Here is a 144,179-nt window from a genome sequence, read left to right as displayed (position 1 = left end):
AGCTATGGTTTGGAGCATGGCAATGTGTAAATTGTTGCCCATGAATCAAACCTGATCCCTTGGGCATGCTAGAATTAATGTGTGTTTTGACAAGCTTATGGCATTACTGATTTCCTCCATTAATGTGTGTTTTGACAAGCTTATGGCATGCCAGCATCCGCCGTTGTTGAGCATGCCTAAAGCCTACCCTTGCCTAAGCAATAGGCTCTTTACAACCTCCTCATTCCTCTGTACCCCTATGTGTACTTATTTGTAGCTGTTTTCCTTCCCTTTTCCCTCTCTCAGAATTCTATTTCTACACTTGCACTCTCTCTTAGTCTTTAAGTTCTGCCCCCTCCTCTTGTAAGTCTTGCCTTGGGACCTTGAGTTCCCTCTGAACTTGGAAACTTGAGGGCTAGCCTTTCCACACCACACCTGTCCAATTTTGGTAATACATTTGGGTGTGAGCACTGCTCGGAGTTCATTTGAGACTCTTAGGGAACTTTGACACACTCAAATGGGAGAAAGGCTTTGAATCATGATCTCATGGAGTTGGTTTACATCATATTTCAGACATGAAGTCTGAATCAGGCTCTCCTTGGTTGTACTTTTATTTTTTTTCCTGATGTTTTACTTTACTTTATTCTGGACTGTAATAAATTTGTAATAAACTCTTGGGGATGGTTAGAAAAAAAAAGTGTGGGTAATTATGTATGCAAAATGGTAGATACCATGTCTATAGAAATTCTAAATTCTGCATTCGCATATAGATACCATGACTATAGGTTTTCGAATTCTGCACATTCAAATGCATATAGAAAGCATGTCTATAGGGAATTTTGAATGCCCATTTTCATATAGAAATCATGATCATAAGTCTGCTACTCTGGTCTAGAAATCATGCCTATAGGTCCTTCTAAATCCTGTATATTCATTATCATCTAGAAATTGTGTCTATAAGTATCTGGAATTCGAATTCTGCATATGCATATAGAAAATATGCCTATAGGGCCTTTTAAATCTTGTGTATTTATTTGCCATCTAGAAATCATGCTCATAAGACTTAAGCGTTCAATTGCATCTAGATACTATGTCTTAAACCAAATTCAGCACCTAGATATCATGCTTTCACATTTTTACCATACAAGGCCTAAAATCAATTACACGTAGAGAGCATGTCTATAGGAGATAATAATCTAATCAGAATCGTTTCATTCATGTACAGAACTAAAATCAGTAATAACAAGTATCATCAATTTCAGAGTCTATAACTTTTGTTAAAGTGTGCTTTCTTTTCATAATCTGATTTCTCTTTTTTACCAGTATGTATTCAGTTTATTTTTTAGACCTTATTATTTCATGGCTTTCCTGAATTCAATAGATACCATGCATATAGGATCCTTGTCCGACACTTAGGCAATCCTTAGAATAAAAGTTATAAACTGGATCTGTTAACTACAACTAGCAGGCAGGCCTGATTCGGGCTTCTTATCTAAAATATATAATAAATCAGTCTGCCTCAACCTCTAAGTTCTTTCACATTCATTATTTAATCAGACCCTAAACAATACGTACAAGACATGCTAAACTACGTGCTTCTTTGACTAAAGGAGGTATTTATGAGCCCTTTTGCCTGTTATGTGCTTTCCCCCAATTTGTTATACATGTTCTTGTGTGTCGCCTTAAAATTTTGCCTTTGAAACTACAAATAAGCTGATATCCCCTCCCTTTAGGATTAGTAGTCCTAAATACCTCCAGGACTGACAGGATTGGGGCGGGTAATAGCATGTAATGAGAAATGAGACCATTCCGCGCTTTAATACCCTAACGGGGTAGGAAGGGTAGATATGGATATGATGACCACGCGATAATGCCACGCGTAACCCCTCATTGAGGAGTGATTACCGGGCATTGTGTGGGGTGATCCATATTAATAATAAACCTAGGACCCCCTTTCCTTTATTTCTTATCTCTTTTAAAGAATTTCAAACTCTTTTTAAGAAAAATCAGCTTTCTTTTAGTTCTTTCCAACTTTATTTGTTTGTAAACCTTATGTGAAAATCCCCTCTTATTTGAAGCTTTATTTGTTTACGTGTTATTTGCACCTAAGTTCACAATAATAGTCTGGCCGGGAACCACACTAGTGGATCCTGAGGGGTGCCTAACACCTTCCCCTTGGGATAATTTCAAGCCCTTACCCTATCTCTAGTTACTCAAATCAAACTTTCTTGGTGTCCTAATTCACCCTAATCATTAGGTGACGACTCTTCAAATTCAAACCCAGTTCCCAAAAGGGAATGAGTTGCCCTCCCAAATGTCATAGACCTAATTTTGCGAGAAAGGTGGCGCAACAGCGTGGCGACTCTGCTGGGGAATCTTTTAGGCTTTTACCATTGTGAGCACGTGATTTTTGCCCTAAGCTAATTATTCCCAAAAATTCAAACAAAACAATTTCTTTATTTTTACAATTTTTGTGAATTTTGGTGTCACTTTCTGACAGTTGTTTGCATTTTATTTGTGCATGTTGATTCATATAAATATACAAAAATATGCATTTAGGATATAAGTTCATATTTTAGGATTAAGTAGGGGTTAATTTGTTTTGGAACAAAATATAAAAATCACAAAAATAGTCCACTTTGCATTTTAATCGTTTTAATTGTGAATTTGCCGTGAAATAGGTTTTAAATAATTTTAGAATTTAATTAATTTAGCTTAATTAATCATTATGATTTAAAACCTATTTCACGGCAATCATAATCATAAAATCGGGATAGATGCAGAGTTTAGGAAAATTCAACAAATCATAGATGTCATAAAACAAATCATAGATGTCAAAGCTAAATTTTTGTAAATTTAGCTTTGACATGCCGTGAAATTTAGCTTTGACATCTATGATTAATCATAAAACAAAAATACAAAATGAAAAATAAGTAAAAGAAATAAAAAGAACAAAAAAGGGGGAATAAATAAAGAGGGTTGCTCACAATTGGGTCATTTCAATTAAATTCACCCAGCCCAAAGAAATATCAGACCAAACACACCCCAGAAACCGGCCCAAACCCGTCCCTCTACCCGGTCCGCCCCTCTTGCCCTCGAAACGACGTCGTTTCGTTCCCAGTTGATCCGGACCATCAAGGTTATCAGATCTAACGGCCAGGACTTCCCCCTCGTTATTATATAAATGTCCGAAAATAACCCACCCCTCTCAGACCCCCCCCGTCCATCCCGTCCATATCTAACCCAAACCTAAAAACCAGCAGCCCCCATATCCTTTCACCGGAGCTCGCCGGCGGTAAACGACACCTACTCCAAATTACCCCAAAATAACACCACGAGACGTCCTCTTCTCCCTCATCATGAATCCACCATTCGTTTCCTTCAAATCCAGTCCTAGCTCGTCGAATCCTCGATCAAAGATTCTCCGGCCAAAACCCAAAGTAACCCAATCACCACCAAATTAATACCATGAGACCGCCTGGGCCTCCTCTACCCAACCCCCATAGCCCTGTCTCTCGAATCTACCTGGAACAGCTCGAATATCAAATCGAAGGTTTCCGACCAAAACCCTAATGCAAAATCTCCATGATTTCGGACCCTAACAATCCTAACCAGGCGTTTTCTTATGAAAACACGTGGTTAAGGATGTTACGGGTCAGAAATTTCAGGGGATTTGGAGAAACAACCACTGGCCGGAGCTCTTTGTTGTCAGTGAGTTCTTGTTGGTATTTTCTTTTATTTTCAATTTCTTTTTCCTTTTCTGATTTTCTGCATGTGTGAATTCCATGGCCAATGTCTAGTTTAATTTGCGTTTTAAAATTTTTGTCAATATTGTTCTAATCTTGTGTCCTGATTTTTTGTGATTAAGTCTAGTTGTTTGTTTGATTTTAATATGTTTCAATTCCTGATCTTAGTTTGATTTTAGTTAAGCCGTTGATAATTTATTAATTAGTTTTACTAAATTTTGCTTGAATTAATTTCTGGTATTCCTTTAGTTTAGGTTAATTACTAATTAGTTCAGTTTCAGTTTAATTAATCATTATGATTTGTTGAATTTGGTTATAGTTGATAGTTTAATTTGGTCATTAATTCTGAGTTCAATTGTTAGACTCAATAAGAGTTTAAATCGGGATAGATGCAGAGTTTAGGAAAATGTTTGGTTATAAATGTACTTTTAGTTTAAGTTCAAGGGTAGTTTAGGCATGGAAAATGGCTGTTTTGTTAAAGAATAGTAATTTCAAAACCAAAATAAGGGTAGTATAGGTATTCTAGAGGTAGAAGAACACCCTAGGGCCTTCTAGAAGGGGGCCTTGGTGTAAGTTTCAGTTTTTTTGAAGCAGTAACTTGAGTAACAGGTTAGGAAACTGAGGGTGTTAACTTGTGTAATAAGTTAGAAAACAAGGGACTAATAGGCAATTGAAAATCTGAAGCTTCCCCTTAGTTTTGCCTATAAAAGGCAGTCTTTATTGCTTTGTTGAAGGAGATTGGAACCCCAGAAATTTCCCCCAAAACCCTCTCTGTAGATCTAAGCCTAAAATTTGAATTTCAAATCAATGGAAGTTCAAAAATCCTCTTCCAGATTTTAGTTTCGAAAAATCCAGTAGAAAATCCAAAAAAAAACACAAAAGCAATAGAAAAGTCCAAAAAAAACTACTGTTACATTAGTTTCCTTAAGTCATTTTCAGAGTTCAGCACTTAATTCGAGTTTCTAGCTCAATTAGGATCTAAAACTGCTTGAATTCCTTTGTTTCTATTTGGTATTTGAGGTCTGAAGGTAATTTGGGTCAACTGGGCATTGAATATGATCAAATCGAGTTGATTATGGTAATCTGTTAAGTGTGTGGGTATGCTGGGTTCATTTTCTGGTTGTTTGATATAGTATTGGGTTAATTTGTTGATTCTGCTTGGTCTTCAATTCATTTTTGAACTGTTGAATCCTTTCTGGGCTGTTGTACTCGTTCATTGACTGCTGCTGGGTTATCACTGGTTCCCTGGAACTGTTACTGTTGCTAAATTCTCCTTCTTCCTTTGATTTTCTCATTTCCAGGTACACGTTTTTGAACCTGTTTCGATGTATCATCCCCTGTTGACAACATGAAATGAAATGGAAGCAAATTCTCTGTTGTAGATCTGTTAGCTTGTTATGTTTGAGATAGTTTGTCGTGATTTGGTGGTTGTACACTGTTATCAAATTCGAAATGCATAATTAAACTGACTGGTTATGTATTAATGGGACTATAAACTGTTATGTCTCAGATTCATGTGAGTTTATTTTTCGAGTTGATTACTAGTTGTAGTTAGTCCCCTATTAGCTGGTGCATACACCTGTTAAGTACTAGTTGTAATTAATTTCATAGAATAAGTCCATACTAGTTGTAATTAATTCCCTATCAGTTGGTTCATGTCCCTGTATTAACAGACGGTTCAGTACGAGATAGAACTTCTACTAGTTATTTTCATATTCTCAATCTGTAATTAAGTAGATCATAGTCATAGATGAATACGTTGGTTTAAATGTTGGATTTAAGTTCGAGTCTCAGCATGTTGATTCATAAGTAAGGAAACTACTGTCCAATCCCACTAGGATTCTGAAATTGACGATAAGTCTCCAGTTTTGTTTTCTAAAAATCGAATTGTTGCTTCATATTCCTGGACGGTTTTGAATGTCAAGTAGTGTATTATAGATGTTAATCCAACGATGTAAAAGGACTGTGGCCTGGTGATCATTTGAATTCAATTTCGTTTCATAATTAGTATTGTGGCCTGTTTCAACTTGAGCCATATTTCTGGGCTCACTTTGGCCCAGTGGTGTGAAGCCCTGCCAAAATAGCGCAAGACCCATTGCTGATCACTTAATTGCTAAGAACTGAAAGTTGGCGTATGTTTGGGCCCTGAAGCTCGAGCTTCTTGTGAATCGGACTGGGGCCCAACAGACTGAAACCCCATTGGGCTGCTGAATCATAGCCTTAAGGTTTGGGCCTCTTTGAATGCTTCTATTAATAATTGATTGGTTAACTAATAAATTAGGGCCTTTAGAGACAAATAAAAATAGAAGAATATAGTTGCTTTTAGGTTGTTTTTTTTTATAAAACGAGACGAGCCTCGCCCAATGAAATATAAAATTGGGGGGCCCTCAGTAAAAGCTAAAAATATTTAGAAATTCGGGACGGGCCGTTCAGCGAATTTCACGGCCTTCCTCAAAATAAATATGCGTTAGATTCTTTAGGCACGATTTTAATAAAATTATCTTCTTAAATTTGGGTGCGCATTGATGCAACCCAAATCCAAATCTCAACGAAGTCGAAATGTGTTAACAACCACGAGTGCATTGATTGCGACGTGGTTCGAGACGCGTTTTCGCGACGTTGAAATTCTTTTAAAATAATAACAAAAGTGGTTTACGAATAAAAAGCACATAAGCTAGCATATATTTAAATCAGATAAAATCAAATGCAACAGTTAAGCGACCGTGCTAGAACCACGGAACCCGGGAATGCCTAACACCTTCTCCCGGGTTAACAGAATGCATCACTTAGATTTCTGGTTCGCGGACTGTTAACAGAGTCATACGTTTCCTCGGTTTGGGATACAACCGATGACTTGGGACACCATTACTCTCCCAAGTGGCGACTCAGAATAATAATAATAAATCCCGTTTCGATTGTCCTTTAATTGGAAAAACTCTTTTACGCCCTCGCGGGTGTAGGTGAAAAAGGAGGTGTGACAACCATTTCAGACTATTACTATGGCTTGACATTTTGTTTATATGCCTTTATTTGTTTAATACCTTTAAGCATTCAATTCCCCTTTTCAACTACAAAACTGACTTGTCTTTTTGTTTCTTTCCTTTATTTCTTTTATTGCTTTCCTTTATTACTGCTTTAAATTATGAAGAACTGTTGTATTTACTACTTTCTCAACGTGCAAATACATGACAACCTGCTTTAGTTATTGCATAAACATGCTTTTAACATCATATTCTACTCATGCCAAACAAAATATCATAGCAATGCTTATAATGAGTGGTTGCGCTCTTCCGATATTATCACCCCTAAATCCGAAAAAGACATATTTGCGGTAAAACTAGTCGATCAACGGTGTAGTCGACGGTTCCGTGCCTTTCCCCTTTGAATTGTCCGCTCAAGGTACCAGTCTAAAACCCTATAGAAACCTTACTCTGTTTAATTGTACATGCATCATGGTCAAACTTAGCCGAGTCAGTTATGTTGTCCGCATAATGACTCTTTAAGATAGCCTTGTCCAAAGTCTACTGGGTTTCCCTAAACCCAAACGGACATTATCACGTTTTGTGCATTTATTTGGAGAACTAAATATTTTCATGCTAATTGTTGATATTAAATAGTCGAGTCCGGTAGGGGGGTATGGTCTTAACCCTTTTGTTTTGCAGAAAATGAAGAGCGAGGTCCCTAGTTTCAGTATGGTTAGCACGCCCTCACTCTTGCTAGACTGGTGGAGGAGTCTTCCATCAGATGACCAAATCAATGAGTGGAAAGAGAGGGCCGCCAGAGCTAGCGAAAAGTTGGAATATCTAGAATACAGTCTGCTGGAATTAGAAGGGAAAGTGAGGAAGAGAGTCACCGACTGCCAGAACGCCAAGGGAAACGAAGGAGAACACCTGGCAAAGGCATTTTTACTGGTGAACCTACGAGAACTGGAGGATCTGATCAACGAGAGCATTCAACCTGAGGAAGGTCCTTCTGGGACCAAATAGATAGGAGTTTTTCTTTTGCTTTAAGAAATGTAATAAGGACAATGGCCATTAGTGACTTTATTTCCTGTTATTTAGGGTCAATTTGGGATTCATATACTTTTTATCAATAAAATGAGGCATTTGGCATTCTAAATTCTCCAAATCAATTTGCTGCTAGGCTTACCTCGGGCAAAAAGAGGTTCCCAAATAGGACACAATTTACATTCTTGCACTACGTGTTTAAATATCGCAACATTTTTTTATAATCCTCACTGATTTGTTACCTTTTTGTTTTTACTTTTTGTTTATCCTCCCCAAAGGTTAGTTCATGCACTCTGGCAACATCATCTTATTCCACGAGATCCAGGGGCCGTCCACCCACTCCTCCTCTTAGTCCTATCAGAAACAAAAACAAAGGGAAGATGGAAGATTCGAACAACACCATAAAGGAAAACTCAACTGAACGGGTAAAGGTCACTCATGGTACTCAGGTTTCCAAAGAAAGTGCGTCCCAACTCGAGCAGAAACTGTTGAAATTCCAAGAAGAGCTTGATCAGGTTCGGAATCTGGCAAATCTGTCATTTTCCCTCACCACTCCGGATGTTAATTTCCCAAATGCTCAGAACCCCACACCTCCACATAATATTCCAAATCCACAAAACCATCCCGCTCCTCATCACCACTGCAACACCTGCCATACTTCAAACAATACTCTGCTGCTCATCCCAGAACCCCAAAACTCCACAAATGACCACTTTCACACCTATCATAACACCCCCATCTACGTGGAAACCATGCCACACTCCACATAACCCATCTTAAGAGCGCCCGAGTCTGATGATAAAGACTTGTTCATCAGGAATCTGGCTGAAGACTTAAGAAATTGACTAGCCGGATTCAAGGAATCGAAGAAAGCAAAAGAATTGAGGGGCTGAGTTATGAAGATCTCTGCATACAGCCCGATATTGAACTGCCCGAGGGGTAAAACCTCCGAAGTTCGAAATGTTTGATGGTACAGGAGATCCAAGGGTCCATTTGAGAACGTACTGTGACAAGCTGGTTGGAGTAGGGAAAGACGAGAGAATCCGCATGAAACATTTCATGAGAAGCTTGAAAGGAGGTGCTTTGTCCTGGTACATCAGCCAGGATCCAAAGAAATGGTCAAGCTGGGTAAGCATGGCGTCCGACTTTATGGATAGGTTCAGGTTCAACACGGAGAATGCGCCAGATGTGTTCTCTATTCAGAATCTAAAGAAGAAGCCCGCAGAAACATTTCACGAGTATGCTACTCACTGGAGGTCCGAAGCTTCTAAGGTCAAACTTGCCTTAGAAGAGGAACAAATGAACAAATTCTTTGTTCGAGCATAGGACCCGCAGTATTATGAACGACTAATGATGATCGAGAGCCACAAATTTTTCGACATTATCAAGCTGGGTGAAAGGATTGAAGAGGGCATCAAAATCGGTATTGTTACAAACTTCGAGGCACTGAAAGCCACAAATAAGGCCTTACAGTCCGGTGGTGTGTCCAAGAAAAGGGACGTAGGAGCCGTAATAGTGGCACAGAAAACCAAATCCCCCATCAAATACCAAACCTACCCAATACCTCCACTCACATATCAGCCTACTCTGAACTACCAAACACCCTCCTATCAAACTCCACCACCTACTATCAATCACCCCCACCTCCCATATATCAACCTACTTTACCCAGATATTCCCAGCCCACACATATTTACCAAGACTACAATACTCAACCATCCCGCTATCAATCACCTCCTACACGCCAAAACTTCCCTAGACCTCGACCAAATTTCGATCGTAGACCTCCTAAACAATACACAGCCATTGCTGAACCTATTGACCAGTTGTACGAAAGACTCAAAGCTGCTGGTTATGAGAACCCTTCTTAGTGGGTTAACCCAACAAATCCTGTGCATACCATTCCGGCATGAAGGGACACACCATCGACGAATGTAGTTCTCTGAAAGACAAGATCCAGGATTTGATCGACAACAAGATTATTGTGGAAAAGGAGCCCGCTCCGAATGTCCACAATAACCCTCTACCAGACCATAAGGGTGGAGACGTTCACATGATTGAAATAGAGAATGATTAGGATCCCGAGGGATCAATCGGGTTGATTGCAGAAGGTGATGACCCAAAGAAGCCAATAGTTACTCTTAATCCAATCATAGTCCAAATTCAGCCATCTGGGGACGCTGAGGTAAACATGTCCATGCCACTTGAGTTTGAAACAATGTCATCTGCAAAGACACCAGCGCCAATTGAGGTCGAATTCGTGTCTCCAACGAATGCACCTACATCATTCGAAGCTGTAGTTTTACCACCCAAGAGACCTGCTCCGTTCGGGGTGAAGATAGCCACGCCGATCCCAGTGGTGATGTCGGCCGTGACACCATTCCATACAAAAGCTATACCCTGGAACTATACAGCCGAGGCAGGGAGGAAAGGCAAGGTTAGGTTCGAGGAAACTGTTTTCGCACAGGGTATGACAAGAACTTGCAGAGTTTATACCCCCGAACACTTAGCTGAGTCAAGCAAGCAGGACTCCAATAGGTCACCCATTATTGAGACAGGTCCAGATGACCTTTGGAGAAAGATATATGCTAAGGAATACTCGGTTATCGACCAGTTGAACAAAACACCGGCGCAGATCTCCATACTTGCTTTGCTACAAAATTCTGAGGCACACAAAAATGCTCTATTGAGGGTGTTGAGTGAAGCATACGTGCCAAGCAACATCACTGGTGGAGAAATAGCTAACATGGTAGGACAGATATTGGAGAGTCACAAGATCACTTTTCATGAGGATAAGCTGCCACCTGAAGGTTTGGGACACAACAAAGCACTACACATCACTGTGCAATACAAGGACTACTTCATCACCAGGATCCTGATTGACGGGGGTTCCAGTCTCAACATTTGTCCATTGGTAACACTCAAGAAGTTGGGTAAGGGACTGCACGAGATAAAGGATGGAGCCATCAATGTGAAAGCTTTCGAGGTTCCCAAAGGTCCACCATTGGGGAGATTAGTCTGTGTTTGCAAATAGGGCCTACTTGGTTCGACGTTGATTTCCAAGTGATAGACGTGCCGGCATCTTACAATCTACTATTGGGAAGGCCATGGATTCATGCTGCAGGTGCTGTAGCAACAACACTGCATCAGGCGGTAAAGTTTAAATGGAATCACTAGGAAGTGATCATTCACGGCGACGGTAACAATCCTATATACAGTCGCCAGACCATTCTATCAATTGAGGGGATAAAGAAGCTGGGAGGAGAGACTTACCATCACATCGAACGGGTAAATGCTGTTGACAAAGACAAATGGTGGGATAACAAGATCGGGAGTATACTTAATTAGAGTGGGTACGAACCTGGTAAAGGGCTCGGCAAGAACCTCCAAGGAATCACTAAGCCCATAAAGCTCAAGAAGCATGGCACTACTTTCAGTTTGGGATATGAGTACACCTGGGAGGAATTCAACCACTGGTCTCCACCATGGCGTGGTCCTTACTATCCGCTGGAGAAGCCAATACCACATTTGGAGCTGACTTTCCAACCGGCCGATGTTATCTATGGGTCAGAAGAAGAGGAAAAACCGGTAGCTGTGAAAAAACTTGTTCTTAGAGGACAATGACATGGATTGTTGTGTTGTTCTCGAGGAGGAGATGGAGGAAGGCCCTTCCATACGGGCAGTAAACAGAGGAGCATGCCTCAATAACTAGACCATCAGAACCACCAGAACCCAACGAGTCTCGGGGTAGCAAGGCTAAAACAAGCATCATGGACTATTTTTATTTACTAAATGATTTTCCTTTCGCATTTTTTAATTCCCGCAATAAGATATCCAATGTTCAAAATGATTATGCAATTTATCAAAGCATTTTTGACTTTCCGTATGAATCAATACTTATTACTATTATTTTCTCTCGTTACTTTACTTATACAACATTACTATTACCTATCTTGATGAATAAATGACTGTAACGTGCAACGAGACAATGTAACAAACGGACATAGATCCAGAGGAAGATGTTATACCAGAAGAGATTGTTAAAGAAGTCAAGAATTTCAAAAACAGGCCTAAGTCCAACCTGGACGAAACAAAAGTTGTCAACCTAGGAGATGCATAAAATATCAAAGAAACATGAATCAACGTCCACTTATCACCATCAGAAAAGAAGGAATACACGAAATTTCTAAGAGAATATGAGGGCATATTCGCCTGGTCGTATGATGACATGACTGGTCTAAGTACGTCTATTGTGGCTCACAAACTGCCAACTGATCCAACATGTCCACTGGTAAAGCAGAAGCTCAGAAAATTCAAACCTGATGTGAGTTTGAAGATCAAGGAAGAAGTCACCAAGCAGGTCAAAGCCAAAGTTCTCAGGGTAGTAGAATACCCAACATGGTTAGCCAACATTGTGCCAGTACCAAAGAAGGATAGAAAGGTTAGTGTTTGTGTCGACTACCGGGATCTCAACTAGGCCAGTCTGAAAGACAACTTTCCCTTTCCAAACATACATATCTTGATCGACAATTACGCCAAGCATGAATTGCAGTCATTTGTGGATTGTTTCGGTGGGTATCATCAGATCTGGATGGATGAAGAAGATGCTGAGAAAATGGCTTTAATTACGCCGTGGGTGATGTACTGTTACAAGATGATGCCGTTTGGATTAAAAAATGCTGGGTCCACCTACATGAGGGCCATGACCACCATTTTCCACGATATGATACACAAGGAGATCGAAATATATGTAGACGATGTTATCATCAAGTCCAAAAAAGCCACTGATCACATGGAAGATTTGAGGAAGTTCTTCAATAGACTGAGAAGGTACAACCTAAAACTGAATCCCGCGAAGTGCACATTTGGGGTTCCTACCGGAAAACCACTTGGGTTCATTGTAAGTCGCCAAGGAATAAAACTGGATCCATCAAAGGTCAAAGTTATTCAAGAGTTGCCTTTGCCAAATAACAAGAAGGACGTAATGAGTTTCTTGGGGAGACTGAACTATTTCAGCCGGTTCATAGCACAATCTACAGTTATCTGTGAGCCAATATTCAAGATGTTAAAGAAGGATGTTGCTACCAAATGGACTGATGATTGCCAAAGAGCTTTCGACAGAATCAAGGAATACCTGTCAACACCACTAGTCTTAGTCCCACCTGAGCCAGGTAGACCCTTATTACTCTACCTTGCAGTATTGGATGGAGCGTTCGGTTGTGTTTTAGGGCAACATGATGAAACGGGAAGGAAGGAGCAGGCCATCTATTACCTCAGTAAGAAGTTCACCCAGTACAAGGCCCGATATTCTCTATTTGAGCGCACCTGCTGTACTTTAACTTGGGTAGCTCAGAAGTTGAGGCACTATTTCTGTGCCTATACTACATATCTCATATCAAGGATGGATCCCTTGAAGTACATCTTCCAGAAGCCCATGCCTACTGGCAAGCTAGCTAAGGGGCAAATCCTGTTGAATGAATTCGACATTGTCTACATGACTCGGAAAGCAATCAAGGGACAGGCACTAACATACCACCTTGCTGAAAATCCCGTGGACGGAGAATACGAACCCCTAAAAACGTATTTTCCTGACGCAGAGGTATCATTCATAGGAGAAGATATTGCAGAATCTTATGATGGTTGGAGAATATTTTTCGATGGAGCAGCAAATTTCAAAGGAGTAGGCATAGGAGCAGTCCTAGTATCAAAAACTGGTCAGCATTATCCGGTGTCCGCCAAGCTCAAGTTTCCCTACACTAACAACATGGCCGAGTATGAAGCCTGCATCCTAGGGCTCAAAATGGCCATTGACATGAACATTCAAGAGTTGCTAGTGATCGGAGATTCAGACTTGATTATACATCATGTCCGAGAAAAATGGGCGACCAAGAACTCCAAGATACTCCCTTATCTGCATCATGTACATGAGTTGAGAAAGAGGTTCACAAAGACAGAATTCCAACATGTTCCCAGGGGCCAGAATGAATTCGACGATGCATTAGCTACCCTATCATCCATGATACAACATCCAAATAAGAACTTCATTGACCCCATTCTGGTAAAGATCCATGATCAGCTAGCTTATTGTGCTCATGTTGAGGAAGAAGTAGACGAAAAGCCTTGGTTTCATGATATCAAGGAATATTTGACGAAAGGAGAATACCCGGAGCTCGCGAATCTTGCTCAGAAGCGCACACTTTGGAGGTTATCCAATAATTTCTTTCACAGCGGAGGAATCCTGTATAGGAGGACTCTTGATTTGGGGTTACTAAGGTGTGTCGACGTAAAGGAAGCATCCAGGCTACTAGAGAAAATTCATGCTGGGACCTGCGGTCCAAATAAATAGTTTTGTCTTAGCAAAGAAGATACTCCGAGCTGGTTACTTCTGGATGACTATGGAGACGGACTACATCCAGTATGTCCGGAAATGCCACCGCTGCCAGATATATGCAAACATGATAAAGATACCTCTAAGCGAGCTTAATGCAACGAGCTCACCATGGCTGTTCGCCGCTTGGGGAATGGATGTTATTGGACCAATTGAGCCCGCCTCCTCCAACGAGCATAGGTTTATCCTAGTAGCAATCAACTATTTCACTAATTGGTCGAAGCAGCATCTTACAGAGCCGTGACTAAGAAAGTCGTGACAGACTTTGTTCATGATCGCATTGTTTGCCGATTCGGGATTCCGGAGTCAATCATCACTGATAATGGCTCCAATCTTAATAGTGACTTAATGAAAGCTATGTGTGAAACCTTCAAGATCAAACATAACAATTCTACAGCCTACAGGCCTCAGATGAATAGAGTCGTAGAAGCTGCCAATAAGAATATCAAGAAGATATTGAGGAAAATGATAGAGAAGCATAAGCAGTGGCACGAGAAGCTATCATTTGCTTTATTGGGATATCGCACCACAGTCCACGCATCAACCGGGGCAACCCCCTATATGCTAGTTTACGGTATAGAGGCCATCATTCTCGCTGAGGTAGAAATTCCCTCCCTAAGGATTATACAGGAAGCAGAGCTCGACGATGAGAGTGGGTAAAGAGTCGTTACGAGTAGCTGGCTCTTATCGATGGGAAAATAATGAATGCGGTTTGCCATGGTCAGCTTTATCAGAACAGAATGTCCCAATCCTTCAATAAAAGAGTCAAGCCAAGATAGTTCACACCGGGGCAGCTGGTGTTAAAGAAAATTTTTCCACATCAAGATGAAGCCAAAGGGAAATTCTCTCCCAACTGGCAGGATACGTACATGGTTCACTAGATTCTAACAGGAGGAGCCCTCATACTTGCGGAAATGGACAAAGAAGTCTAGCCAAAACCGATCAACTCAGATGCAGTCAAGCGATACTATGTGTAATTTTCATGCTTTCCTCATCGATGTATTGAACTACGCCTGACCTGATTCCCGTTTAAGAGGGGATACGTAGGCAGTCCTATGGGTTTGGTCACAATTCAATAAAAATTTCATTTCTCCCCGCAATTGGAAACTAGAACAGAATTTTAAGGAGGACCCTCAAAATTCCGAAGTCGTTTTCAGCCAATCATCGCAAACAATAGTCAGAAATATCAACCCATTAAACTGGGGCAGAATTTTGAGGAGGACCCTCAAAATTTCGTAGCAAGAGAGGTTGCGATGTCCTGAACCACGTCACAGTTGTCGATTCATCTAAAAGTTGTTTCTTAATTATATACTTATATCGTATTTTTACAAAAATCATGCATGTTTATTACTGAAATTACCTTGTATAGCAACGCTACCCCAATTATACATATAGTCTCACCAGATCAAAGTCAAGCGGGTCAAGCAAAGTTAGTGGGGATACGAACTAACCTCCCTCCCCTACAAAACTCACGATTTTTCTTTTGATGCAGGTACTTGAGTTGCAAAGTCATCAAATATGCCATACACCCATGAGACTCACACTATTCAGAAACTCTCAAAACTTTTGCACTTATTCGCAATTGCTATCCGCACACAACAGTGTCCCCAGTAGGCACAATGTCCCCATCAGCCACAATATCGCAATCTCCTATTAGCTAAGAAAACTCTATGTCTTTCATTTCTTGTATAAGGCTACTATTCTGCCTTCCGAGGTTAAGCTCTACCTCCATTTGTATTCTTGCATTGCATAAGGCTACCATTCTGCCTTCCGAGGTTAAGCTCTACCTCCATCTTCATTTCTTGCATTGCATAAGGCTACCATTCTGCCTTCCGAGACTAAGCACTGTCTCCATCTGCATTTTCTTCATTGCATAAGGCTACCATTCTGCCTTCCGGGACTAAGCACTGTCTCCATATGTATTTCCTGCATTGCATAAGGCTGCCATTTTGCCTTCCGAGACTAAGCTCTATCTCCATCCGCATTCTTGCATTGCATAAGGCTACCATTCTGCCTTCCGAGGTTAAGCTCTACCTCATCTACTTGCATGACTAAAAGATCGTCACCTTACTTACACTTGCATGGCTGAAAGATCGCCACCTTATCTACATTTGCACGGCTGAAAGATCGCCAAATACTGCATTTCAGGGTTGAAAGACCGCCAAATTGTCCAAAGGCTTCATTGTTTGGAGGCACCATTTTCATAGCCCGAGAATACCATGTCATGGCCTGAAGACTCCTTTAATCTTTTGCATATCATTATTCAAAGGCATCATAGTTCGAAGGCATCATTCTCATAGCCCGAGAGCATTATTTCATGGCATGCGAATCCTTTATCATATGCTTCATGGCTTAGGATGTCATGGTCTGAAGACGTCATCCTAACCGTCAGAAAGACAACATTCATGGTCCAACGGGAACTTGCATCATGTTTAAACTTCCGCACAATATACGATTTTATTGCTCATTGCAGGTAAACTGGCGAACAACGACCATCTCGGTAGGAGCAATCCCGTTCCAGTTCCTTCAGCCTTATTAGACCTTAACCATTCAGTCCAACTCAAATATTGCGTCCGTTCTTGAAAAGTCTTCATCGGCATACTCCGCCGATGGATCCCGAACTACATACAACCTGATTCCTGTAGAACCAGGGATATGTAGGCAGCTCAGAAGCTAGAGTACGGCCTAAGTCTCCTCGAACCATTTCGTTCGGTCAAAATTGGCCATCATACCTTTACCCGACAACTCTTTCATCCTTCCCGGGTAAAGAGGGACAGATGTTGATACCCAATTTTTCCTTGTATATATTTATATGATAAATAATTTCAAAATAGCATGGATATGCATATGTAAGTATGTCCCAAGGTTTTATTATTTTTCTCTTAATTTTAAAGGATTTTTAAATCAATTTATTGCCCTATTTTAGCAAGAAAAACCCAATAATTATTCCCAAAATTATCATTCTGGTAATTCATTTATTGGATTCTCATATTTATACTAAAATATAGCTAACATAATTTTTTGCATATTTTTTACAAATTTATTTGTCATTTTTAAATCTAAATTGCATATAATTGCAATATTAGCCTCTTTTAAGATTTAATTGTATTTATAGTTATAAAATTAACTTCAGTATTTTTTAATGTGATAATTATGTATTATTAATCATTTTAGTGCTTTTAATTTATTTCTAGAAATCATTTTACTATTTTTTATAAAATAAATAAGGGAAAATGACTATTTAAATGATAGCCCATTGTATTTCAATTTTGGCCAGATTTGAACCCCTAATTGAACCCAATCTCAAACCCAATTACCCAGCCCAAATCCTAAATCTACCTGACCCACAATCCATTTGAATAAGCCGCCCGGATCCCCATTCAATCCAGGACGTTGATCAAAATGATCAACGACCACCATTTAACCTTTCCTAAATTAATCCTGACCTACCCCTCAAACCCTAGTCATTTGCACCTATAGCCACCTTCAAACTCCCTCCTCTCTCAGTTCTCTCTCAACTCCCCTCTCAAACCCTAGCCGCCTCCCTACACTTCCACCCTAAAATCGCCGAAATCTATGGCTTCAAAGGCTATTGAAGCACTATTCCGGCCTCCTATAACTCCTACACGCCTGGTCACTATAGTTTCAAGGCCTGACTATGAAGAAGCTTGGTCCAGACCTCGTATGCTTTCAGTGCTATGGCTATCTTCGACCATTTTCGACCTTGTTCCGGCCAGCTATGGTTATTCGAGCTTGATCTCGACCTCTCCTACTTTGATCGATGATTTCCAAGCCTCTCTCACCCTCTAGGTTTCTTCTAAAACCCTAACCTTCGAGGTTTTTCTAATTCTTTTAGATCCGTTGTAGATTTGTGCTTACCCTAAGCTTTCAAATGTTTTCTCAAAGTTTCTTTCAAAACTCTACTTTCAAAACTTTTATCTTTTCCGATCTAGGGTTTTGTTGAGTTGTTTAGAATTTTCTCTGATCTTTAGCATGTTCTACTGTGTTTCTTATGTTGATTCTTCTACCATATTTCTTATGTTGCTTCCCTACTGTGTTTCTTATGTTCTTCTGTGTTTCTTATACTGTGTTTCTTATGTTGATTCTTCTACCTTGTTTCTTATGTTGCTTCCCTACTGTGTTTCTTATGTTCTTCTACTGGAATACACATACTAAGAGTCTTAGTTCCTCTTTTGAGATTTCTGAACTTATTTCATTAGTATTGCTGCCTGATTTACTCGTCCTTTCATCTCTACGCTCGATTGGTGGTAAAACCCTAAAATTTAGGGATTCATTCGAGTTTTGAGACCACTCGCTATGTGATTTGCTTGTTCTTCATCTTTGAACTTGTTTGGCTTCAAAACTCTAATTTCTTTGAACCTATTCGAGTTTCTGAAAGATGTTTCATCTATTGCTCGATTGAATTTCTGAATCTTTGTTTTTTTATATGATTCTAATTTCCTGCTAAAACTCTATAAGGTCTTTTACTTGACCCTTTGGTATGCTATTCGATACTCTCTCTTCTCTGTTACTGAGTAACTGGAATCGACCTATGTGACTACCTGTGTTTGCTACTATACGATGTTTCTCTTTGTCCTAAATTCAGCCTTGCCTACTTAATACTCATATACTCTTTTATATGATGAGTTTCCCTCTAAAATGGCCTTCTATTTGGGATTGATTTCAGACCTCCTTGTGTGAGTCTGATTGGTTCTTTCATTGTTTTACTGATTTCCCTAATTCTTGGGTTGATTCGAGAACTTTCCCTTAGCCTTTCGATTCTCCTATTCTGACTTGGTTTATGTATAACTTCGAATCCCTCACTCCTTGATTTACTATACACTGATTGATTTATTGTGTTTCTTACCTTATTTGGTTAACCGTGTATTTCAAAGATTCTTCATTAATTCTTCCCTTAATTAAACTCTTATGTATTTACCCCCAATTGCCTACTTTGCACAAGATGTTTACTTGATCTCCTTCTTTAAATAATATATGTCCATTACCGTTTGGTTTTAACTCCTTGATTAAAGGAGATCTTTGATACTAATTGATTTATAATTGAAACACAATCCCATAATTATTTTCTTGCCTTATTTTCTGCCTATTTTCACACTATAAATACCTGGCTTTTGCATTGATACAAAACAGACAACCCCTCACTCATAGTTTTCTTCTGAAACTACACTTACACGCAATAGTATTCTCTCTTATTTGCTTGCATTGTGGCCTGTTTACAAGATCTACTGCCTTTCTTTGTTGTATTTCTTCGAAACTGGTATGTTCTGATTTAAGTTTCAGCACCATCACAAATGTATTTATTCATGCTTTTTGTATCCCTGACTACTTACTGTTTCTGTATAGCTCAGCATTACTGATTTCTTTTCCTGCCTGTTCTGTTATGAATCCCTATTCCTCCACCCCATTATGTGTTTAAGCTATGGTTTGGAGCATGGTAATGTGTAAATTATTACCCATGAATCAAACTTGATCCCTTGGGATCCTAGCCTCCATAAATGTGTGTTTTGACAAGCTTATGGCATGCTAGCATCCGCCGTTGTTGAGCATGCGTAAAGCCTGCCCTTGCCTAAACAATAGGCTCTTTACAACCTCCCCATTCCCCTGTACCCCCATGTGTACTTATTTGTAGCTGTTTTCCTTCCCCTTTCACTCTCTCAGAATTCTGTTTCTGCATTTGCACTCTCTCTTAGTCTTTAAGTACTGCCCCCTCTCGTAAGCCTTGCTTTGGGACCTTGAGTTCCCTCTGAACTTGGACACATGAGGGCTGGCCTTTCCACACCGCACATGTCCAAATCCGGTAATACATTTGGGTGTGAGCACTGGCCGGAGTTCATTTGAAACTCTCATGGAACTTTGGCACACTCAAATGGGAGAAAGGCTTTGGATCATGATCTCATGGAGTTGGTTTACATCATATTTCAGACATGAAGTCTGAATCAGGCTCACCTTAGTTGTACTTTTATTTTTTTTTCTGATGTTTTTTTTACTTTATTCTGGGTTGTAATAAATTTGTAATAAACTCTTGGGGATGGTTAGAAAAAAAGGGCGGGTAATTACGTATGCAAAAGGGTAGATACCATGTCTATAGAAATTCTAAATTCTGCATTCGCATATAGATACCATGTCTATAGGTTTTCGAATTCTGCACATTCAAATGCATATAGAAAGCATGTCTATAGGAAATTCTAAATGCCCATTTTCATATAGAAATCATGATCATAGGTCAGCTACTCTGGTCTAGAAATCATGCCTATAGGTCCTTCTAAATCCTGTATATTCATTATCATCTAGAAATTGTGTCTATAAGTATCTGGAATCTAAATTCTGCATATGCATATAGAAAATATGCCTATAGGGCCTTTAAATCCTGTGTATTCATTTGCCATCTAGAAATCATGCTCATAAGACTTAAGCGTTCAATTGCATCTAGATACTATGTCTTAAACCAAATTCAACACCTAGATATCATGCTTTCACATTTTTACCATACAAGGCCTAAAATCAATTACACGTAAAGAGCATGTCTATAGGATATATTAATCTAATTCGAATCGTTTCATTCACGTACATAACTAAAATCAGTAATAACAAGTATCATCAATTTCAAAGCCTATAACTTTCATTAAAGTGTGCTTTCTTTTCATAATCTGATTTCCCCTTTTTACCAACATTTACTCAGTTTATGTTTTAGACCTTATTATTTCATGGCTTTCATGAATTCAATAGATACCATGCCTATAGGATCCTTGTCCGACACTTAGTCAAGCCTTAGGATAAAAGTTATAAACTGGATCTGTTAACTACAACCAGCAGGCAGGCCTGATTCGGGCTTCTTATATGAAATATGTATTAAATCAGTCTGCCTCAACCTCTAAGTTCTTTCACATTCAGTATTTAATCAGACCCTAAACAGTACATGCAAGGCATGCTAAACTACGTGCTTCTTTGACTAAAGGAGGTATTTCTGAGCCCTTTTGCCTGTTATGTGCTTTCCCCCAATTTTTTATACATGTTCTTGCGTGTCGCCTTAGAATTTTGCCTTTGAAACTACAAATAAGCCGATATCCCCTCCCTTTGGGATTAGTAGTCCTAAATGCCTCCGGGACTGACAGGATTGGGGCAGGTAATAGCATGCAATGAGAAACGAGACCATTCCGCACTATAATACCTTAACAGGGTGGGAAGGGTAGATATGGATATGATGACCACGCGATAATGCCACGCGTAACCCCTCATTGATGAGTGATTACCGGGCATTGTGTGGGGTGACCCATATTAATAATAAACCTAGGACCCTCTTTCCTTTATTTCTTATCTCTTTTAAAGAATTTCAAACTCTTTTTAAGAAAAATCAGCTTTCTTTTAGTTCTTTCCAACTTTATTTGTTTGTAAACCCTTATGTGAAAATCCCATCTTATTTGAAGTTTTACTTGTTTACGTGTTATTTGCACCTAAGTTCACAATAATAGTCTGGCTGAAAATCACACTAGTGGATCCTGAGGGGTGCCTAACACCTTCCCCTTGGGATAATTTCAAGCCCTTACCCCATCTCTGGTTACTCAAATCAAACTCTCTTGGTGTCCAAATGCACCTAATCATTAGGTGGAGACTCTTCAAATTCAAACTCAGTTCCCAAAAGGGAATAAGTTTCCCTCTCAAATGTCATAAACTTGATTTCGCGAGAAAAGGGGGCACAACACCTAGTAGGAACGTTTGTTTGCATCATGTGCATTTGACTTTGGGGACTCAACATAGGGGTCGGGTCCATCTAGGATAGGTGCACCCAAAATAAAAAGACCATCCTGATGCATCTTATGTGCTACTTGCGCATCTGTTTGTTTCGGCTTGCATGTTGACCGACTTCTAGAATAGGGAAAGAAAATAAAAAAAAAGGGTGAGAGGTAGGTATCTAGAAAATTCTGAAACTCTGCCGAAATTCTAAAAAAGAAAAGTCATTCCAAAATGAGTCAAAATTTTCAAGTGCCATGTTACCCTTGTTCTGTCAAAACTGACCGAACTACGCGGGTCTGATTCTCACATGATGTGATATACGTAGGCAAACCTCATCGGTTCCGGCCCCAATTTTCAACAATCCAAAAATATTTTACTTTAGTTCCTTCTTTAGAAATCTCTCCCTAGAAAATTCAAAAAAAGAAGTTTTTTCTAAACTCAAAAAAGATGGTTTCCTTCTTTCTGAAGTCTTTTATACTGAAAAAAGAAATAAAAAGAAAAATCAATAAAAAAATCAAAATTATTTTCTCTTTTCACTAGAAATACTTTTGTAAATTAAAAAAAACTCATTAATCCAAAATATTTTCTTAAACGTCCCTCTTTCGAAAATTAAGAGGTAACACCCAAAATCCAAAAAAAATATTTTCTTTCTTCTTTAGAAAAAGAGAAAACAAATGCAAATTCAAACAAAAATATTTTCTTTTTTACTTTTAAAATTCCCAAAGTTCAAATCAAAAGCAAATGAATTTTTAGAAGTCTTTCTTTCAAAAATAATAATAAAAAAAATCAAAATAAAAAATCCAAAAAATATTTCCTTTCTTCTTTTAAAGCATTTCTTTCGAAAATTCAAAAAAAATCAAAATCAAAAATATTTTTCTTTTGCCTTAAAGCTTTCATAGTCTGAGTTTTATAAAAAAAGAAAAAAGAGTTAGTTTATTTACTCCATTTTGATCTTCCCGAACTATGCAAGATCTGATTCATGCGGTGTCATGATACGTAGGCAATCCCCATCGGATTCAATCACAGCTATAAAATAAATTGAGTGAAAAATAAACTAAAAAAAAAGAGAAAGAAAAATTGAGTGAAAAATAAAAATAGTGACAAAAGAAAAAGAAAAAAAAAGAGAGTGACAAAAAAAATAAAAGAGTGAAAAAAAGAGTGCCAAAAATAAAAAAGCGGCAAAAACAAAATGAGAAAATCAAGTGTGATTACAGAGAGGCAAAAATAAAAGAAGAGAGGTACATACTGAAGGGGTTAGTTAAGGTCAGAATGAAACATGCAACCGTTCAAACACATGGTAGAAGCGTTTAACTATTAGGTGCATTGCATCCAAACATGCGATTTTCTATCTGTTAAGTGTCTCAAAACTAACAAGGTTGTTGGATGTTCAAGTTAGCCACGTTTTGGTGGTTGGTTTTGTCAGTAGTCTAGCCTCCCCTCCTTCACAAGATCCAAAGGCACATATGGCCTCCGCAAGCAATCTACCAATCATCAGTTCTAAGGATAGCACGACATTGGCTATTCCGCAGCTAGAATCAGCAGCTGCTGAAGAGAATAAGATGTCGCATCTCCGAAAATTAGAAATGTGGGACGCCTGGTCTAGCGGTAGGGAACCGCCAAGTGCAATCCCTGGGTTCCCTGAGTTGATCCCCAGTTCAGGTGATGTTACCAACGCCCCTGTGCCCAACCCGCTCTTCCCCTACGGGCACCCTCCAATGTTGTCCAATGGTCCTGACACACCTTCTGTGGTTCGCCCATAGGCGCCAGTTTCCAGGGGTCCATAGCTTCAATCAGAAATAACATATGTGACCCCATACTCTTTCACTCAACCTCCGCAATATGATCTCTCGAGGGAGTAAGAAAAGGTTGTTAAAAATTCCAAGCAAGAGGAGATGGCTCGGAAGATGAAGAGCCTGGAACAAAGCATGAAAAACATGCAAGATCTGAGTGGCCGAAAAAGTGTCTCATACTATGACCTCTGTATGTTTCCCCATGTCCAATTGCCGGCTGTCTTCAATATGCCAAAATTTAAAAAGTACGACGGGCACGGAGACCGGGTCGCTCATCTAAAACGATTCTATAACCAATTGAGAGGCGCTGGTGGAAAAGAGGAGCTGCTAATGGCCTATTTTGGAAAAAGCCTCATCAGAATCGCTTCTGAGTGGTATACGGATCAAGAAATTACTCATTGGCACGTGTGGGACGATATGGACCGAGATTTTATCCGCGAGTTCCAATATAATGTTGACATTGCTCCCAACAGAAACTCTTTGACCAATTTGAAAAAGAAAACCGCGGAAAGCTTCCCCGAATATGCTGTCAAATGGCGTGTGCAAGCTGCCAGGGTAAAACCTCCAATGGATGAAATTGAAATGGTCGCTGTCTTTTTACAGGCCCAAGAGGCGGACTACTTCCAGAATATGATGTCCGCTATGGGAAAGCCGTCTGCCGAGGCTATCAAAATTAGGGAAATGGTTGAAAACAATTTAGAAACAGGCGAATCTTGAGTCATGCTGCCTTTAAGGTCACATTACAGGCTGCTCAAAATGGTTCAGAGGGCCTGATGAACAGAAATGGGTTTGAAGAAGGAGCCCATTATGCAGCATCTTGAAGACGTCATTTAAATCATTGGACCTCGTAGGTCAAGATCATTACCAGCTTTTGCCAAGTGTTACATGTCTTTATCTGTCTTAATTAGTCTATGGGGAGGCAACACTAATACCGAATTATCCTATGTTAATTGAACTAGGCTTGTACCTGGAACAGAGAAAAAGGGTATCAGATTGAAATCCAGGCACTTTCTGTTCTAGCAAAGGTTCAAGTTTTCTTTGCTTACACTGGGAGTTTAACATATACGTCATATCTATTTCTGTTGCAGTTTAATTCTTGAAAATTTAATAGAAAATTTTAGTGAAAAGCTTACCTTTCAATTTTGAAATTCTCTTTTCAGTTAAGCAAACATTTGCTACCAGCTATTTCTCCTTTTTTTGCCGAAGTAGTCTCTCTATTTTATATGAACAGGAAGCAAATCTTTATAAAGTTTAGTTGAAAGCTAGTTTTTGTTCTTACCCTTCTTTTTTTTTCTTTTCCAGCAAAGCAAAATGGTTTAACCAACGTTAAGACTAATGTTTTTCTTTTACTCTCTTTTCTTAATTTGGTTTTAAGCAAAGAATACTGTCAAGAAATTCAAGATGTTGAAGAACTGATAAATGCAAAGATACGTATACTTCGAGAGGAGGTTGTATACATGAATAAATATGATAACATTGGACCTAAGAAAATAATAGCAAAAAAAGAGAAAAGTAGACAAAAAACAATTTAGGAAGCAAGTAAAAAATATACGGAAATTAATGCATTGAAATGTATCCGAAAAACCTATCATATCATTGAAACATGCAAAAAAATACAGTTTTAGTCCCCCCCCCCCCCCCCCCAAAAAAAAAAACCGAGAATCAATAATTGTACAATGTAGGATAAATGAGAGTTATCATGTAAGCAAAATATCATTACATAAAATTTATATAATTTTTCGGTAATAAATTTATATAATTACTCTTTATAAGGACTCAAATATAAAGTAGATGTGGATTTCAGGTTTGTAATTCTTCTTAATTGGATTTTTTTTTCACATTCATAGTGTTTCGGAGAGTAAATTAAAGTACTTTAGACGCAGTGAATATGTAATTGGAATCCATAAAGCATTTTTTGGAGTGCATGTAAGACTTATCATTTCTCCATGATTAATCAACTTGCTATAATTCAACAATACTAAAAGATAGAGATAAATATAATACAGTAGCTCTACTTTTATACATACAAAGCGAGATCACAAGGAAATGGAACACTAGTTTACGCTTTTTTTTTGAAATAGAGGAGGCAGGATGTCCGACTAAGTAAACTAGGGGCGAATTTATAGGGAGATGATGGGGCACGTGAACCCATGGTCTTTCCGTAAAATTAGATATTTATGTACATATTTTTTTAAATTGGTATTATATTAATTGTTCGCACCCATGCTTCAAGAAGACTGAATGATGCACTTGATTGAAGGTTAAGTTATTTACTAAGAGGAATAAGGATCAATTCCCACTTAATATAATTTTTCTTTCATTTTTAAGTAGTGCACGCATGTACTAAAAATTCTAGATCCGCTCGTGAAGTAAACTATATGCTGTTCCAAATAACACAAAGTACAAGAAATTCTACCAATAATCCAAACAAGAACAAGTCCCATTTCTGAAGTGATGAAACCTAGATCTATCTCTTACTATAATTTCCCTCTCATAAATCCTTGAAATAAGCTTAGTACCTGCATGGCAGTCACTACAAACCCTTAGGTTCTTTATAATTCTAATAGGGGAACCAGAATCAGATGCAATAAGAGCATAAGCAATGGCTAACCTTTCACTGTGATATGAAAGTGCATCTTCCTTCTCTTCCTCTTCAATGTCAAACAACACTTCTCTTGTTCCTGACTTATGACCATGTCCTTGCAGCCTTCTATTCATCTCATCTAGCTTTAGATATATCCAGTTAGCATGTGGATGAGTCTTATCGCCAATAAGGAACTCGTGCATAACACCATCAATATCGATATTGCTACTACCAGGAGCTTTGTCGATTCTATGATTTTTCATCAACTTCCTTATATTTTTCGCATCATCCCACTTTTTCATGCTAGCATACATATTCGATAACAACACATAATTCCCGCTAGTCTTTGGCTTTAGCTGTATCAACTGTTTAATGCTGATTTACCTACCTCTAAGTTACCATGAACACGAGCAGCTCCTAGTAGAGACCTCCAAAGAACTGCATTTGGCTTCATAGGAATGGTCTGAACTATTTCTTCAGCCTCCTTCACCCGGCCTGCTCGACCCAAAAGATCCACTAAGGTCCCATAGTGCTCAAGCTTAGGCTCAATTCCATAATCCTCCTTCATTGACTCAAAAAATTCGCAGCCTTGATTGACCAACCCCACATGAGAGCAAGAACATATTATAACTAGCATAGTTACATTATCAGGAACCAAAGCTTCTAATTCCATTTTCTTGAAAAGGTCAAGAGACTCCAGCCCAAGGTCGTGCACTACAAGTCCTCTAATCATGGCATTATAACAATATGTGTCTCTTTCAAGCAATAGATCGAATAACTGTCGAGCAATATCAAGACCGCCACAATTTTCATACATGGCGATTAAAGCTGTGCCAACGAAGCGGTTGAGCTTGAGGCCGCTCCTAAGCAAAAAATAATGAGCCTATATCCCCTGACTAACCGCACCCAAATCATCACAAGCACTAATCAATGCCACCAAACTAACCTCATTAGGACTAGCCAGAGATTTCTGCATTTGATTAAACAAAAGTAAAACTTCCAATGACAAATTAGTTCTATCATAAGCATTATCAAGATTGGCTTCATATTGAACAAAAGTATTATGGCCATAAGCTGTAAGTATGGAGTTCCAAGAAGCTAAATCTGGTCTTGTGATTTGATCAAAGAGGAATCTTGAAACCCCTAATTCGCCACTCCTGGAGTAGAAATTAAGCAACGAGGCTTGAACAAAATGATCATAAGGTGGTTCAAGGAATATCAAGACATGTTTGTGCAAGGCACGACCATGTTGAAGTCATGGTTGAGAACTACAAGCCTTAAAAAGAGATAGGTAAGTGTAATTATTGGGCTTGAGAGTGGTTTGAGTAAGAATACGAGCGTAAATAGCTAAAGAAAAGTGAACTTGATCGTCTTTCCTAGCAAGGGATGATGAGATTAGGGTGTTGAACAGGAAAATTGTTGGATTGCTTGCTTGGTTGAAAATGGTTAGCGCATAGGAGTTGGTGGCGGCTAGGGTAAAGGACGAAATGAGTATGCGACTGAGAAGGTAAGTGTGGAGAATAAGTTCTGTTGTGATCATTTGAGCATGCACTTGCTTGAGGGTGGCTATGTTTTTGCATTGTTCTATGAGTTTGAAAATTGGGTGCGTAGATTTTGGGCTCAATGTTTTCATGTTATGTGCTCGAAGCTTTGCAAAACAAACATAAATTTTCACAAGTCATTAGTGCAGAATGAGATTTCTTCTTTTGATGGTGCACTTGCACAGGATTAACCGCACGGCAGAACCCAACAACAATTCAGATCATGCCCACCTCTGAAAATTAAATAAAGACATAATTAGCTCATCATTTCAACATATACAAATTTAGCACCTATGTGAACAAAAATCATACATCTTGTCATTATGGTCAAGATTTCTTTTTTTTAATCGATTTAGTTACAGATTGATATAAAATTTTGTTCAAATAATCTCACCACCATGCTCAGATCACATCACTTTCAATTAGGATAGTCACAATTTTCCATTATAAATAAAATAAGGAAAAACATAAACATAATCGAAAATTTGATAAATAAACTAAAATTCAAAAATCCTTATGAAAGAAATACAAATTACCAATAAAAAGAAAGTGAAAATGTGAATCACAGCATCTTTCCGTAAAGTGAGAAAGTTAGTACTTCCAGTCATTTAGAACAATATATATCAAACATCACCAGTATTTTGTAGTTTAGAAGTCAAAGTTGATATGAAAAAGCGAACCTATGCCATAGTCAACTGAGGTGTTCAAGTATTTAGTCTCCTACGGAGCCCAGTTTATGCGCGACAAGCTTAGCGCTAGCTTAACAGAATAGAAGCAACTCAGAGAGGTTGTTAACAGCTTATGCATGAGCTCATGTTTCCACATGAGAGGCAGTTATATGCAAGTCGCAGTAATTTTACTGAAACTAATTAGGAGAATAGCTCATTACTCATGCAGTATATAGAGTATTGAGTATTAGCAGTAGCCTTGTGTCGGTGATAACTTATACCTGATATAGTTTCCTGGACCCAAATTTTAGCATTCAAACTCATAGTTCCTGAGTTGTTGGTCATTGACTCATTGGTACCAACATGTATTAGAGTCATTTGAATACTCGAAACAGTGTTGAAATGGCTAAAAGACTGCCAGAATATACTGAAGTGGATGTAAAAGAACTCACTAAGCAGCCTAAATAGTTGCCACCTCACAGGGGTACCCTCGGTCAGTGACTATATACCAGTGAATAAGGAGGCTTATATATATTTTGATAAGTAAAAAGAAAAACATCACATGTTTGTTTTGGCTGGAAAGAAATTTTGTTCTTGTCATTTGTATACTACCACAAGGACTCAAATAGATGCACCCGCAGAGCATAAGTTTTACAAACCACTCACTGAGGACTTATTAGATGAATTGGATGAACCAAGATATTTTCTAAGGTGGATCAGAGAGCAGGTTACTATCAATTTAGAATGACAATTGAGATTATCTTCAAAACAAATATATTGGTGATGTCATTTGGCCTAACCAATGCACAATCCACCTTAAAAAGCTCGACGAACACCATCTTTAAGCCTTAATCATGTAAATTTGTATTATTTTTCTTCAATTATATACTAATTTCCTTCTTCAGTAGTTCAGTAAGAGGTATAATTTATGCTCTTGATCGTAACCTTTCAATTTTATTCGGGATTTATTGTGGAGACAAATGCTAGTGACCGTGGTAGTAGTAGCAATGTATTTTCTTATCAATTATCAATTACTATCAACTTAGACTTGATCTATTTATGCAATCTTTAAGTTGTCATATCACCTTTTTACTTTCAGAACAGGCCCCCAACAAAAAAAAAACTCAAATTTCTGATAAGCCAAAGGTGTATACTAACTTTCAGTTTCAAGCATTGCCAAGTCAAAGGGAGTTGAAATTCGCCATTTTTATCAAGTGGCTTCAACTATAAAATATTACAAAAATACACTGCTTGATTTAGCCATCATATTAAAAAAGAAAACGTCAAGTAATAACACAAGAACATAAATAAAGGGGAAGAGAAGAAAGTAGACCTACTTGGAAGAAGAAACTTATGAAGAAATAGCCATTTGACTCTTTAATTTCACTTCATTCCTTTTTTATTTCCCCTGCACTAGAGATTTTCTCCCCGCCACCTCCTTCCAAAAATGACGAGAATGTCAATCTGTTAAGGAGACCAGAGCATTCTTCTCTAAGGGCAACTTTGGCATTAAGGGAAACAATTTTTTTCCGTTGTGTTAAAAGAGATACTTTACCCTCGGTAGAGAGGTTTTAATAATATTGTAGAGGTTTTAATAATATTGTAGCCTTTTAATTTGATAAATCCCTTTAAACTCTCACAATTCCTTTCTTTTGTCGACAAATCCCAATCACAGTTCTTTCTAAAGAATTTTTCTCTTTCTCTCTTTGAAATCAACCCTCTTTCTACACTGATTTTATAAGATTTTCTTCTAAAGTTCATAATTTTCTCTAACAATAGAAAAGAAAGGGATAAATTTTTTGTCAATTTGAATTTTATCATGGCCAGAGTTTGGAGCTTTTTTGGCTTTTCCCTTTTCTTGTTGGCGTTCCGATGGAGGACTAGCACCAGATAGATATTAATTATTTGACTCGATTGTTCGAATTAAAATTATTAATCAATAAATTTTGAATGTGTTTGACTCTCCACCATTGACAGCCAGGTTTTAAAGCTTTGAAATTGAATTCGGATTTCAAAAAATATTAGTTGTTTGGATTAGGTATTATTGCAAACGATTGGAATATTCTATAGAGTTTGTATCTCAATTTTGAGGGTATGTGGTGAGTATTAGATTTGATTTTGGCTGGATTTTCAGAAGAAGAAAAAGAAGAACGCTCGCATACAATATACATACAAAATTGCATTAAAGTTGTATAATAATTGCATGAAATTTGTATGAAAACTATATTTGATTGTATTTTATTTTTAGTTGTATTTTTTTATCTGAATATTGTATGAAAAATAAAAATTAGTTGTATATTGTATGAGTCGTTGTATGAAATTTGTATTTAAGTTATAAATACTATTTTTTACATAAAGTTATTGATATGTATCAAATTGTATTAAGAGTAAAAGTTTTGATTGGAATTTCAGAGATGAAGAAGAATACACCACATACAAAATATATACAAATCATATATAAAGTACATACACAAGACATATTGTATAGAATTTATATGAAAATTGTGTGTGTGTGTGTGTATATATATATATATATATTGTATAATGTTGTAGTTGTATTTAACTAGGTAAGAATGCAAGTTGTAGACTACGGAAATTGTTGGATTGTTTACTTGGTTGAAAATGGTTAGAGCATAGGAGTTGGTGGCGGCTAGGGTCGAGGAAAAATGAGTATGCGACTGAGAGGGTAAGTGTGGAGAATAAGCCCATATGTGATCATTTGAGCTTGCAATTGCTTGAGGGTGGCTATTTTTTTGCATTGTGCTATGAGTTTTAAAATTGGGTGGGCAGGTGAAGCCAACACTAAATACTTCCACAGTCTTATTAGAGGCAGAAGAAGGAAACTCTATATCCACAAAATCAAAGACGAGAATGGACAGTGGATCCAAGGTGGTGAGGCTATTGGTAAAGCAACATGTGATTTATACCAAGACCTTTTCACAAATCCAGGAGGGGTCATCAGGGAAGATCTATTGTCATGCATCCCCTCCATGATCACTCCTGAAGATAATGTTATTCTGTCAGCAGATCCAACCTTACAGGAGCTCAAAGAAGTTGTGTTCTCTATGAATCCCACAAGTGCTGCAGGGCCAGATGGTTTCAATGGCAAATTTTACCAATCTAGTTGGGACATTATTAAAGATGGTCTGCTAGATATTGTACTAGCTTTCTTTGCGGCTGCAATGTGCCAAAATACATGACCAGTGCATGCTTGGTTCTCCTCCCCAAGGTGGAATTTTCAAACTCTTTATCTGAATTCAGACCTATTAGCCTCAGCAATTTCATAAACAAGATCATCTCCAAAGTTATAGGTGCTAGGCTTGGGCCTATAATTTCAAGAATTATTTCTACTAACCAATTAGGTTTTGTAAAAGGAGGGAATTTCTGAGAATATCATGCTTGCTCTGGAAATTATCCATGGCATCAAGAAACCAAATGAGGGATCTAATATAGTCATAAAGTTAGATATGGGCAAAGCATATGATATGGTCTCCTGGAGTTTCACTTGCATAATGTTGAGGAAAATGAGTTTTTGAGAGATGGCCATTGATATGATATGGAGAACCATGTCCAACAATTGGTATTCAGTCACTGTAAATGGAACTAGGCATGATTTCTTCCATTCTACAAGGGGACTAAAGCAAGGAGATCCCCTTGCCCATTCCTTGTTCATTATTGGGGCCGAGCTTCTATCTAGAATGCTTAACACCCTCAATCATAATCAGTTTTTCAATGGTTTTTATATGGAAAGAAGGGACCCTCAAGTCAATCACCTCAGCTTTGCAGATGATATCATCATATTCTTCTATAGAAAAAGGTCATCTTTTCAGAAAATCATGTGGATATTGACCAAGTATGAGGATACTTCTGGCCAACCGATCAATAGGCAAAAAAGTCATTTCATGACCTCCCTCTGTGCATTTCAGTCAACAATTAGAAGAATCCAAGCAGTCATAGGTTTCTCCAGAAAGCTATCCCCTCTCACTTACCTGCGATGTCCACTGTACACTGGCAGGTTGAAAATCATCCACTTCAACAATCTAATCTCCAAAATTGCTGGAAGAATCAAGGGTTGGCATGGCAAAATGCTATTACATAGAGGAAGAGCTACTCTGATAAAGCATGTTCTCCAATCTATGCCAATCTATCTACTGTCCGCAGTCTCTCCTCCTAAGACAGTCATGAAACAAATTAAGAAGCTAGCAGCAAATTCTTCTGGGGTATGGAAGATAACAAAAGGAAATACCACTGTGCTTCATGGAACAAATTATGTTTCCCTATGAATGAAAGGGGTATGGGATTCAAATCCATAGAAGACATTTGCAAATCAATGGAATACAAATAATGGTGGCACTTCAGATCTACTCAATCCTTGTGGAGTAACTTCCTTAAAGTCAAGTATTGTCAAAGATCCAATCCCATCTCCAAAAATGGGTAAAGGACAATCACAAGCATGGAAAATATTGACGGTCAACGAGAAAGAAGTTGAAAAGAACATCCAATGGAGACTCCAGTCTGGAAACTGTAGTTTTTGGTAGGAGAAATGAAGGAGGTAGACTTGGGAATATTTCAGTCTCCTATTTTTGGAACAATGGCCGGTGGAATATTCAAAGACTCAATGAGAGTGCCCCACCTCACATGATCCATTTGATAACTCAGATCCCAATCTTTTTCAATAGCAACTTGCAAGATGAAATCATTTGGACCCCTACTATTGATGGTAGGTTCACCTGTGCTTCTGCATGGGAATTAATCAGAAAAAATAAGCAACCCAACCTATTCAATAAGATGACATGGCATAAAAAAATTCCATTCAAATGGTCCTTTTGCTTGTGGAGAACTCTCAGAAATAAACTCCCAACTGATGACAAGGTGCTAGTTTTTAGCAATCCTACTGTTTCTAGGTGTGTTTGTTGCCCTATTAACTCCAGCGAAACAGTTGACCACCTTTTTAGCGTGGGTAACTTTGCCATAATTGTGTGGAGGAAATTTGGAGGGCCAGTTGGAATTCAAACTGAAGACATGCCTCTCAAAATACTTTTGATGAAGTGGTGGCTTCTCAGCAGTCACAATGAAGTACAAAGACTCATCTTAAATACCTTGCATATCATAATATGTTGGAATCTATAGAAGAATATGTGTAATGCCGAATATGGAGCCAAACCATCCTCCTTGACCAGAGTTTTATTTTTCATTAACTCTGAAATCAGCCTCTTGCTTCGAGCCAATTATCCAGAAATCAAATAGCCTATTAGATGGCAGAATTTATACTCTTTCATTGAGAACCTCCATCACCAAACCATCTCCACCCAGGTAGTTTTGAAGAAACCAAGACATGGCCTTGTAAAGATCAAGAGTGATGGGAGTTCACTCATAAACCTAGGAAAGATTGGCACATGGGTGATTATTAGGGATCATAATTGTGGCTTCATACACGCCATTGCTGCACCATCAGGGGAAGGTACCAATAACCTTGCAGAAATTGAAGCAGCTTTCTTAGGTATCCTATGGTGTTTGAGTAATGGATACTCTTAGATTCACTTGAAATCAGATTCTATCTCTTAGTTCAATGGTTAAACAATGGCAAAGGGTTTCTATGGACCATGAAGATGAAACTTCAACAGCTCTCAAACCTCTATCATCAATGTGAGGAGTTCACATGCTCACACACATATAGAGAAGCCAACTGTCCTATTAACTCTCTTGTAAAACTCTGCCATAAATTTTCAACTCTTGCCAATTATACCTCACTCTCCTCATTGCCAAATCAAATAATAGGCCAGATACTGCAGGGCTCCCTAGGTACCCCAGCATTCAGGCATAAGAAGACAAGGAAAATCAGGTTTCCATCACAACAGGCTACTACACCTGAAGCAGATTTGGTATTGCTACCACTGATGCCTCTTGACAATTCTAATGCTTATGGTCGACCATGATCAACATAGTGGGGCAGTCACAATATTCCAAATTACCACTGACTATGGCAGCACCAATAACAACAGTTCCTCCCTCATGTGGAACTGTACAATTATGAGTTTTCACTAATTGTGTTTGCTCTTTTGCATGTTTCACTATCCTATGACCTATCCAACTTTTTGTTGTTATTTCAGGGTGTGGTTGTGCCCATTCTCCTTGAATACCAACAAAGGAAGGATATAGGTTATAGAGAGAAGGAGGTTCACCTTAAAAGACATAGAATTGGATCCCACAAATACATGCCCTTTTCATTATCCATACAAGAACACAACAACACCCTATTTCTTTCTCCCAACCCACAAAAACACTCACATAATTAACCAAACACCTATAGACATCAGTCAAGAATCACCTACCCTCATCCATGCTGCATCACTTTACACAAGAACTCGATTGTAGAAAGCATCAAATCCAAAATTCTGGGCAGAAATGATCAATTTCTACCTAATACTGCTCTCTTCTGCAGTTTCCATCCTCTTCCTCAAGCTTAACCAGTTGATATATCTTCAGAGTGTGGTAGCAGCAACCATGATGTTCATTCCTATGGAAATATATCAACTGGCTAAAGCACACCACCAATGCCATAAAGCAACAGCTCCAACTTCAGTCCTTCATAAGACTCCTTATATCTACACTTGTACCTTCCCACCTATTTTTCACCTTCTCAACCACAGAAACATCCATCAAACTGTATACAGCCAAAACAAGAACCTACAAACAGTTTCTCACTCAAAAGCAAAGATACAATCCCTCTTTCCAGACCCCATAAGAACCTGGAAACAAGGGCTTCTTTAACTAACATGTTTGCTATTTTTTGAAGGTACATGGAACTAGCTTGGTCAATTGCTGCACTTTCAGTCAGTGGTATCAGCATCTCAGATGCTCATTCTGCTGAAAGTGTATCAATTCTACCAAGTCTGTTGATCCAACTTCCAACTCATCTTCACACACCCACAATTGCTTACCTTCATCATTATGTCAACGGCAGCTCCAAAGCAAACACTTTCAGGAGATCCCCGTTTCTATTGATCGCATGAAGCAACAACAATCACAGCAAACTGTCAAACTTTGCTGCCCTATGCTTCCACAAAGAAAACACCAACATGAGACTTCTCATTATCCTGTCTCTATGTAGCAGGTCCATTTACAGAAACTTGCCACCAATTCCACTTTTCAGTCACCAGCTTTAGTTACCATGCATTTTTCAGTCAGCAGCTCTTAACAACAAAAGTCTACCCATGACAACCTCTTACCTAGCATTCAGCAGCTAGTTGCTAGCATAAGCCTTGGTGGACATTTGAAGAAAGATAGTGTTCACTCCCTTCTGTCAACAATAACAAGCAGCAGCTCTCCAGTCCAGTTTATTGGATCCTTTTGAAATTTATCTTCAATCTTGCTTTCTTTGTCTCCAATGCCAAAGTAGGATTGAAGATAGCCCATTCCACTACTACATGTTTTTTGTCACCCTTTCACGGGCCTTTCTACATTTTTGCTAGATGTAGGATTTGTAACATAGGGAAGATGATCTTCCATCTCACTACTTCAGTAGAGTTAGGATCACTTGTGTATTTATGTATAGTTGACCTAGGTTTACATCACTCTGATTTTGTACATCTAGTTATCTACAACCATTGGATAGATAATTGGTAAATCACTATAGGTCTTAATCATCACAACATCCAGGGCTCATTTAGTTGTAGTGCTGTATGGTGGGCCGGGCTGGGATTGGGACCGGGCCCGCGGTCCTAACGGGTAAATGGGCCTGGCGGGCCGGTCCTTAATGGTGCAAAAAGCCCGGGGCGGGTCGGGTATGATAAAATAGCCCACGAGCCCGGGACCGCTAAGCCCAGGACCGGCTGGCGGGCCTGGGCCGATCTTACGGGGCCTAACGGCTACTTTTAATTATTATTATTTTTTAAAATAGCAACGGTCAAAAATTTAAAAAGTAGCCGTTGGGCTGCAATTTTGACCGTTTGGAACTTTTAAAAATAGCCATTTGGCCCCCAAACTTTATTTTAACCCCAAACTTTATATAATTACACTTTTTCCCAATTCTCAACTATAAATACCCCTTCATTCTTTCATTTTTACTCACCAATTCATCAATCTTTCTCAAGTTCTCTACTATAATTGCTTATTTTATTGTTGAAATTTCGTGAAAAATTATGAAGTTGGTGAATTGAAGTATTCAAGTCTTCAACGATTTTCAATTTTCAAGAATTTGGCAATTCGATAAACTCGTTTCAACTCTTAAGTTTTAAGAATATATTTTTGTGTGTTTTAGTTTGCATAATTGTAATTAATATGACATCTTTGATAAAAATGTTTGGTGGTAAGGGAAAAGCTAAAACTGGTGAAAGTAGTGGCCAACCTACTACCCTTCCCCCGGCTCCCCGACCCAGACCTGGTAGACGTCCTGCTGCTCCTATTAGTCTTGATAGTGATAACCCCTGTTTTCAATTTTTCGATAGTCAATTTTGTCATAATGTTGCACCAGGTGAAAATTTAGATGATGAAACTATGAATGTTCTTTATCCTAATGAAACTATCTTTGAAAATGAGGATGAAGATGAAACCCAACCGGATTTAGATGATACACCTACTAGTCCTTTTAATAACCCAACTGACGTACCGCCCGACCCACCTGTAGAAACCCCTAGTTTTAATAGACAACCTCCTAAATGCCTAGAAACATCATTAGTTTGGAATTTTTTTACTCAAGTAAGAGAACAAAATAAGGCTAAGTGTAAAACATGTGGGAAATTACTGGCGCATAAATATACTGGAGAACATAACGGCACGGGTAGTTTGACTAGGCACATAAAAACACACCCTAGAGATAAAGTTAGACATTTACAAATGAAAGCGCAACTAGAGGGGACACGTGTAGATTGTGCGGAAAGCCCTAGTACAGGTTCAAATCTAGTTCAACCAGGAATTAACACTGTGACCGGAGGTATTTTATATTACGATCCAAATAGAGATCGTGAAGAATTAGCAAAGATGGTTACCGTTATGTGCTTACCCTATTCTTTTCCTTCTAATCCTAATTGGGTGCATTATATTAGAAGAGTTTTTAATCCTACTTATAAAGGTTGGCCTCGCGCAACAGTTAAGAGCGATATTTATAAATATAAACATGAATATGAACAATATTTGCGGTATTTATTTACTCATATAACTAATCGGATTTCTATTACTACTGATATTGGTAGAAGTGGTAATGATTGTGATTATCTAACTGTTACAAGTCATTGGATAGATGAGGAGTGGACAATGCAAAAACGCATTATTGCGTATAGAATAATTAATTCATGTCACACAGGTAAGTTTATAGCTAACACTGTTGCAGATATTTGTAGATATTTTTGCTTTAGAGATAAAATAATGGCAATTTCTATGGATAATGCTTCTAGTAACACTAGTGCTATAGGCATACTTACAACAACACTAAATCCTGCATTTAGGAATATATTCCATGTTAGATGTATTTGTCATATTTATCATTTAATTGTCGGTGATGGTATACGAATTTTAAATTTAGAAATTGAAAAGGTTAGAATGGCTCTTAATTGGCTTTTTTATTCAAACCGTAGAAGTAGACTTAGAGATTATTTTAAAAAATGTGATGAATATGGCCTTAGAGAAAGAAAGGTTCCTAAAGCTTGCCCGACTAGATGAAATTGTATGTACGAAAGTTTAGTAGTTGCATATGAATAAAAAAATCAATTAATGCAACGTTTAATGCTCGAGTAGGTGGTGAGGATGATGATGAAATTCTTACTATTCAAGATTGGACGAATGTTAAAATTCTTATAGATTTTTTAGAACATTTTCAAATTGCTACAAATGCATTTTCTGGGCAATATTATCCGACTATTTCAAACTGTTTAGTTTATATTGCAGCACTATGTGATTTGTTTGTTGAATTTTCGGAGGGTGGGAAAATTTATCAACTTGCTATAAATGCAATGAAAGAAAAGTTTAAAAAATATTTTTTCCCTATTCCTCCTATTTATGGTGTTGTTGCAATGTTAAATCCTACAATGAAATTAGGAGGTCCTCATTTTTGGTACTCAAATATTTATAAGGCTTTAGATCTTTCAAATGAGGAATTTGCTACACTTGCAGATGCAAAAGCCTCAATTAAAATTAATGCTCAAACAATTTATAATGATTATCAACTTGCCTTAGAGCATGCTAGGCCAAATGTTCCAACCCCTACTTCGTCTAGTTCACAATCGTCTAAAAGAACTGCGGGCTTAAAAGCACTTAAATCCTGGACGGAGTTCAGGGGTTCTCAAGGTGATAATTATGATGAAACTTCACATCTAAATGAGCTTCAAGTTTATTTGTCGCAGGGACTTGAAAAGGAGAATCCAGACGGCACTTTTGATCTTTTGGAATGGTGGAAGGAAAGGGAAAAATATTTTCCGGTTCTTGCAAGGATGGCTCGGGATATTTTATCTATTCAAGCTTCAACTGTTGCATCAGAGAGCGTTTTCAGTCAAGCAAGACTTCAAATAGGTGATCATAGAGCGTCTATGAGGGAGAGCTTGGAAAAATCTGTACTGTTCAGAGATTGGAGCCGCTCGGAAAGAAGAAACTTTGGAATTGCGGAATCACAACCGACGATAGATGAAGCTTATGAAGAAATGATGGCGGAACTTGCGGAGGATGCTGCTTCGCCCGGAAGTGGTGATGAACAAGCTTCTTTTCCACCACCACCAACGCAACCTCCTCCGAACCTTGAAGGATTTATGAGATTTGTTAGAGATACAATGGAGATTATGGTGTAACTTGTACTTTGGCACATCTTCTTTTAGTTTTTTCCCTTTTAATGGTGGTATTAGTACCTTGTTGTGCTCATTCCATTGGGCGGAGGAAGACTAAGAAAGATATGTCATTTTTGGTAATAAAAATTATAAGACATGCCCTTGAATATCTTTTTGCAATATTTTTTTGTCTTTAACTTGCAATTATTTATAAGCTATAATATATATACATAACATACAATATATACTACAAGAAAATATATAAGGGAATATATATACATAACATACAATATATACTACAAGAAAATATATAAGGTAATATATATACATAACATACAATATATACTACAAGAAAATATATAAGTGTAAAATGGTATCAGAGCCTAGGAATTTTCATGGTAATTGTGTAATAGATATGAAAGATTCAACATAGATATGAAGCTTTTGGAATGGATCTGGGAGAAACAAGTACTAAAAGTACTAGACTTGAAGAGGTAGATATACCTCAAAACCTTGATTTGTTAAATAAATGGACAATTCCTAAAGTTTCTATAAAAACCATTTATGATTATGGTTGGTTTGATAAACTTTCTTCTAAACAATTGATAAAAACAACTGAACAGTCTTTAGCATTAAATTCATCTGAACAGACTATTCGTTTGTTAAACAAGCATGATATAGATTTATATAAACATCATTACCATTATGTGCATATTGGTATGGTTCAAATTGCTTTTAAACCTTTAACCCTTAAAGGGTTACCAGAGACCTTCTTAGCAAAAAACCAGTTATACCCTCCAATCATACTTGGAACACCTTTTATTAATGCTATTTATCCGTTTAATAATATAGATAAACATGGTTTTTCTGCTACTTATCAAGATAAAAGGATAAGCTATTCCTTTGTTACAGATCCCGTAACTAGAGATATTAATGCCTTGATTAATATGAAACAAAGGCATGTTGATTCACTACAATTAGAAATTCTTAGTATGAATATATTTGATACTATACAATCTGCAAAAGTTCAGCAGAAGATTAAATTAATTGCTGAAAAAATGGCCGTTGATGTTTGCGCCGATCACCCTAGTGCCTTTTGGAACAGGAAAAGGCATATTGTAACTCTTCCATACGAAGAAACCTTCTCTGAGGATGATATTCCTACTAAATCTCGACCTTGCCAGATGAATGCTGAGCTAGTTGAATTCTGCAAAAACGAGATTGATAGTTTGTTACAAAAGGGTTTGATAAAACCCTCAAAATCTCCTTGGTCATGTTCTGCCTTTTATGTTAATAATGCGGCAGAGAAGGAACGAGGTATTCCTCGCTTAGTCATAAATTATAAACCATTAAATAAACATCTGAAATGGATTAGGTATCCTATCCCTAATAAAAGGGACTTGCTATCCAGATTATATGACGCCAATATATTTTCAAAATTTGATTTAAAATCTGGTTATTGGCAAATTCAAATATTTAAAGAGCATACTTATAGGACTGCTTTTAATGTTCCATTTGGGCAATATGAATGGAATGTTATGCCATTTGGTTTGAAAAATGCCCCTTCTGAATTTCAAAAAATTATGAATGATATTTTTAACCCATATTTGGATTTTATCATCGTTTATATTGACGACATATTGGTATTTTCTAAAACTCTGGAGATGCATATTAAGCATCTTGATATTTTCAAGAAAATTGTTATACAAAACGGTTTAGTAATCTCTAAGCCCAAGATGAGTCTATTCCAAACAAGTGTTCGTTTTCTAGGTCATAATATTTGCCAGGGAAAAATTACCCCAATACAAAGATCTATTGATTTTGCCTCAAAATTTCCTGATGTTATCACTGACAGGACTCAATTACAAAGATTTTTGGGAAGCTTAAATTATATTTCCCCTTTTTATAAAAGTTTGTCACGAGATCTAGCCCCTCTATACGATCGGCTAAAGAAAGATCATAAACACCCTTGGACTAACCAACATACTGAGTTAGTCAAAAGTATTAAAGGGCGTGTTAAATCTTTACCATGTTTAACCCTTGCCAATCCTACTTGGCAAAAGATTATCGAGACAGATGCGTCTAATGTTGGATATGGAGGGATTTTGAAACAAGTAAATCCCAATAATAAGAGTGAATACTTAATAAGATTTCACTCTGGTAAATGGACCGAAGCTCAAAAGAAATACGCTACTGTGGCGCATGAAATGTTAACAATTGTTAAGTGTGTATTAAAATTTCAAGACGACTTATACAACCAAAAGTTTTTGATAAAAACTGATGCTCAATCGGTTAAATACATGTTTGACAAAGATTTTAAGCACGATGCTTCAAAATTAATATTTGCTAGATGGCAGGCTCAGCTAGCACCTTTCGATTTTGAAATACAATACAAAAAAGGAATTGATAATTCCCTTCCGGATTTTCTATCCCGGGAATATTTAGAATAGATTATGAATTATTATACCATGTTTTTGGATGATAAGGTACTGATCACTATTCTTAAAGTGATTAAATTAAATAGAGACTTACAAGAAGTTATACTATACTAGTATACTATATATACTACAAAATAAGATTTTTCAAAATTCAAAATGAGGGCCCCACCCCCAATGACCACCAACGGCCATATTGCACAAATAGCCGTTTTTTTTTTCCAGTTTACAAAACTAACCTTCTCTAACACTATAAATACCCCCCTCCTTCTTCTTCATTTCAATACTCAATACTCATTTCTCAATCTAAATTTCTCTCAATCTCTCAATCTCCAATTTTCAAGACTTCAAGTCTCAATCTTAATTTTCAAGTTACATCATGTCTCGTTCGGAAAGAGTGCGCTTATTTGTTTCGCACTACTATGAAGTGCTTGAAGAAAATGAAGATGGTCAAATATTAAAGTGCAAGAACTGTGGAAGAGTCTTAAATTTTCGTTCAGGGTGTACCACAGGCATTTTAAGGAGGCATATAACGTATTGTGTTGGTGGTATTTATCCGCAAATTCGTCTTTAAGATTTTTCAACAATTTGTGTTATTTTAAAATTATTAGACGTATTTATGCTTCATGTTGTACTTTCTTATTAATTTATTATGCATGGCAATTTAGTTTTACTATTGTTTTGTTATTGTACTTTTTCATCAAGCATTTTAATAATTAGATTTCTACATATATACTACATATATATTTTTTATATAGTCATGATATGGTTTACAAGAAATTGCCTTAAACAAAAAAAAATTTAAAAAAAAAGCCCGGAAATAAAAAGCCCGTTAGGCCCGCTAAGCCCACGAGCCCGGCCCATTTAGCCCAGGACCATATGGGCTTAGGCCCGTCACGGGGTGATTCCACCCGTTGAGCCCACGAAGCCCGGTACCGTGAGGCCCGGGACCGCTAGAGCCCAGGCCCGCTAAGCCCAGGCCCGTTAAGCCCGACCAGTTTGGCCCATTTAGGCCCGGGCCCGGCCCAGAATACAACATTATATAGTTGTCATGTTTGAACAACTAAATGCTCTAACATCACATTTCTAGAGGTCAGGTCCATTCCCCCTCCATTGTTGTAATTTTTTGTTATTTATATGAAAACCAACCCTAGGTACAATGCTTAGTGGCTTAATTTAAAAAAAAAATTGGGTGGGCAGATTTTGGACTCAATGTTTTCATGTGATGTGCTCGAAGCTTTGCAAGACAAACATAACCTTTCACAAGTCATTAGTGCAGAATGAGAGCTCTCCTTTTGATGGTGCACTTGCACAGAATTAATAGAACAACAGAATTCAACAACAACTCTGATCATGCCAACATCTAAAAAATTAAATAAAGGCATAGTTAGAACTCATCATTTCAGCATATAAAATTTAGCACATATGTAAACAAAAATTATACTTCTGGTCATTATGGACAAGATTTCTTTCTTTTTTTAATCAATTTAGTTATATAAGAATTTGTTCAAATAATCTCACCACCCCGCTCAGATCACATCACTTTCAATTAGGATACTCACAGTCTTCCATTATAAATAAAATAAGGAAAAACATAAACATCATCGAAATTTGATAAATAAAGTAAAATTTAAAAAATCCTTATGAAAGAAACACAAATTACCAACAAAAAGAAAGTGAAAATGTGAATCACAACATCTTTCCGTAAAGTGAGAAAGTTAGTACTTCTTGTCATTTAGAATAATATATATCGAACATCACCTACGTTTTGCAGTCTAGAAGCCATAGTTCATAAGAAAAAGTGAACCTTATGTCATAGTCACCTGAGGTATTCAAACATTTAGTCTCCTATGGAGGCCCAGCAAATGCGCGTCAAGCTTAGCACTGGCTTAACAGAATAGAAGCAGCTCAGAGAGGTGGTTAATAGTTTGTGCATGATCACATTTTGCCACATGGGAGGCAGATATGCAAATTTACTGAAATTAGTTAGGAGATTAGTTTATTACTCATGCGGTACATAGAGTATTAAGTAGTAGAAGTAGCCTTGTGTTGGTGATAACTTATATTAGATTTAATTTCCTGGGCCCAACTTTCAACATTCAAACTCATAATTCCTGAACTGATGGGCATTGGCTCATTCGTACCAACTAGTATTAGAGCCATTTGAATCCTCGAACCCGTGTTGAAATAGCTAAAAGACCGCCAGAATATACTTAAGTGGATGTAAAGGAACCCACTGAGCAGCCTAAATAGTTACCACCTCACAGGGGTAGCAATAATGACAGAATACCCTTGGTCAGTGACTCTATACCAGTGGAAAGGAGGATTATATATTTTCTACCAAGTGAAAAAACATCACATGTTCATTTTGGCTGGAAAGAAAGTTGGTCGATGATGTTCGTATGTTACCACAAGGAGTCAAACAGATGCTCTACGGAGCATAAGTTTTACAGACCACTTATTGAGGACTTATTAAATGATTTCAGATGAACTAAGATATTTCTTAAGGTGGAGCACAGAGCAGGTTACTATCAATTGAGAATGCCAACTGAGGGTATCTTCAAAATCAATCTTGGCGATGTCATTTGGCCTAAGTGTCACGACCCAAAATCCCACCTTAAAGATCGTGATGGCACCTTGTCTCTAAAACTAAGTAAGTCGATCACTTATAACAGCTAAACTTCTCTAAAACTAGATAAGTCGATCACTTATAATAGCTAAACCAGTTAAATCGGATATAATGAAGAAAATCTTAACATTAATACGAAATAAAAGTCATACAAGCCTACATGACGAATCACAACAAATCCCCTAAGACTAGGTAGTGCAAAGTCACGAACTCTGCTAAACTTAGAAACACTTGAAATACAATACTGTCTGGATAGAGAATTGATGGTAATAATGTAAGGAAAGGACTCCATGGGACTGTGACGATCAAGCAGCTCTACCTTGAATCCTCACGATCAAGAAGCTCTCACTACCTGAATCTGCTAGCTCCAATACCTCAGTCTGCACAAAAATGTGCAAAAGTGTAATATGGGTACACCACGGTTGGTACCCAATAAATATCAAGGACTAACCTCGGTGAAGTAGTGATGTGGTTCCAATAAAGACACTTATTAATCAAGTAACCTGTGCAAATATCAATATAAGCTAGCAAAAGTGTAGTATGAGTACATAAAGTTATAGTATTTTTACTAGATACTACCATAGATGCACACCCACATGCGCGTCCAAGTTTCCAGGTGCGTGGCAGCGCATGTTCGCCTGTGAGAAACTTAATACAGACCTATTTTTGTAATTTTTGGACATTCTCCTTGACCTATATAAAGCCTAAGCTCGTCCCAAACTAGGTATCTTGGATTTTGGAGTAACCTTTGGAGAGAAAAAGGTAAATAGACAACATAGACTTTGAACACTTCATCCGAATCATTCGATACGAAAGTTTGTTTGAATTCGTGGATTGTTGTCCTCTTAATACTCTTATAATGAATAATTTCTCCAATATGAAGTAGTTCTTCTTAGGGTTATTGACAAATGTTGTGACTTGATTATTATTCGAGGATTTGATTTTTGTTAGTTGCTTGAATTTGTTGAACGGGTTTCTAATTGAATTGCAAGGTTATTTACGTTTTACTTTAATCGGAAGAGAAGTGTTACTGCAATTATCATTGTGTTGTCTTTTTTGGGTTAATTTCACGACTCTCATAGGTAGTCAAAAGAGCTTGTAGAGTTATCAATTGACCCAATTTAGAAGAATAGTTGAGAGACGTTCTTTGTAAGACCATTCATTCAATGTATTCTTGCATATGTTCCTAGCACTTGTCATTAGGTTGTTTAACGAAACTTTCATTCATTCGGAAGAAGAATTTGAATCCTTAAGATAATCTAATCATCTATTGAAATCAAAAGAGTCAATAGAACTTAAGAGTTGAACTTAGAACAGAGTTATTTCCCAAAAAAAAATACTTGAGCACATATCTTGTCAATGCCCTTAATTCTCTCATTGATATTCGATTGTTGCTACTTAGCTACCCAATTTCCATTATTCGTTCGTAATTGATAATCTTAATTTTTACTCTTAGTTCATTGATAACTCAAAAGCAAAGGTTTATTTTCCTGAATAGTGTTAAGCGAAAGATTTATTTGAACATTATTTAAATCAATCCATGTGGAGACGATTTAATATTATACTATTTTTGACTTTTGTGCTCGTCATGCAATACCAGATATTCGTGAACGCGTCGTACAAGTCTCTCTCGTTGAGAATCCCTTGTCCGGGAATGCAATGTCTACCTCGCGAATTAAATGAACAACGAACCCAATTGAAAAAATACTCATCGCGATCACGTCTGTGCTCCCGCGATCGTGAAGCTTAACTAGGGCATCAGAAAAATCAGAGAAACCAGCAGCTCATGCAAACTCCAAAAAGGTCTGAAGTCAATCCGAAACACACCCAAACTAATCAAGACCCCGTCCAAACATACCAACAAGTTCCAAAATAAAACATTGACCTACTCGAGGCCTCAAGTCCCACAAAGTAAGATTAAAATCACGAATCACACCTCAAATTAATCTTAATGAACTATTTCAAATTTTCAAATTCCAAACTTATGCCGAACACTTCTAAACAACTCGGAATCATCTCAAATTCCGCACACAAATCCCAACTGATTTAATGAATCTATTGCAACTCCTGAAACAATAATCCGAGCCCGATACATCAAAGTCAACTCTCGATCAAATCTAAAGTTTTCAAACATTCAAATTGTCATCTTTCACCAAATAGTGCTAAAATCTTCTATAAGCATCCAAATGCAAATCCGGGCATACGCCCAAGTCCAAAATTACAATTTGGACCTAATGGTACCATAAAAACTTTGATCCTAGGTAAAATACATAAAGTCAAACTTGGTCAAATGAATCACTCGAAAACCAAAACCGACCATACACCCAAGTCATATCACGTCATATGAAGCTACTCAAGACATCAAACCACCGAATGAAATGCAAATGTTCAAAGCATTCGGTCGGATTGTTACACTATTGTCAAAAGCTAAAATCATAGTTATAGTTGAATTTGGTGGCTGATAATTGAAGAAAAATAAACTTGGTGCACCATTGAAGAAGCTTTGAAGCTTGGGTTTGGGAATTGAAAGCTTAATATAGTTGCTTGAACTTTAGATTCGAATGTGTATCGTATTCAAACTTGTTAAGTTTGAGTTCATTGAAAGATGATTTAAAGTGGGTTTGGTCAAAAATCTGTTAGGGCTCTGACTAAATTATGGCTACTGTAAATGTATTTCAGCTTTAATATGTAGCTGCATTAGGGAATAGGGACCTATTTGACTATTTAAATTTGGGCGTTTTCAGCATCTGTGAAGCTTCAATAGATTGTTATTATAATTATTTAATATGTAGGATTCTAAATGGCTATAGTCGTGTAGTTAGTTTAGTTTATTTAGGTATTTATGATCTAAGACCTAAATGTGTAGGAAATTTGCACGAATGGGATAGCCCGGAGTTTTCACTTTTATAAGTTTGAACTTTAGGATAAATTTTTTCGTGTTTTAGTTAAGTATATTTGTATCGAAAATTTATTTTCCTATAAAAATTAATTATTTTTACACATTTGATTTTGACTATTTTTAATTAACGGTCCGAAAAATGACCACCCATGCTAATTTTACCCCTTTCTAGTGTAGTAAAAAAATGGGCCGAACCTAAAGTTGGCTTATAGTGCGACGTCATTACATATTGGGGGGATTTGTATCTATACCCGTTTTTTGGGTCACGTTTTAACTTGTACTAGCTTTGCAAAAAAAATTGCAAGTGTACCCACTTTTTCTGTAACTTTAGCATACGGGGCTGAAGTAGCAAAGGCAATCACACAAAACTTCAGCATTCTAGTAGAGGGTCTGAAGTAGCAAGTGTGCCTGAACCAAGTGTGCTGAAGTTTTTGTTTGTAATTGCTGAACTTAAGCATAATAGCTGAAGTTTTGTTCTCTATTTGCTGAAGTTTTTGTTTGTAATTGTTGAACTTAAGCATAATAGCTGAAGTTTTGTTCTCTATTTGCTGAAGTTTTTGTTTGTAATTGTACTAAATAAGCTGAAGTTTTTTTTTATCCTGGATTCATTAGTTTTGTCATTAAGCTTTTTCAAAAACTCCAGCAGAAGATGTTGAAGTTATTTAGTTCATTTATAAAAACTTCAGCACTAAATAAGTTGAAGTTTTTTTGTCCTGGATAAGCTTTTTCAAAAACTTCAGCAGAAGATGCTGAGGTTATTTAGTTCATGTGTAAAAACTTCAGCACTAAAAACTGAAGTATTTTTGTCCTGGATTCATTATTTTTGTCATCAAGCTTTTTCAAAAATTTCAGCAGAAGATGCTGAAGTTATTTAGTTCATTTGTAAAAACTTCAGCACTATATAAGCTGAAATTTTTTAAAAAGCTTTTTAACATACTAGATAAATAATCAGATTGCCAACAGTATCTAAATCATAAATTTTGGAAACAATAAACATGAAAAGAACATAATTATCATTTTCTACTAACTTACGTACGTGGAAATATTCACAAATTATTGTCTGCTAACTTACGTAATTATTTATAATTTGTTTTTAAATAATCTGATAAACATATTTATGGTAATCATCCTATGAACTGAAGTTTCATAGCAGCACTAACAGTAGCAAAAGAAAGAAGAAGAAGAAGATGAAAACGAATGAGGAGAAGGAGGAGGAGAAAGAAGACTGGAGTTGTTTAAAAAGTGTGTACAAGGTAAAACTTTTTAAAAAAATAGGTATAGATTAAATGAGGGCGACCAAATAGGGCATCCCATGTAATTTTTACACATATTGTTGGATAGGTTGAACATGATCAAATTTGAAACTGTCCAGGCCCAATAAAAATGATGTTAATATTTGAAGGGGAAAATACCAGTTGTCTCCATTTATTAGTAGCTTATTACAAAATTAACCGATTTATAACATATTAATATTAGCCAATTAGCTATTTGTAACCAAAAATGTGAGTGTTATTAGAATAGATTGAGTACATCTTAAGGAGCATGGATCTCAGTTTTGGGATAATTTGGTGGAGTTTTGAATTGAAAATTCGAAGTAGAAGATGAACATGAAAAAAATGATAGGTGTATCACAGTGTGTATCACTTGCGTATCATATATGTATCATATTTGTATCAAACACATGTATATCCATGTATACCTGCGTGTGAGATACATGCGTGATACATGTTTGTTCCATGTGTCGCAGAAAATTTTTTTGAACTTGATTTTGACTACGAATTTTGATACCAAATCAGTCCAAATCACATCCAATCTTCCTCAAATTTTATATATTGACTCATCTATATGTTCTTAATGAATCTAAACCATACCTATTGAAAAAAGTCCTAGTTTGCTTAAATTTTTGGAATCTTATATTTTCTTTTTGGTGGTATTTTATCACTTTATTTGCTACCTCATCCATGAAATTTCCTTTTAATCTTACATCTAATGTTGTTAATCACTCTTGAAAATATGGAAGGAGATATTTGTGTGTGATTCTTGGAGAGAAAGAACTTTATTTCTTTGGGTATTTAATTTTTATATGTGCTTGGCTAGTTTTGGTAAGTCTATGATTAATGCCTAGAGGTTGGTAAGTTGGGACTTTTTTGGAAAATTTATGTAAGATTCCCTATTTGAAGCATCAAAAGGTTTTTCTCTTTAAGGACGATTTTTTGAAACTTTTTTTCTAAATATTTTAGTTATAAAAGATAGTGATTTATATAACTTTTTACATAGCTTCTAATTATTAAAACTTTATTTCATAAACTAAGAGATTAATATTTTAATTCACATGAATAAAGTTAGATATATAAATCCTTTTACTCCGAGTTATTTATAAGAATGAACATAGATTGACTTTCAGCAAATCATGACATATAATATCTTGAGATAATTTATATAAGTACTATATCTAAACAAAATTCATGTAGATTGTTTAACGAGGAAATAGAAATTTCGGTCAAAGCTTAATTTTAAAAGGACTCGGGTTACTGATAATCAAATATTGAACAAATACGAAGAATTAACTTAAACGATAGCTGAGTAAGTAAAATAAAGCAAAGTAAATCAGTGTATTCCAATAATATTATGTCTCTTTACAAATGTTTATTTCTCTCCTTTTATGAGCAATTAATGGCATTAATGTAACGTTATAATTGGCAATCGTAACTGTTTCGTGAAGATTCTATAACGTTTTTCATCATTGATGCTCATTAATTATGGATAATACGTATTTGTACTTTTTGCTATCTAGGTTCATTCCTCCGATGTCTCTTCAAATTACCAAGAGGTCCGAGTAACTGTTCCTTCCTGTTTTCTTGAATCTTTGCCCGTACCTATTAAGGATCGTGTCTCTTCGAATATTGCCAACTGTCATTCTTTTATTAATCCACGTGTCTTGACGTATCAGCACCTAATTAATTCCAAATGTTAACTTGATTTTTTCCAATATAGATATTCTCCCCCACTTGCCATTTATTCATCAATTGAATATTTGGGAAGTGGATCTCATTAAAGAGGGAATTTTTGCCGTCATTCTTCATATCATTATACCTTTTCCAGAACTGACGTTTCGCATGTCACTTTCATTTAATGCATGTGACGCGTGGTGACTTTTGATTGGTTCTGTAACCCTTCAGCGCCTTTTGAGGATTTTTTACGGCTTACATCAATCACGAAGTGATAGGTTTTATTATGACGTTCCCATCACTACCTTTTTTGTTTGACGGTTGCTTTTGAGTATAAATATAACCTTTGTCTCTTCTTTCTCATAAAAGTTTTCCATCTTTGAATATTCATTCTTGTCTTCTTCCTCATACAACCATGTCTTCTTCGAACCCTAATCCCCGAAAAGTTCCTATTGTTGATGAACTTTCCCTTGCTCCTACTAGAAGCAGAAGAGGGGGAAGATTACGCAGTCTGGGATCGGTTGCTATTAGAGGTTCTTCTTCTTCTTCTTCTTCTTCTTCTTCTTTGCCTAGTTCCACCTCTCCTTCAGCTTATAGAACTAGGGTTTCTCTCATACATAGGTCTTCATCTAGAAGTAGGGATTCCAATGAGGCAATCCGTGAATCCACAGTAGACGAGATTATCCCTTATGAACTTACCTTCTATACCGATAGAGAATCAATTAGAAACCAAGTTTCCTCTATATCCTCTCATGATCGTGCCGATATTCTTCCTTCACAGATTACTGAAGGCTTAATTTCTATTGTTCGTAGAGACTATCACTGGAGTTTTGATTTCCCAATTCTGATTCCTAATGCAAATCAAAGGATTACTTCTTACAAAACTGGCTTTTCCTTTGTATATATATACCCTTTTACTTTGGGATTTAGACCCCCTATTGATCTGGTTATCATTGAACTCTACCGTTTCTTCAATGTCTGTTTAGGACAAATTGGCCTTATCGTGTGGAGGGATTTTGCATGTCTAAGGTACTTAGCTAATTTGGCTCAATTGCCTTTCACCTTTTTTCATCTGATTCACCTCTATTCCCCTAAGTTGTTTCGACATGGGATCTTTACTTTGGTGGCGAGTAGTAAGAGGGTTTTAGTCAGCCCTGAGGATGACAAGGACCGTGGCTGGTACGCCAGATTTGTCGCTGCTCCTACGGTAGGGTTAGTAGGTGAAGAAAATGTACCATTCCCTAAAAAGTGAAATTTTGCATGTAAGTTTTCTTTACGACTTTCTTTCTTTTCTTTTTCCCCTTTTTTTTTAGAAAGGGTTGTTCTTCCCGTGACAGTTTCGCTTCTCTTTTTTCAGCAACCATGGGAATTGTTGAAGAGATTTCCAATTTCCGTGGTTGGGTAGAGAAATTGTTGTCCATTGCTCCGATGGAAGTTAGATCTTGGAAATACCTTTCAAACAGGTTTGGTTGGAAGGTTAAAACCCATGGTAAGAATTATTCCTTCTATTTTCATCTATTCTTTCATTAGAATGTTTTTAACCCTTCTTTTTTATCAGGGTTTCTTATTCGCAGTGTAAGTGCTGAATTGATCGCAGCTTCTAGACTCTCTTTGGAAAGAGCTCAGGAGATAATCTTGGGTTCTACATCGAAAAGGAAAGTTGGCAAACCCCAGGATTCTGAAGAGGAAGAGGAACGAGATGGAAGTTTTTTAGTTAGAAGGTCGCGGGCCAGAAGACGCATCATTTCGGATGACGAAGATACTCCTCCCCATTCTGTTCCCGTGATCGAGTCTTTTGAAGCCACCTTAGTGAGTTCTGACAAAGATACTCCTATGGCAGCTCGTGACTCTGATGAACAACTTTTTTCACATGGGTTTGATAGTGAAGGTTTTGATTTGGTGTCTAATGAAGTACCTCTTGCCTCTTTCCTCGTGTCTGTCCCAATAGAATGCACTTGCCTGTTTCTATTGTTGTTGTTCCTGCCCCACCTCAAGCTATTATGACTTTCTCTACAGTCCCCACTACTAACATTTCTCTAACTAAAGTTGGTTCTTCAAGTGGAAGTAGAATGATGAAGCAAATTACCATTGAGGTTCCTATCGATGGTAATCTTCTAAAGAAGTCTGGTCAACCTGACATATAGTTGAAACCCCTGATTTGTCCCATTGAATAGTCTAAGCTAGAAAGTCATAGTTCTTTGACTTGGATGAATGACATAGTGCAATCATCGCTGAAGGTATTGATGTTTTTTCGTGTTCTATTCCATTTTTTATGCTGAAATTCTTACCCTCTTTTTTTTTACATATAGATCAATCTCATCGGTGCGGAGATGATGAAAAGGGTTTCCTATACAGAGCAATTGATGCATGATTACCAGATTGAGGCAGATAATTGGAAAGAGCAGTATGAAAGTCTCCAACTTGAGATGGAAGTTTTAGAAAGAAACAAATGTACCTTAGAGCAGCAACTGAGGGTCATGGCATCGGAGTTAGCAGTTGAAAAAGCTTCCTCCAACCAGGCAGGCAAGGATAAAAATCTCCTCGAGTCATTTTTTGCTGAACAACTCTCCAAAGCTACCAAGGAGATCAGAGGTTTGAAGGCCTTGTTGAATGAGAAAGAGGTTTATGCAGGTGAGCTTGTTCAAACTCTCACCCAGACCTAGGAAGATCTCCGTGTGTCTTCTGATAAGGTTAAGTTTTTGGAGAGTTCCCTTGCCTCTTTACAATCTTCTTACGATGCTATTTTGACTGAGAGGGAGGAACTCAAGAGTGAAATTGACCATTGGGAAAGAGACTACGAGGCTCTTGAGGACAAAGCTGTTGTCGAAGTAAGTTGGGCCATATTGAAAATGCGCCATGATACCCTTATGGAGGTTAGCCAAGAAAGTTTTAACTTGGATGCTGATTTAGCAAAGATTAAAGAGACCATTTAAAAAACTCAGCAAGGCCAAAGTTTCTCTTCTCCCATGGTTGATACTCCCGAGAACGTTGAAGCTTATCTTGATGCGGTGGATGTCCCAGCTCCTTCAGACCAAATCGAGCCTTATGTTGCTGATGATGCCATTTTGAACTCTTCTCCTGCTCCACAATGAAAGTTTATTTTTGAAGTTTTGAATCTTTTTTTTGATGGAATATGTGGTGGTATTAGCCCTGGTCCATTTTGGGGGTTACATTTTTGGTGATAGCAAGTCCCCAGGTCTTTTCGGGGCTTTTAAAATGACAATCAGTTTATGACTAAGTTCTTACTTAGTTTTAACTTAATATTGTAAAGTTTTCATTTTAACTTAATTCTTTCAAGTTTCTGTTATACTCTTTTTGCCTTATTTTTTTATAAGTCCAAGGTCTTGCTTTTTAATTCGTGGGTTTTTGTCTTACCCTTTTGACTTTTTGCATTTTTAGAAATGCTTTATTAATTTCATGAATCTTTGAATCAAACATGAATTATAAAAGAGGGCCCTTTTATATACGACACTTAATAAAGAAGACGTCTCCACTTTATAATGGTGTAAACATACGAAAGGAGAAATAGGAACACACATGTTTCTTGAAATAACTTTGATAAAGTTTTCATTCGAACTTCGTCAAGTTTAAATAACATCTTACATGTATTTAAATATCTTCTATTACTCTTCTGTAACTATTTTCTTTACAACAGATTTGCATAAAAGAAAATCCAAGGGTTTCTTTATGACCCATAGCTAAATACTGCCTTTAACCTAAACATTCGTAAGATTTTGAAATCTGTATCCATGAGTGTATTCTTCACAGGTTTTTGGATCAGGCTTGCGTTTTAGGCTCGTGACTTTGCTTTGAACTTGATATTTATTGAGTAGACTCTAGGCTTGACTTGAAATTTAATTGTTTCAGCCTTCTTTGCCTTCCTTATACATATATCATATGTATATTATATAGTCTACCAAGTGTTTGAGCTTTGAAGTATGAAATCTCGAGCATTTGATTATTCCTTCCATGCGGTCCTTTTCTTGAAAAGGAAAAACATACGGGACTCAGAGGTACGATTTTAGATGAAGACTGCTTAACCCATTTAAATTTCCATCAGAATAGTTGTAACCCTAGACCAGGAATTATGTTCTTTCCACGTGTCTTTCACGTCGTAATTCATCATTTAGTGCGGGCTAGCTTTTTGCCTATCATCTAATATCGTTACTAAATTAATAATTCAAAAATAAAAATCGTGAATGGGGATATCTGCCCGTTGGTATTTCCTTTCCTTAGAATTAGTATCTCTTTAGATGAACAACATTCCAATTTGAAGGTAGACTCTTGCCATCCAATGTTTCAAGCTCATATGCTCCTTTTCCTGCGATACCATGAATCTTATAAGGCCCTTCCCAATTTGGACTTAACTTTCTTGCATTGGCTGCCCTCATGGATTGGAAAACTTTCTTGAGTACGTAGTCCCCAATCTAGACGTATCTGAGACGAGCTTTCCGATTGTAATACCGCTCAATAACTTGCTTTTGTGCTGCCATCCTTATCAGTGTAGTTTCCCTCCTTTCTTCAAGTAAATCTAGGTTTATCCGTGTCTCTTCTTCGTTCGATTCTTCAGAAGCTTGTGTATATATCGTACTTGGTTCCCCTATCTCGACTGGAATTAAGGCTTCAGCCTTGTATACAAGTGAAAATGGTGTTTCTCCCGTACTTGTTTTTGCTGTTATTCAAAAACCCACAAGACTCCAGGTAGTACTTCTGGCCAATTGCCTTTAGATTCTTCCAGTCTTTTCTTCAAGTTATTGATAATGACTTTATTTGTTGACTCAGCTTGTCCATTACCCACCAGATGATAAGGTGTTGAGGTAATCCTTTTAATTCGCCAACTTTAGAAAAATTCTATTATTTGTGCATCTATAAATTGCGGGCTGTTATCACATACGATTTCGTTTGGTACCCCGAATCGGCATGTGATATTTCGCCAAATGAAGTCTCTGACCTCTTTTTCTCGTACCTGTTTGAAAGCTCTCGCTTCTACCCACTTAGTAAAATAGTCAGTGAGCACTAACAAAAATCTTACCTTGCCTTTGGCTTGTGGTACTGTACCTACGATATCCATCCCCCACTTCATAAAATGCCATAGTGCAACGACTGGATGTAATAATTCAGCTGGTCGATGCATGTTGTTACCATATCTTTGGCACTTGTTATATTTTGCCACAAAATTTTCTGCGTCTTCTTCCATTTTTGGCCAATAATAGCCGGCTCTAATCATGGTTTTACCAAAGATCTTCCTCTAGCATGATTTCTACAATGTCCCTCGTGTATTTATCTCATCACGTATTCCATTTGAGAAGGCCCGAGGCATCTTGCTAAGGGATCGCCAAACATTTTTCGGTAAAGATTGCCCTGATTTAAACAGTAACGAACAGCTTTTTTGCGAAGTGCTTGAGCCTTTTTCTTATCTTCAGGTAAAATTCCATACTGCAAAAAAATGACAATCTCATTCCTCCAATCCCAATTTAGAATATTGTAATTTACCTCGTTTTTGTCTTGATCAAGTACCGAATGAAACAAATGAATCACGGAAGTATTTTCTTCATTTGTTACTTCTGCAGCAGACTCAAGATTAGCTAGAGCATCTGCCTTGGCATTTTCTTCCCTTGGTATCTGCATGACTTTCCAAGTTTGAAATTTCCTGACCAAATCTCGTGCCTTTTCCAAGTATTGCTACATCCTCGCCTCTTTGGCTGTATAAGTCCCTTGCATCTGGTTAACAACAAGCTGTGAGTCGCTTTTAATTACGACCTGCTCTATTCTGAGCTCTCGTGCCAATTCCAAACCTGCAATCACAGCTTCATAAATCGCCTCATTATTAGTGATTGGATGGAACTTTATTGCTTGCCTTATGGTTTCACCCGTAGGTGTCACACCTCCTTTTTGCGCGCCCGCCCCGAAGGGTTGAATGCGCGAGGGAGTTTTTTCCAATTTAAGTGACAATATTCGAAATGGGATTATTTATTTAATTCAGAGTCGCCACTTGGGAAAGGTTTGGCTTTTGGTGTCCCAAGTCACCGGTTTATCTTGAATCCCAATTCGAGGAAAATGTTCGACTTTCCAAATGAAGTCTGCGAACCAGAAATTCTAAGTAAGGAATTCTGTTGACCCGAGGGAAGGTGTTAGGCACCCCCGGATCCCGTGGTTCTAGCACGGTCGCTTAAATTGTTATAATGGCTAAATATCTGATTTTAAATACATGTTATAACTTGTGTGCTTTTATTAGATTTAAACTGCTTTTATTATTATTTATTTTTTATGGAATTACAATGTCGTGAAAATGCATTTCGAACCACGTCACAATCAATGCGCCCGTGGTTGTTAATACATTCCGACTCCGTTGAGATTTGGATTTGGGTCACATAAATGCGCACCCGAATTTAAGAAGGTAAGATTATTAAAATGCGCACCTGAAGCAATTATCGTATTATTATTTCTGGGTAAGGCCGTGGAATTTTGCTAAACGGCTCATCCCGAAGTCTAAGTAATTTAAACATTTATCGAGGGCCCCACAATTTGTGCATTTTATTGCGCGAGGCTCATCTCATTTATTTTAACAGGATAATCCTAAAATGCCTACATTTTTCTATTAAAATTGTCTCTACAAAATGAAAGAGAAACGGTCTTAATTTATTTACATGCTGAGTTGTTATAGTTGAGTTTCAGATATAATTCATAAATTCTGAAAATGATGTAAGCAGGGCAGTCCGTTGCCAATGCGGGCCCAGGCCCAACGTGTATGGCATAAAACTAAACCTGGGCCGTCTTATTCACGTATTACTAACTAGTTACATTATACTAGGCATGTTCTTAGTTTGTCAAATTAAAAAAAAAACTTAGCAATCTAATTTTAATCCTAAACCAATTACATGCTGAAATTAACCAATATTATTTAACTAAACAATATTCTTACAAGTTCCGAAATGGTCTATTCGTTTGATTTTTAACTTAGACGGAGTTACTACACCATTTATTTATTTTTAGGCAATATATATAGATAGTTCATCCGTTAAGCTATCGTCAGATGTTCCACTATATATATATATATATATATATATATTAAATAGCTACATGATTCTGATTTTTGTAAGCTAAATAATTTATATATACAAATAAAATTCAGAATATAATTTAAAATAAATTTAGAACTTCAATTCTTCATTTTTCGTATTCATGCTTCCTGTTTCAGTTTACAATAATCAGCGTGTCAGTTGTGTACCTGATATTGGAAGCAAAAGAAAAGTGAGATCAGCAAAAACTCAGTAGCATACAACAACAGCAACCCCAACAACCAGTAACAACCAGCAACGAGAAACTTAGTGGCAGATTTTAAAATCAAGACACAAATCCAGAAATACCAACAACAATCAACGGACAGAAGCAAAGGGAATCTTTTCAGATTTTGAAAGACTAGTTATTGTTTAACCCTTAATTTCTGAATCCGTATATCAGAATATTTGGATTGTATATCAGGTGTACACTATTCTTCTTTTGAATTTCCAGAATGTTTTTCTTTTTATTTTTCTGAAGTCTTAGTATTTTTCGGAATTTCCTCTCTCTTAAAATTTTCTTCTGTCCTCCCCCCTCTAAATCAGTTTCAAGACTTCTATATACATCCCATCCCATAAATCTTTTAATCAATTAAAATCAGCCCATTTTCTCTACCAAACCCATTATCTTCCCACTCATCCTCATTACATTAAATAAATATATCACACCACCCCATTATATTTTGTCCCTCATGCCTAACATAAACAAATACAAGATTCCCCCACACTAAAATTTGTCTTGTCCCCCCTTTATATTAAATAACTATATCACAACCCACCCCATTTCATTTTGTCCCCCATGCTTCACATAAAAAATTACAAAATGTACAATTCCTAAACTAACCCTTCCGACCTTACTGAAATTACCAAACTACCCCTGAACGTACTGCAAATTACCAAACTACCCCATCAGCTATAACAAATCAATTAATCACACTCAACCAAAATATATCCAATATGACCAATTTCTACACAAATTCAAACAACAAATCTCATGAACATGATTTCTTCAACATTTCAACAAAAAATCACATGAACATGATTGAACAACAAAGAACAACTAAAATTTGATTTAACAATATTTTTAGCAACAAACCTATTTTCAGATTCAACAACAACAAACAAGTATATTTAGATTTCTAAATTCAATAATATTGAACTTAAAATCAACTCTAACAACATTACAACCAACAATTCCTATATTAAACTTTAAACAAGATTATGAGACAAATTCAAGAAATAATCATAAATGATAAACAATAAAACAAGAAATCAAACTATACAAATTTCGGATTCAAGATCAACCAAACAAAGTATGAACATGAATGATTTTTTTTTATTTAAAAACAACAAACATGACGGATTAAATGACTCAAACAACATTAATAATTTCTGGAAAATATATAACAACATGAAACAAATTGAAGAAATAATCAATTAAATTTCAATTTGAATCTAACAAACATCAAACTAACAAATTCTTACCTAAACAATAAAACAAACATGAAATAAACATGGAAAATCACTAATTAACTTTCCATTTGAAATCTGAAAATTAATTCAATCAAAACACATGAACACACTAGAAAATTATTTCAACGATGAGCAACGAACAAAACAAGAATCAAATATTTAACGATTTTAACTTCGAGAAATATAAAAACGAAATATGGACAAAAATAAAACTCAAAAACAACTAACCGAAGATGAATCAACGACGAACTTGACTAAACAAACGACGAACTTGACTATGTAGGGACTGTTTTTATGAGCCTCGACCAAAGCTCAAACAAATGACGACAAAGACGAAGGCAAGATGAAGCAGCAGCCACAACGTTAGTGAGGCAGTAGCAACTCGTCATTTGCTCGACGCGAAGGCAGTATGAAGCAGCTGCAATGGTGAGCTCAAGCTGGAATGGAGCAGCAACTGGTCGAAGCCGAACAGCAGCAGCTCGACGAGGCAGGAGCTGGAGCAGTTGGAACGGCGAGGAAGTAGCGGCGACAGCCGCGGCGACGGAGTTGGAAGAAGCAGTCGCGACAGCAGCCATGGCGGAAGTCTTTATTTTTTTTGGAGGAGGAAATGACGCAGTGACAGTACGTGAGGAAGAAGAAACAGTAGAGTCAGCCATGGCTGGTCGTTCATGGTGGTTCGGGGTTCTTCAAGGTGGTGAGGTGTTGCCTTCGACGAAGAAGATGAAGACATGGCGACCAACGACCATGCAAGCTCATGCTCGAGCTCGACGAGGCAGCGACGATGGTGTTGGAGCTTGTACTGGGCATGAGGAGGTGGAAAAGCTGCCATGGGAGGTGGGGTTTGGAGCTTTGGGGAAGAAGAAACAAAAAATGGGGGGTGGCGGATCCTTTCTTAGTTTTTAGGGTTTTTCTTCATTTTTTTTTGTTTTGTTTTTGTTTTGTAAAAATGAAAAATGAAAATGAAGAGGGGGAGTTGGGTTATGGACTGGGTCGACCCAGTTCGAAATGGACTGGGTCGTTTGGGAAGATTAGGCCATTTTTTGGGCCTGTGGCTTGAAATCGAAGAAGAGGCCCAATTCCGACTTTCTTTATATTTTCGCTCTCTTTTCTTCTTTTATTTTTCTAAAACTAAATTCTAAAAATCCTTAAATTATTATTAAGAACTAAAGTAAGTTATAAAAGCGTAAATTAACTCCCAATAATAATTAACGCACAATTAAGTAATAATTAAGCATAAAATTGTATATTTGGACATTAAATGCTAAAAATGCAAAAGATGCCTATTTTTGTAATTTTTATTTTTTGTAAAACAAACTTGATTACTAACAATTGTAGAATTAAATCCTACATGCAAAATGCGATATATTTTTTTATTTTTATTAATTTAACAAATAAACATGCACAGACAAATACAAATAATTATCCAAAAATATCACAAAATTGCACACCAAGGAAAATCATTTTATTTTTTGAATTTTTTGGGAGTAATTCTCATATAGGGCAAAAATCACGTGCTTACAGTAGGTGGTACCAGGACAATGCCCAGACCTGCGCTTTTTACATTTGACAAACCGTCAGTAAATAAGGTCTATATACCTGGATTAGATCTGTTAAATATCTGCAGTTCTTTTTCTACTTCTAACTGTATCCCTTGGCTAAAATCTGCCACGAAATCTGCTAAAACTTGTGACTTTATTGCAGTTCTAGGTTAATATGTAATGTCATATTCACTTAGTTCTATAGCCCACTTGGCTAATCTACCTGATAAATCTTGTTTATGTAATATATTACATAAGGGGTAGGCGGTTACCACAGAAATAGGATGGCATTGGAAATAAAGTCTTAATTTCCTAGGTGCCATAATCAAAGCTAATGCAAGTTTCTCTAAATGAGGATATCGAGTCTCAACATCTAACAAAGATTTGCTAACATAATAAATTGGTAATTGTTTACCTTGGTCTTCTCGAACTAATATGACACTTACCGCCACTTCTGAAACTGCAAGGTAGACAAGAAATTTCTCTCATCTTTTGGTTTGGCTAGCAATGGTGGATTTGACAGGTACGCCTTTAAATTTTTAAGCGCTTGTTGACATTCTTCAAACCATTCAAATTGGTTTTGCTTTTTTAAACCTAAAAAGAATTTGAAGCATTTTTCTGATCTTGGAAATAAACCTGCCAAAGGCTGTTATTCTTCATGTCAGTCTTTGTACTTCTTTTTTGCTCGTGAGTATATCTGGAATTTCTTCAATAGCTTTAATATGCGCAGAATTTACTTCAATGCCATGTCTAGAAACAAGAAATCCCAAGAACTTACCTGATGGGACGCCAAATGCACATTTCTCAGAATTTAACTTCATGTTAAATTTGCGAAGAATCTGAAATGTATCAGTCAAATATTGAATATAGTCGCCTGTTTGTTGTGATTTGACCAACATATCATCTATATACACTTCCATGGTTTTGCCTAAGTGTTCTTGGAACATTTTGGTCACTAGCATTTGGTATGTGGCCCCAACATTCTTTAAACCGAATGGCATGACTTTGTAACAGTAAGTCCCCCTGTCTGTGATGAAAGAAGTTTTTTCTTCATCTAGATGATCCATTTTAATCTGATTATATCCTGAATAGGCATCTAAAAACTTAACAATTCATGCCCTGCAGTAGCATCAATTAGTTGATCTATATGTGGTAATGGAAAAGAATCTTTAGGGCAAGCTTTATTCAAATCAGTATAATCTACACAAACTCGCCACATACCATTCCTTTTAGGTACTACAAAAGTATTAACCAACCAATTTGGATACTTTACCTAGCGGATGGACCCAATTTTTAAAAGTTTTTGCACCTCATCTTGAATCACCTGGTTCTTGAAGGAGCATTGATTCCTTTTCTTTTGTTTGACAGGTGGGTACGATGGATCTTCATTTAATTTGTAGGTCATTACCTCCGGTGGTATACCTGTCATATCTGAATGGGACCAAGCAAAACAATCTGCGTTAGCCTTTAAAAATTCAATCAACTTACGTTTCATTTCCGGGCTGAGGTTGGTTCCAACGTAGCCTTTTCTGTCTGGCCAATGTACAAATAGCACCATAGCTTCCAGTTCCTCGATCGTTGTTTTGATATTTTCATTTTCTTCTGGTTGCTGAATAGTATCGGGCCTCGAATCTACATCTATTGCCTATCTTCAGTTGAGGTTCGTGTTGATGCATCCTCAACTACATTCTGTGATTGCTATTTTTCGTCAGCTTTTATGTTTGAATTTGCCACGGAATTAATGCTTCGTGACGCTTGTTGGTTGCCATGGATTTGTCGTATCCCCCATTGTGATGGAAATTTGATAACTTGATGTAAGGTAGATGGAACAACGTCCATTTTGTAAATCCATGGTCTGCCGAGAATCATATTGTAAGCCATATCCATATCCACCACCTGAAAATTCATATCTTTGACCACTCCTTCTGCGAATGTGGTGAGTATTATCTCCTCTTTTGTTACGATGCTCGAGTTGTCAAAGCCAGACAAGGTATGTGCCTTGGGTATCAGCTTATCATCAGCTTGCATCTCATTCACCACTCTAAACAGAATGATATTCATGGAACTACCTATCGAACTCGCTTCCCGTGTGTAACTATAATTTTTGACACTTTCTTTGCTGAAGTATATGTTATGCCATTGATCTCTTCTTCTCCACTTATGACATTAACCGTCCTTTTTGGTGAAGAAGGTTTTGGGGGCTTCTGCCTATTCTTCATATATGTTTGCTTTCCCTTTTCACTAAACAATTCGGTTAAATATCCTTGCTTTAATAAATATTCAACTTCACTGTGATCGATGTGAAACTCGCATCAAAAATCAAGATTTCGTCTATTCGGGTTTGATCTCATTTCCTTTGGCCACTGTACCTTGTCTCTTATGCTCCTTAAAATAGCCACCAACTCGGATGTGCTAACATTAAAATTGTAACCGCCGATCTTTGCCTTCGAGCTTCTGTCATCATCTCGTATCTCTCGCGTGTTTCGTTCTTTTCCAAACCTTGATAATGAACCTGACTCTCTATCTCTTGATCTATGATCGTACCTTGGGTTTTCCTGTTTTGAACACAAGTCTCTTCCTGCTGGTCCCATGTAAGGCTCGACCTATTTTTACCGGACCTTTTTTCAGTTTCAGCTCATCTTGAACTTACCCTTTTATCTTTTCGAGACTGAATGATGGTATCTTCTTCTATCCGCAGCTTTGTGTTGTATCTATTATAAACATCATTCCAAGTTGTTGCTGGAAATTCTCGTAAACTTTCCTTGAGTCTTCTCGTGGCCTCTGAACTTTTTTCATTTAGATTACTGGCAAATGCCATAGCCGCCCAGTTATCAGGTACACGTGGCAACATCATCCTCTCGCGCTGGAATTTGTCTACAAATTTCCTGAGTAGCTCTGTATCTCCTTGTTTTATTTTGAAAATGTCCTCCATTCTTTTTTCAACTTTTTGAGATCTCGAGTGTGCCTTGATAAATGAATATGCAAGCTCAGTAAAAGAATCTATAGAATTTTTGGGTAAAAGAGAGTACCATGTTAATGCTCCCTTAGTGAATGTTTCTCCGAATTTTTTGACCAATACTGATTCAATTTCTTGCTTGGTCAAGTTGTTGCCCTTTACACCAGTTGTGAATGCAGTTACGTGATCCCGTGTATCAGTTGTTCCATCATATTTCAGAATATCGGGCATCTTGAATTTCTTCGGAATTGGTAGAGGAGCAGCACTTGGCTTCCAAGGTTGTTGTGAATATTTGTCCATATCTATTACCTTGATTACATGCGGCACTCCAGGTATTTTCTCTATGCGGTCACTCTACTCCTTGAGCTATTTCTGCAAAGTTAGTACTAAATTTTGTAAATCAGAATTAATTGGGTTACCTAGCCCTCCATCACGAGATTCGCTGGGGGTTCCGCCACTGCCTAAGTTAACGAGTTCTAAGCATGGATTTTCTAGGGTGTTTGTTGTTTGGAATTGGTGTTGGCGGTACAACCGACAACTGGTTGGTAAAAGCTTGAAGAGCATTGCTGACCTGTTGAGCGATTAATTTTTTCAAAGCTTCATCGATAGCTTGATCATTTGCAAGTCTGTCATTTTCATTTGATTCAGATCTGTCAGGAGTCCACTCTCGTGATTGTCGAGGAGAATGTTGTGATGAGGGAACTGGAGTTCTGTCACCTTGTTGGTTCAACTGATGTTGTGGATCTTCTTGGTGTGGTAAATTTTGTTGGTTGTTGTCGTTGACATTCGACATGATTGTTTTGATAAAAGAATCGATTTGGAAAGCAAAAGATTATCACATTCCCGGTAGCAGAACCAATTTGTTTAACCAGAAAATAGGAATTTCGGTCAAAGCTTAATTTTAGAAGAACCTGGATTACTGATAATCAAATATAGAACAAATAAGAAGAATTAACTCAAACGATAGCTGAGTAAGTAAAAGAAAGCAAAGTAAATCACTGTATTCCAATAATATTCTGTCTCTTTACAAATGTTTATTTCTCTCCTTTTATAGCTATTTCTAAGTAATACGTTTCTTTCCTCTCACAACAGAGCCATTATGAGCAATTAATGGCATTAATGTAACGTTATAATTGGCAATCGTAACTATTTCGTGAAGATTCTATAACGTTTTCCATCATTGATGCTCATTAATTACGGATAATACGTATCTGTACTTTTTGCTATCTAGGTTTAGTGCTGTATTCTGGGTCGGGCCCGAGCCTAAATGGGCCAAACGGGCCTGGCTTAACGGGCCTGAGCTTAGAGGTCCCCGGGCTCTGGCGGTCCCGGGTCTCACGGTCCCGGGCTTCGTGGGCTCAACGGGTGGAACCAGCCCGTGACGGGCCTAAGCCCATATGGTCCTGGGCTAAAAGGGTCGGGCTCGTGGGCTTAGCGGGCCTAACGGGCTTTTTTATTTCCAGATTTTTTTTAAGGCAATTTCTTGTAAACCATATCATGGCTATATAAATAATATATATGTAATATATATGTAGAAATCAAATTATTAAAGTGCTTGACGAAAAAGTAAAATACCAAAACAATAGTAAAACTAAATTGTCATGCATAATAAATTAATAAGAAAGTATAACATTGCAACAACCCGAACCGTCGTTTCCTGTATTTTCATTTCATATTCCCCGTTAAATGCTTATTCATGTTTCAATATGTGTACTTGGTGAATTTGAGTCAATTCGGATCGAGTTTGGTATGAAATGGGACAATTAGTCTCTTTAAGGAAGAATTAGTTTGGAAAAGTCAACCGGACGTTGACTTGTGAGTTAGAGGGCTCGGAATTGAATTCCGATGATTCGGTTAGTTTAGGGGGATGATTTAAGGCCTAGGAGCGCAATCGGAATTAATTTTGGAGGTCCGGTGAAGAAATTAGCTCATTTTGGCGAAGTTAGTATTTTGGCGATTTCTGGTTGATAGGTGAAATTTTGATCCGACGGTCGGAATGGAATTCCGAGAATTTTGTAGCTTCATTATGTCATTTTGGACTTGTGTGCAAAATTTGAAGTCAATCGGATGTGATTTGATAGGTTTCGGCATCAGAAATAGAAGTTGGAAATTCTAAAGTTCATAAAACTTGGATTGGAGGTTGATTCATGATTTTACCGTTATTTGATATGATTTGAGGTCTCGAGCAAGTCCGTTATGTATTTTGGGACTGGTTGGTATTATTGGTCGAGGTCCTGGGGGCCTCGGGTGTGTTTCGGATGCCCAACGGGTCATTTTTGGAAGATTTTTGTCGTTTTGAGCATAAATGTAATGATCTAAAGGTTCATTTTTAGTTCTAGAGATCCAAATTTGATTTTGAGACTTCCAGAATTTAAATCATGAATTATAGAACTGATCTGAAAATTTTGGTTTAATTTCATCAAGTCGTGATTGGGTTTTTGACGTGAAATGTGAGTTAATTGTTTAACGAGCGAAATGAGTATTGAACTGGGAAAACGATCTCCGAATTGAGTTTCGATTGAAGGGTTGTGTTCGTATTATTATTTGTGACTCATAGGAACAAGAATCGTCTAATTCCGAGTTCGTATGATAGAGTTAGAGCCATTTTAGTCTGAGTTTGGTCATTGTTTTTGACTTCCAAGCTCGGATTTTGGGCGATTTTTAGCAAGAAATCTTGGGAAATCTTGAGGTAAGTCACTTGTGATTATTTCTACTCCATAATATTGAATTATCATCGAATAATCCGACTAGATTACATGTTTTTGAGGAGTAAATTGAAGATTTAGGCCTAGGGATTTGAAAATAAGATTTGAAGATTTGAGGGGCCATTTGAACTCCGATTTTGGTAAATTTTATATGTACGGACTCGTGGAGAGACGAGGAATCCGGTGATGTGACTTTCGTAATTTTCGAGAAGTGGGCCTGGGGCTCGGGTTTTGCGAATTTCGTGAATTTCGATATTTTTTGAGTCTTTTCGATTGGGTTATATTCCCTTAGCCTATTGTAATGTATTCGTTGTGGTTTTAACCAGATTCGACGCGCAAAGGGGTAAATTCGAGAGGCAAGGGCATAGCGGAGTAGACATTGGACCGTCTTGAGGTGAGTAATGATTTTAAATGATGCACCGAGGGTTTGAAACCCCGGATTGCACAACATACTGCTATGTTGAGATGAGACACGTATTGTATGACGAGCGCGGGGTCACTTACTATTGGGGATTGTGACTTGGTCCATCCCAGTTGATATTTTTACCGCGTAATTGATAAAAATTTATTGTTTTTCACTATGATTGGGCTTATTGCCATATTTGGGCTTGGTGCCAATTATCTGAAATCTTTTGTGAATTTACATCACTATTTTCCTCACGAATTGAAATATTATTTGAACTCAGTCCAATTGAATTATATTATTTTGTGAACTCATCTACATTTATACTCAACTCGAGATTTAATGATATTTATAATGTTGTTGAGCTGAGCACTATTGTTTTACTGATGCCCAAGAGGCTTATGATTATTTTCAGGACTGATTGAGGCCGAGGGCCATACGTGAGGATATGTTGAGTGATGTGAGGAGGCTTTCAGGCCTCGAGTGTTACATGAGGAGGCTTTCAGGCCTCGTGTGTTATGTGAAGGCTTTCAGGCCTATTGATATTGCACTTGGGCTGTAGGAGCCCCTCCGGAGTCTGTACACACCCCCAGTGAGCGCAGGGTACCCAGGTGAGTTGGGAGTGGGCCCGAGAGGCCGTTGCTTGTGTGTGGTGAGTTGGGAGTGAGCCCGAGGGGCTGATGTTGTGTGCTGGTGAGTTGGGAGTGAGCCCGAGGGGCTGATACTATACTGAGATTTACATATTGAGCCCGAGGGGCAAGCTTTTGATTTATCCTTACTGTGGAAATTATTTGTCTTTACTGTTTTAAAAGAAGAATTATCTGATACTCACTATTTTACTGTATAACTGATTTTACTGCTTGGGATAGCGCTATATTGTGCCGTTATGAGATTTCATGTTTTCAGTCGTTATTTATTTTTATTACTCACTGGGTCGGAGTACTCACATTACTCCCTGCACCATGTGTGCAGATACAGGCAGAGCTGAGTTCGCTCCTGAGCGCTGATTCTTTCCAGACCAGGCGGTGACTAGGAGTAACGAGGTAGCTGTTGACGTCCGCAGCCCCGTTTTCTCCCTTATCTTTGTTATTTATGATAATTCCAGACTTTGTAAAATATTAGTAAACTCTGTAGTAGCTCATGACTTGTGACACCCCGATTTCGGGCTGAGTTGGGAGGGTTTTCCTTGTTCTATCACGTTTATTTCGCATTTAAGATTATATTGCCCATGATTTAGACTTATTCCTGCTAAGTAATTATAAAGAGATGTACTGTTTTGTTGATTGGCTGGCCTTGTCCTCACGAGAGGCGCCATCACGACCGGGTTGGGATTTTGGGTCGTGACAAGTTGGTATCAGAGCCTAGGTTACTAGGTCTCGCGAGTCATGAGCAAGTTTAGTAGAGTCTCGCGGATCGGTACAGAGACGTCTGTTTTTATCCTCGAGAGGCTGCAGAACCTTTAGGAAAAATTTCATATTCTTGAAACTCTTATCGTGCGTCCTTGATTCAGCTTGAAAAGTAACTCTTGAAATTCCTTCCACGTGTTCGTATGCGCGTATGAGCGCTCAGTATCAGATGTGCATCAACGGCTTGTGACTCCCCAATCAAGGGGCGAGATGTGATCTCTATGAGTTGATGTTGGGCCGGTCTGGAGGACTTGAGGTCGGATCTTTGCCTATGGCTTGAGCACCGAGGTGTTGATTGTGTGAGCAAGTGTTTTGAACTTATATGTTCAGTATTGCCCCTATTGGTTTGAATGACGGCTGGATAGCTACGTGATGAGTATGTCAGTACTGCGAGATGTATCTATATGACTCGGAAGTGGCGAGGAAGGTCTGTTGGATGATAGATGAACCATTAAGTGTTTGATTTCCATTGTAATTGGATGTGTAGCCCCGAGTTATGGGCGCGTGAATAATCTTTTCATGTCTCCTATTTGGAGTGAAGTAAATTTCATGTTACGGTATGAGTTTGGACTCAGGAAGATTAAGTGACTGTGTAATGTGTATGGCAGTGGAAGGTATACAAAATGTTAATTTGAGGCAAAACAGGTGGGTTATCTCCTGCAGAGTGTTCTAAGGTGGTGTGATCCTTATGTTGGCTATTAGAAGATCTCATTTACAAGTGAAGAATATGCGTTGAAATCTAAATTGTGCTGCCTAGAGAGTGGGCTTAACTGTTGTGTGAGTGAATACAAAAATTGCAGAAGAGTTAAAAATTCCAGATGATTTGTGTTTCCACAAGCTTATGAAGGAGTGAGTTCAATCTCACTATGGTATTACAACAGCAATAAAGTATGTGCGTTATGATTTATTGAGTGTGTTTTGTTATATGGCATTGATCCAGGTTGGGGAGTTTGCTATTAATTAAGTTGATTGCATGGTTAAGAGCTATATTGTTCCAGTCTGCCACAGAGATGCCTCGGTATTATTCGATCCCGATTCCACCTATTCTTGTGTGTCCTCATATTTTTCTCATTATTTGGGGTACGCCTTGAGAGTTTCTTTCTTTACCTATTCATGTATCTACCCCGGTGGGAGATACTATTGTTGTGGACCGTGTGTACCAGTCATGTGTTGTGATTATTGGGGGTCTGGAGACCCGAGTTGATTTATTGCTATTGAGCATGGTGGACTTTGATGTTATTTTGGGCATGGATTGGCTATTTCTGTGTCATGCTATTCTAGACTGTCATGCTAAGACAGTCACTTTGGCTATGCCGAGTGTACCGCGGATCGAGTGGCGTGGTGTGACTGATTATATCCTTAGTAGAGTGATCTCATTCTTGAAGGCCCAACGTATGGTTGGGAAGGGTTTCCTTTCATATCTAGCATTTGTGAGGGATGTTGGAGCTGAGACTCCTAGTATTGATTCTGTCCCAGTTGTGAGGGATTTTCCCGATGTTTTTCCTGCAGACCTATCGGGCATGCCACCGGACAGGGATATTGATTTTGGTATTGACCTGGTGCCGGGCACTCAGCCCATTTCTATTCCGCCATATCGTATGGAACCAGCAGAGCTGAAAGAATTGAAGGAGCAGCTTCAGGAACTCCTAGATAAGGGGTTCATTCGGCCTAGCGTGTCCCCGTGGGGTGCACCTGTTTTATTTGTGAAGAAGAAAGATGGCACAATGAGAATGTGCATTGATTATAGGCAGTTGAATAAGGTAACAGTGAAGAACAAGTATCATTTGCCTCGCATTGATGACTTATTTGATCAGCTTCAGGGAGCGAGGGTATTTTCTAAGATTGATCTCCGTTCGGGCTATCACCAATTGAAAATCAGGGAGTCGGATATTCCCAAGGCTGCCTTCAGGACTAGATATGGTCACTATGAATTTTTGGTTATGTCTTTCGGGTTGACCAATGCCCCAGCAGCATTCATGCATTTGATGAACAGTGTATTTCAGCCTTATCTGGATGCATTTGTTATTGTATTCATTGATGATATCCTGGTGTACTCGTGTAGCCAGGAGGAGCATGCCCAGCATTTGCGTGTAGTGTTGCAGAGATTGAGAGAGGAGAAGCTTTATGCAAAATTCTCCAAATGTGAATTTTGTCTAAGTTTTGTGGCATTTTTGGGACACATAATGTCCAGCGAGGGTATACAGGTTGATCCAAGGAAGATAGAAGCAGTGCAGAGTTGGTCTAGACCATCCTCAGTCACAGAGATTCGGAGTTTTCTTGGGCTAGCAGGCTATTATCGCTGATTTGTTCAGGGGTTTTCTTCTATTGCATCGCCTTTGACCAAGTTGACTCAGAAAGGTACCCCATTTGTATGGTCCGGCGAGTGTGAGGAGAGCTTTCAGAAGCTCAAGGCACTTCTGATCATAGCTCCAGTGTTGGTGTTACCATCAGCTACAGGTTCATACACGGTATATTGTGATGCTTCCAAAGTTGGGATTGGTTGTGTGCTATTGCAGGAAGGTAGAGTTATTGCTTATGCTTCTCGTCAGTTGAAGGCCCATGAGAAGAACTACCCTGTTCATGATTTGGAGTTGGCTGCTATAGTTCATGCCTTAAAAATTTGGAGGCACTATTTATATGGCGTATCTTGTGAGGTATTCACTGATCATCGCAGTCTTCAGCATTTATTTAAACAAAAAGATCTTAATTTGAGGCAGCGGAGATGGCTTGAGTTACTTAAAGACTATGATATTACCATTCTATATCATCCGGGAAAGGCCAATGTAGTGGCCGATGCGTTGAGCCGAAAGGCAGTCAGTATGGGGAGTTTGGCTTACATCCCAGTTGGGGAGAGGCCTCTTGCAGTTGATGTTCAGACCTTGGCCAATCAGTTGGTGCGGTTAGATATTTCTGAGCCTAGCCGGGTATTGGCTAGTGTGGTTTCTCGATCTTCCTTATATGATCGCATCAGAGAGCACCAGTATGATGATCCGCATTTGCTTGTCCTTAAGGACAGAGTTCAGCATGATAATGCCAAAGATGTGACTATAGGTGATGATGGTGTATTGAGGATGCAGGGGCATATTTGTGTGCCCGATGTTGATGGGCTTAGAGATTTGATTCTTGAGGAGGCCCACAGTTCGCGGTATTCCATCCATCCGGGTGCTGCGAAGATGTATCAGGACTTGAGACAGCATTACTGGTAGAGGAGAATGAGGAAAGACATTGTGGGATATGTGGCTCGATGTCTCAACTGTCAGCAGGTGAAATATGAGCATCAGAGACCGGGCGGTTTGCTTCAGCAGATGATTATTCCTGAGTGGAAATGGGAGAGAGTTACTATGGATTTCGTGAGTGGCCTTCCTCGGACTTTGAAGAATTTTGATTCGATTTGGGTCGTTGTGGATAGGCTGACCAAGTCAGCGCATTTCATTCCGGTGTGTACCACATATTCTGCGGAGCGGCTGGCTAGGATCTTTATTCAGGAGATTGTGTGGTTGCATGGTGTTCCAGTTACTATTATTTCGGATAGAGGTACTCAGTTCACTTCTCAGTTTTGGAGGACTTTTCAGCACGAGTTGGGCACTCAGGTGGAGTTGAGTTCAACATTTCATCCTCAGACGGACGGACAGTCCGAGCGTACTATTCAGATATTGGAGGATATGTTGCGTGCCTGCGTGATTGATTTTGGAGGTTCTTGGGTTGAATTTTTACCACTTGCAGAGTTTTCCTACAACAACAGCTATCAGTCCAGTATTCAGATAGCACCGTATGAGGCCTTATATGGGAGGCGGTGTAGAACTCTAGTGGGTTGGTTTGAGCCCGGTGAGGCTAGGTTGTTGGGGACAGATTTGGTCCAGGATGCCTTAGAAAAGGTAAAGGTGATTCAAGAAAGACTTCGCACAGCTCAGTCGCGTCAGAAGAGTTATGCGGACCAGAAGGTCCGAGATGTGTCATTTATGGAGGGCAAGAAGGTTTTGCTGAAGGTTTCGCCGATGAAGGGTGTTATGAGGTTCGGAAAGAAAGGGAAGTTGAGTCCGCGGTTTATTGGACCATTTGAGGTACTTAGGAGGATTGGAGAGGTGGCTTACGAGCTTGCTTTGCCGCCTAGATTGTCGGGTGTTCATCCGGTATTCCATGTGTCCATGCTCCGGAAGTACATTGGGGACCCGTCTCATATTTTAGATTTCAGTACAGTACAGTTAGATGAAAATTTGACTTATAATATGGAGCCAGTGGCTATTTTGAGTTGACAGGTTCAAAAATTAAGATCAAAAGATATAGCATCAGTGAAAGTACAGTGGAGAGGTCGGCCCGTGGAGGAGGCTACTTGGGAGACCGAGCAGGATATGCGGAGCAGGTACCCGCACCTATTTGAAACTCCAGGTATGTTTCTTAACTCGCTCGAGGACGAGCGTTTGTTTTAGTTGGGGAGAATGTAACGACCTGAACCGTAGTTTCCAGTATTTTCATTTTGTATTCCCAGTTAAATGCTTATTCATGTTTCAATATGTGTACTTGGTGAATTTGAGTCAATTCGGATCGAGTTTGGTATGAAATGGGACAATTAGTCTCTTTAAGGAAGAATTAGTTTGGAAAACTCAATCGGACGTTGACTTGTGAGTTAGAGGGCTCGGAATTGAATTCTGATGATTCAGTTAGTTTCGGGGGATGATTTAAGGCCTAGGAGCGCAATTAGAATTAATTTTGGAGGTCCGGTGAAGAAATTAGCTCATTTTGGCGAAGTTAGTATTTTGGCGATTTCCGGTTGATCGGTGAAATTTTGATCCGACGCTCGGAATGGAATTCTGAGAATTTATGTAGCTTCGTTATGTCATTTTGGACTTGTGTGCAAAATTTGAAGTCAATCGGACGTGATTTGAAAGGTTTCGGCATCGAAAATAGAAGTTGGAAATTCTAAAGTTCATAAAACTTGGATTGGAGGTTGATTCATGATTTTAGCATTGTTTGATGTAATTTGAGTCCTCGAGCAAGTCCGTAATGTATTTTGGGACTGGTTGGTATTATTGGTCGGGGTCCCGGGGGCCTCGGGTGTGTTTCGGATGCCCAACGGGTCATTTTTGGAAGATTTTTGCCGTTTTGAGCATAAATGTAATGATCTAAAGGTTCATTTTTAGTTCTAGAGATCCAAATTTGATTTCGAGACTTCTAGAATTTAAATCATGAATTATAGGACTGATTTGGAAATTTTGGTTTAATTTCATCAAGTCGCGATTGGGTTTTTGACGTGAAATGTGAGTTAATTGTTTAACGAGCGAAATGGGTATTGAACTGGGAAAACAAGCTCCGAATTGAGTTTCGATTAAAGGGTTGTGTTTGTATTATTCTTTGTGACTCATAGGAATAAGAATCGTCTAATTCCGAGTTCGTATGATGGAGTTAGAGCCATTTTAGTGAAAAATAGTTATGCTGCAAATTTCTTAAAAGCTAGTGTATTTTCTGCAGCAGTGAACAGTACCCGCGCGTGAACAGTAACCTCGCGGGTGAACAGTGAGCAGTGACCTCACGCGCATGAACAATGCCCCGCGTGAACAGTACCGAAAATTTCTGGACAGATTTAATGTCCAGCAGTCCGAGTTTGGTCATTTTTTTTGATTTCCAAGCTCGGATTTTGGGCGATTTTTAGCAAGAAATCTTGGAAAATCTTGAGGTAAGTCACTTGTGATTATTTCTACTCTATAATATTGAATTATCATCGAATAATCCGACTAGTTTACATATTTTTGAGGAGTAAATTGAAGATTTAGGCCTAGGGATTTGAAAATAAGATTTGAGGGGTCATTTGAACTCCGATTTTGGTAAATTTTATATGTACGGACTCGTAGCGAGACGAGGAATCCGGTGATGTGACTTTCGTAATTTTTGAGAAGTGGGCCCGGGGCTCGGGTTTTGCGAATTTCGTGAATTTCGATATTTTTCGAGTCTTTTCGATTGGGTTATATTCCCTTAGCCTATTGTAATGTATTCGTTGTGGTTTTGACCAGATTCGACGCGCGAAGAGGTAAATTCGAGAGGCAAGGGCATAGCGGAGTAGACGTTGGACCGTCTTGAGGTGAGTAATGATTTTAAATGATGCACTGAGGGTTTGAAACCCCGGATTGCACAACATACTGCTATGTTGAGATGAGACACGCGTTGTATGACGAGCGCGGGGTCATTTACTATTGGGGATTGTGACTTGGTCCATCCCAGTTGATATTTTTACCGCGTAATTGATAAAGATTTATTGTTTTTCACTATGATTGGGCTTATTGCCATATTTGGGCTTCGTGCCAATTATCTGAAATCTTTTGTGAATTTACATCACTATTTTCCTCACGAATTGAAATATTATTTGAACTCAGTCCAATTGAATTATATTATTTTGTGAACTCAGCTACATTTATACTCAACTCGAGATTTAATGATATTTATAATGTTGTTGAGCTGAGCACTATTGTTTTACTGATGCCCAAGAGGCTTATGATTATTTTCTGGACTGATTGAGGCCGAGGGCCATACGTGAGGATATGTTGAGTGATGTGAGGAGGCTTTCAGGCCTCGAGTGTTATATGAGGAGGCTTTCAGGCCTCGTGTGTGATGTGTGAAGGCTTTCAGGCCTATTGATATTGCGCTTGGGCTGTAGGAGCCCCTCCGGAGTCTGTACACACCCCCAGTGAGCGCAGGGTACCCAGGTGAGTTGGGAGTGGGCCCGAGAGGCCGTTGCTTGTGTGTGGTGAGTTGGGAGTGAGCCTGAGGGGCTGATGTTGTGTGCTGGTGAGTTGGGAGGGAGCCCGAGGGGCTGATACTATACTGAGATTTACATATTGAGCCCGAGGGGCAAGCTTTTGATTTATCCTTACTGTGGAAATTATTTGTCTTTACTGTTTTAAAAGAAGAATTATCTGATACTCACTATTTTACTGTATAACTGATTTTACTGCTTGGGATAGCGCTATATTGTGCCGTTATGAGATTTCATGTTTTCAGTCGTTATTTATTTTTATTACTCACTGGGTCGGAGTACTCACATTACTCCCTGCACCATGTGTGCAGATACAGGCAGAGCTGAGTTCGCTCCTGAGCGCTGATTCTTTCCAGACCAGGCGGTGACTAGGAGTAACGAGGTAGCTGTTGACGTCCGCAGCCCCGTTTTCTCCCTTATCTTTGTTATTTATGATAATTCCAGACTTTGTAAAATATTAGTAAACTCTGTAGTAGCTCATGACTTGTGACACCCCGATTTCGGGCTGAGTTGGGAGGGTTTTCCTTGTTCTATCACGTTTATTTCGCATTTAAGATTATATTGCCCATGATTTAGACTTATTCCTGCTAAGTAATTATAAAGAGATGTACTGTTTTGTTGATTGGCTGGCCTTGTCCTCACGAGAGGCGCCATCACGACCGGGTTGAGATTTTGGGTCGTGACAAACATGAAACATAAATACGTTTAATAATTTTAAAATAACACAAATTGTTGAAATATCTTAAAGACGAATTTGCGGATAAATACCATCAACACAATACGTTATATGCCTCCTTAAAATGCCTGTGGTACACCCTGAACGAAAATTTAAGACTCTTCCACAGTTCTTGCATTTTAATATTTGGCCTTCTTCATTTTCTTCAAGCACTTCATAGTAGTGCGAAACAAATAAGCGCACTCTTTCCGAACGAGGCATGATGTAACTTGAAAATTAAGATTGAGACTTGAAGTCTTGAAAATTGGAGATTGAGAGATTGAGAGAAATTTAGATTGAGAAATGAGTATTGAGTATTGAAATGAAGAAGAGGGAGGGGGGTATTTATAGTGTTAGAGAAGGTTAGTTTTGTAAATTGAAAAAAAAAACGGCTATTTGTGCAATATGGCCGTTGGTGGTCATTGGGGGTGGGGCCCTCATTTTGAATTTTGAAAAATCTTGTTTTGTAGTATATATAGTATACTAGTATAGTATACTATATATAGTATGTTATGTATATATATTTCCAAATACAATTTCTTATAATGTTTTGTAGTATATATATATATATATATATATATATATAGAGAGAGAGAGAGAGAGAGAGATTTTCTTGTAGTATATATTGTATGTTATGTATATATATTATCTTATAAATTTTCTTGTAGTATATATTGTATGTTATGTATATATATATATATATATATATATATATATATATATTTTCTTGTAGTATATATTGTATGTTATGTATATATATTCCCTTATATATTTTCTTGTAGTATATATTGTATGTTATGTATATATATATTATAACTTATAAATAATTGCAAGTTAAAGACAAAAAAATATTGTAAAAAGATATTCAAGGGCATGTCTTATAATTTTTATTACCAAAAATGGCATATATTTCTTAGTCTTCCTCCCCCCAATGGAATGAACACAACAAGGTACTAATACCACCATTAAAAGGGAAAAAAACTAAAAGAAGATATGCCAAAGTACAAGGTACACCATAATCTACATTGTATCTCTAACAAATTTCATAAATCATTCAAGGTTCGGAGGAGGTTGCGTTGGTGGTGGTGGAAAAGAAGCTTGTTCATCACCACTTCCGGGCGTAGCAGCATCCTCCGCAAGTTCTGCCATCATTTCTTCATAAGCTTCATCTATCGCCGGTTGTGATTCCGCAATTCCAAAGTTTCTTCTTTCCGATCGGATCCAATCTCTGAACAGTACAAATTTTTCCAAGCTCTCCCTCATTGACGCTCTATGATCAGCTATTTGAAGTCTTGCTTGACTGAAAGCGCTCTCTGATGCAACAGTTGAAGCTTGAATAGATAAAATATCCCGAGCCATCCTTGCAAGAACCGGGAAATGTTTTTCCCTTGCCTTCCACCATTCCAAAAGATCAAAAGTGCCGTCTGGATTTTCCTTTTCAAGTCCCTGCGACAAATAAAATTGAAGCTCATTTAGATGTGAAGTTTCATCATAATTATCACCTTGAGAACCCCTGAACTCCGTCCAAGATTTAAGTACTTTTAAGCCCGCAGCTCTTCTAGACGATTGTGAACTAGACGAAGTAGGGGTTGGAACATTTGGCCTAGCATGCTCTAAGGCAAGTTGATAATCATTATAAATTGTTTGAGCATTAATTTTAATTGAGGCTTTTGCATCTGCAAGTGTAGCAAATTCCTCATTTGAAAGATCTAAAGCCTTATAAATATTTGAGTACCAAAAATGAGGACCTCCTAATTTCATTGTAGGATTTAACATTGCAGCAACACCATAAATAGGAGGGATAGGGAAAAAATATTTTTTAAACTTTTCTTTCATTGCATTTATAGCAAGTTGATAAATTTCCCCACCCTCCGAAAATTCAACAAACAAATCACATAGTGCTGCAATATAAACTAAACAGTTTGAAATAGTAGGATAATATTGCCCAGAAAATGCATTTGTAGCAATTTGAAAATGTTCTAAAAAATCTATAAGAATTTTAACATTCGTCCAATCTTGAGTAGTAAGCATTTCATCATCATCCTCACCACCTACCCGAGCATTAAACGTTGCATTAATTGGGTTTCTATATTCATATGCAACTACTAAACTTTCGTACATATAATTCCATCTAGTCGGGCAAGGTTTAGGAACCTTTCTTTCTCTAAGGCCATATTCATCACATTTTTTAAAATATTCTCTTAGTCTACTTCTACGGTTTGAATAAAAAAGCCAATTAAGAGCCATTCTAACCTTTTCAATTTCTAAATTTAAAATTCGCATACCATCACCGACAATTAAATGATAAATATGACAAATACATCTAACATGGAATATATTTCTAAATGCGGGATTTAGTGTTGTTGTAAGTATGCCTATAGCACTAGTGTTACTAGAAGCATTATCCATAGAAATTGACATTATTTTTTCTCTAAAGCAAAAATATCTACAAATATCTGCAACAATGTTAGCTATAAACTTACCTGTGTGACATGAATTAATTATTCTATACGCAATAATGCGTTTTTGCATTGTCCACTCCTCATCTATCCAATGACTTGTAACAGTTAGATAATCACAATCATTACCACTTCTACCAATATCAGTAGTAATAGAAATCCGATTACTTATATGAGTAAATAAATACCGCAAATATTGTTCATATTCATGTTTATATTTATAAATATCGCTCTTAACTGTTGCGCGAGGCCAACCTTTATAAGTAGGATTAAAAACTCTTCTAATATAATGCACCCAATTAGGATTAGAGGGAAAAGAATAGGGTAAGCACATAACGGTAACCATCTTTGCTAATTCTTCACGATCTCTATTTGGATCGTAATATAAAATACCTCCGGTCACAGTGTTAATTCCTGGTTGAACTAGATTTGAACCTGTACTAGGGTTAACATCAGAATCTACATGTGTTCCCTCTAGCTGCGCTTTCATTTGTAAATATCTAGCTTTATCTCTAAGGTGTGTTTTTATGTGCCTAGTCAAACTACCCGTGCCGCTACGGTCTCCAGTATATTTATGCGTTAGTAACTTCCCACATGTTTTACACTTAGCTTTTTTTTTGTTCTCTTACTTGAGTAAAAAAATTCCAAACTAATGATGTTTCTAGGCGTTTAGAAAGTTGTCTATTAAAACTAGGGGTTTCTACAGGTGGGTCGGACGGTACATCAGTTGGGTTATTAATAGGACTGGTAGGTGTATCATCTAAATCCGGTTGGGTTTCATCTTCATCCTCATTTAAATCATCATTTTCAAAGATAGTTTCATTAGGATAAAGAGCATTCATAGTTTCATCATCTAGATTTTGACCTGGTGCAACATTATGACAAAATTGACTATTGGAAAATTGAAAACAGGGGTTATCACTATCAAGAATAATAGGAGCAGCAGGACGTCTACCAGGTCTGGGTCGGGGAGCCGGGGGAAGGGTAGTAGGTTGGCCACTACTTTCACCAATTTTAGCTTTACCCTTACCACCAAAAATATTTTTCAAAGAAAATGCCATATTAATTATAATTATACTAAATAAAACTAACAAAACTATAATATTAAAACTTAAGAGTTGGAACGCGTTTACCGAATTGCCGAACAACTTCTTGAAAATTGAAAATCGTTGAAGACTTGAATACTTCAATTCACCAACTTCACAATTTTTCACGAAATTTCAACAATAAAATAAGCAATTATAGTAGAGAGATTGATGAATTGGTGAGTAAAAATGAAAGAATGAGGGGGTATTTATAGTTAAGAATTGGGAAAAAGTGTAATTATATAAAGTTTGGGGGCCAAATGGCTATTTTCTAAACATCCAAACGGTCAAAATTGCAGCCCAAACGGCTACTTTTTAAATTTTGACCGTTGGAATTTTTAAAAATTTTTTTTTTTTGAAAAAATTGGCCCGTTAGGCCCGGCCCAGGCCCTCCAGCCGGTCCCGGGCTTAGCGGTCCCGCGCTCGTGTGAACCGGCCCGCCACGGGCTTTAAATACCCGTTAAGACCGGCCCACGAGGACCGACCCACCAGGCCTGTTAGGACCGCGGGCCCGGTCCGGTCCGGTTCAAGCCCGGCCCACAGTACACCATTATCTAGGTTCATTCATCCGATGTCTTTTCAAATTACCAAGAGGTCCGAGTAACCGTTCCTTCCTGTTTTCTTGAATCTTTGCCTGTACCTATTAAGGCTTGTGTCTCTTCGAATATTCTTTGCCAGCTATCATTCTTTTATTGATCCATGTGTCTTGACGTGTCACCACCTAATTAATTCCAAATTTTAACTTGATTTTTCTCAATACATAGATAAACATGTCATATTGAATCAAAATTTCTGAATCCCTTTTGTGCTCATCTAACATACTTTTTACCAGTGTAGCAACATAGTTTAAGCTAATTACATTTTTGGGCCATTATATATTATCCTGCATTTAATGTAAAAATAGCACGGAATAGCTAATTTTCGGACTGATCATTCAAAAATAGTCAGCGTTTGTAAAGTCATTGAGAAATAGCCATTATTTTGCTGCAACACGAAAAGTTCCAGCATAATATACATGAGATTGGTGCACCTGTATATGAATTTCCAACATATTATGCTGGAACTCCAACACGCGGAAAGTTCCAGCATAATATTCTGGAGATTGGAGCACCTGTGTATGAACTTCCAACATATTATGTTGGACCGGTATATTATACTGGAACTCCAATATATTATACTGGAAATTCAGTATATTATGCTGGAATATTTTCCGGATTTTGAACAATGTTTTCGTTCAGAGTTATCTTTACATGAAAAGTGGCTAAATTTCGATTATTTTGAAATTGTGACTATTTTTGAATTACTCCCGCATTTAATTGCTTCTCCGTTTCTATATTGTGATCAAACAATAAAGTTTTGAAGGATAAAAATCAAATAATAAAGGAAAACTATGCAAGGGAACAAGCAGACTGACCGTTAAATAAATAAATAAAGAAGTTGTTGGAATTAGCTTAGGATCTCCAATATAAAGTGGTTTCATAAGTTTACGGGACCTACTCAAGTAATATTATACGCCTCTAATCTTTATTTCTGTTTACCCTAAAAAAACGGATAATAATTAAATTTGTAAGTGATTTTAAGGATACGTAAATTTATTCAATACAAACGGTAAATATTGCTAGAATATACAAATAAGAGATATAATTAATTGTCAAGCAGCTTGAAATGGGGGGGGGGATTCTGGATTTGAGGGCAGTCTCAATGAGGTATCCTCCTTCGATCTCAGGCTTATAATAATGAAACACTGACCAACAAACGTAAGGGCTTTGAATAACAGAAAAATAATAGTATATTACCTTGGTATGTGTGTTACAATGCTCCTAATGAATAATTAGACCTCCTTTATATAGTAGGGGAGTCCTACTCTAGGTACAATTCCATAAAAGGTAAAAATCTTCCGTTTAACTAATCACTAGATTTTCGCCGGTACGTGCCGAGATTTATACTGTGATATCCGATTGGTCAAGGATATTATGGCCTTCTGTTAATCGTGTTCGATTGTCCGATGATGCTCTCTGAAGTCTTTTAGGATTTGGACCGATCGGGGGTCATGGCCCCGATATTCTCGAGGGCGGGCGTCGTGCCCCCAGAATTGTCTCAATGACTCCCTTACCTCGATTCCGGCTCCTTGTCATCACGTCCCTTACTCGATTTATTTTATCGGAAACTGAGCCATCTTTTGGCTTTGGTTTCACCCGTATACAGATAGTCCCCTCGTTTCTCGGAGAGTAAGTTTTACGGAAATGGCGAGGAATGACATGAGTTCTCCGATATTTTCTTCAACACGCTACGAAACAAAACAACAAAGAACCGAAATGTCCTGTCAGTCGCGTCACACTGACCCCTAACGCGTGTCAGTCATTGGCAGGTCGTTCCTGAATTCTAAACAGAATGAAGCCCCTATAAATACTTCTTCCTTCGTTCATTTTTTACTTTTGACCAAGCATCTAGCTTCGATCTTTCAAGATATCACTTCCTTCATTCATTCTTCAATATTTTTACCTTCGTTCTCCAAGTTGCAGCCTTTCTTTTACCCCTCACTTAAGCAGTGTGCTTGATTTTCTTAGCAAGTTCTCATCCTTCATCTCCTCATTCTTCTTCATCATTTCAATCCTTTTTATCCATATAAAAATAGCGAAGACTTCCATGACCGTTCCCCAGAATGGTGCTCATTTTTCTTCGCTCACCATTGAGGTCGAGGAGACCGTCTCTGATGTGGTTATACTCAAGAGGTCCGCTCCGGGCGCAGCCAGTGATGAACCAATGGCCTAGCCCCTCTTGAAAATATTTGTCCCCGGCGATTTTCGGTTAATGATGACTTCAAGGTCGAAAATCCCTCTTCGGTTCAAGGTCGATGCGAGGCTGTGTCAAGGTACATCTGCTCCATTATGAGGCCGTTCTTTTTGTGGTTTGAAAGGACTGCGGCTGGATGGATAAGGATGTAGTAGTTCCCAAGCCTGATAATGACATTACTACCCATGTTGAGGGATATATGAGTGTTTACACTTATCCCTTTACATTGGGCCCGATGGACCCGGTCATCTTTGACTTCTATAGGAGGTACGACGTATGCCTCGTCCTAATCCACCCATCACTGTAGAGGATAGTGATCCCCCTCCAATTCTTTGTGAACAAAATTGATTCATGCACGTTCAACATCGATCATCTACTCCCCTTGTACAGTCCCCGAATCTTCCCAGGGGGAGGGGGGACTGATAAAGCTTGTACGCTGGGCCAGCAAAGCCCCATTTTCAAGTATCAACGAGGACCAGGATTGGGGTTGGCAAGGACGCTTTGTCCGGGTGAGGACCACCGACCTGATAGCTGCCTAGTGGAGACCATTCCCCGAGAAGTGGAACGTATCACGTAAGTATAACTCCCTTTAAAATGTTGATTTTATGTTTTATCTTCCTTTTTCTCATCGGTGTTTGTTGTAGTGCAGCCCTCGCTCGAGTTCCAAACGCCATTCCTCGGCCCTAGGAGTGGATCAGAGGCATTTGTTCGCAGATGCATTATGTCGAGCGCTCATGGCGTGAGCTCTCGATGGTCTGCTAGGAGGCCCGTTCTCATGGTAAGGTTCCTTTTTTTGAATAACGGACACTAGACGTTTTTTTTCAACATTATGTCTTCATTGCTTCTCTTCTCTTTTTTGCAAGCTTGCCTAAGACCATCAAGCTTAGGCCCTTGGTAGGGGGCAAGAACCTACCTGTTGATCCTTCTGCTTCTGGGAAGCCCGGAGCCACAGAAGGAAAGAAGAAAATGAGGAGTCCCAGAGTTCCCCCAACTCGGATAAAAATAAACCAAGGAGGAGGTTGTCTTGTAAGCCAAAAGAAAGCTCCAGCTCCCGAGTGCCTGACTCGGACTCACTCTACAGGCTGAGGGACGAGGCCGAGGAGCACGAAAGTTTTGTGGCCTACGAGCTGTCTGTCGATGAGATCGCAAGTCCAGTAGAAGCTTGACCGGATCGACCAGCTTCGAGCTGAACTGGATGAGGTCAAGGCCATGGCCGAAGAGTGGAAGGGCAAAATGGACCAATTGGCTTTAGAGAAGGAGACTGCCCGGGAGCAGCTGGCCTCGGCTGTTACGCCCCGCAGTATTACATCGATGTTATGCTCTGTAGTAATATATTACGATGATGTTATCCTTTGTAGTAATATATTTACGATGATGTTTGTAGTGTTACATTACGATGATGTTACGCTTTTTAGTATTAAGTTACGACAGTATTGCACCTATCAGTATTACATTACGGTGATGTTACGCTTCGCAGTATTAAGTTACGACAGTGATGCACCCAGCAATATTACATTACGGTGATGTCACACTTCGCAATATTAAGTTAAGACGATGTTGCACCCTGAAGTATTGTACGTTAAATTTGCCGTAAGGTAATTGACATCAGTCCAAGTAAAAGATTATTTGGAGATTATAAGGATTTTGCTATTTCACAAGCGATTAGTAAATTCATGAAGGTGAAAGGGGGAGCAAGTCAAAGAAAATGAAGTTTGTCCAAGTTTGACATTTTGGGGTAAAATATGGCCCGAGCTAAAATACCCGGTATTTATAGACTAGTGTCATACAAGGTACTACATGAGCATGCTAGTAAGGTATATAAGGTATGTGAAAAGTGAGTAATATTTTAAGTAAGTGGGTATAATTCTCAATTTTATGAGTAATTGAATAATTACCGGGTAACGGGACATTACCTAATTAATTGGGAATATATTTGGATAAGATTAATCCCTTCCCCACAAAAACGTGGCAGCCATTAAGTTAACCAAACAAAGTGACTAAGAGTCCAATTTGCTTAGGTGGCAACATGCTTTAATAAAGGCACCCCACTTTCTTATACTTGGTATAGAATCAAAGTACTAGCATTCCTAATATCAAAAAACATTAGCCATTTTCAAAAGATTTTAACAAAGCTTCACTTCCTATGTCTTGAATAAAAAGACACAGATCATAACATTAGCCATGTCCTACAAATTAGAACTCAGGAATGAATAGTTAAGAAGTCTACAAAAAACGGGCAATTCTTATGAAATCTTCAACGAAGTACTGGTCTAAACACTTGATTAGCAACAAGATTCCTTGCAATCGAATTCTCCTACAAGAATATTGTACGAATTTTTCCCTACTCCATATGTTATGGCTATCCCTTCTTTCTTTTGGCATGATCCATACGATACGATGATGTTAAGAAACATGTACCTATGCATGACATGACATTCATACACATATGCATGACGCTAAAAATGTTTCATGATTTACAGAGTTATCCATACTTACAGGTTGAGTCAATTACCCTATGTTTCTTTCATATCTGTTATGTACTTATTTATGTGCCTTACATACTCAATACATTATTCGTACTAGCATTCCTTTTGCCTGGGGATGCTACGTTTCATGCTCGCAGGTCCCGATAGACAGGTCAAGAGCCCTCCAAGTAGGCTATCAGCTCAACGGAAGATGTTGGTGCGCTCCATTTGCTTCGGAGTTGCTTGTTTGGTTGGTATGATTTAGACGTGTATTGTTTGGTATGGCGGGACTCTGTCCCGACCTTTATGAAAATTTCATATTCTTAGAAGCTTGTAGACAAATGTCATGTACGTAAGATATTGTTGTCGCGCCCCCTTTTTCTCCCTCCGCGGAGAGGAGTTCCGGGTTTCGACATTCATGGGGTATGATGACTCATTTGAGGAACCCCCAATTTGACGATTTACAAATGTAAAAGTTAGACACATTGGTTACTCATTGGTTATCCATTTTCTAAATGGATAATATGGTTCTTATCCATATTTGACCCGTTTTTAAAAAGTTCATTATCCAATCCATTTTTAATGGATAATATGAGTGGTTAACAATTTTCTTTTAACCATTTTACTGCCCCTAATCATATGTTTCAATCTTTTCTTTCTGCACTTTTGTGTCAAAGCCAAGATAATCATAAATTATGTGCCAACGTTAATAATATTAGGCCTGTATTGACATGGGCCATCTCCATCTAGTATGTGTATTATATATATATATATATATATATATATATATTGTAGTTGTATTTGCCTCGTGGTAAACAAACTCAACGTTTAGATTACATATCCTCACATTACCTTTCGGATTGAGGCATACAAAAAATAAATTTTAAAAAAAAAATCACGATATCTTATAGCATGTTGGGCCAAGCTTACCCCCAAAGGATGTGGTGCAAGATAGAATTGCCCCTCCCTTAATTAGAGGTCTCGAGTTCGAGCGCTGGATATGGAAAAATCCTTGGTAGGGAGCGCTTCCTCCCGAATGGAGCCCTACGTAGTGCGAATCCGGATATAATCGGGCTCCAATGCGGGTACCGGACACCGGGTGGGAAACCAAAAAAAATGTTAGGCCAAGCAGAAATAATAGCTAATTTTGAAAAGTATTTTTTTTTTCAAAGTGATTTTCATAAAAGTACTTTTTGTGAGAAATAGTTTGTGTTTAGCTAATTAATTTGACAAACACTTTTGAACAACAATTAGTGTTTGGCTAAGATTTTAAAAAGTGCTTTTCTAAGTGTATTTTTCTTTAAAATATTTTTGGGAAGAAGTTATTTTTTCTAATTCTCAAAATTTTGCTTCTATTTCTACTCAAAAGCACTTTTCCCTTTTAAAAATTTGGCCAAATATCTTAATTTCGAAAAATGTACTTTTTGCGTTAAAAAAAATACTTTAGGCCAAGAAAAAACTTGGCCCAAACAACCTATTAGTAATAATAGATAATAGAAAAACTTTCGAATGAATAGTAAAAATTGCACGGGGCACCCTATTTGGTTGCCCCCATTTAACCTATACCCATTTTTGTAAAAACTTTTAACTTGTATCCATTTTTTAAATAACTTCAGCCCCCTTTCTCCTCCTCCTTCTCCCAGTGATCTCCATATCTCTCCGAAACAAAACATTGATGTAACAATATCTCTCCTCATGTGGCTTCACTCAATTCCTCAAAAGCCATCTTACTATACATTCTAGTAGCGTTATTGTATTAATATTTACTGAACTATCAGCATATGAAGAAAATTAAACATTATATTTGTCATCCCACAACAATATAAAAGTAGTGAAGAACCTCATATGTCAACAGTTGGATACAGAAGATAATACGCTTCCACTTAATGATATGAGCTCAAACGTATGGGCAAGATTTTAAATAATTAAGCAACAATGTTGAAAGTAATTGAATAGAGAAATGAACAAACCTTGACCCTGTATTACATTGAGTAAGAATAGCTTCATTCCAGATCAGAAATTGTATAAACCAAGAGTGGATATGAAGGTCTTTCCAACTGAGGTTGGCTGCTAACTCTGAGCGTTTAAGAAAATTAAACATTGTTGGTCCAGAATAAATCAATGAAGCCATCTACATACTTAGAATATGGAATTTGAAAGTCAATCTTCCTCCCCCAAAAATAGATAACTTTAGCTCTAGAGCTGAAGTTCGACAGTTACAAAATAAAAACTTTAGCTCTAGAGCTGAAGTTCGCCAGTTATAAAAATAAAAACTTCAGCTCTAGAGCTGAAGTTCGCCAGTTACAGAAACAAAAACTTCATAGAGCTGAAATTTGCCAGTTACAAAAACAAAAACTTCAGCTCTAGAGCTGAAGTTCGTCAGTTACAAAACAAAAACTTCAGCTCTAGAGTTGAACTTCAGGCCCGGCTACTAGAATGCTGAAGTTTTGCGTGATTGCCTTTGCTACTTCAGCCCCGTATGTTAAAGTTATGCGAAAAAGCGGGTACGCTTGCAATTTTTTTGCAAAGCGGACACAAGTTAAAACGTGACACAAGAAAGGGGTATAGATGTAAATGCCCCAAATGAATATAGTCGAACCAAATTGTCAAATGAGGCGTAACTCAAATTGTTAGTTCAATCACTAAAAGAAGGAAGAGGAGATCAAATTGCAATATTAAGCTAAGGCTACGGCTCTTCTTCTTTTTCTGTGATTAGTTTCTAACACTATTAAATTTTTTCTTGTTCATGAATTGTCATATCTTTATCTTATTAATACACAAATGCATAGTGGCTCTTCATCAATCTTTTTTTATGTCCGAAAACAAGTGCATGATAACTAGATGCATTTTATTTGTAAAATAATTATTTTTTCCACTATGATATTATTTGCTTTTTGAACTTGAATTCTTTGAATAATAATGAAATTAATGCTTCGAGATAAAGAAAAATGATGAGAGAGAAAAACTACTCTAATAATTGAAGAGACATTTACCACTTTTATATTAGGGGTGTGCATTCGATTTATCGATTCGATTTGGACCCTTGTCGATAATTACTTATCGATTTGTACATATGCTTATCGTTATTGTTTCAATAAGGTTTCGATTTTTTCAATTTCGATTTATCGATTTTTGGGACTTATCGATTCAGTTATCGATTACACCAATAAGAAAATTTGCGGGATTCCACGAAAAGTATATCGCTATAAACACGACTAACTAATATGGACAAAAAGAAGCTAAAATAAGACGAACACCGTTTATAACATAAAAATTGTGTCAACAAGCACATGCAACGAAACTAAAGTAAGGGATCAAATGTATGCCACCAACACTCCAACGGTATAAAAAAATAAAAATATATCATCACGGCTAATTCTATTTTCCATTAATTTAACTTCATTCCCTTGAGCTTTAAATATGATCATTCCTTAAATGTGGTAGATGAAATAATAGGGTTAGGGACTTAGGGTTAAGAAAAGGTATTATAGAATAAGGGTAAAAAAATATATTTTTTTAGTATATCTTATCGGTTTATCGATAAACCGATAACCGAAAAGGACAAAATTGAAACCGAAATCGATAACTCAATAAGAAAAATTTCGAAATCGAAATCAATAAATCGATAAACCAATAACAAATAATCGATTCGATTTATCGATAAACCAATAGCAAATAATCGATTCGATTTATCGATAAACCGATTCGAATGAACACCCTACTTCCTTATCCAACTTGTCTTCCCCATGCTAAGAAAATTATTCTGTCGCCTTCCAACCTTATGATACCTTCCCCACTTAATTTTTTATAATCATCATAAAGTCTCCTTCCAACTTTATAAAAGCTATTGCAACCTTACTAATTATAAAATTGTGATCACGTCAAAGGTATTAGATTTGAGTTTTGAATGGAAAAAAAATAATATTTGAGGAGTGATTTTTCCTCGAGTAGGTTCTCCCAGCTCGAATTTAAATTAATTAGGCCAGTAAATCAATCACATCAACTACTTAAGATATAGGATTTTCCATGAGCAATATTGACTTATGGTCACAATTTATTACTTTGAACACTAATTTGGATTGAAATTTTATATATATAATTTACACATATATGAGTAAATTTTCTTACAAAGAGATCTCGGATTACATCACTTTAATTACAATGTCTCCGCCACTGAGATTCTCACTAATATCTAATCCTTCTTTCTCAACCCCACAATCCCCAGAGACAAAACCAAACATAATTTTTAATGGCACAGTTCACTAAAGCCACCCGCCCACCTAAATTGCCTACATGAATTTCCTTCCTTAACCTAGTTTGTACCTTTCAAATTATTCAAAACACTATTATAAACTTCTACCTAATACTTTCTCGAAATAAACGATGTTCAAATCAGTTTCTTGCATAACTTTCTCTTTTAAACTTTTGAATTTATCTAAAAGTTTAAGTTTTTCAAGGGGAAGCATTTTTGTTTATTTATATTATAGGACAACAACGGAAAACTGTATTTTCTTAAACAATTTAATCCCTTCCATAATAGAATGGAACAACTATTCTTTAATACTGACAATGAAAATTATAAAACTTCGTCAAACTTATCAAACGGCAGTAAACACCAATTATGCTTATGCTTCACTTTAGAAAAACAATGCAAAAATGCAGAAGAAAGAGGGGAGAGTATGCAAATTTTCGGTGCTGAAAAGTGAGGCAAAACATCTTAATTTATAGCCAAACAGTATGGGTTGAATAGGTGCGAAGGTTGCTGTTCATATGAGGTACCATTTTGCGAATTTTAAACTCAAAACGATCGTCAGACCGTTAGGAAATTAACCGCAAAATAAAATCCATGCGAAAATATTAGGAAAAAAAAAATTAAAAATATGGTCCAAAAAATTATCAATCAATAATATTAATGACCAAAGCCAAAACCGAGCTGAGACGAGCGACGACGGCGACGGCACGATGCACCACTTTTTCTCAACTCTTTAAGAGTTAGAGATGTGCTTCTATATATAAGCACAAAGATTTTTTTTTATTTTCCGATGAGGGACAAAGTGCATTAGTAAAGGAAAAATACTACAAACTTTTCGTTTCCCTCCAAATCTTTTTTCTCCATTTCCCATTCACACTTCTTATCTAAGTAGATAAAAAATTCAATAATTACCCACATGAATGGGGAATGGCTATCCGAAAATATGCATGCATGAAAAACTGTGTGATTTATAAGCAAGGATTAATCGCATCTGGATAAGTAGGTTTCCCTTTGAACTTTTGATAATGAACGTATGTCGGATATACTCGATCAATTGGTAGATTTGATATCTTTGAACCGTCAAACTTTGATGTATTCCTAGACAGTCATAAGTCACACAGTCAACCCTTTTGACCGCCTTTGGTTCTCATTGTTGTGTTCGTTTCGGCCATGAATACCACCTGGTTTATAAGTGCATAGAGAACTAGCCTTGCAGAATTCTCCTTGAAGCGGCTTACACTTCACACTTATATAGGTGATTCCTAAATGTGTTATCCCATAGATACACTATTTGACACACTCTGTATCAAACTTAGAAACCATTAAAAAGCCTTAACGCTTTATCCTTGGAACTGAACATTATTTCATCATGAGAATAGACCAAAATTTTATTTGACAATATTGAACTGTTACTAATGACTTTGTTTGATCTCCTTGAACCTAGATTTTTACAGCCTTCTAGGCAGAGTTTCCATTACAGTGACTTATCATTTGCCATAGTCCCATTCCCTTCGATGATTTATCAACCGCCTCTCTATTTAGGCATTTTGTAAGTGGATCCGACACATTATCATTTGACTTTACATAGTCAATCGTGATAATTCCACTAGAGAGTAGTTGTCTAACGATATTATGTGAGATTTTTCATTATACATAAAGCTTCCAGCCCTTCCTATTGCCACTTGACTATCACAATGTATGCATATATGAGCCACTGCTTTGGGCCAAAACGGAATATCTTTCAAGAAATTTCGGAGCCATTCAGCTTCTTTTTCAACCTTATCTAATGCTATAAACTCAGACTCCATTGTAGAGCGAGCAATGCATGTCTGTTTGGATGATTTCCAAGAAACTGCTCCTCCACCAATAGTAAAAAAAATCCACTTGTGAACTTTGTTTTTTATGATCCAGTGATCCAATTTGCATCACTATATCCTTCAATTACCGTAGGATACTTCCTGTAATACAAAGCATAATCTTGGGTATGCCTTAGATACCCCAAAACTTGTTTCATTGCCATCCAATGAGTTTGGTCAAGAATACTTGTGTAACGACTCAGTTTACTTTCTACACAAGCTAAATCAGGATGTGTACAATTCATGATATATATCAAACTTCCCAACACACGAGCATAATCCAGTTGAGATCTGTTTTGACCTAGATTATTCGTAAGAGCCACATTTAGATCAATCGGGGTCTTTGCAACTTTGAAATCTAAATACTTAAATTTTTCAAGTACCATTTTAACGTAGTGAGATTGAGACAATTCCTGTCCTTGAGGAGTCCTATGGATTTTAATTCCTAGAATTAAATATGCAACTCTTAAGTCTTTCATATCAAACTTACTAGCAAACATACGCTTAGTAGCATTTATATCAATAATGTCCTTGCTTATTATTTATGTATCATGAACATATAAACATACAATGACTATATGATTTGGAGTATTTTTAATGTAAACACATTTATCACACTCATTAATCTTAAATTCATTTGCCAACATTATTTTTCAAATTTTGCATGCCATTATTTGGGTGCTTGTTTCAATACGTAAAGTGACTTAACAAGTCGGCACACCTTCTTTTCTTTTACGGGAACCAAGGACCCTTTAGGGCATTCTATATAAATTTCTTCATCCAAATCTCCATTTAAGAAGGTTGTCTTCACATCCATCTTATGGATTTCAAGACCATACACGACGTCTAATGCTATTAACACCCCAATAGATGTAATTCTCGTTACCGGTGAGTATGTATTAAAATAATCAAGACCGTCTCGTTTTCTAAACCTTTTGATAACTAATCTTGCCTTATATTTGTCAATAGTACCATCAGCTTTTATTTTCCTTTTGAAAATCCACTTAGAACCCAAAGGTTTATTTCCTGGAGGAAGATTAACCAATTTCCAAGTATGATTACTTAATATAGATTTTATCTCACTATTGACTGCTCTTTCTAATATTGTGCTTCCGAGGAAGACATTGATTCTTTAAAAGTTTGAGGCACATTTTCAACAAAAATATCAAAAAGTTTGGTCCAAAGGAAGTAGTTGTCCTTTGACGTTTACTACGTCTTGGATTTTACTCATTAAACATACTTTCCTTTGCTTATTCTCGAGGTCGCTTAGATTTTTCACTAAATGATTCACATTTATTTTTATACAGATAAATATTCTCAAAGAATTTAGCATTATCATGTTCGATTACCGTATTAATATGAATGTCGGAATTTTCTGATTTATGAACTAGAAAACTATATGCCTTAATATTTTTTACATTTTATATGAAAACACAATTAACCGTTTTCGGTCCAATCTTCACCGTTTTGGGTTTAGGAACTTGCACTTTAGCTAAAAACCCTCACACTTTAAAATATTTTTAGTTGGGTTTCCTACATTTCCATTTTTCATATGGAATGGATTGTGTTTTATTATGAGGAACTCAGTTGAGTATTTGATTAGCTGTAAGAATAGCTCCCCCTCCCCCAACAAGTTCTGGGGTAAATCCGAACTTATCAACAAGGCATTCATCATCTCCTTTAATGTTCTATTCTTTCTTTCCGCAATTTTATTAGATTGCAGTGACTAAGGGGCAATTATTTAGTAAATAATACCATATTCCAAACATATTTTTTTAAAAGGAGATTCATATTCGTCACCCCTATCACTTCTTATTATTTTGATCTTTTTGTTTAGTTGCATTTCAACTTCACTTTTGTATTGCTTGAATGCTTTAATTGCTTCATCTTTACTATTAAGTAAGTAAATATAGCAATATCTAGTATTGTCTTCAATAAAAGTTATGAATTACTTTTTTTACTCTAAGATGGTATTGACTTCATGTCACAAATATTTGTGGAATTAAGTCTAAAGGATTTGAATTCCTTTCAATCAACTTATAAGGATGTTGTAATGATCCGGCCGGTCGTTTCGAGAGCTATAGCCTCGTTCCCCTATTTACTGATCATTTTATGCTTTATTGCTGTTTTATGACATATTGGGTCAGTTGGTTTGGGTCCGGAAGAATTTCGGAGTGAATTGAGATGCTTAGTCTCATAATGGAAAGCTTAAGTTAGAAAAGTTGACCGGATATTTACCTATGTATAAACTACCCTGGATTTGAGTTTTGATGGTTCCATTAGCTCTGTTAGGTAATTTTGGACTTAGGAGCATGTCCGAATTTTGATTTGAAGGTCCGTAGTAGAATTAGGCTTGAAATGACAAAAGTTGGAATTTTGAAAAGTTTGACCAGGGTAGGATATCAGGGTCGGATTCCAATTCTGGAAGTTGGAATACGTCCATGGTGACATTTGTGACTTGTGTGCAAAATTTGAGGTCAACCGAACGTGATTTGATAGGTTTTGGCATCGTTTGTAGAATTTGGAAGTTTCAAAGTTGATTAGACTTGAATTGGGGTGCGATTCGTGTTTTTTTATGTTGTTAAGGTTATTTGAAGGTTAAACTAAGTTCGTATGATGTTTTAAGACGTGTTGGTATATTTGGTTGAGGTCCCGAGGGCCTCGGGTTGATTTCAGGTGGTTAACAGATCAAGTTTTGAAGTTGAAGAGTTGCTGAAGAATTGTCACTGCTGGTGTAATCGTACCTATGGAGTGGGCACCGTAGGTGCAACCCGCAGAAGCGGAAAAGAGCCCGCAGAAGCAGGAAGGAAAGAGATGAGTAGAGGTCGCAGGTGCGAAGATTCTCCCGCACCTGTGTGGTCGTAGAAGCGAGGCGATAGGCGTAGATACGGGTATGTGTGCAGGTGCGGAATAGTCCCAGATGTGGGTATATGCGCAGGTGCGATGGACTATTCTGCACCTGCAATTGCGCAAATGCGGTCCAAGGCTCGCAAGAGTGAAGGCAGCTGAGTTAGTGAATTTCGCTAAAGCAGTTCCGCAGGTGCGGATAAGTGGTCGCAGGTGCAAAAAGCCTGGGCAGAATATAAACATTGGGTTACGAGGGTATTATCATTTCTTGACTTTGCAAACTCGGAATTGGGAGATTTTGGAGAGAGATTTCGAAGGGATTCTTGAGGTAAGTCATTTGTGGTTAAATTTCTTCAATAATTATGCTTCCCCATTCATTTTTCCAACCTAGTAGGTGTGTTTTTGAGGTGTAATTTGGGGAAAGCTAGGGAATTGGAGAGTGTTATTTGGGGATTTGGGTGACGAATTGGTGTTAGATTTTGATAAAAATTATATGGTTGGACTCATGGTTGGACGGGCTTTCAGTTTTTGTGAGTTTTGTGTGATTCTGAGGCGTGGGCCCAGAAGCCGATTTGAATCAAATTCGGATTTTTGAGTTATAACCTCGTAATTTCTTGTAAAATTGATTCCTTAGCCCGTGTTGATCGTATTGTATTGTTTGTGGCAAGATTTGATACATTCAGAGGCCAATCTGAAAGGCAAAGGTGTATTGGAGTAGGGATTTTGCTCGGATTGAGGTAAGTAACAGTTCTAAATCCAGTTCTGAGTGTATGAAATCCCGAATTTTATGGTATGTGATTAGTTTGGAGTGACACACATGCTAGGTGACGGGCGTGTGGGCTTGCACCATAGAAATTGGGACGTGGTCCATTCCATGGAAATTGTGAAGTTGAATAACTTGTTGCTAGCTATATATTCTCCATGTGTTATAGATATTTAACTGCAATTCATGTTAGAAATCATGTTTAGGCTATGTGTTGATACTGTTGGAGACCACAGAGGCCGTATACATATTGAATTACCTGTTATCTGTTGTTTGCACTCAATTTCAGATTCTTTTTGTATATCATATCTCAGTCTCTATTATTCTTTTTGATACATCATGTTATTGATGTTTTGGGCTGATTTTCATGACTTTTGAGAACCCGAGAGACTAGAGAGGTTGGTGACTGAGTTAGGGCCTGAGTGCCGAGCTATGAGCGATATATATTTATGTGGATCGGGTTGCACGCCGCAATGAGCCTCAAGGTTGTATATATGTGGATCGGGTTGCACGCCGCAAAGAGCCTTATGGTTGTATATGTGTGGATCAGGTTATGCGTCGCAACGAGCCTTGATGTCATTATTGTTGCACTTAGCTGCTATGTATTATGATTTGGAAGTTTTTCTGAAAGATGCTATATTCTATTTTATTCGAATTTGATATGAGATAGCTGATTTGGCCTAAATTTTCGAGATTGAAAGCATGCCTATTTTTCCTACGTTGAAAATTACTAAAATTTGAACTATTACTATGTAGCTCGTCACTATCTTTCAGTTCTTTAATTAGTATTGTTACTTACTGAGTTGGTTGTACTCATGCTACACCCTGTGCTTCATGTGAAGATCCAGGTGTTTCTGGACACGATGGGTGTTGATACCTTGTGCAGCTGTTCTTTGGAGACTTCGAGGTGGCATCCCGGCATTCACAGTCCCTTGTTTTCTTCTTCTCTATCTTTTCTTTTCATTGTTTCTAGTTTCCGACTATGTTAGACAGTGTATTCTAGACTTGTGACACTTAGATGCTTATGTACTCTGTGACACCCCAATTTGGGAGTTACCGCATTTGTGTTTTTGGGTTTTACCCCTTTTATGAGAATTTAGACATTTAAAACTACTTTTATTCATGTTTCTGTTAAATTTGGAAATATCGACTGGCCTAGTACCACGATAGGTGCCATCACGACAGGCTAGGATTTGGGTCGTGACAAGTTGGTATCAGAGCTTAGGTTACATAGGTCTCACGAGTCATGAGAAGGTTTAGTAGAATCTTACGGAACAATACGGAGATATTTGTACTTATCTTCAAGAGGTTGCCAAACCCTTAGGACGCTTCACATTCTTGTATTCTTGTTGTGCGGATTTGTTGATTCCGGTAACTAAACTTTTGTTATTTTATTCTCTCACAGATGGTGAGGACGTGTGTTACTGAACAAGATGGACAACCACCAATACCACCAGTAAGGGTTGCAAGAGGCCGAGGTCATGGTAGGGGCAGAGGTGTAGCTAGTACAGCAACTAGGGCAGCACCTGCAGACCCCACCAGTTGCCCCAGTTCTGGAGCAGGTCCTGGATACAATTGAGTTGATGGGGCCAGCTCAGGCCCCAGTTGTGCGTAATGTGATTCCAGGCCTTCAGGAGGCCTTAGCTTAGATTCTGACAGTGTGTACCATTCTTGCTCAAGCGGTCTCTGTTCCAGCCACAGCAGCCACTTCTCAGGCCATGGGAGGTACTCAGACTCCTGCCACTCGTACACCAAAGCAGGTAATGAAGGGACTCTAATACCGGGGGAACTACCAGCCTAGCCGGTTGCAGCTGCTTAGGCCCGTGTGGTTCCTACTATGATTGAGGATGAGCAAAAGAGACTAGAGAGGTTTGGGAGGCTCAGGCCTCTATCTTTTGGTGGGGTAGAGTCGGAGGATGCCCAGGGCTTCTTGGACAAATGTGAGCGGATTCTTAGCACAACTGGTATTTTGGATACTGGTGGGGTCTTGTTCACTACTTTTCAATTCACTAGGGCTGCTTTCAGTTGGTGGGAGGCTTATGAGCGGCGCAGGCCGGTCGGTGCAGCACCACTTACATGGTAGGAGTTCTCTATTCTCTTTTTGGAGAAGTTCATGCCGCAGTCTCACAGAGAGGAGCTGTGCAGATAGTTTGAGCAGTTACGTTAGGATGGCATGTCTGCTATGCAGTATAAGATGAGGTTTCCTGAGTTGGCTCGTCACGCAGTTGTGTTGGTTCCACTGATAGGGAGAGGATTAGAGGGTTTATTGATGGCCTCACATATTAGCTGCGATTGCTTATGACTCGAGAGAGGGTATCTAGTGCTACTTTTGATGAGGTAGTTGACATTGCTCGGCAAATATAGATAGTCCGCAGTCAGGAGTGGGGTGAGAGGAAGGCCAAGAGGCCTCGTGGATAGGGTGATTTCAGTGGTGTTCCTTTTAGGGGTCAGTTCCACCACGACGGGGGTCATCCCTACAAGCATGCTTAGACGGCTCGACCAGTTCACCGTGGTGCATCATCCGGCCATGGATATTACAATTCTCATCAGGGCCAGTCATCTCTCAGTGCCCTTCTAACTCAAAGTTCATCCCGTGCTCCATCTATTTAGGGCTCATCTATGCCAGGTCCTTCTAATAGTTATCCCGGTGCTCAGGGCTCCCTTCAGTCCCCACCACAAGCTCCGAGGAGTTGCTATGAGTGTAGAGAGTTTGGTCATATCAGGAGATATTGTCCCTGCCTTACGAGAGGTCTAGCTCAGCACAGGAGTCAGACTACAACGTCATCAGTTACATCACCACTCGCACAACCAACTCGGGGTGGGGCTCAGTCAGCTAAAGGTCGGCCTAGAGGGGGAGGTCAATTAAGTGGAGATCAGGCCCAATTATATGCTATTCATGCAAGACCATATGTTGTTTCTTCTAATGCAGTGATCACAGGTATTGTCTCAGTTTGCCACAGGGATGCCTTTGTATTATTTGACCCTGGTTCCACTTATTCGTATGTCTCATCATATTTTACTCATTATCTGGATATGCCTCATAAGTCCTTAGTTTTATCTATTCATGTATCTACGTCGGTGGGTGATATTATTGTTGTGGATCATGTATATCGGTAGTGTGTAGTGATTATTGGGAGTTTGGAGACTAGAGTTGATCTCTTGTTGCTTAGTATGGTTAATTTTGATGTGATCTTGGGTATGCACTGGTTGTCTCCATGTCATGTTGTTCTAGATTGTCACGCTAAGACCGTGATGTTGGCGATGCCAGGGTTGCCACAGATTGAGTGGCAAGGTTCTCTAGACTATGTTTCCCGTAGAGTGATTTCATATTTGAAGGCCCAACGGATGGTTGGGAAGGGTTGTTTATCTTATTTGGCCTTTGTGAGGGATGTTAGTGCTAATACTCCCACTATTGATTCTATTCCGGTGATGTAGGAGTTTCCGGACGTATTTCCTGCAGACCTATTGGGCATACCGCCTGACAAGGATATTGACTTTGGTATTGACTTGGTGTCGGGCACTTAGCCCATTTCCATTCCACCATATCGCATGGCACTAGCTGAGTTGAAAGAATTCTTCAGGAACTCCTTGATAAGGGGTTTATTAAGCCTATTGTGTCACCTTGGTATGCACCGGTGTTGTTTGTGAAGAAGAAAGTTGGTACTATGAGATTGTGTATTGATTATAGGCAATTGAACAAACTCACAATCAAGAACACGTATCCTTTACCGCATATTGATGATCTATTTGACCAGCTTTAAGGACCGAGGGTGTTCTCCAAGATTGATTTGAGGTCTGGGTATCACCAGTTGAAGGTTCGGGACTCGGATATTCTCAAGATAGCTTTTAGGACACTTTATGGTCATTATGAGTTCCTTATGATGTCTTTTGGGATGACAAATGCCCTAGCAACGTTCATGCATCTAATGAACAATGTGTTTCAGCCTTATCTCGACTCATTTGTTATGATGTTCGTTGATGATATCCTAGTGTACTCTCATAGCTAGGAGGAGCATGCCCAACATTTGAGGATTGTGTTGTAGTGGTTGAGGGATGAGAAGCTTTATGCCAAGTTCTCCAAGTGTGAGTTTTGCCTTAGTTCAGTGACATTCTTGGGCACATGGTGTCCTGTGAGGGTATTCTGCTGGATCTAAAGAAGATAGAGGCGGTTCAGAGTTGGCCCAGACCATCCTCAACTACAGAGATTCAGAGCTTTCTCGGCATGGCTAGTTATAGTTGCTTCGTGGAGGGTTTTGATAAGTAGGGATTTTAACCTATTATTTGCTCTCTTTTACTTGTGTTTTGGGCCAATATTGCGTAAAGGTATTCCCAGAAACTAATGTAATATGCTTGCCTGCAAGACTTAGTCAAAATGATCCAAAGGAGTCATAATCAACTCATAAAGGAGTCAAACTTAAACAAAAACCAAGACTGGGCCAAGAGATCTGAAACACGGACCGCACAAATATTGTGCGGCCGCGAAAGCCACAACGCGACCGCGATCAGAAATACATGGTCCGCGAAAAGGAGGTTCAGAGAGTTGCATTTTCAAGCTAAATGATAATCGTGGACCGCACCATAAATGTGCGGCCGCGATGGGATTTATGCGGACCGTGATGCATAAAGTTTAGATAGCTCACAACTTGAGCAAAAGAAAGAAGTGCGGTCCGCATCAGAATTGTACGACCGTAAAAACCCCTTACGCGGCCGCGATTGAAATTATGTGGTCCGCGAAACTCAGCTCAACCTAGATCCAGATTTGAAGAACGCGGACCGTGATTAGAATTACGCGGCCGCTAAAGCAAGAATGCGGCTGCACTTAGAATTATGCGGCCGCACAACCTCGCAGGGGTATTTTTGTCTGGAAATTTCAGCTTAGTATAAATAGATCTTTTTGACATTTTAGGTCATGTTATGTATTGTCTGAGCACGTAAGATGACTGTACATTCCGTTTTGGGAAATTTTGTACTAAAATTATCTTTCAACATTAAATTTTTATCTTTTAATCTAGTATTATGAGTTTTATCTTCTTTTCATCTTTAATTTATGTTATTTCCATGAGTAGCTAAACCTATAGCTAGGGTTGTGACCCAACCCTAGTATGGGTATTTGATTTTAGGGCTTGAATATGATTGGGCTAGTGATATTTAGCCTAGTTCTTGCTAGAACTATAGAATTAATGTTTGCAAATATTGATTCATGCCTTTATGACTTAGTCTATACTTGAGAAAGAGGGACTAAGTCTAGGAAAACTAGGCTAATAAGGAATTGGGGTGAACTCAAGAAATTGATAGCCCTAATTAAAGGGTTAAACCTAGAGATAGTAATACCCGACTTGAGCTAATATCACTTGAATTTCATTAATACCCATTTGGACTTGAGAAAGCCAAATTTGGCAAAATCACTCAAACTACCAAGAGGTATAGAGTGAGTACCCGGATGTGATAGCTATATTACGATCCTAACTAATCACGAGTTTTCCCTAGATTTTACTATCCATTGGATATCCACCTATGTAGAAGTCACGACCCTAGACTCTTTAAACATTTGAAAAACAACTATAAAATTATTGTCCTTAGTTTCAATCATTGCAATAGAGTAAAGTTAGAAGTAGAAATCAAACCCAAAACTTGTGGAAGTGTAATTAGACTCAAAGCCCGCATCTAGATTAGATATAAACCTAATTCCAATTATTAACTCCATGTGGATTCGATCCCAACCTAGTTGGGTTAAAACTGCATCCACCCTCGCTACTCAATAGTAGTGTAGGCTTGGGCCCGATCAGGTTTCTCATCTATTGCATTTCCCTTGACCAAATTGACCCAAAAGGGTGCTCCTTTCAGGTGGTCAGATGAGTGTGTGGAGAGCTTTCAGAAGCTCAAGACTGCCTTGACCACAGCTCCAGTTCTAGTTCTACCATCAGCTTTAGGTTCTTACACAATATATTATGATGCTTCTCGAATTGGTATTGGGTGTGTCTTGATATAGGAAGGTAGAGTGATTGCTGATACTTTGTGTTAGTTGAAGCCTCATGATAAGAACTACCATGTTCATGATTTGGAGTTAGCTGCCATCGTTCATGCATTAAAGATTTGGAGGCATTACCTCTACGGTGTGTCTTGTGAGGTGTTTACGGATCATCGGAGTCTCTACCAATTGTTCAAATAGAAGGATCTAATTTTGAGTCAATGGAGATAGTTGGAGCTACTAAAGGACTATGATATCACTATTCTATATCACACCGGGAAGTCCAATATGGTAGCCGATGCCTTGCGTAGAAAGGCGGTGAGTATGGGTAGTCTTGCATTCATTCCCGTTTGTGAGAGACCTCTTGTAGTTGATGTTCAGGCCTTAGCCAACCGGTTTGTGAGATTGGACATTTCAGAGCCCAGTCAGGTTCTAGCTTGTGTGATTTCTCGGTATTCCTTATTTGATCACATCAAAGAGCGCCAGTATGATGATCCTAATTTGCTTGTCCTCAAGGACAGGATTCAGCAAGGTGATGCTAGAGATATGATTATTGGGTATGATGGGGTATTGAGGATGCAGGGTCGGATTTGTGTGCCCAATATGGATGGGCTACGTGAGTTGATTCTTGAGGAGGTCCACAGTTCGCGGTATTCCATTCACCCGGGTGCCGCGAAGATGTATCAAGACTTAAGGAAACACTATTGGTGGAGGAGAATGAAGAAGGATATAGTGGGGTGTGTAGCTTGGCGCCTTAACTGTCAGCAGGTGAAGTATGAGCATCAAAGACCGGGTGGATTGCTTCAGAGGTTAGAGATTCCATAGTGGAAATGGGAGCGAATCACCATGGATTTTGTAGTTGTCCTCCCATGGACTTCGAAGAAGTTCAATGCTATTTGGGTGATTGTGGATCGGCTGACCAAGTCCGTGCACTTCATTGTAGTATGTACTACTTATCATCGGAGAGGTTGGCTGAGATTTATATCCGCGAGATTGTTCATCTTCATGGGGTGCTAGTGTCCATCATTTTAGATCGAGGTAGCAGTTTACATCACAGTTCTAGAGATGGGTACAATGAGAGTTGGGCAGCCAGGTAGAGTTGAGCACAAAATTTCACCCTTAGATAGACGGACAGTCCAAGCGCACTATTCAGATATTGGAGGACATGCTACGTGCTTGTGTCATTGATTTTGGGAGTTCTTGGGATAAGTTTTTGCCGCTCGTGGAGTTTACCTACAATAAAAGCTATCAGTCGAGAATTCAGATGGCTCTATATGAGGCTTTGTACAGGAGACGGTGTAGATCTCCGGTGGGTTAGTTTGAGCTGGGCGAGGCTAGGCTATTGGGTACTGACTTGTTTCAGGATGCATTGGACATGGCTAAGGTGATTCAGGAGCGGCTTCTCATGGTGCAGTCTAGACAGAAGACCTATACCGACAAAAAGGTCTATGATATGTCTTACATGGTTGGGGAGAATGTTCTGATGAAGGTTTCATCCATGAAAGGTGTTATGAGGTTCGGGAAGAAGGAGAAGTTCAGCCCTCGATTTATTGGTCTATTTGAGGTACTTCAGAGGATTGGAGAGGTGGCTTACAAGATTACCTTGCCACTTATTATGTCAGGTGTGCATCCAGTATTTCATGTTTCTATGCTCTAGAAGTATGTCGGTAATCCATCTCATGTTTTGTGTTTAAGCACTGTTCAGTTGGATGGTGATTTGACTTATGATGTAGAGCCGGTGGCTGTTTTGGATCGGCGGGTTCAAAAGTTGAGGTCAAAGGATATTGCTTCAGTGAAGGTGTAGTGGAGAGACCAGCTCGTTGAGGATGCTACTTTGGAGACCGAGCGGGAGATACGGAGCAGATATTCACACTTATTTGAGACTTCAGGTATATTTCTAGACTCATTCGAGGATGAACGTTTGTTTAAGAGGTGGAGGTGTAACAACCCGACTGGTTGTTTTGAGAGCTGTAGCCTCGTTCCCCTATTTATTGATCATTATGTGCTTTACATGGCTAAGGTGAGACATGGCTAACTTGGTATGACTTACCAAGTTAGTTTGTTTGGGTCCGGAAGGATTTCAGAGTGAATTGAGACACTTAGTCTCATAATGGAAAGCTTAAGATGGAAAAGCTGACCGGATGTTGACCTATGTGTAAACGACCCCGAATTTAAGTTTTGATGGTTCCGTTAACTCCGATAGGTGATTTTGGACTTAGGAGCGTGTCTGGATTGTGATTTAATAAGGCTTGAAATGGCGAAAGTTGGAATTTTGGAAAGTTTGATTGGGTGGACATTTTGATATCGTGGTCGGATTCTGATTCCGGAAGTTAGAGTAGGTCTATGGTGTCATTTGTGACTTGTGTACAAAATTTTAGGTCAATCGGACGTGATTTGATAGGTTTTGGCATCGTTTGTAGAATTTGGAAGTTTCAAAGTTCATTAGGCTTGAATTGGGGTATGATTCGTATTTTTGATGTTGTTGAGGTCATTTGAAGGTTCGACTAAGTTCGTATGATGTTTTAAGACGTGTTGGTATGTTTGGTTGAGGTCCCGAGGGCCTCAGATTGAATTCGGATGGTTAACGGATCAAGTTTTGAAGTTGAAAAGTTGTTGAAGAATTGCCATTACTGGTGTAATCGCACTTGCGGAGTGGGCACCGCAGGTGCAAGCCCGCAGAAGCGGGAAGAGAGCCTGTAGAAGTGGGAAGGGAAGAGATGAGCAGAGGTCATAGGTGCAAATATTCTCCCGCACTTGCGTGGTCGCAGAAGCGGGGCGATGGGCGCAGATGCATGTCTGTGCATATGTGCAATGACTATTCCGCACCTGTGATTCCGTAGATGTGGTCCAATGCTCGCAGGAGCGTAGGCAACTGAGTTGGTGAATTCCGCAGAATCGAAGATTTAACTGTGTCACGACCCTAAAACCGACCCTGTTGTGATGGCGCCTATCGTGAAACTAGGCCAACCGACACAATTCCCGAATTTAACCATTTTGCAATAAAAGTCATTTTTTAAACCTTGAATTAATCAAATATCTCATAATGTAAGTCTAAATGAACAGTGCAGAATAAATACACAAGCCCGTCATCAGGGTGTCACAAGTCACGAGCATCTACTAAGGTCTGAATACAACGAAGAGTCCGAAAATATACTAAAAATAGTCTAATAAAGACAAGAGGGAGAAGAGCAGGGATGCGAACGTCGGGAAACTACCTTGCTAACTCCGATGACTCTGCCACTGAGAAATCAACACCCGCTACCAGGTTCAGAAACACCTGGATCTGCAAAAAGGTGCAGGGAGTAATGTGAGTACGCCAACTCAGTAAGTAATAAAAGTAAATGAAAGTTGAGCAGTAAGAAAATTCATAAGCCACGTCATAATGCTACAGCAAATGCAGTACATTTCCAAAACAGTACAGAAATTATTTACATCGTAAATGAAGCTCAGTTCCAGTAAAACCTTTTAAAACAACTTTCAATAGTTTCAAACGAGTGATAAAATAGTGAGTAAAATTGATAGTAAACGTCAACAGCACCTCGGGCTAAACATGTACCATAAACCGTCCCTCGGGCATAATATCAACAGAACCAGCCCCTCGGGCAACCTCACAGTCACTCGTAATCAGCCTCTCGGGCATAACATGAATCAAGAACCGCCCCTCGGGCAACAATATGAAATGACAATAGCCCCTCGGGCAACATCATATCACTCACACTAGGTACCCGCGCTCACTGAGGTGTACAGACTCCGAGAAGGGCTCCTTACAGCCCAAGCACAATAACAAGCCATCTCATGGCATAATCAAACAGGCACTCGACATCACAACAACAAGCCACCTCATGGCATAAATCAATTAGGCCCTCGGCCTCATATAACAACAAGCCACCTCGTGGCATAAATCAATCAAGCCCTCGACCTCACATAATAACAAGCCATCCGGTGGCATAAATCAATCAGGCCCTCGGCCTCACAATATCATGAATCAATAACAACATGTTGCGGCATGCAGCCCGATCCCATAATATCCTCACAACACAGGCCCTCGGACTCGCTCAATCAGAAATGGCTCAAGTCACTTGGGCAACAGTAAAACATGATGCTCAGCACATAATATCATTTAAAATATCAAAAAAGAATAAATATGGCTGAGTTATGAAAACGGTAGAATACAGAATGACTGAGTACAAATATGAAGTCAAAATAGTGAGGAATAGTAGTAAAATTCTCCTAAGGGTCCAAAACAGTTGGCACGAGCCCCAAATATGGCATTCAGCCCAGATTATGGTAATAATTTCCAAAACACAGTGATATCAAATAGTTTTCAATCAAATACGTGACTTAATAGTCATACGGGACGGACTAAGTCACAATCCTCCACGGTGCATGACCTCACGCTCGTCATCTAGCGTGTGCGTCAACTCAAAGTAGCATAACGATGTGAAATCCGGGGTTTCATACCCTCAGGACAACATTTACAATCATTACTTACCTCTATCCGGTCCAAACTCTAGCTCGCGATGCCTTTTCCTCTCGAATCGACCTCTGGATGCTCCAAATCTAACAAAAATAGATTTATACCATCAAAACATGCTAAGGGAACAAAGCCCACTCGAAAATAACCAATTTATCTCAAAAATCCCGAAATTGGTCAAACCCTGCCCCTGGGCCCACGTCTCGAAATCTGACCAAAGTCTCAAAATCCGACAACCCATTCAGTTACGAGACTATCCATACTAGTTTCACTCAATTCCGACTTCGAATCGGCTTTCAAATCCCAAAAATTCATTTTTATGAAGTTCCACAATTTTCCCCAAATTTTCAACCCAAATCTCTACTGAAATGATGAATGCAACGTTATAATCATGTATTTTAGCCAAAATTGAGTTAGAATCATTTATCCTGATGGTTTTCTTGAAAATCCCATGAAATATCGCCAAAGCCCGAGCTCTCTAGGTCAAAATATGAAATAAAACCTCAAATCTCATATTTATAATGCACCTTTTGGATCCCCATCACCGCTAACCGCGGTAAAACAACCGTTGACCACGGTCCATCACCGTTGACCGCAGTAAATCCACCGCTACAGCGAAAAATGTTGACTGCAGCGATATGTTTTAGTATTTTGGCCATAACTTTCTCTACAGATGTCCAAATTGTGATTTCTTTACCTTTCTGGAAACTAGACACGAAGGCTACAACTTTTGTTTTTGAATCATCTCAAAATTGTAGATAAAAAAATATAGGCTTCCCAAGTCATACCAGTAAACCTGCGAATTCTTCCTCCCCGCGGACCATTTTTCGCCTCAGCGGTAATCCCACCGCCTCAGCGGAAAAACTTCTGCCCCCCAGCAAAGATTTAAGCATCAGAACCATTTTCTAAGTTTCGGAATGTCCGGACTCGCTCAAAACTCACCCGAAACACACCCGAGGCCTTCGGGACCTCAACCCAAACATACCAACAACTCCCATAACATCATTAAAACTTAGTCGAGCCTTCAAATCACTCAAAACAACACCAAAACACCAGATCAACTTCGGATTCAAGCTTAAGAACTTAGGAACTTTCAAATTCCACAAACGATGCTGAAACCTATCAATTCAACTCCGAATGACCTGAAATTTTGCACACACGTCACAAATGACACTACGGACCTACTCCAATTTCCATAATTCCATTCCGACTCCGATATCAAATTTTCCACCGCCGACCAGAAATCGCCAAATTTCAATTTCGCCAATTCGAGGCTAGGCATGCCCGAGAATTGGTGAGTGAAGTGCAAAATCTCAAAACGACCGGTCAGGTTGTTACATCCTCCCCCACTTAAACCTACGTTCGTCCTCGAACGTGCCCAGAGTTGTTCCGAAACCCATCAAATCGCTGTGTAACCTTACCATGCACTTACTCGAGGGTGATCCCATGTCACCCTATCTCTTATAGGTCCGATAACACAATGTAACTGAAATTCACAATCAAACCTAGACCATAAACCTTAGAACCACATTTCCACTTCTGAAATCATCTACAAGATTAGAATCTCACATCTATACTTTGAATAAGCCCGAACAAGTTGTATCAAACCATACCTGTAACCTCAGATGCAATTACATGATATACCATATAGCTCAAACTCTCATAGTGATAACTTCTGATCACAGCAGTTGCTCAGAACAACCGAATATCGATAATAAACCTCTTATCAAATAAAGCCTCATTCCAACATTTCTGTATACTGCCAATGATAAATGAAACACATAGAATGTCATAACCATTCCTCAGATCAACCATTCGTGAAGCCACTTCTCCTTTGGCAAGGACCATAGCAAATTTCTGAGCCAAACATCGATGTTATCCTTCCAACACGCTGAAACCAAATCCGTTTGTATTCATTCCAGATCCCAACAATCTCATCTAATCCAACACAACTACTCTGGTGACATGACACATCAGCACAATCTAAAGCCACAACTCGTGCAATCCACGCACCAATAAGCAACAATACGAACGTACTCAAATCATGAAAAAATGACTCAAATGAGAGAGTTGTACCATAATATCACCAGTACCACCACACACAATGCTTAGAGCTCGACACATGTCGTAGAACCAGAACACACGAATCTAACCCGCAGGATCATACCTCCATATAGCTTCGCTCCAATGCGTGGCCTCATCCAATCACTGGTCTACATGAAACACCTCAAGTCACTATGCTCAAATCGACAACCACACGCAATTTGATGTCTAGAACCAAAAGCAAATCATCATAACCACGGCGAAGCAATTGACATAATATTACGCAAACCCGAAAGGACACAACCGATACGCCATCCGCGGAGAAATACCTAATACTCTTTCCGCTTGAATTCCACTGAGAGACCCCAACAAAACTGCACTACATGTGCCTATAACCAACAAATCCCAACGCCTAATCACTAATAAGCTCAATAACAATCGAATCAACATATCCCTCAACAAATACAACTCGGAGTCAACCAAGCCGACTCGAGTTAGAACACACATCCATATTGGCCTACCAATGAGCCCCTTATCAAGGAGTCCTTAAAACTGCTACTTCAACTCCTTTAACTCCGCTGATGCCATACAATATGGTGTCCGACACCAAATCAATACCAAAATCAACAACCCTGTCCGGCGACATGCCCGGCAGCAGGAAACACACCCGGCGAATCCCTCACACTGGAACTGAATCAATGGTAGGAGCCTCTGCACTGACATCCATCACGAAGGCCAAATAAGAAAGACAACCCTTCCCAGCCATCTACTGGGTCTTCAAAAATGACACCACCCTACTAGGAACATAATCTGTCGAACCTCTCCACTCAATTTGTGGCAATCTTGGCGTAGCCAACATCGTCATCCTAGCACAACAGCCCAGAATAACACGACACGGAGACAACCAGTGTATGCCCAATATCACATCAAAATCTAGCATAGTAAGCAACAAGGATCCACTCAGGTCTCCAAACCTATAATAGTTACCACACAAGACCGATATATGCGGCCCACAACAACGTCCTAACCTGTTTATGAGAACTCCAGCCTCCAAATCCATATAGCACACGAATCACCATATTCGATCCCAACTCCATCGTCCGAATATACAACACACCTCTAATACCAAATTATCGCATGAGAGGTACTCCTATAATTCTTCTGTGCCACCAAGCAAACTCGAATATTAGCAGTCGATCAAACAAGAGAGTGCCGCAATACTAATGAAGTATCCTCAACTCAAACACATCGCCCTTTCTAAAATGTATACTCTCATCAAGCCATATCAGTTAGTAATATCATTTACCTAGTCATCAGAAACTGTCCATGCTACCTAAGAATTTATGACCTTCCTTTTAGAACTGAACCGTGACCTTACACATGCAAATCTCAACCCTACACAACATACCGCATGTACCATGCCATCCCATGATAAATATGAGAACTTCATAATCCACTCCGAGCCACAACAACTACGTACTCAACTAGCCAAGAACTTTCCATTGATTCCATCTAGAATGAAAACACCATACATTCCATGCTCCTCACGCTCGTAGAAAATATACATCTCTAACCGTGGTAGAAATCATCAAGAACTCTCTGAATTCCATTTGCACAAAACTAAACCGTCAGGACTGGATCCTTCTCACATCAACCAAGCTACGCAGGCCACTAAAACTAGAGAGCATTTCCGCGAAACACCTGTAGAAACTCATTACCTCATAAGCATCCAAAAAACTAATCATAACCCTTACCATGCCGATTCGACCTACTACCAAGCTGTCCTATTTATCCAAGTTCCTTCTAAATTACCTTCAAATTGATATTTCTTCTTACCATAATACCGCAATTCCTCAACCCAGACTCACCACATGAGACCCACGCATAAAACCACACAGTCTAAGGCTCACAAGCCGCTGAATACTCTCTTAAATATTCCCAAAAGCACCACATTCAAAATACCTACCCTGAAAAGACTTCCTGTGAATCCAAAGCCATTAACTTCACCTTCCTGATACTGATATATAGAACCCCATAATTGATATAGAAATGCCACAAGTCTTGACACTAGCCAAATATACAACCTGAAAATCTCTAGTTATTACATGTAAAATATTGAACCCATTAGATCCATTATCGATAGTCATCCACTCTACTCAAAACGCAATTAGACCGATCAAACGGATCGGATGACCTGTGATCTATTAGTACTCCAACACCGCAGAATGTAACCTCGCCTTAATGCAACCAAGCAACTTCCATCCTATGGACCGTACATCCTTTACCAATAACAACTCAAGTCATTCCATAAATTCTTATACACCCACAAAACATCACACGACCCCTAACCAAAATTTCCTTTATTCAAGTCATCCTCAATCTCAACCTTTGTAAGCCATAACTGATTCACCAGTATGCCCCAAACAGGAACCATCATAGCATATAATCGTGTAATCAATTGATCAATAACAGACTCCCCCACTTGGCTCAAAGCCATAGATCAAAACACACAATAACTCATACTGCATATACTCTTATTACTGCTATGATACCATAGTGAGATTAAACTCAATCCTCCATAAGTTCGCATAACACATACCATCTAGTAATTTAAATCTTCTGCAAATCTCACATTCACCCTCGTAACAGTCAAGCCCACTCTCTTAAATGACCCAAATTCAAATTGCAACACGTATATCTCACTAGTAAAAGAGGTCTTCCAACCAACAACATAGGGACCATGCAACTTCAGAACACTCTGCAGAAGATAATCCACTTGCTTAGCCCCAAACTGGCATCTCTCTATACTCTCCCATAATCATAACTATTACCCGATCACTTACCCTTCCTAAGTCTGAACTCATATCACGACACCAAATTTACTCCATTTCCCAACTAGACAACATGAGAAAGATCCTCTATCTTGCCCACAACTCGGTCTATATATCAAATCACGATGGAAATCAAGCACCGGATAGTTCTTACTACCTCCAAGTAGACCCTTCTTGCTTTATTCAAATCATATGAACACATCTCGTAGTCACATCATACTCGTCACGTAGCTATCCAGTCATCACTTCCCTTAATAGGGACACTATCGAACATATAAATCCAGATGCACGTGCTCACAAAATCAGCACCTCGGTGCTCAAGCTACATGCAAAACCAGGCCTCAAGTCCTCCAGACTAGCCCAACATCAACACACAGAAGTCACATCTCGCCCCTTGATCAGGAAATCACAAGTCATCGATGCACAGCTGATACTGAGAGCTCATACGCACATACAAACGCGTGGAAGGAATTTCAAGAATTATATTTCAAGCTGAATCAATGTCGCACAATCAGAATTCAAGAATGTGAAGTTTTCCTAAAGGTTCTGCAGCCTCCCGAGGATAAATACAGACGTCTCCGTACCGATCCGCGAGACTCTACTAATCCTGTTCATGACTCATGAGACCTATGTAACCTAGGCTCTGATAACAACTTGTCATGACCCTAAAACTGACCCGGTCATGATGGCACCTATCGTGAAACTAGGCCAACCGACACAATTCCCGATTTAACCATTTTTCAATAAAAGTCATTTTTAAGCCTTGAATTAATCAAATATCTCATAATGTAAGTCTAAATGAACAGTGCATAATAAATACATAAGCCCGACATCAGGGTATCACAAGTCACGAGCATCTACTAAGATCTGAATAAAATGAAGAGTCTGAAAATATACTAAAAATAGTCTAAGAAAGACAAGAGGGAAAATAGCAGGTGTGTGAACGTCGGGCAACTACCTTGCTAACTACGATGACTCTTCCACGGAGCAATCAACACCCGCTACCGGGTTCAGAAACACCTGGATCTGCACACAAGGTGCAGGGAGTAATGTGAGTATGCCAACTCAGTAAGTAATAAAAGTAAATGAAAGCTGAGCAGTAAGAAAGCACGTAAGCCACGACATAATGCTACAACAAATGCAGTAAATTTCCAAAAGGGTACAGAAATCATTTACTTCGTAAATCAAGCTCAATTCCAGTAAAACCTTTTAGAATAACTTTCAATAGTTTTAAACGAGTGATAAAACAGTGAGTAAAAATGATAGAAAATGTAAATAGCTCCTCGGGCAAAACATGTACCATAAATCGCCCCTCGAGCATAATATCAATAGAACTAGCCCCTCGGGCAACAATATGAAACAACAACAGACCCTCGGGCAACATCATATCACTCAAACTGGGTACCCCCGCTCACTGGGGTTGTACAGACTTCGGGAAGGGCTCCTTACAGCCCAACGCAATAATAAGCCATCTCGTGGCATAATCAAACAGGCACTCGACCTCATAACAACAAGCCATCTCATGGCATAAATCAATCAGGCCCTCGGCCTCACATAACAACAAGCCATCTCGTGGCATAAATCAATCAGGTCCTCGGCCTTACAATATCATGAATCAATAACAACCTGTTGGAGCATGCAGCTCAATCCCATAATATCCTCACAACACAGGCCCTCGGCCTCGCTCAGTTAGAAACTGCTCAAGTCACTCGGGAAACAGTAAAACATGATGCTCAGCATAAAATATCATTTAAAATATCAAAAATGAATAAATATGGTTGAGTTATGAAAACAATAGAATACAATATGACTGAGTACAAATATGAAGTCAAAATAGTGAGGAATAGTAGTAAAAATCCCCTAAGGGTCCAAAATAGTTGGCACGAGGCCCAAATATGGCATTCAGCCCAAAACATGGTAATAATTTCCAAAACACAGTGATATCAAATAGTTTTAAATCAAATACGTGACTTAACAGTCATACGGGATGGACTAAGTCACAATCCCCAACGGTGCACAACCCCACACTCGTCATCTAGCGTGTGCATCACCTCAAAATAGCATAACGATGTGAAATCAGGGATTTCATACCCTCAGGACAATATTTACAATCATTATACCTCTTTCCGGTCCAAACTCTAGCCCGTGATGCCTTTGCCTCTCGAATCGGCCTCTAGATGCTCCAAATCTAACCAAAAACAGATTTAAACCATCAAAATATGCTAAGGGAACAAAGCCCACTCGAAAATAATCAATTTATCTCAAAAATTTTGAAATTGGTCAAACCTGGCCCTCGGGCCCACATCTCGAAATCCGACAAAAGTCTCAAAATCTGACAACCCATTCAATTACGAGACTATCCATACTAGTTTCACTCAATTCCGACTTCGAATCGGCTTTCAAATCCCAAAAATTCATTTTTATGAAGTTCCACAATTTTCCCCAAATTTTCATCCCAAATCTCTACTGAAATGATGAATCCAATGCTATAATCATGTATTTTAGCCAAAATTGAGTTAGAATCACCTACCCCAATGTTTTTTTGAAAATCCCACGAAAAATCACCAAAGCCCGAGCTCTCTAGGTCAAAATATAAAATAAAACCCCAAATCTCGTATTTACAGTGCACCTTTCGGATCCCTATCACTGCTGACCACAGTAAAACAACCGCTGACCACGGTCCATCACCACTGACCGTGCTAAATCCACCGCTACAGCAAAAAATATTGACTGCAGTGATATGCTTTAGTATTTTGGCCATAACTTTGTCTACGGATGTCCAAATAGTGATTTCTTTACCTTTCTGGAAACTAGACACGAAGGCTACAACTTTTGTTTTTGAATTATCTCAAAATTCCTTGTAGATCAAAAGATATAGTCTTCCGAAGTCAGACTAGTGAACCTGCAGATTCTTCCTCACAGCAGACCGCGGACCATTTTTCGCCTCAGCGGAAAAACTTCTGCCCCCAACAAAGATTCAAGCATCAGAATCATTTTCTAAGTTCTGGAATGTCTGGACTCGCTCAAAACTCACCTGAAATACACCCGAGGCCCTCAGGACCTCAACCCAAACATACTAACACCTCTCATAACATCATTAAAACTTAGTCAAGCCTTCGAATCACTCAAAACAACACTAAAACACCAGATCAACTTTGGATTCAAGCTTAAGAACTTAGAAACTTTTAAATTTCACAAACGATGCTGAAACCTATCAATTCAACTCCGAATGACCAAAAATTTTGCACACACATCACAAATAATACTACGGACCTACTCCAATTTTTGGAATTTCATTCTGACCCCGATATGAAATTTTCCACTACTGACCGGAAATCGCCAAATTTTAATTTTGCCAATTCAAACCTAAATCTACCACGTGCCTCCAAATTACGTTCTAAACATACTCCTAAGTACCAAATCACCCATCGGAGCTAATCTAATCATAAAAATTCAAATTCGAGATCGAGTACTAAAAGTCAAAGACTTGGTCAAACCTCTCAAATTTAAAGATTCAAGTTGAGAATCATTCTTCCATACATGTTCTAATTAACCTGAAAACCAAAACCGATGATTTACATAAGACATAATACATCATATGAGGCTAGTCATGTCTGAGAACTGGCGAGCGAAATGCAAAAGCTCAAAACGACCGATCGGGTCGTTACAAACTGCAGAAGCAGTTCCCCATGTGCGGATAAGTGGCCGTAGGTGCGAAAAGCCTAGGCAGAGTATAAAGGTTGGGTTCCGAGGGTTTTATCACTTCTTGACTTTGCAAACTCGGAATTGGGCAATTTTTGAGAGATATTTCGAAGTGATTCTTGAGGTAAGTCACTTGTGGTTAAATTTCTTCAATAATTATGCTTCCCGATTGATTTTCCCACCTAGTAGGTGTATTTTTTATGTGTAATTTGGGGGTTTAAGGCTAGGAAATTGGAGAGTGTAATTTGGGGAGTTGGACGACAAATTGGTGTTAGAGTTTGATAAAAATTGTATGGTTGGACTCGTGGTTTGATGGGCTTTCGGTTGTGGGATTTCAAGGCATGGGCCCGGGGAGCCATTTTGAACCAAATTCGGATTTTTAAGTTATAACTTCGAAATATCTTGTATAATTGATTCATTAGCCTGTGTTGATTGTACTGTATTGTTTGTGACTAGATTCGAGACGTTCAGAGGCCAATTTGAGAGGCAAACGCGTATTGGAATAGGGATTTTTCTCGGATTAAGGTAAGTAACAGTTCTAAATCTGGTTCTGAGGGTATGAAACCTCGAATTTTATGTTATGTAATTGGTTGGGAGGTGACACACATGCTAGGTGACGGGAATGTGGGTGTGCATTGTAGGAATTGGGACTTGGTACATTCCATGGAAACTGTGAAGTTGAATAACTTGTTGCTAGCTATATATTCTCCATGTGTTATAGAAATTTAACTGCAATTCATGTTAGAAGTCATGTTTAGGCTATGTGTTGATACTGTTGGAGCCCACAGAGGCCGTGTACATGTTGAATTACCTATTATTTGTTGTTTGCACTCAGTCTCAGATTCTTTTTGCATATCATATCTCAGTCTCTATTATTCTTTATTGATACATCATGTGATTGCTGTTTTGGGCAGATTTTCATGACTTTTGGGAGCCCGATAGACTGGAGAGGTTAGTGACTAAGTTAGGGTCTGAGTGCCGAGCTGTGAATGATATGTATTTATGTGGATCGGGTTGTATGCCGCAACAAGCCTCAGGGCTGTACATGTGTGGATCTGGTTGTGCGTCGTAACGAGCCTTATGGTTGTTTATATATTGATGGGATCAGGCTGCACACTGTAGCGATATAGCGCTTGGGCTGAAGGAGCCCCTCTGGAGTATGTACACCCCCAGTGAGCGAAGGTACTTATTGAGTACTAGTATTGAGTGCCGAGTGACGAGTGGTGAGATAGTGAGAAGGATTGCGTGACTGTTGCTCTGGGAGGATGCTCTTGATATCATTATTGTTGCACTTAGCTTCCACATATCACGGTTTGGAAGCTTTTTTGAAAGATGTTATATTCTGTTTTACTCGAATTTGATATGAGATAGATGATTTGGCCTAAATTGTCGATATTGAAAGCATGCTTATTTTTCATGTGTTGAAAATTACTGAAATTTGAACTATAGTTATGTAGCTCGTCACTATCTTTCAGTTCCTTAATTAGTATTGTTACTTACTGAGTTGGTTGTATTCACGCTACACCCTGCACTTTGTGTGAAGATCCAGGTGTTTTCGGACACGGTGGGTGTTGATACCTTGTGCAGCTGGTCTTTGGAGACTTCGAGGTTGCTGCCTGGCATTCATAGCCCCTTGTTTTCCCCTTCTCTATCTTTTATTTTCATTTTTTCTAGTTTCGGACTATGTTGGACAGTATATTCTAGACTTGTGACACTTAGATGCTCATGTACTCTGTGACACCTCGATGTGGAAGTTATGTTCTGCATTTGTATTTTTGGGTTTTACCCTGTTTATGATAATTTAGACATTTAAAACTATTTTTATTCATGTTTCTATTAAATTTTTGAAATGTCGGTTGCCCTAGTACCACGATAGGCGCCATCACGACAGGTTAGGATTTAGGTCGTGACAGATGTTTAACACACTTATATTCCACACATATTTGACATTTCAAATTATCACATTCAAATTTAGACAATACTTCCAAGTTAACCATTATTCGTATAGTTCTGAAGTTGAAGTGACTTAAACGTGCATGCATAAATTATTTGACTCAAGTAAGTAATAAGAAGCTTGAACTTTATTGATATCAATAGCTATTATATTCAACTTGAAAAGGCTCTCAGTTAGGTAACATTTTTCTACATATACATTATTCTTACTTATTACAACTTTTTCAAAAACAAACACACACTTAAATCCATTCTTGATAAGAAGTCTAGTAAAGACCAAATTCTTGCGAATTTCAGGAACATGGTGAACATTATTTAGAGTCACAACTTTGTCCGAAGTCATCTTCAAAGATATCTTCCCAACTCCTTCATTTTTTGTTGTTGCGGAGTTTCCCATAAAGATAGTCTCGGCGGGTCCCACAGGAACATAAAAGGCAAATAACTCTTTGTTAGCACAAATATGGAGAGTGGCTCCAGAATCAATCCACCACTCTTTGAGATTTCCTACCAAGCTACATTCAGATAACATGGCACATAAGTCCTCCATTTAATCATTCTTTTCAACTATGTTTGCTTCACTCTTCTTTTTGTCCTTCTTTGGTGCATAACAACCCACAACCTTATGTCCAACCTTTCTACAGTTGTGACAATTACCTTTGAACTTCTTCTTGTTCGAGTAATTATTTGGACCAGATGTGCTTCTTTCTCTTTCTGTTGCTTGTAGACACTTCCTCAACAATATTTTCTCCCCGTATTGTTGAGTTACCACAGGACTTCTTCTCAGTAGCCTTGTTTTCCTCTTCAATCCATAGACGAACAATAAGGTCTTCAAGCGTCATCTCATTGCGCTTATATTTTAAGTAATTCTTAAAGTCCTTCCACAGTGTAGGTAGCTTTTCAATAAATGCTGCAACTTGAAATACTTCATTTCTGACCATACCTTCAATCATAAATTTATAATTAGTAAAATAATCAATATCTTGAATAAAAATATTGATTCGATTTATACCTTCAGCAAGGAGGTCATGAACAATCACTTGCAATTCTTGGACTTGCGTTATGATAGATTTGTCGTCAACCATTTTGAAATCCAGAAATTTGGCGGCCATAAACTTCTTAAGTTCGACATCTTCAGTCTTGTACTTCTTTTCAAGAGCATTCCACAAATCTCTTTATGTTTTCATGACACTATAAATATTGTACAAGTCGTCTTCCAAGCAACTTAAAATATATTAACTTGTCACGACCTAATCTTTCCTCCGTAAGATGTCGTGACGACACCTAGTCTATACGACTAGGTAAGCCTAACATTTGTGGAAATAACCAAAGATGGAAGCAAAACCTTAACAACTAACAACAACAGATAATTAAATAATTGATAGAAATGTCGCTCGGCATATACAATAACTAATTCTCGAAATATACACAAAATCCTCCCAAGACCCGGAACATCATAAGTCACATGCTTCTAAGAATTTGTCTAACTATTTCTATACATCAATCACTAGAAGAAATAAAAGACGGGCAACATGAAAGAGATAAAGGGGGACTTCAAGGTCTACGGACGCTAGTAGGAGGTACCTGGATCTGCACAGGAAAACATGTGCAGAAGAGTAGCATGAGTACACCATAATGGTACCTAATAAGTGCTAAGCGTAACCTTGGTCGAGTAGTGATGAGGTCAGGTCAGGGCCTACTGGTGTATATAAAATAATTAAGGCAAAGAAAATACTATAATGTAAAAAAATACTGGAATTTAACAAAAAGGAAATCCACAGAGAAGTAACAGTACAACACTTAAGGATAAATAGCGGGGGATCTCCCGAGATACCGTCTCGTAGTCCCAAAAGTAAATGTACAAGGAGAATTCCCTAGGTACCGCCTCGTAGTCTCAAAAGTAAAGGTGCAGGGGGATCTCCCTAGATACCGTCCCGTATACCAAAGTAAATATACATGGAAATCTCCCGGGGTACCGTCTCATAGTCCCAAAGTAAACACGCAACTCAAACAATAGAAATAACATTTACAGCACGAAATCCTATAGTTTGGACTAAGTACAAATTAAGGAAAAAGCAGGAAAATCACTAAGCATGCTGCACAGAGTTCAGATAAGCATTTAAGACACGTAGACATGTTATTCTAGGCTAAACAGGATAACTACACATGCTAGTATAACTCATTTAAGGAGAACAAATTATTATTCACTAAAAGTCGGATTTTACAACAAATAGCATGTGTACGCACTCGTCACCTCACGTACATGGCGCTCACATATAACAACAGTACCAAATCCTAAGTAGAGTTCTCCCACACAAGGTTAGGCAAGCCACTTACCTTGAACCAAGTTAAATCAATCGGTAACAATGCCTTTCCCCTGAATATCCAACTCCGAACGGCCCAAATCTAGTCAATTCAATTACATACCATAAATATAACTATAAGAAGCTAATCTAATTAATGAAAAAAAGGCTTAGGCAAGAAATTAGAAAATCGCCTAAAAAAGGTCGACCCGGGCCCACGTCTCGAAATTGGATAAAAGTCAATAAATATGAACACCCATTCACTCACGAGATCACTCGTACCAAAATTATCCAAATCCGATATCAAAATTAGAATCAGAACTCAAAATCTTAGTTGAAGAACTTCTCCCATTTTTCTCCAAATTTCACAACCAAATTGCTTAATTAATGATGAAATCAACAATAGATTAGTGGAATATAACCATAAAGGTATTAAGAATCGTTACCCAAAAGTTCTCTCTGAAATTCCTTCAAGCAATCGCCCAAATCCGAGCTCTCAAGTCCCACAATTGAAAATGGGATAAAACCCTCGAAATCCTCTTTTTCTTCCCAGCGATCATCGCTTCTACGAGGAATCCACCACTTTTACGGTTCCGCACCTGCAGAAAAACTATCGCAGGTGCGGACTTAACTTAAGTCCTCAAGAACCGCTTCTGCAATCAAGGGCCGCTTCTGCGTCCTTTCTCCGCTCATGCGAGTCTGCTTCTACGGTCCCAGCTGGACAGGCCCAATATCACATCTGCAGCTCAATGGCCGCTTCTGGGTGCCACACCAGCGGCCCAAAGTGCACAAGTGCGATTACACCATGTGCAACAACTTCAGCCATTCTCCCAAAACCAAATTTGATCCGTTAACCATACAGAATCCACCCGAGGTCCCCCGGACCTCAACCAAACATACCTACCAGTCCTAAAATACCATACAAACTTAGTCGGGTCCTCAAAACACATCAAACAACCACAAAAACACGAATCATCCTCCAATCCAAACTTAATGAACTTGAAACTTCAAATTTCTACAACCGATGTTGAAACCTATCAAACCTCGTCCGATTGACCTTAAATTTTGCACACAAGTCATATTCAACATTAGGACCTACTCCAACTTCTGAAATTAGAATCCGACCCCCGATATCTAAAAGTCTACTTCTGGTCAAAATCTCCAAAAATTCGACTTTCGCCATATCCAACCTAAATCAGCTACAAATCTCCAATTCACAGCCCGGGCACGTTCCCAAGACCAAAATTACCCAACGGAGATAACAGAATCGATGAAACTCCATTCCTATGTCATCTTCATACATTTCCGACTACGATCAAAATCCTAGAACTTAAGCTTCCGTTTTTAGGGACTAAATGTCCCAAAACACTCCGGAACCACGAACAAAACATCTCGACAAGTCACATAAGAAGAAAAAGATACGGATGAAGCAGTAAATAGGGGATTAGGGTTATTACTCTCAAAACGATCGGCCAGGTTGTTACATTTGTTGAATAAGTCCTTCATATAATACCCAAATTCCCAAAAGTCAGCTTGTAATTACTCAAAAATTTTAAAAAGGAACTGAAATATATTATATTTACAAGTCAAGACTTTTTTTATTGATTGAAGCCCTAATTTGTGGTTTTTCCAATTCTTTATCTTGTCCGCTAGTATGCTAGTATCTCCTAAAAGCAATGAATATTCAATTTTTTTTATAAATATAAAGAGAACTCCATTCTCCTTCATAGAAAGTTCAAAGTTCAAATTGTAGGTTAGTCGTCCTTTTTGTTCCTCCATGTAGAAAACTTTATTCTTTTCGATTCAAGTTACTTGTGCTTGTAAGTAGCATATAATAGATTATTTTGACTAGTTTTTAAAGGGATGAAGTACGCGCGCGCGCGCGCACACACACACACACACACACACACACACACACACACACATATATATATATATAGTTTTCTTCAATTTTATGCAATTTTTACCTGTTTATAAATATTTACTATAACTATATTATTTTATAAAATAATAAAAATTAAATACCCATGGGGATTATGCCCCGTGCCTAGGGGCTTACGCTTTTCTGAGGCCTACATAAGATGTCTGGCCTTACGCCAACGCCTTTTAAAACACTGGTACATGCTCCTTAAGAAAAAATTAATTAGGATGAGATTTTGACTACTCTACCCTTATTCATGTCTTAATATTTAATCTTTCTTCATTGGTATTTGAATAAAGTTATTCATAATTAAGGTGTTTGCAGTCTTTAAGAATAATTATTACTAAGGGTAAAAAAGAAAAAAGATAATCAATTTTATCTTGAACTTCTAAAGTGATAAATAATTAGAGACAACTATTTTTAGTAACCGCGATTAATAATATGAGACGGGGGGAGTATTAATTATATGAGACATTTTTTCTTCTATAACCAATCAAATGTTGCATTAGTTGTGCGATTACTATTTTTCCTAGTCCTCCAATTAAACAGGACTTTTACAATTTTTTTTTTTTTTTATCTTAATCCCTCCAACAAAATTTTCCAAGCAATATTTTATCACAAAAGGGTTAATGTAATGAATTCTTTATTTTTATAATCTTAATACGTCACTAAAACTATACATGATTGCATAACTTTCGTATTTAGAAACGTAGACACAAATACGTTTTTCAAAAAATTGAGAAAGATAAAATCCAGGGATAGTATTGATTTGCAAAATGTAGAATCCATTGGTCCTTTCATATACCACTAGTATTAGCACCCCGCGGATGCGCGGACACTAATCATGCCAAATATTTAAGTTATTTAGATTGTATGTAAATAATCTTAAAATTAACACTTTCTCAGTAAATATAAATAATCATTGGATATTAAATACATGTAAAAAATTAACAATTTCTTCTACATATATATATATATATATATATACCATTTTTGCCGGTGTCATTGGAACCTAAAAATAGTGAGGAAACAAAATAATAACTCATATTTATGGCAAAACAATCAAATGTTGAGACAATGAATGACTCTTTGGATAAAACTTAACTCTTTTACTACTACTTGAACTCTTTTTTGGTGTGTTGATATCTCTTAAAAAATATTTCTTTCTTAAAATTTCAATTTCTAAAACATTAATTTTCAATAATAATTATTTTTATAATAATGTAATTGAAAATATTATTCTTAATTCAAAACTTGTTTTAGTTGACTATCTAAAAATATAAAAAATTCTTTAGCTAGTTAATTTTTTTACTCCATTTTGATATTTGACATTAACCATGTTAAGTATCTGAGCTATTTGAATTATATGTAAATAACCTTAACATTTAAACCTTCTAAATAATTATAGATAATCGTCGGAAATTAATTAAGAAACACTACATAAAAAAAGACTAAAATTTTCTCAATTCTCGTAGTGATAATTTTATTACTATTGTACCGGAGGGAGTAACTTTTCTATTGCAGATAATATATAGGATGCATTCGTTTTTAGATCTTTCTAACATTTGTTTCAATATTTATTTTCTTTTATCTTATTTTCTATGTCATTATTTCTTTTGTTACAAAAAATTAATTTATTTCACTATAAAAGGATGAGTTTAAATAAAAATTGTCTACATATGAACTTTAATTATACTTTTAGTCTTTGGTTGAAATTATTTCATATTTTTCTTTTGGCTTTATCTAATTAGCCTAAATAGGTGCTCACCCAACCACTTAAATTAAATAATTGAATGATGTGTAATTTATATATAATTCATATATAATATGTGTATATTCGTGTGTTGTCGGTATATCATCTATTTATATTAGCTATAAAAAGTAAACAATAATATGACCGGATATTTTGTAAATATTCCATAAGATTTCGATTTTTGAGTTTATCCATGATATAACTTATATTATTGTAACGACCCGACTGGTCGTTTTGAGCAATTGTGCCCGGTTCGGCAGTTTGAGGTCTTGAGCATCTTCATAATATGTTTATTGACTTCCGTGCATGGTTGAATTCAGTTATCGGATGATTCAGAGTCGAACGGGAATAAGGAAACTAGCTTTGGAAGTTTAAACGGTGAGAATTTGACCGGAATTGAACTTTTGGGTAAACGGCCCTGGAATGGGTCGTGGATGACCTCAACATCTTCGTATGGTGATTTTGGACTTAGGCGTGCATCCGGATTCGGATTTGGAGGTCCGTAGGGTAAATTGAGGCATTTCGGCGAAAGTTGGAAAAGTTGAAGTTTGGAAAATGGAGAAGTTTGACTCATAGTTGACTTTTTGATATCGGCGTCGGAATGCGATTCCGAGAGTTGGAGCGGCTCCATTATGTCATTCTGGACTTGTCTGCAAAATTTGGCGTCATTCCGGGTTGAATTGATAGGTTTCGGCACGAGTTTTGGAAGTTAGAAGGTTTGAAAGTTCCTAAGTTCGATTCTTGGTGTGATTCGATGTTTCGGTGTTGTTTGATATGATTTGAGACCTCGAACGAGTCCGTGTTAGGTTACATGAATTGTTTGTGTGTTTAGGCGGGGTCTGGGGGCCTCGAGTATGTTCCGGGTGGGCTACGGGTCTTTTTCCCATTGTTTGGACTGCTGTATTCTGCTTCTGGTGTTCCTTCTCCGCGATCGCGAACGGCCTCTCGCGATCGCGATGTGTTGTTGCTGGTTGCCTCTGTTTCCCTTATCGCGTTCACATATAAATTCCCACGATCGCGAAGGTCTTCTTTCCTCTTATTCGCGTTCGCATCCATTGCCCCGCGTTCGCGTAAGCTCCTGCCATTGTTCATCGCGTTCGCGTCCCTAATTTTGCGATCGCGAAGGGTATTTCTGGACAGCTTGATTCTCTTCTCCGCGATCGCGACCCAATCTCCGCGATCGCGATGTGTAAATCCTTGGGCAGGATAAATAGTACTCTATTCCGAGGGTTAGTCACTTTTAACATTTTGGAAGTTCTGGAGCTCGGTTTTGGGCGATTCTTTGTGGATTTTTCAAGCAAAACGATTGGGTAAGTGTTCTTCACCGAGAATTGATTCTATTCCATGAATTTGTCTTCACTTTTATCATTTAATTTGTGATTTGGGTTGAGGAAAATGTGGGTTTTTGAAGAAATTTCTAAAATGAAAAATCATGATTTGAGGGATCAAATGGTATCGGAATTTGATAAAATTTGTATGGTTGCTCATATTGGAATGTGTATTAAGTTTTTGTAAAATTGTTGGGTTCCGAGGTGCAGGCCCGGGGGTCGACTTTTTGACCAATTTTTGGATTTTGTTAAAGATTGAGACCTTATGATCCGGAATAATTTCTTATGCGTTTTATTTGTGCTTTGAAGTTAATTTGGTTAGATTCGAGCCGTCCGGAGGTCTTTTAATCCAAAAAGTGCATTTTAGAGTATCGGTTTGTCGTTGTTGAGGTAAGTATCTTGCCTAACCTTGTGGGGGGGGGGAGACTTCCCCTTAGGAATTGAGTCTTTTATGCTAATTGTAGTACGTGCATGCGAGGTGACGGGTGTATGCTCGGACTTATTTGTGGAAAATATGCTCTAGGGTTCTTAGGTCTTTATATTCAAATGTGTAGAGTATTCCGTTATGATTGGGTTTAATAATTGCAAAAATTGTCTCTATATGCTCCATATAATATTGCTAGATTTTCTTGAATTCCTACGTGTTTCATTGACCTTTAATTGTCGTAATTGAAGTGATCGACTTCCTTATTGTTTTGATATTTCTTGGTTGTGAGTTCTTCTGTGACTTTGTACAAATAGGTTACATGTCCAATTGTTATAATTTTCCGGTGTAGATATCACGTACTTGTTATGTCTTGTTGTTTAGCTAAGGTTTCATTGTGAAGATAATTTTTGGTACAAGTTTGGTTATAGTTGATTCCCTTGCCAGGACATTATTAATCCTTACTGTTAGTTCCCTTGCCAGGATATGATTGTTTTCCTTATTGTTCCCTTGCCGGGATATGGTTGTTTCCTTGCTGGGATTCTTTTGTGATTAGTGTTGGTTTGTATATTATATGGATCAGGTTGTGCGCCGCAATAATATTAAATGGATCGGGCTGCACGCCGCAACATCATTATATGATTTGGATCGGGTTGCACGTCGCAACAATATTATATAATTTGGATCGGGTTGCACGCACAACAAGAAAGAATAAAAATGAATATTGATTCTTATGGTGAGAACGAGAGTAAAAGCACGAAGGGTGGTACCGTGCGTTTCCTGCTGCTGTGTTTATTTGTTGATTATCAATTCGAGTGTTTAAACTATTTAAAATTCCCTTACTGATGTGATCCCTCATGTTAGAACCTACGATGTCTTCCATACCTCATCATATTTGTGTGTATATATATGCTCCAATACCTTAAACTTCAATAATGGTTACAGTCGTATTTTTACTTAAAGAGGAATTTCTACTAAGTTTTAAATTATTAAATTTCATGCAAAGGGAATAGTTCATTCAATTTGTATATTTAAAATTAAAAAGAGGTATTTATTTTACTCAAATAATTTCAACAGAAACAAATTTCATCTTTTCTCGCTGGCTTTCCCAATTAGTCTAGAAATTGAAATTTTACTTATATTTGGCAAATGAGACTTCGTGGGCATATTAAGTGCATCGTACGGACATTATATATTTTATAGCATGTGGGTTTTGTTGTTAAGAGTGAACTGGAAAAAGATGGGGGCACAAGGTGCCATGTATGCGGAAGATTCGAAAGTTAAGAATATGATATGAGAAATCGAAGATTGAGATAGTCGGTATTGTGTACTAGACTTGATGTGATTGATTGTGTGGGTATTTCCTTCTTTAATTAAATACATTCTTACTTGTCTCTATTCCTGTTATGCCAGTGTTGATTTACTTGTTACCTGATTTACTTGGTTACTTGATTTACTTGGTTATCGTTCGCTACTACTCGCGTTCTCCTTCATTGTTCTTACTATTTGTATTTTGATTTCTTTCCCTTGTTGATATTACCACGTTATCTTTAACACGATGCTTTATTATCATACTCTGTTCACTTCATTTGACCAGTAGGTATCTTGACTGTTCCTCGCTATTGATACCCAATTTTCCCTGTATTTTTTATATGCAAAACGCCTTTCAAAATAGCATATATATGCATATATAAGTATATCCCAAGATTACATTATTTTTTCTTTATTTTTTCAAAGATTTTCAAATGAATTTACTGCCTTATTTTATCAAGAAAAATCCAATAATTATCCCCAAATTATCATTTTGGTGATTTATTTATTGGATTCTCATGTTTATATTAAAATATAGCTAAGACATTTTTCACACATTTTTTTTACAAATTTATTTGTTTTTTAAGGATAAAATTGCATAATTGCAATATTAGCCATTTTTATGTTTAAATCCGTTTCATGTTTATAAAATGGAGTTCTATATTTTTAAATTGATAATTATACGTTATAAGTCATTTTAGTGCTTTTAATTTGTTTTCAGAAATTTGTTTATTATTGTTTTTTATAAATTAAATGGGGAAAAGGGGGCTATTTAACTTATAGCCACATTTGACCTGATTAAACCCAATACCCAACCCAAATTAAACCAACCCAAGACCCAAGCCCAATCCTAAATCTACTTGACCCAACCTGGACTAAATCTTGGCCGTTGATCATTTTTGATCAACGGTCCAGATCCGCCCTTACCAAATTAAACCAAACGACCCCCCCAAGACCCCTCTCATTCTTCAATCAACCGAATCTCTCTCTATCTCTCTATCTCTGGCTCTCTCTAGAACCTTTCCCCTTCCTCTCCTCTCCGATGAGTTCTATCCATCTTTCACGGCTACCTCCTGGCCTGAATTCATGGTGGTTTCACCACCCACCAACCTTCTATGGCTCCTCACGCTTGGTTACTGAAGTTTCATGACTTGACCATGAAGAGCTGGGTCCAGACCCTCGTTGATTCAAGTTTCACAGCCATCTCCGGCCTTGCTCCGGCAAGCCATGTCTGTTTCGAGCCTGGCCTTGACTTCTCCTGCTTAGATCCAAGCCTTTCTCACCGTTTGGGTTTCTCTGAAACCCTAGCTTTTGAGGTTTTTCTGATCTCTGTAGATTTGTTCCAGATCCATGTTTTCCCTTAGATTTTAAACGATTTTCTGATATTTCTTTCAAAAGTTATGCTTTCAAAGCCTTTATTTTCCGATCTAGGGTTTTTAGATATTTCTCTGTTTTTTCTTTTTCTTTTGTGTGCTTCTTCTACTATGTTTCTCCTACTGTGTTCTTTGTATTTCTTCTACTATATTTCTTCTAATGTGTTATCATTAAGTTTCTGCTACCATGTTCTTATCAGTTTCCTCTACTGTGTTTTTAAGTTTCTGCTACTGTGTTCTTAATCAGTTTCTTCTACTATGTTTCTCATTAGCTTCTTCTACTATATTTCTTTTACTGTGTCTTGCATGTTGTTCTTTTACTATGCTTCTCATGAGTTTCTACTACTGAAAGAGCATGTTAAGGGTCTCAGCTTCTTTCTGAGACCTCTGAACCTGTTTCGATTAGTATCTTTTCCTTGATTGCTTGTCCTCTCACCTCTGCACTCAATTGATGGTAAAAACCCTAGATTTGGGGGTTCATCTGAGTTTTGAGACCATTGGCTATGTGATTTGCTTGTGCTTCATCTCTGAACTTGCTTGATTTCAAAACCCTAATCTTTTGGACCTATTTGAGTTCCTGGAGTTGTTTCATCTACTGCTTCATTAAGTTTCAAAATCATTGTTTCAATTTTGTTTCTTCATATGATTCTGACTTTTGCTAAACTCTATAAGACCTTTTACTTGACCCTTTTTCGCATGCCTATACTTCTGTGCTCTTTATATGTGCCGAACTTCCCTCTAAAAGGGCTTTTAATTTTTGATTAATTTCAGACTTCCTTTTGTATAAATTTGATTGATTTCTTTCCTTGTTTGTTGACTGCCCTGTTACTCGACTTAAGTTAAAAACTTTTCTCAGCTTTTATGACTTGGTTCATTCATGGACCAGTGATTACAAAATCTCTGATCCTTGATTTACTGGATACTAATTAATTTCTCTTACCTTATTTATGCAACCGTGTATTTCAAAGCTCTGCTCCTAAAATAAACTTCTATGTATTTACCCATAGTTGCCTACTTTGCACAAGATGTTTATTTGATTTCTTTCCTTAAATAGTTTACCTTTTGAGTCCGAATTCCTTAATTAAAGGAAGTCTTGTGTTTATTGATTCTTAATTGACATCCAGCTCCTTAATTGTTTTCTTACCTTATTTCTGCCTGTTTTTCACACTATAAATACACGACTCTTTCATTAGCACACCCATCACTCATAGTCTTTCTAAACTTACACTTACATGCAATAGTATTCTCTCTTATTGCCTGCACTGTGGTATGTTTACAAGACCTACTGCTTTCTCTATTTGTTTCTTTGAAACTGGTATGTCCTGATTTAAACTTTAGCACCACAACAAAGTGTTTATTTACTGCTTTCGTATCTATGTCTACTCACTGTTTCTGTATAGTTCAACACTTACTTTAGCATGTTGATTTCTTTATGCCTGTTCTATTCTGAATCCCAAACCCCTGCCCCCTATGTGTTTGAGCTATGGTTTAAGGCATGACAATATGCAAATTATTGTCCATGAAATAAATTTGATCCCTTTGGATCCTAACCTCTAAATAGTGTGTTCTAACAGGCTTATGGGTATGCTGGCATTCTCCATTGCTGGGCATACCCACAACCTACCCTTGCCTCTTTCAATTTCCCTATTCCCCCTGAACCCCTTATGGTACTTATTTGTAGCTCTTTCCCTCTCCTTTCCCCCTTTTAGAATTCTGTTTTTGCACTTGCACACTCTTTTGTCTTTAAGTTCTGCCCCTCTTTTGTGAGCCTTGCCTTGGGACCCTTTGAGCTCCCTCTGAACTTGGACACTTGAGGGCTGGCCCTTCCACAATGCACTTGTCCTAATCTGATAATACATTTGGGTGTGAGCATTGTCCAGAGTCCTTTTTAAGGCTCTTAGGAAACTTTGACACACTCAAATGGGAGAAAGGCTTTGGATCTTGATCTTATGGAGTTGGTTTACCTAATATTTCAGACATGAAGTCTGAATCATGCTCTCTTTTGGTTGTACTTTTATTTAAAAAAAATTCTGATGTATTTTACTTTATTCTGGGTTGTAATAATTTGTAATAAACTCTTGGGGATGGATAGTGAAAAGGGCGGGTAACTATGTATGCAAAGGGTAGATACCATGCCTATAGGTCATTCTAAATTCTGCAACCCTCATATAGAAATCATGTTTATAAGTCATTCTGAATTCTGCATATGCATATAGAAAATATGCCTATAGGTCCTTCTGAATCTTGTATATCCATTTTCATCTAGAAATCATGTTCATAGGTCTTAAACAATCAACTGCATATAGATATCATGTTCATGTCTTAAAACAAATTCTGCAAGTTAGATACCATGTTTAGAGGTTAAAACCCGTCTTTAGCACCTAGATATCATGTCTATAAGGTTTCTGCACTTTTACCCTGTCTATAAGGCTTTTGACCAACTACGCCTAGAAAGCATGTCTATACGAATTATTAATTGAATATGAATCGCTTCATTCACATCTAGAGCTAAACCAGCAATAACAAGGATCATCATTTGCAAAACTCATGACCTTCGTAAAAAAACTTGCTTTCTTTAATAATCTGACAATCTCTTTAACCAGTATGTATTCAGTTTATTATAATTGCTTTCTGAATTCAATAGATACCATGCCTATAGGATCCTTGTCCAACACTTTGGCAAGCCTTAGGGCGAAGTTATAAACTGAATCTGTGCTATTAACTACAACTAACATGCAGGCCTGATTCGGGCTTCTTATCTGAATTATGTAATAAATCAGTCTGCCTCAACATTTAAGTTCTTAATCAGACCATAAATAGTATGTGAAAGTCATGCTAATTATGTGCTTTATTTGTCAAGGAGGTATATCGGAGCCTTTTACTTGTTATGTGCTTTCCCCCAACTTGCTATACATGTTTTTTGTATGTCGCCTTAGAATTTTTCCTTTGAAACTACAAATAAACCTAATATCCCTTCCCCTTAGGATTAGTAGTCCTAAATGCCTCCGGGACTGATAGGATTAGGACGAGTAATAGCATGCAATAAGTAAACGAGACCATTCCGCGCTTTAATACCTTAACGGGGTAGGAAAGGGTAGATATTGATATGATGACCACGTGTTAACGTCTCGTGTATCCCCTTACTGAGGAGTGATTACCGGATGTTGTGTGGGGTGATCCATATTATTAATAAACCTAGGACCCCCCTTTTTCCCTTTGTTTCTTTGTTTCTTCTAAAGATTTCAAGCTATTTCTTTTAAGAAAATTAGCTTCCTTTTAATTCTTTCCAATTTTGTTTGTAATCATTATGTGAAAATCCCCTCCTATTTGAAGTTTTATTTGCCTACATATTATTTGCACCTAAATTCACACCAATATTCTGGCGGAGAACCACACTAGTGGATCCTGAGGGGTGCCTAACACCTTCCCCTTGGGATAATGTCAAGCCCTTACCCAATCTCTGGTTACTCAAATCAAACCTTCTTGGTGTCCTAATGCACCTTAATCATTAGGTGGAGACTCTTCAATTCAAACCCAAATTCCCAAAAAAGGAACGAGTTGTCCCCCCAAATGTTATAAACCCGATTTTGTGAGAAAAAAGGGGGTGCGACAGCATGGCGACTCTGCTGGGGAGTTTTAGGTTTTTATCGTTTCAGACTATTATTGTGAATTTATGCTTCTTTATGTGCAATTATCTGTTTATTTCTTTCAAGCATTCAGTTTTCTTTTCGATTGCAAAACTGACTTGTCTTTTTGTTTCTTTCATTTATTACTTTCCTTTACTACCGCTTTAAATTATGAAAAACTGTTGTATTTACTGCTTTCCTAACGTGCAAATACGTGACAACCTGCTTTAATTGTTGCATAATCATGCTCAAAATCATATTCCACTTGTGCCAAACAAATACCATAGCAACGCTTATAATGAGTGGTTGCGCTCTTCCGATATTATCACCCCCTAAATTCGAAAAAGGTGTATTTGCGGTAAAACCAGTTGATCAACGGTGTAGTCGACGGTTCCGTGCCTTTCCCCCTTGAGTTGTCCGCTCAAGGGTACCAGTCTAAAACCCCATAGAAACCTTACTCTGTTTAACTGTGCATGCATCATGGTCAAACCTAGTCGGGTCAGTTATGTTGTCCACATAATGATCCTTTAAGATAGCCTTATCTAAAGTCCACTGGGTTTTCCTAAAACCCAAACGGACATCATCCCATTTTGTGCATTTATTTGGAGAACTAGATGCATTTATGCTAATTGTTGATATTAAATTGTTGAGTCTGGTGGGGATAAGGGCCTAACCCTTTTGTTTTGCAGAAAATGAGGCATGAGATCCCCAATTTTGGTATGATTAGCATGCCCCTACTCTTGCTAGACTGGTGGAGGAGTCTTCCATCAAATGACCAAATCAACGAGTGAAAAGAGGGCCGCCAAAGCTAGCGAAAAGTTGGAATATCTGGAGTACAGTCTGCTGCAATTGGAAGGGAAAGTGAGGAAGAGAGTCACCGACTGCCAGAACGCCGAGGGAAACGAAGGAGAACACCTGACAAAGGCATTTTTACTGGTGAACCTACGCGAACTGGAGGATTTGATCAATGAGAGCATTCAACCTGAGGAAGGTCCTTCTGGGACCAAATAGATAGGAGTTTTTCTTTTTCTTTAAGAAATGTAATAAGGCCAACGACCACTAGTGATATTTTATTTCCTATTATTTAGTGTCGATTTAGGATTCGTCTACTTTTTATCAATAGAATGAGGCATTTAGCATTCTAAGTTCTCCAAATCAACTTGTCGCTAGGCCTACCTCGGGAACAAAGAGGTTCTCAAAGAGGACACGATTTACATTCTTGCCCTATATATTTAAATATCGCAACATTTTCTTATAATCCTCACTAACTTGTTACCTTTTTGTTTTTTTATTCCCCTCCCAAAGGTTAGTTCGTGTACTCTGGCAACATCATCTTATTAAACGAGATCCAGAGGCCCTCCACCCACTCCTCCTCTTAGTCCTATCAGAAACAAGAACAAAGGGAAGATGGAAGATTCAAATAACACCAGAAAGGAAAACTCAACTGAACGGGTAGAGGTCACTCATGCTCATGGTACTCAGGTTTCCAAAGAAAGTGCATCCCAACTCGAGCAGAAACTGTTGAAGTTCCAGGAGGAACTTGATCAAGTTCGGAATTTGGTGAATTTGTCATTTTCCCTCACCACTCCAGACGTTAATTTCCTAAACACTCAGAACCCCACACCTCCACAAAATATCCCAAAATCACAAAACCATCCCGCTCCTCACCACCACTGCAACACTTGTTACACCTCCAACAAAACTCCACTACTCATCCCAGAATCGTTGAACTCCACAAATGACCATTTCCACGCTCGTCATAACACCCCCATCTATGCGGAGACCGTACCGCACTCCACCCAACCTATCTCAAGCACACCCAAGTCTAATAATAAAGACTCACTCATCAGGAACCTGGCTGAAGAATTTAAGAAGTTGACTAGCCGAATTTAGGGCGTCGAAGAAAGTAAGGGGATTGAAGGGTTGAACTATGAAGATATTTGCATACAACCTGATGTCGAACTTCCCGAAGGGTACAAACCTCCTAAGTTCGAGATGTTTGATGGTACAGGGGATCCAAGAGTTCATTTGAGAACATACTGCGACAAGCTAGTCGGAGTAGGAAAGGACGAAAGGATCCGCATGAAACTTTTCATGAGGAGTCTAAAAGGAGATGCTCTGTCTTGGTACATTAGCCAAGACCCGAACAAATGGTCAAACTGGGTGAGTATGGCATCCGATTTTATGGATAGATTCAGGTTCAACACAGAAAATGCACCAGATGTGTTCTACATCCAGAACCTAAAAAAGAAGCCCACGGAAACATTCTGCGAGTATGCTACACGCTGGAGATCAGAAGCTGCTAAGGTCAGGCCTGCTTTAGAGGAGGAACAAATGAACAAGTTTTTCGTCCGGTCTTAGGACCCGTAGTATTATGAAATGCTAATGTTGATTGAGAACCATAAATTTTCTAACATCATCAAGCTGGGAGAAAGGATCGAAGAAGGCATCAAAAATGGTATGGTTACAAACTTTGAAGCCTTGCAAGCTACCAATAAGGCTTTACAGTCTGGTGGTACGTCCAAGAAAATGGACGTAGGTGCCGTAATGGTGGCACAGAGAACCAAATCCCCTATCAAATACCAAACCTATCCAATGCCTTCACTCACATATCAGCCGACTCTGAACTACCAGACACCCTCACCCTCTTACCAAACCCCACCACCCACTTATCAATCACCTCCACCTCCCACATATCAACCTACCTCACCAAGATATTCCCAACCTGCACATGTCTATCAAGCTTACAATGCTCAACCATCCCATTATCAATCGCCTCCCACACGACAAAACTTTCCTAGACCTCGACCAAATTTTGACTGAAGACCTCCCAAATAGTATACTACCATTGCTGAACCCATTGACCAGTTGTATGAAAGGCTCAAAGCTGCTTGTTATGTCACCCATATTCCTTCTATAACCCCTGAGAACCCTTCTCAATGGGTTAACCCAAACAAATCTTGTGCATACCATTCCGGCATGAAAGGACATACCATCGACGAATGTCGCTCCCTAAAAGATAAGATCCAGGCCCTAATTGATAACAAGATTATTGTGGCAAAGGAGCCTGCTCTGAATGTCCACAATAACCCTCTGCCAGACCACAAGGGTGGAGGTGTTCACATGATTGAAATAGAGGATGATTGGGACCCCAAGGGATCGATCGGTTTGATCACAGAAGGCGACGATCCAAAGAAGCCAATAGTCACCCTCAATCCGATTGTAGTCCAGATTCAGCCTTCTAGGGACGTTGAGGTAAATATGTCCATGCCACTTGAGTTTGAAGCACCATCCTCTGCAAAGACGCCAACGCCGATTGAGGTTGAATTTATGTCACCATCAAATGCACCTACACCCTTCGAAATTGCAGATCTACCGCCTAAGGTGCATGCTCCGTTCGGAGTAAAGATAGCCACGCCAATTCTGGTGGCAATGTTTGCAGTAACACCATTCCATACAAATGCCATACCTTGGGACTACACATCCGAGACAAGAAGAAAAGGGAAGGTCATGTTCGGATAAGCCGTTGCGGCACAGGGTATGACAAGAACCGGTAGGGTTTATACCTCGGAACATTTAGCTGAGTCAAGCAAGCAGGCCTCTAGTCGGCCAACCATCACTGAAACCGGGCCCGATGATCTTTGGAGAAAGATACAATCCAAGGAATACTCAGTCATTGATCAACTGAAAAAAATGCTGGCACAAATTTCTATCCTAGCTTTTCTACAAAATTCCGATGCACACAAGAATGCCTTGTTAAAGGTGCTGAGTGATGCATATGTACCAAGCAACATAACCGGAGGAGAGATAGCAAACATGGTAGGGCAGGTATTGGAAAGTTACAAGATCACTTTTCATGAAGATGAGCTGCCACCAGAAGGGTTGAGTCACAACACGGTGTTACACATCACCGTGCAATGCAAAGATTATTTTATCACCAGAATCCTGATTGATGGAGGGTCCAGCCTCAACATTTGTCTGTTGGTAACACTCTGGACATTGGGAAAGGGGCTGCATGAGATCAAGTATTGGGCCATCAACGTCAAAACTTTCGACGGTTCCCAAAGGTCCACCATTGGGGAAATCAGCCTGTTTTTGCAAATGGGACCTACTTGGTTCGATGTTGATTTTCAAGTGATAGATGTGCCGACATCTTACAATTTGTTGTTGGGACGACCGTGGATTCATGCCGCTGGGGCCGTAGTGTCAACACTACATCAGGTGGTGAAATTTGAGTGGAACCACCAAGAGGTGATCATTCACGGCAATGGTAGCAATCCCATATACAGTCGCCAGACCATCCTAACAATCGGAGGCAGAAGAAAGATAGGCGGGGAGACCTATCACCATATCGAGAGAGTCAACGCCATCGACAAGGACAAATGGTGGGACAATAAAATTGAAAGCATATTAAACTGGAGTGGATACGAACCTGGCAACGGACTTGGCAAGAACCTCCAAGGAATCGCTAAGCCTATCAAACTAAAGAAACATGGCACCACATTCGGTCTGGGATATGAGTACACTTAGGAAGGATTCAACAACTGGTCGCCACCATGACACGGTCCTTACTATCCGCTGGAGCAGCCAATACCACATTTGGAGTAGACTTTCCAGCCAGCCAATGTTATCTATGGGTTAGAAGAAGAGGAAGCACTGGCAGTAGTGAGGAATTTGTTCCTAGAAGATGATGATATAGATTGTTGTGTTGTTTTCGAAGAGGAGGGGAGGAAGGCCCTTCCATACAAGTAGTAAGAAGAGGAGCATGCCTCAATAACTGGACCATCAGAACCACCAGAACCCAGAAAGCCTCGGGATAGCAAGGCTGAACAAGCATCATGCACTATCTTTTATTTTTACTTGTTGACTTTCCTTTCGCATTTTAAAATTTCGCAATAAGATCTTCAATGTTCAAAACAGTTATGGAATTTATCAAAGTATTTCGATTTTCCCTATAAATCTTACTTTTATTATTTTCTCTCATTACTTTACTTATACAACATTACTATTACATATATTGATGAACCAATGACAGTGATATGCAACAAGACAACGCAACAAATGGACATAGATTCAAAGGAAGATGACATACTGGAAGAGATTGTTAAAGAAGTCAAGAATTTTGAGAACAGACCTAAGTCCAACCTGGACAAGACTGAGATTGTTAGCCTAGGAGATGCAAAGAATGTCAAAGAAACACGAATCAGCGTTCATTTTTCACCGTCAGAAAAGGAAGAGTACACAGAATTTCTAAGGGAATATGAGGACATATTCGCCTGGTCGTATGATGACATGACTGGTCTGAGTACATCTATTATGGCACACAAACTGCCAACTAATCCGACATGTCTGCCGGTAAAGCAAAAACTCATAAAGTTCAAGCCTGATATGAGTTTGAAAATTAAAGAAGAAGTCACTAAGCAGGTCAAAGAAGGACGGGAAGGTCAGAGTCTGTGTCGACTACCAGGATCTCAACCGAGCTAGTCCAAAAGACGACTTCCCCTTATCGAACATACACATCCTGATCGACAATTGCGCCAAGCATCAGTTGCAGTCATTTGTAGATTGTTTTGCGGGGTATCATCAGATCTGGATGGATGAAGAAGATGCTAAGAAAACGGATATTATTACGCCGTGGGGGATGTACTGTTACAAGATGATGCCATTTGGATTAAAGAATGTTGGGGCCACCTACATGAGGGCCATGACTACCATTTTCCATGATATGATACACAAGGAGATCGAAGTACATGTAGACGATGTTATCATCAAGTCCAAGAAAGCCACTAATCACATGAAAGATTTCAGGAAGTTCTTCAATAGACTGAAAAGGTAAAACCTAAAACTAAATCCCGCGAAGTGCGCATTTGGGGTTCCTGCCGGAAAACTACTTGGGTTCATTGTAAGTCACCGAGGAATAGAACTGGATCCATCAAAGGTCAAAGCTATTCAAGAGTTTCCACCACCAAAGAACAAGAAGGACGTGATGAGTTTCTTGGGGAGACTTAACTATATCAGCCGGTTCATAGCACAATCTACAGTTATCTGTGAGCCAATCTTTAAGATGTTGAAGAAGGATGTCGCTACTAAATGGACTGATGACTGCCAAAAGGCCTTTGACAAAATCAAGGAGTACCTGTCAACACCACTAGTTTTGGTCCTGCCCGAGCCAGGTAGACCTCTATTACTCTACCTCGCAGTATTGGATGGAGCGTTCGGTTGTGTTCTTGGGCAACATGATGAAATGGGGAGGAAGGAGCAGGCCATCTATTACCTCAGTAAGAAGTTCACCTCGTACGAGGCTCGGTATTCTCTGTTAGAGCGCACCTGTTGCGCTTTAACTTGGGTAGCTCAGAAGTTGAGGCACTACTTCTGTGCATACACTACATATCTCATATCAAGGATGGATCCTTTGAAGTACATCTTTCAGAAGCCCATGCCTACCGGCAAGCTAGCCATGTGGCAAATCCTGTTGAGTGAATTTGACATTGTTTACGTAACTCAAAAAGCAATCAAAGGGAAGGCACTAGCAGATCACCTTGCCAAGAATCCCGTGGACGGAGAATACGAACCCCTAAGAACGTATTTTCCTGATGAAGAGGTATCATTCATAGGAGAAGATATTGTAGAATCCTATGAAGGTTGGAGAATGTTTTTCAATGGAGCAGCAAATTTCAAAGGAGTCGGCATAGGAGCAGTCCTAGTATAAAAAATCGGCCAGCATTATCCGGTGTCTGCCAAACTCAGGTTTCCTTGTACCAACAACATGGCCGAGTACGAAGCCTGCATATTAGGGCTCAAGATGGCCATTGACATGAACATTCAAGAGTTGCTAGTAATTGGGGATTCAGACTTGATTATACATCAGGTCCGAGAAGAATGGGTGACCAAGAACTCCAAGATACTCCCTTATCTGCATCATGTACAGGAATTGAGAAAGAGGTTCACAAAGACAGAGTTCCAGCATGTTCCTAGAGTCCAGAATGAGTTTGCCGATGCATTGGCTACCCTATCATCCATGCTACAGCATCCAGACAAGAACTTTATTGATCCCATTCCGGTAAAGATCTATGATTAGCCAGCCTACTTGCTCATGTCGAAGAAGAAGCAGATGGAAAGACTTGGTTTCATGATATCAAGGAATATTTGGCAAAAGAAGAATACCCAGAACTTGCGAACACTACTCAGAAGCGCACACTTCGAAGGTTGTCTAACAATTTCTTTCACAGTGGAGGAATCCTGTATAGGAGGACTCCGGATTTGGGATTACTAAGGTGTGTCGACGCGAAGGAAGCATCTAAACTACTAGAAGAAATCCATGCTGGGACCTGCGGTCCACATATGAACGATTTTGTCTTAGCCAAGAAGATACTCCGGGCTAGTTACTTTTGGATGACTATGGAGACAGACTGCATCCACTATGTCTGAAAATGCCACCGCTGCCAGATACATGCAGACATGATCAAGGTACCCCCAAATGAGCTTACTGCAACAAGCTCACCGTGGCCATTCGCTGCCTGGGGAATGAATGTTATTGGACCAATCGAGCATGCCGCCTCCAACGGGCACAGGTTTATCCTAGTAGCAATCGACTATTTCACCAAATGGGTCGAGGCAGCATCTTATAGAGTAATGACTAAGAAAGTCGTGGCAGACTTCGTCCGCGACAGTATCGTTTGTCGGTTCGGGATTCCGGAGTCAATCATCACTGATAATGGTTCCAATCTTAACAGTGACCTGATGAAAGCCATATGTGAAACCTTCAAGATCAAACACAAGAATTCTACAGCCTACAGACCTCAGATGAACGGAGCCGTAGAAGCCGCCAATAAGAATATCAAGAAGATACTAAGGAAAATGATAGAGAAACATAAGCAGTGGCACGAGAAGCTATCATTTGCTTTATTGGGATATCGCACCACAGTCCACACATCAACCGGGGCAACCCCCTATATGCTAGTTTACGGTACAGAGGCTGCCATTCCCGCTGAGGTAGAAATTCCCTCCCTAAGGATCATACAGGAAGCTGGGCTCGACAATGCAGAGTAGGTGAAGAGTCATTACGAGCAGCTGGCTCTTATCGATGGAAAGAGAATGAATGCAATTTGCCATGGTCAACTTTATCAGATCAGAATGTCCAGAGCCTTCAACAAAAGAGTCAAGCCGAGACAGTTCACACCGGGGCAGCTAGTGTTAAAGAAAATTTTTCCGCATCAAGATGAAGCCAAGGTGAAATTCTCTCCCAACTGGAAGGGACCATACATGGTTCACCGAGTTCTGACAGGAGGAGCCCTCATACTCGCAGAAATGGACGGAGAAGTCTGGCCGAAGCCGATCAATTCAGATGCAGTCAAGCGTTACTATGTGTAATCTTTATTCTTTCCTCATATGATGTAATTTGAACTACGCCTGACTTGATTCCCGTTTAAGAGGGGATACATAGGCAGCCCTATGAGTTCAGTCACAATTCAATAAAATTTTCATTCCCCCCTCCCCCAATTGGAAACCCCCCCCGTCGTAATTGGAAATTGGAGCAGAATTTTGAGGAGGACCCTCAAAATTCCGAAGCAATTTTAGCTAGTCATCGCAAGCAGCTGTCAGAAGCATTAATCCAATAAACTGGGGCAAAATTTTGAGGAGGACCCTCAAAATTCCGTAACAAGAAAGGTCGCAATGTCTTGAACCACGTCCCAGTCGTCGGTTCATCTAAAGAAAACTATTCTCGATTATGTATTTATGTTATATTTTTTACTAAATCATGCCTGTTTGTTACCAAAATTGCTATTTTTAGCAATGCTACCCCAATGATATCTACAGTATCACCATATCAGAGTCGAGAAGGTCAAGAAAAACCAATAGGAATACGAACTAACCTCCCCTCTACAAAACTCATGATTTTTCTTTGGATGCAAACATTTGGATTGCGAAACCATCCGACATGCTAGACATTCATGAGATAAACAGTGTTCAGGAATACAACTCTCAGAATTGTTCACGTTTACCAGCATTTGCTATCCACGCACGCCGACGATATTCCCTATATCGCAACGTCCCCAGCAGTCACAATGTCGCAACCTGCTATCAGCTAAGAAACTCTATTACCATTTGCCCTTTTATTTTTATTTATGCATTGCATAAGGCTACCATTCTGCCTTCCAAGACTAAGCACTGTCTCCATCTGCATTTCCTACATTGCATAAGGCTACCATTCTGCCTTCCGAGACTAAGCACTGTCTCCATCTGCATTTCCTGCATTGCATAAGGCTAGCATTCTGCTTTCCGAGACTAAGCACTGTCTCCATTTGCATTTCCTACATTGCATAAAGCTACCATTCTGCCTTCCGAGGTTAAGCTCTACCTCCATCTGCACTTGCATGGCTGAAAGATTGCCGCTTTATTTTACACTTGCATGGCTGAAAGATCACTGCTTTATTTTACACTAGCATGGCTGAAAGATCGCCGCTTTCTGCATTGCATGGGATGAAAGATCGCCAAATACTACATCTCATGGGCTGAAAGAACGCCAAATTATCCAAAGGCGTCATTGTTCGGAGGCACCATTTTCATAGCCCGAGAACGCCATGCCATGGCCTAAGGATCTTCTTTAATCTTTTGCATATCATTATTCAAAGGCGTCACAGTTCGGAAGCATCATTCTCATAGACCGAGAGCATCATTTCATGGCCTGAGAATCCTTTATTATACGCTTCATGGCCTAGGACATCATGGTCTGAGGACGTCATCCTAACCGCGCAAAGACATCATTCAAAGTCCGACGGGAACTTGCACCATGTTTAAATTTACGCACAATATATGCTTGTATTGCTTATTTGCAGGTAAACCGGCGAGCAACGACTATCTCAGCAGGAGCGATCTCGCTCCAGTTCCCGTAGACCTATTAGACCCTAACCATTCAACCCGACCTGAATATTGCGCCCGTTCTTGAAAAGGTCTCCATCGGCATACTCCGCCGACAGATCCTGAACTACATATAGACTGATTTGTAAGACCAGGGATATGTAGGCAGCTCAGGAGCCAGAGCACGACCAACCTCTTCAAACCATTTTGTTCGGTCAAAAATTGGCCATCATATCTTTATCCGGCAACTCTTTCATCCTTCCCGGGTAAAGAGGGGTAGCTGTTGATATCCCAATTTTTCCCTGTATTTTTTATATCCAAAACACCTTTCAAAATAGAATGTATATGCATATATAAGTATATCCCAAGGTTACATTATTTTTTCATAATTTTTTCAAATATTTTCAAATCAATTTACTGCCTTATTTTATCAAGAAAAATCCCCAAATTATTATTTTGGTGATTTATTTACTGGATTCTCATGTTTATATTAAAATATAGCTAAGCAATTTTCACACATTTTTTTTACAAATTTATTTGTTTTTTTAAGGATAAAATTGCATAATTGCAATATTAGCCATTTTTATGTTTAAATCTGTCTCATATTTATAAAATGGGATTCTGTATTTTAAAATTTATAATTATACGTTATAAGTCATTTTAGTGCTTTTTATTTGTTTTTAGAAATTTGTTTATTATTTTTTTATAAATTAAATGGGGAAAAAGGGGCTATTTAACTTATAGTCACATTTGGCCTTTTAATTTGGCCTGATTAAACCCAATACCCAACCCAAATTAAACCAACCCAAGACCCAAGCCCAATCCTAAATCTACCCAACCCAACCGGACTACATCCTGGTCGTTGATCATTTTTTATCAACGGTCCAGATCCGCCCTTACCAAATTAAACCAAACGACCCCCCAAGACCCCTCTCATTCTTCACTCAACCGACTCTCTCTCTATCTCTCTATCTCTAGTTCTCTTTAGAACCTTCACCCTTCCCCTCCTCTCTAATGAGTTCCATCCATTTTTCACGACCACCTTCTGGCCTGAATTCATGGTAGTTTCACCACCCACCAGCCTTCTATTGCTCCTCACGCTTGGTTACTGAAGTTTCATGACTTGACCATGAAGAGTTGAGTCTAGACCCTTGTTGATTCAAGTTTCATGGCCATCTTCATCCTTGCTCCGGCAAGCCATGTCTGTTTCGAGCCTGGCCTCGACTCCTCCTGCTTAGATCCATGCCTTTCTCACCGTTTGGGTTTCTCTGAAACCCTAGCTTTTGAGGTTTTTCTGATCTCTGTAGATCTGTTCCAGATCCATGTTTTCCCTAAGCTTTTAAACGATTTTCTGATATTTCTTTCAAAAGTTATGCTTTCAAAGCCTTTATTTTCCGATCTAGGGGTTTTAGATATTTCTCTGATTTTTCTTTTTCTTTTATGTGCTTCTTCTACTATGTTTCTCCTACTGTGTTCTTTGTATTTCTTCTACTATGTTTCTTCTAATGTGTTATCATTAAGTTTCTGCTACCATGTTCTTATCAGTTTCCTCTACTGTGTTTTTAAGTTTCTGCTACTGTGTTCTTAATCAGTTTCTTCTACTGTGTTTCTCATTAGCTTCTTCTACTATATTTCTTTTACTGTGTCTCGCATGTTGTTCTTTTACTATGCTTCTCATGAGTTTCTACTACTGAAAGAGCATGCTAAGGGTCTCAGCTTCTTTCTGAGACCTCTGAACCTGTTTCGATTAGTATCTTTTCCTTGATTGCTTGCCCTCTCACCTCTGCACTCGATTGATGGTAAAAACCCTAGAATTTGGGGGTTCATCTGAGTTTTGAGACCATTGGCTATGTGATTTGCTTGTGCTTCATCTCTGAACTTGCCTGATTTAAAAAACCCTAATTTTTTGGACCTATTTGAGTTCCTGGAGTTGTTTCATCTACTGCTTCATTAAGTTTCAAAATCATTGTTTCAATTTTGTTTCTTCATATGATTCTGACTTTTGCTAAACTCTATAAGACCTTTTACTTGACCCCTTTTCGCATGCCTGATACTTGTGTGCTCTTTATATGTGCTAAACTTCCCTCTAAAAGGGCTTTCAATTTTTGATTAATTTCAGACTTCCTTTTGTATAAGTTTGATTGATTTCTTTCCTTATTTGTTGACTGCCCTCTTACTCGACTTAAGTTAAAAACTTTTCTCAGCTTTTCTGACTTGGTTCATTCATGGACCAGTGATTACAAAATCTTTGATCCTTGATTTACTGGCTACTAATTGATTTCTCTTACCTTATTTATGCAATCGTGTATTTCAAAGCTCTGCCCCTAAAATAAACTTCTATGCATTTACCCCTAATTGCCTACTTTGCACAAGATGTTTATTTGATTTCTTTCCTTAAATAGTTTTACCTTTTGAGTTCGAATTCCTTAATTAAAGGAAGTCTTGTGTTGATTGATTCTTAATTGACATCCAGTTCCTTAATTGTTTTCTTACCTTATTTCTGCCTGTTTTTCACACTATAAATACACGACTCATTCATTAGCACACCCATCACTCATAGTCTTTCTGAATTTACACTTACACGAAATAGTATTCTCTCTTTTTGTCTGCATTGTGGCCTGTTTACAAGACCTACTGCTTTCTCTATTTGTTTCTGTGAAACTGGTATGTCCTGATTTAAGCTTTAGCACCACAACAAAGTGTTTATTTACTGCTTTCGTATCTATGTCTACTCATTATTTTTGTATTGTTCAATGCTTACTTTAGCATGCTGATTTCTTTCTGCCTGTTCTATTCTGAATCCCAAACCCCTGCCCCCTATGTGTTTGAGCTATGGTTTAAGGCATGACAGTATGCAAATTATTGTCCATGAATTAAATTTGATCCCTTTGGATCCTAGCCTCTAAATAGTGTGTTCTAACAGGCTTATGGGTATACTGGCATTATCCATTGCTGGGCATACCCATAGCCTGCCTTTGCCTCTTTCAATTTCCCTATTCCCCCTGAACCCCTTATGGTACTTATATGTAGCTCTTTCCCTCTCATTTCCCCCTTTTAGAATTCTGTTTTTGCACTTGCACACTCTCTTAGTCTTTAAGTTCTGCCCCTCTCTTGTGAGCCTTGCCTTGGGACCCTTTGAGCTCCCTCTGAACTTGGACACTTGAGGGTTGGCCCTTCCACACTGCACTTGTCCTAATCTGATAATACATTTGGGTGTGAGCATTGTCCGTAGTCCTTTTTGAGGCTCTTAGGGAACTTTAACACACTCGAATGGGAGAAAGGCTTTGGATCTTTATCTTATGGAGTTGGTTTACCTCATATTTCAGACATGAAGTCTGAATCAGGCTCTCCTTTGGTTGTACCTTTTTTTAAATTTTTTCTGATGTATTTTACTTTATTCTAGGCTGTAATAATTTGTAATAAACTCTTGGGGATGGCTAGTGAAAAGGGCGGGTAACTATGTATGCAAAGGGTAGATACCATGCCTATAGGTCATTCTAAATTCTGCAACTCTCATATAGAAATCATGCCTATAAGTCATTCTGAATTCTGCATATGCATATAGAAAATATGCCTATAGGTCCTTCTGAATCTTGTATATCCATTTTCATCTAGAAATCATGTTCGTAGGTCTTAAACAATCAACTACATATAGATATCATGTTCATGTCTTAAAACAAATTCTACCAGTTAGATACCATATTTAGAGGTTAAAACTCGTCTTCAGCACCTAGATATCATGCCTATAAGGTTTCTGCACTTTTACCATGTCTATAAGGCTTCTGACCAACTACACATAGAAAGCATGTCTATATGAATTATTAATCGAATCTGAATCGCTTCATTTATGTCTAGAGCTAAACCAGTAATAACAAGGATCATCATTTGCAAAACTCATGACCTTCGTAAAAAACTTGCTTTCTTTAATAATCTGACAACCTCTTTAACCAGTACCTATTCAGTTTATTATTATTACTTTCTGAATTCAGTATATATCATGCCTATAGGATCCTTGTCCAACACTTAGTCAAGCCTTAGGGCGAAGTTATAAACTGAATCTATGCTATTAACTACAACCAACAGGCAGGCCTGATTCAGGCTTCTTATCTGAATTATGTTATAAATCAGTCTGCCTCAACCTTTAAGTTCTTAATCATACCATAAACAGTTTGTGAAAGTCATGCTAATTATGTACTTTCTTTGTTCAAGGAGGTATATCTAAGCCTTTTACTTGTTATGTGCTTTCCCTCAACTTGCTATACATATTTTTTGTATGCCGCCGTAGAATTTTGCCTTTGAAACTACAAATAAGCCTAATATCCCTCCCCCTTAGGATTAGTAGTCCTAAATGCCTCCGGGACTGATAGGATTGGGACGGGTAATATCATGCAATAAGTAAACGAGACCATTCCGCGCTTTAATACCTTAACGAGGTGGGAAAGGGTAGATATGGATATGATGACCACGCGATAACGTCTCGTGTAGTCCCTCACTGAGGAGTGATTATTGTATGTTGTGTGGGGTGATCCATATTATTAATAAACCTAGGACCCCCCTTTTTCCATTTGTTTCTTTGTTTCTTCTAAAGATTTCAAACTATTTCTTTTAATAAAATCAGCTTCCTTTTAATTCTTTCCAATTTTGTTTGTAATCATTATGTGAAAATCCCCTCCTATTTGAAGTTTTATTTGCCTACATGTTATTTGTACCTAAATTCACAACAATAGTCTGGCCGAGAACCACACTAGTGGATCCTAAGGGGTGCCTAACACCTTCCCATTGGGATAATTTCAAACCCTTACCCAATCTCTGGTTACTCAATCAAACCTTCTTGGTGTCCTAATTCACCTTAATCATTAGGTGGCGACTCTTCAATTCAAACCCAAATTCCCAAAAAAGGAACGAGTTGTCCTCCCAAATGTCATAAACCCGATTTCGTGAGAAAAAGGGGGAATGACACTCGTCAATACCCCACCGAGGTTAGTCTTGATACTTACTAGGCACCATCGTGGTGTGCTCATGCCACACTTCTGTACATTTTTATGTACAGATCCAGGTATTGATCGATAGTAGCAGTACGGGTCGTCGCAGTGGAGACTCACGGTAACCTGATGCTGTGTTCGCAGGTCTTAGAGTCACCTTCATTTGTAATTACTTTCATTTGCTCTTTTTTTTCGTGGCAGTGATGTATTATTTTGTGTAATTACCCTTAGATAGGCTTATGACTTGTACCACCGGTTTTGGAAAATTTTGAACTATTCAGAGTTGGTTAATTTAAAGTTAGTAAGCATTAATGTTATTTCAGTTTATGTTAGGCTTACCTAGTCTAGAGACTAGGTGCCATCACGACTCCTTCGGAGGGATTTCTGGGTCGTGACAAGTTGGTATTAGAGCTCTAGGTTCATGGATGCTACGAGTCACAAGCAAGTTTAGTAGAGTCTTGTGGATCGTTACAGAGACATCTGTACTTATCTTCGAGTGGCTATAGAACTGTCAGGAAATTCCCCTTCTTTCATTACTTATCGTGCGATATTGATTCAGTTCAAAGTATATAACTTATGTTCCTTTACATCCACTCGTGTATAACATTACGCTCTCAGCGTTCGCCATGCCCCAGTGGTTCGTGATGCTACAGACAGGCTATGAAGGAGTCAGGGATGCTCAGGCATTGTCTCAAC

The 144,179-nt window shown here is 38.5% G+C and overlaps 1 protein-coding gene and 1 pseudogene across 1 annotated transcript; one reads left to right on the top strand and one right to left on the bottom strand.

Moving 5' to 3' along the window:
* Positions 1–23,764: 23,764 nt before the first annotated feature.
* LOC138882942 (uncharacterized) lies at positions 23,765–24,379 on the top strand. Its single transcript, XM_070163589.1, has one exon. The coding sequence runs from the start codon at positions 23,765–23,767 to the stop codon at positions 24,377–24,379; it is 615 nt and encodes a 204-aa protein (XP_070019690.1).
* A 1,695-nt stretch (positions 24,380–26,074) lies between these two features.
* On the bottom strand, positions 26,075–27,879 carry LOC104238745 (pentatricopeptide repeat-containing protein At5g43790-like; annotated as a pseudogene).
* Positions 27,880–144,179: the final 116,300 nt, after the last annotated feature.

Source organism: Nicotiana sylvestris, chromosome 12 (assembly GCF_000393655.2).
Source record: "Nicotiana sylvestris chromosome 12, ASM39365v2, whole genome shotgun sequence".
NCBI lineage: Eukaryota > Viridiplantae > Streptophyta > Magnoliopsida > Solanales > Solanaceae > Nicotiana > Nicotiana sylvestris.
Note: the sequence above shows the minus strand (reverse complement) of the source record. Positions and strands in the feature narration are given on the sequence as shown.

What these genes read in the sequence shown, in the direction of transcription:
- LOC138882942 (XM_070163589.1), top strand. Translation starts at nt 23,765, where the DNA reads ATGGCTCGGAAGATGAAGAGCCTGGAACAAAGCATGAAAAACATGCAA.